Genomic DNA, 104685 nt, shown 5'->3' on the forward strand with positions numbered 1-104685 from the left:
CTTTCCTTAAATTGTTAATTTCCATCTTTACACGATGGGGACTATAGGAATAATGGTCTTCAACGAGTCTTATTAGCATCTGTTCCATTATTCCTAAGTTGTCTAAAACGTCTTGCAAGGTTTGTATTTTGTCCATTTGGTTTGACGCCATCTTCTTTTTATTCTTTGCAGAATGGTTTGAACGACGAATACTGTGGGTTCTTATACGAAAAGCGCGTACGTGAAGGAAAACATCCCCCTAAAACATAAAATGGATCTTACCTAGATCATGACTAACATCGCGCGGACGTGAAGGAAAACATCCCCCACTTTTCTCATTTCATATAATCAAACCCAAACTATACTCTTCACATGCGCTAAGAAACAATAAAAAAACCTATAATCTACTATTCACACAAACATACCTGAGCTCCTACAAACACTAACACTCAAACACATACCCTCACATCTTTTTAATAAAGAGTTAGTGTTTATATTCACACTACTCCACCTACACACATTGGCAAATCGATCGTTATTTCTTTTCTTGAGTATTGGGTAGCCCTGAAAAGGACTGTTTTTGGAACTTCAGAGGCACCTGGCTAATGGTGGCACCTTCCGCGTCTGGCACCACAGACACAACGCCTACTCCAATCATTGGTCCAATTGACTGGAGTTGTTGGAAGAGCTGACGAGGGTTGAGTGGCTTCACTATCCCACTCCTCCGTTTGCGGAATAGTGAACATTTCTTGTTCCCTTTGTCTTCTTTGTCTTCTATTCCTCATTCGAGGATGAACAATTGGTCTCCTTACCTCTTGTGGGTCCTGTACTTGTTCTTGTTGTGGTTGTAACTGTGGAGGTTCCATCACCCAGGGCTTCACCTCACATTTCTGTATCATGAACACGTGAGACCCTATCCCTCTCTTTTTTTCTTCCTCTTCTTTCAGTTTTCTTTCTTCTTCATCTTGTTCTATCCTGGCTTCTTCCACAAGGGCCTCTGCAGCCAGCTCATTCAGGAGGCATCTGGCATACTCCAGATGCATCTGAAGTTCCATTAATTTAGTCAGTCTGCTGCTCATTTTTTACTGTTGATCAATCAACAAGGGTAGCTAGACTGCCCAGCGAGTTTCAATTTATAGTGAAAGCGCGGACGTGAAGGAAAACATCCCCTAAAAAACATAAAATTGATCTTACCTAGATCATGACCTAAAACAACAACAACGCGCGGACCTAAAAGAAACACTCACTCACTTTTTTATGCTACCCATCATTATTGTAAAATTTTTTATAAATCACTTCAATAGACTATCCACATACTCAAAGCAATTCAATCTAACCCCAAATATACACCTGTAACAGCCAAAAAAACAAACATCATTTTAATCTACTATTCATGCCAACTTACGTGAGCACTTACAAACACAAACACACAAACACATACCCTCACATTTTTTAAAAAAGAGTTAGTGTTTATATTCACACTACTCTACCTACACACATTGGTAAATCTATCGTTATTTCTTTTCTAGAGTATTGGGTAGCCCTGAAAAGGGCTGTTTTTTGTTTTGCTATGGCATTCTTTTTTAGTTTCTAAGAATGCGATGTCCTCTGAGGACAGACTTTCTGGCAATAGGTCTGCTTCTTCGGAAAGAGAAGAAGAACTCTTTGGTGTCGATACGGCAATCGACAAAGCCTCTGTCAGGTTCAGGTTGCTGCTGCTGTTGTTGTTGTTGCTGTTGCTGCTGTTTTTGAAGTCTGTACTTCTCTGTCCATTCTTCTTTTTCCCTGTTCACTTCTTCTCTGAAGAGCTCTTCTATTAGGTCTTCAGTGATTTTTAACATTCTCACATTCTCTATTTCTTCTGGCTTCGGTATCAGACTGTGTCTGACCCTATGCAAATTCACGTAGGCTTCGTTGAGCTTAGCTAGTTTGGAGCACATCTTCGTAGGAGGATGAGTCGACAATGGATGGTTAGACTGGGAACAACCCGGTTCTTAAAGTTAAAGCGCGGACGTGAAGGAAAACATCCCCACACGGTTTTCGAGCCGCAACGTTCATGAGAGGGATAGTAAGAAATGAAAGAGCATCAATCCAACATTCTTATAGCTAAACAAACCACAAAGGCATTTTTTTCAAAACACAACATTTTTTATTCAAAAATCACTTAACACTAAACAACAACAACTCTAACAATAATCCAACATGATAACATCAAACTTTTTTTAATTACTAACTACTTTGAACAGGGCTGACAACGTTGTGAATGAAATTGTGATTTCCACTGTTGGAAATCATTAGGCCATTGATGGACACTACGTTTCCTAGCTTGAGACAAAAGATAAGCATAATGGTCACAAAACCATCGATCTACTTTCACATCGTTTCTAGTAGAAGAACGAGGATCGAAATGAGTCACTAAATGTTCTAAGGAATAGCCCAGGCTGCGATGATGCAGAAAATACACACAGTACTGTCCACACACCAAGGAATCTGTGCCTTGTAATTTCACGTTATTGAATCGGGTGGTTTGAGCATTTCTTCTCATAAAGTCGATGATATCGTCTTCCAAAGGGGGCAATCCGTACGAATCGAAATATTCCACACATCCTTCTTGAGGAAAGTAGACGGCTACCCAGTGGGTTCCTGGGAGATGACTATCGTCCGTGTTGATCACGTAAGCTTGATGGTCTTTAGGTTTGCGATGAGGGAGTTCATCTTTAGCACAGACGATGGGATTCCAAGAAGACGTATACGAACTGTGGTTCAGAAGGTAATAAAGTTCCCAGGTATCCATTGATTTGTGTTTGTTTTCTTCTTCACAGGTAATAATAAGTCGTCAATTCGATCCTGACTTTTTGCTTGAAAATGTCTGACGAATAAACGGTTATTCGTTCTGTTTCCTCACTCTGATTCAGGAGAGCTTCGATACGATGGATCTCTTGAGTGGTTAATGGTGGACAAGAATGTTCACGCAAGTCTTTATACCACTGGTGCAACACGTCTTTGTTCGAGATGAGGCTCCAAGCTTCGTCCAAATACTCGTCCAATTTTTCTTCTTGACTCAACATCAGGCATTTATCGTGTTGAATTTGACTGGGATGATCGTTTTGACATCCATAGCAATTTTTCTTGATCAATTCCGTCATTTTGTCGACCAAGTGTTTGGCAAAACAGCAGACTAAATGGGCTTCTTGTTCTGGCCATCTCGACTTCATTATGATATCTTCTTCGTCTTTGTCTTGAGATTCTTCTTTTTCCACGGTCTCTTCACATTTCATCTCCAAAGTTTCTCCACTAGGTAAAGAGGGATAACAGTCTTCCATGGCTTTCTAATAATCTAGAATGACTTCTCTCAAACTGTTGATTTCTATGGTATTATCGAATTCTGCATACAGGAGGACGTTCACCGTCTCTGTTAGATTTGTAGTAAACTGAAGTTCCACACGAATCTGGCCTGATTTTATAGGGTGGAAATGTCCCTCGTCGCTGCCTTGGTCTGGAGTGAAATCGAAAGCCCACAAAGCGTAGCCTCCTGCATAATCTTTGTACGTAATGCCGTGACTGGTGTTGGTTCCTAACTGTCCGGTAGCTTCGTACAGGGACAAGTACGACCTCAAATAATTCCCGTCACCAAACTTAGGTTCTAAAGGCCGGGTACACAAGGTCTTGCCGTCGTGACTGACTTCGATCTTGGACACATTGTAATGATTAAAGAGGAAAGGATTTTCGTTGTAGGCTCCGTTGAAGGCTGAATTCTTGACGATACCAACAATCAAACGTTTGGGTAACTGTCCTTGGAACAGATGATCTTGGATCATGGATCGGAGTCCAGAGGCAATGGTGAACGTTTTCACTTCCACACGTCGGATCGGATACTTGGCGGTTGTTCTGCTCAATGTTTGACTGATGTCGTTACCTACTTTAGGTAACACTTCCACACGACGCACGTAGAGTCTGGCTTCTAGGATTTTGGTTTTGAAAGTGGCATCATGAGCAGCCATCAAATGGAAAGCGGCACTGCTGCGATTCAGTCTCAAGCGGATATCCACCACGTTCAGCAAATACTTTTCTTGTAACCACATGTCCAAATGCAAGCGATCCATCAGTTCTAAACTACGACTTTGATGAATTTTCGCTCGTCGGTCTACAAATCCCTTTGAATGTGCAGCATCCGCAGCAAGTACAATAGCGTTGAACTTAGTTGCTGGGTCAGGTTTCCATACCACGCAAGCATCTAGATGAGTATTCTTGGCGTTTATTCCATACGTCAAGAGATTTTCCAGGTACGCTCGATAAGGGTAAGTATCCATGCTGCTGCTGACCAGTTTGTTATTCAAGTACAAGTCCACTTCGCTGAACAAGGAATGCATGAAATTGTTGACGGGAGCTACTGCATCATTATTGTCTAGGTCATCGTTGTTCGCTTCGGTTACTTTGACTTTCAAGTACAGGTAACTGCTATTTAGATCGATGTAATCTTCGGGTTGTCCTTTGATTTCGAACTCGATGGGAGCAGAATCGGTCAAAGAGGAGATAGGAAGAAATTCCACCCATTGGGATTCTTGCATCGTCATCATGGTGGGGGGCATGGCAAACAGATCCAGTTCCGTCTTGGAACAAGCACAAGACTCTCGGTGCATCATTTTTTCTGTGTTTCAATAATCGAAAACGTCTAAGTCTCGAACGGTTCTTCTTTTCTTGGCCTTTCTCGCTTGAAGTCTGGTGAAAGGGTGTTTTCTTCTTCGTCGTCTCTTTCTGCCTTGTCCTTGCTGAATGCTTGACTCGGTAGCGTGCAGGGCATTTATAGGTGTGTCTCGTCGGCCTAAAATGTCTTTGCCCGTTTGCAGCAAGACATTTTTGCCTGCCCTCATGAAGGCTTCTTTAGGGTTTTGTTTGTCGATGATGACATTTTGGAGAAATTCTTTGCCTTGCGTCAGTGCCGCATCTTTCAAGGCGTGCAATCCTCGTGTCACCATCGGTTTCAAGACTGGAGCCACCGAACGAAAGGCCGATTTTAACATGTCTCCTAAACCGTGTCCTCGCTGTCGAGCAACCCCTCGGTACACTGGATACATGACTTACTTACTTACGAGTCGTGAAAGAACCGTTTTCGAAAATGGAGTTTCACCGTGACTTTTCCTTTGGTGAATGGAATATCTTGTCCCAAATCTCCTTTTATAGTAATGTTGACCGTGTCCAAATACGACTTGCTGACCGGCAAATAGTGAGGATGGACAAATTCGCGGTGGACGTGGTAAGTGTTTCCACCTTCCTCGTCAGCGAGTGTGGCAGAGTCCACTTTGAAAGGAATGACACGCAGTAAAGGCACGGAGGTGTGTCCCACCACGTTGTATTCCACCACATCGGAATACACAAAGATCAAATTCAGTCCTTGGTTCAGTTCTACCGGGGTATGAAAATACTGGCCAAAAGACTCGTTGCTGTAAATGACGGTTTTTTCTTTTAGTGTTTGTTCTACTTTCTTCCTCATCTTTAAATTACCACCCAACATGTCAAACAATTCATCACAAAAATAGAAACCCATGATTTTTTCTCCCTCAGGAAATTTCATCAGGAAGCGACGAGCTGTTTTGTGGTATTCCAGGTTGACAGCTTTGGACTTGAAAGTCTTAAAAGCTTCCCCAAACACGCCATTAAACTTGGAGGCTATGGCGCTGACCAAATGTTGACCACTAAAATAATAGCCTGAGGGAATGAACAACTCATAGTCGGTCCACTTTGGATTGACTTTGTTTTGTTTTTTATGGGGATATTTGTTATTGTCATTCATCCACTTTTGCAATGGTTCGTCATAAACTTCCACCGTAAATTTACTTTGATTGTCAATGACATTGAGGACTTGGGTTGGGTGAATCATTTCCACTAAAGCCACTTCCCAATGGGCTTCGTGATCTAAGGGGATGGCCTGAGGTAATTTGGCCGTGTAACAGCACAACGTGTTGTTGGGAAACACCTCCATGGAACTGTCACTGGGTAAGGTTAAGTAAAATTGGTTTTGGTGACTCATAATTCCAGAGTTCTGTGGCTGTCCGAGGGGATATTACTGGATGTCAGAGGCGTGTCTCCGCCCAAAATGGGGTTCTGGTTGTGGTTGTTGGAGTGGTGACTGGCACTGGCACTGGACACAACGTTCCCGTTCGAGGAGAATTTCAGGGAGGGATTGGGAAGCAGGTAACCGATGCAACTGCTCAATAAAATGGTCCACAATTGTTTGTCTCCTTGTTGCAAACTCAAATTGGCGATGGCTGCCCCGATGACACAATACACCACGAAGATTTGGCAGAAAAAGACGATTTGCGTTTTAGGCACACGTTCTCCACACCACACCCACAAGGGTTGTTTTTATAAATCTTGCACAGAAGAACTAGGGGAAGAAGGACTGGTCGACGTAGCTGCGTCTGATGTGTGAAAGGGCATGATGGTCACTTCTTCTTTTTATAGTCGATGACTTGCGAAGCGTCGATCCAAGAATCGAAACTGGGTGGATATCCTTTCCAACGTACTTTGACTTCTTTGACACGTCGTTTGCCCACTTTACGGGTTCTGCGTTCGAGAATGCTTTCGATGTCGTACACGTCGTCTTCTTTTTTGGTGACACGTTGTAACTCGGGCAAATAAAACGTTCCTTTGAGTACTTCTCCGTTCATGTCTTCCAATTTATAGACGACAGGATGACGGCCATGCACTCGTCCAGTGACGCGAAACAATTCGGTCGTCCAGTTAGGTAAGTAACCTTTGTCGAAAGTGCGTTTGGTTTTGCCAATGCGCACCCAATCTCCTACGGCCAACTCTCCACTTTTCTTGGGGACAGCCCTCGTCGGGGACGTACCGAACAGGCGCTCGAACACCAGCACTTCGTTGTCGGGAGTCACGTCTTGCGGGGCACGTCCGATGCTTCGATGGTAAGATTGGTTGTACGCTTGCACCAGGTGCGGTAAGATGTCGATGTACTTCAGAGTGTGGTGATGCGTAAAATATTTCCACATGCGTTCTTTCAAAGTGCGTTGAAAACGTTCCACGATGCTGGCTTTGGTTTCGGGATTCTCGGTGGTAAAAAAATGAATGTCACGTTTCTTTAATTCTTTTTGGAAAGCTTGGTTCAGAAATTCGGTGCCTTTGTCCGTTTGCCATCGAAGAGGGCGACGGCCGCTTTGTTTCAACACCCGTTGCAGGGCTCGCACTAACTCGCTGCTCGATTTGGAAGTCAAGGGCACGACCCAGGCAAATTTGGAAAAGACGTCGATGACACAAAACAAATATTTGTAACCACGATTGTAGCTGGCCAAATGAGAGACATCGGCTAAATCGGCTTGCCATTGATGATCGATGCCTTCCACTCGGGTGCGACTTCTGGCAAACTTGCGTCGAATGGGTTTGCGTAAAGTGTAGGTAGCTTGTTCTTGTAACCATCGTTGCACTTGAGGTAAACGGAGACTTTTCAGTCGCGTTTTGGCAGCACGATACAATTTTTGAACTCCTGCGTAACCTGCAGGATGCGAGGGATCGTAGTAAATGCTGGCTAAGACTTTTTCCATTTTTTGTGTTGATTGGTGTCTTAATAAGGCACCCACTCTTGGAAGAGGCTACTCTTTTTCTCTTGGGGTATTTTCTTGGATTGCAAGGCTTTGCGTGTGCGGCCAGCAATAGGTGTCGAAGAGGAGGAGGATGTCTGAGCAGGGGATATCGGTTCTTGTTTCACTTCTGTCTTCACTTCTGTCTTCACTTCTGTCTTCACTTTCTTTTTCTCTTGTGAGGAAGAAGGGGTGGCCATCATCTTTTTAATCCATCCAATTCTGGAGGTAGGTGGTGTTGTTAACTTGCGTACTTTTTCTGGTGGAGTTTGAAACCCTTCTTCTTCTTCTTTTCCTTTTTCTGTCTTGGTCACGGGTACTGGTGGTACTGGTACTGGTACTGGTGATGGTGCTGGACTTTTCATCAAGGTCTTAAAATCTTTCAGAGTGGGTAGAGCTGTTTCGTCTAAAGCTTTCTGGTGAAAGAGTTGTAGTCGTTGCAAGAGTTGACCGTACTTTTGCGATTTTTCTGTTTCGGACAAATCTTGGCGATCCATCAAGGATTGCAATTCGTGTTGTAACTGGGACATCTCGCTCAAATTGGGATTGGGAGGTAAATGCGGGGTGCGTTGTTCTTGCCACCGATGGTATTCCATCCATCGTTTGTAAGGCACTAAAGCTAGTTTTCGTCCTTCCATGGGGTTGTCAGGGGTGAATTCTGAGATCTTGGGACTTCCGAAGGCCTTTTTATCTTGCTCCCATCAGTCCTCCCAACATGGTTCCCAAGACTCCTTTTAGTATGGGGCCTAACAAGAGAGGTAAAATGCCTCCACGTTGGACCAACATCTTCTTTTTTTGACGAATGGGAATTTTCTTTTGAACCATTTTCCGAAGAACGTGACGATGTTTGCCTAAGCATTGTTTCTGGTGTTTGGACAAAGGGATCGTGCCTTTCAAAACGTTCAAACAACATTCGCACACGGTATCGATGACCTCTTTGAAGGCCGTTTGAATGAGTTTTTTTCGTAGGGGTGGAGAAGCTTTGGACAGGACAGATAACAGGTCCCCATGTTTGGCTAAACGTGGTGGCAGTCCTTTCCTTTTTTTTCCTTGGGGTTTTCTGGAGGGTGACATTTTTGCTTGTGGGTTCCGGGACATTCACCGAACAGACACTAACGTCGATGACTTAACGCACACCCTTTTATCTTTTTTTCTGGGACTATCGCTTTGTCATAAAGGTGACAATGTTTTTCCGAAAATCGCCAAGGAATCCTCCCCTTTGATGGCGCCTCTTTTTCTTGGAACGACTGTGTCCTTTTTTTTTTTTTTAGGGTAACGTCGATGCTTGGCTAAGCGCTTTGTCGGATGACGCGTCTGCCTTTGTCTCTTTCTTTTGTGGCTTCTTGGAGGTGACATCTTTTTACAAGTTCACTGATACCCCGACTTGGTCACAGGTCTTTTTATACTGGAACGCGTCGCCACTGATTGTCTTTACGTTTTATCAGTTTGAGGACAGGCATGACACGTCGTGCAGGGGTACGCAACGGACTAAATCGAGCCAGTTCTTGCTTGGACAAATCCAGTAAACTTTGTAACATGCCCGATCTTTCATGGACTTTGATTTTGGGAGAGGGTACTTTGTGAGCAGCAGCCACTGCCACTAAATTGGAAGGTCCTGCCACTGGGGAAGTTCTTTTGGGGGTCATCAACGGAGAAGTTCTTGGTGTAATCAACGTCTCCAAGTACTCTTCAGTTCCTGGTGACATCAACGGAGAAGTGGACAAACGTGAGGCTGCCGGAGACGCTGTGGCAGGTCGTGGTTTGCGAGTGTAAGGTTGCGTCCTGGCCGAAGTGCCTCTCTTGCGACTAGTTTTCTTCTTCTGTGGACTTTTCTTTTTCTGGGGACTTTTTCTCTGTTTCTTTTTCTGGGGGCTTCTTTTCTTTTTCCGGGGTGATGGTGGTGGTGTCTGGTAAGAGGAGGGTCCTGCCACTGGAGAAGTTATTCTTCTTGGGGACCTGGTCTTTTTCTTCTTGGGGCTTCGTTGGACTTTTGTCTTGGGGATAACTTTGGGGGCATTAGGATCCCGTCTTAAGAGTGAGCGAATGATGACCCCTCCTAGAGTACCGCTCCCTCCACGTTTCAAAATGATTTGTTTTTTGGTTTGAGTGTCGATGCGGGGATCGGCCAGTTGGACCAAAGCGACTTTGTTTCGATCGAAAAAGCGTTGGGTTTGATGAGGAATCTGAATGATTCCTTGGAGTATTTGACGTGCCGTCACCGTGAACCATCGTAAGACTTCTTTGAGACTAGCTTCTAAGACACGAGCTCGTGTTTGTGGATCTTTTTCTCGACTGATGCCATACAAGGCACGAATCAATTTGACGGGAAGATGCGACTGAAGGGACGTCATGTTCACACTGTGTGAGACAGACGAAAAAGGGTCTGAGGTTTTTATAGATTTTTTTCATGGGGAGTGAAATGAAGTCGAGGACGGAGACGTGTACAGGACAGGCCCTCCGTCTTGGCACCAGTGGTGAAACAAGTGGGTACGAAATCGCAAATCCTCGGGGGTCGTAGGTTTCAAATCGACGAGTAAATAGGCGTGTGGCGTTTGAGTGGCATCGTCGTACGCTTGAGTCAGCCAAGGCGTTCCTAACTGTTTGGCTAAGACTTGCACTTGCGATTTATCTCGAGGGCTTTTAAACAAGACCACGCAATGCGCATTGAGACTGATGGTGCGATGGGCTTTACTTTGTTGAAACAAATTTTGGGTGATGTAAATGACACTGGCATTACGGTGATGCCCTTTGCGCGTGAACCACAGTTTAATTTCTTCTTCGTCTTCTCCTAACATGTCGTCGAAAATGACCAAATGGGTTTGACGGGAGTCAGAGACGATGCCGTCGTCTTCTTTAGGAATGCCTTCCACAAACACGATGGAATCGCCTTGACTTTCTCGCAAGAGGCTGTATGCCGATTGCCACTCTTTGTAACACCACACGATTCGTTGAGGGGGCCGATCGATCAAATGATGTTTATGTTCGATCAAACGTTTGACGAATTCGGTTTTGCCTGAACCGCTAGGTCCAGCAATGAGCATGTTAAAGGGATGGCGAAGATACAAAGCCTCCCAACTGGCACGATCTAAGTGTTCGTCGATGACTTTGACAGTAGAAGAAGAGGGAGCAGAGACAGTAGAGGTAGCCATGGTGTGAGAAATGTCACTTGTGACACGAAAAACAAACAAGACAAGAGTTTATATACTTTTTTCAGAACACGTTTATTGAATGTTTTTTTTCAAACATGAATACGAAAGACAAAAATACATAAAAGCCAAAGGCTTAAGTACAAGAATAAAAGGCACATGATAACGATGGATGTGGAATAAACACAAGTGTCTGTACAACAACCACATGTTTTGGGTAATGTTCTAACCAGTTCAACAGGGGGTAAGGTCACACAAGTGTCCTCCCGAAAGGGTCTTTCAGGCCTGTCCACGACAGTCCTGTCCTGGGTGACGGGTTCTTCTGGCACCGTCACTAACACGGGATGAAAAGTAACTTTTTTCCTTGAACAACTCTCGTGCATACTGGGCCACTTCTTGGGTCCAAGCCTCAAAACCCCATTCTTTCCAGGCACGGACATCTGTCCAATGGGGATGTAAGTCACAAGCTACACAGACATCGTCATACACGTCTTGGGTAGCTAAAAGTTGACGAATCTTTTTTACCTGTTGAGGTCGAGAAGTATCCAGATGAAATCGCAAGGCTTTGAGCAAAAGGAGTTTTTCGTGACCATTTAAGGCCATGGAGGTGGTAAGTACTGATCGTAAAGAGTCCACAAAGAATCGGCTGGTAAACGAAATCCCAAAAAACAAGTCACTAAGACACACACCACTTGTCGTCCCAAATTGAACGGATACAGTTCTTGTAATAATTGATGGTAATGATCCACGGTTTGAATATGGTCATTGAGTTCCTTCCACGGAATCTGTTGAATGATATGTGACATAATCCGTGGCATGGCAACTTGATTTTATAGTGTCTTTGTTTCGGAAGCAATAAAGGTAATTTCTAACCAAACACGTTCGTTCTCCAGTAGGGAATTTAAATGTTACATACTGTAACTGAAACGTCAGAGTTTGTCTAGATGTTTCGTCTTTTTCTAAGCAGATTCCATGTAACAAATGTTGGTAATCCTTTAACTCGTCTTCCTCAATACGTTGCAGTAAGTGAATCTCGACGTAACCAAAATTACGAACGTCTAGCCCATCATCATCATCATTCATATACTGAAAGTATTCAACAAGGTCTGACCAGTGAAAAAATTTCTGACGAATCAGTCCTCTTATACCATTCAGGTACCAGTGGTTAAAGATTTGGTGACGTAACGGATGCAATTGTTCTTTACGTTTGACTTGTATTTTGACTAGCTCTCGGTAAATCCTTTCTCTCAACTCCTCAGGCAAGCCCAAAATGTACTCTTGTAAAGTATCCATAAGTATATACACTGTTTTTGGAATCGCTGGGTGGTAGCCAATAGCCTCGTTTAACTTTGTGCCTAATGTAATATCCACTCATAATCAGTCTTCTTGTACTTTGGAACATAGCATAATTTAAAAACGGATGAATCACTTTGAGTTTGCGTTTCACTTGTATTTTGATCAGTTCTCGGTAAATGCGTTCTCTCAACTCCACAGGCAAAGCACGAATGTTCTCTAGCAAAGTATCCATGAATAGGTCATACTAAATCCTCTTTGGTCTGACACAAGAAATGTACTCTTTGCACAAACATGGTTTTACTTCAGTGTCGAACTTAAATCGTTGAGTCACTAATCTACACATTACAATTCGTTCAGAAGTTTCCTCTTTCACCAAGTTGACATTGTGTTCAAGATGTTGGTAATTCGTTAACTCTTCCTCTGGAATTCGATGCAGTACGTTTACAATGATGTAACTACAATCGTCCATACCAAACCAATCCTTTTTAAAACTAGAGGATCGTTGATCAATGTCTGTCCGATGGAACACTTTCAACTGAATCAATCCTTGTATAGCCTTCAGGTACCAGTGGTTCAAACACCGGTGACGTAACGGATGCAATTGTTCTTTACGTTTCACTTGTATTTTGACCAGCTCTCGATAAATGCGTTCTCTCAACTCCACAGGCAAAGCACGAATGTTCTCTTGTAAAGTATCCATGAACAGATTATTATGGTAAGAAGTTACTTCAATGTCTCGGTCCCACTAAAGGTAAGTAATGACAATTCGGTGACCATCGAGCATGTTCTACGTAGGCCGAATCTTGCGGTTCCCAGTGGTGAAGTGACACACCGCAACTGAAGCACTTGACTTTATCTCCTTCGCCCAAGTAGAAAAATCCGGCTCTGGCTAATTCTTCGGGGGTCGGTCCTCCCAGATACTTTGGCCATTTTCCTTTGAACGATTGAAGACGATTTTCAAAGTCGCAGTATTCCGACAAACGCACAGGAAACGAATATTCGTTTTTCACAGGTTCGTTTCGATGAGGGTTGGGTGACAGGAACAAGAGTTTGCTCAGGGCTGGATGACATCCGTAGGGGGGTAGACGTGAAGGTGAACATTCCCCTTTAAACCCGGTAAAATGTCTAAGAGGACGAGCGGCATCGCTTTCGCATCCCTCAGGTTTGACACGCACAGCATCACTTTCCATGACAGGGGTAGTGAGAACAAAGTTCCCATGATGCTTTACGGCATCGCTCAGGTCACAACGTACAGCATCGGTCCCATCGCAAGGCTCACAATCGCACTCGTCTGCAAACTCCGTTACGCAATTACAATGGTAACCACATGGACAATCGCAGTTTCCTTCCGGACATTTTCCGTCGCAATGCCTGGGTCTTATCCATCCAATATTAGTCACACTAGAGGAAGATACAACTTTTTTACAATCCCCAAACTGAAACGATGTCTTTTTCAAAGTATTCATCTTGTTCGCTCGGTCTTGGTAGTCACAATGAACTATCGATCTTGACCATAGCCCCTTTTTATACTAGTCGCAATGCAGTCTCCAGCTTGTACATCTTTCCTTTTTTACGTTTTTTATGTCCTGTTTCGGAAGGTACCGCCTCTAAGGTACCGTCAACATTGTACCGTAGTGTGATGGGTGGAAAGGCCATAGAAAGGTAAGGGCAGTGCGGAGACCATCGAGTATGTTCCAGAATAGCTGAATCTTTATAGATACATAGATCCATTCGTAACTTCAGTCCGCAAGCGAAACACTGTACCTCGTATCCCAATCCTGACTCAGGTCCCAAGTAGACAAATCCTGTTCTAGCTAAAACATGCGAAGAAGGTAATCCTTCCCTATCCGTAGGCCATTTCTGAAACGTGTCCAATCGACGGGCACAATCACAATAGTCAGGTAAGAAGACTGGAAAATGGTAGGGTTTGAACTTGGAGTTCTCATCGGGTTTCTCACTCGATTCTTGCTGTGGCGAAGTCATCTTTCTGGTGGGTCGCTATCCTCTTACAACCAATGTTTTATACCAACGTGTCCATACGGTAAGGTGAAATGATTGGGAAGTCGAACTCGCTTCTGGTACACGATTTGATAAACTTTTTCCAAAGGTCGACTGACGATGTGGTGAGTGGGTAAACGTACAATCTTGTTCGGTTGGTAAGTGGTCACTTTAAAGTTTCCATCCTCTCCCGATTGCAAGGCTTCTTTCAAAACCCCAAAATTGACCACACGACTGGTACGATAATTCAGAGTCAGTCCTTTCACTTTGCACGTCGTGTGCACTTCTCCTTGTTTGTCACGGTATTCGTAGCCGTAATTTTTGGGACCGCCACTGACGAAACTTAGAATCTTGTCGTCGGGATGCTCGTCTGTCCAGGCTCCTAAACGGTCTCCTTCGATGCTAGGGTGATGTTGAATCGGGTGATGGATGTAAATGCAACTGTCCGTGTCAAAGTACAGGACGCGTTCTTCTAACAGTTCTAAAGCTTCGTACAATTTTAAGCGAGCATGGGCTGTCACGTAAGCCGCAATGATGACATTTCCAAAAGGGTCGTCTTGTACAAAGTCCAGATCTTCTTCGTAATTGACCAAGATCAAATTCTCTCGAACGACGTCCACGTGTTTCATGTATTTGGTTTTGTCGTGAATCATCTGGAAGTAGCGGGAAGGTTCGGTCAAATATTCCGTCTTGGGTAAACACGGTCGTTGTGCCATTTTACCCCACAAGCAATTTAACATCACTTTGGCAAACGATCGCCTGCCTTCGTTTTTCTCGATGTGGTCTAAAGTGATGCCTTCTTGTTCGTAGTATTTCTCTTTGAATTGTATTTGGTCTTCGGGAGTGTGACACCAGGAAGGATAGCCGCTGGCTTCTTGCTTCAGTTTCAAAAAGGCATCCACGTAGTCTGCGAAAATGCCTTTCTGCGTGGGGTCACCCTTGCGGTACTGTTGTGTCTTGGGAAAGTGGCAAATTTCGTACACTTCTAACAGTTGGTATCCCATGTCCAGAGCTTTGAACAATTCCACGCTGACCCAGGTTCCCGTCAAGGCCCGTTCTTCCTGGCTGTGCTGACAAGGCTGGTCTTGGTTGCACGTTTCGGCACAAGTACGGCACAAGGGAAACATCAGTTTGCCTTGACAATGGTGAGGTAAGACGGGATGGTATAGGTTCGTGGGAGGCAAAACTTTGCACTTGATCAAGCCTTCGTATTGTCGAATGTTGACCAGGTCGATGTGTTCCGTCAGCAATTGCGGGTGCCCTACAGGAAAGCGACAATATTTGCACACGTAGGGATACAGCGAACACACGTCCAAGTATTTGATTTCTTCTCCTTTCTCTTCGTCGGCTTGGTACAGCAAACAGGTGGCATTGGTCCTTCCTCCGTACAAACTATCCCTCGGGTTCAGCGGGTCCATGAACTGGTAACTTTCCACGAGACGTTTAAACTCGGGATCGGTTTTCATACGGTGATCGTACTCGTGTTCCCACATTTCCACCACTTGGTATCCTTCCTGTTCTAACTTTAGGCGTCGCTGACAAGTGTCCTGGTACAAGTCTTCCATGGTTCGTTGCAAAAACTGATTTTTAGTACCACGGTCAGGGTAACAGACGGGACATCCGTGAAATAAGCAACCGTTAAACTCGTACACGATCTTGGGGTTTTCTAAGTCCCAGCCATCGACCGAATACGTTCCGATGGTCTTTTCGCCCCCTCCGTTGCGGGCATGCTGAATCCACTTGTCTTCCTTGTCGCACAAGTAATGTAACCAACGTAGGGCTTTGACCGAGTATTGACGTTTGACAAAGTGGGTCGTTTGAGGACTGATGACAGCCACGGTCTTTTCAGGCATGAATCGTTGTCGATACACTAAGGAACACGCTTTGGCAATGGTGCAAGCTTCTTTCAAAGGATCGACCCCTCCGCGTTCCATGAACAGTTCTCGAAATTTTCCACAGCAACGCCGTAAAATGTCCACGTCGGAACGACAATACTTTAGCATTTCTTCCTGAAAGTCGAAAGGGTCCGAGGCGTGAATCTGGTACCAAGCGTAGAAAGCTTCTCGTTGTTCGGTACGCATGTTGTCGGGGTCGTAATAGTGAGCCTCTGGTAAATGGGGTAGAACGACATGTTGATTGGCTTCCGTATTGAAAAAGTGAGGAAAGTACCCTTTAGCCATTTCTGTCATTCCAAACGTTTTAGGCATTCGACTCAAAGGCATGGCCAAATAGCTCATCGAATCTTTAAACTGTACTTGTCCCACTTGCATGAAAATGATTTTGGCTCCGTTCAAAGTCACTTTAGGACGCTCGGTGCCTTGTTCCGTATAGTATCTGAGAAGAAACTGTCCATCGTATCCGGAGAAATTGTGAGCCATCACCGTGGCATGACGATGACAATCTCCGTAACGTTCGATGTCCTCTTGGCTCCACGTCTTGTCGACGGGGTCTAAGACCCATTGGGCAAAATCGGCTAACGTGTTTGGTCCCCGAAAGATTTTTTCACGCCCTCCGGGTATCTTGCTGCAGTGATGGCAATGACTGAAGATAGGTTCTTGAATGCACTTCTCGCACGCTCGATGAGCCACGCAGAAATTAGGAATGTGAATGCCGGTTTCTTGCATGCATTCGAAATCGAAAAAGATGAAATTGCCTTTCTTCTTGTGACCGTCCTCTTTCTCTGGTGGGGGTTGGTATTTTTGCACGTAACATTGGTGTTCCAAGTCCACGATGTGGTGACAAATGTGACATTTTTTCTTTCCTGAACATACGTGTGCCTTGGTATTATTGGTACGTATGACTTGTTCAAACGTAGAGCACAATCTCAGCAGTTGACAAGCGCATTTCTTCTGTGAACCTTGCCTTTTCAGATGTTGTTGGTAACAGGTAGGGCTGACAAACGTGCGCAGACAAGTTGAACAAGGCACTGGTTCTTCGCTCAGACAGGGTGAAGAGGCCAAACATCCTGTGCATTTCGATCCACAATGCTTGTGTTGCTCTCGATTGTTATAACCATGGTCACATTTCTCACAGTAATAACTGTATTTCAGGAATCCGGTGATACTGGTAATGGTATCGAAATGTTCATCGTGATGATAAAGATGAATGTATTTTCCGTCCTTAAAGTCTTGGCCTCGAAACAACAGAGGTCCGCGCACTTCTTGAGGGTGCACTTTCAAGGTGTAGCGTGGAGCTAGGGTATCTTGCAATTTTTGCATCTCAGGAATGCCACAGGGTGTGTCTTTGGACAGTCCGGCTTGTTGTAACAGGAGTTCTGCTTCATTTTGTTGTTTGGCTCGATCGGATCGTTGAATAGTTTTCCAGGTTCTTTTCCATTCTACCGTGTCGTTCTTGTTGGCATAGGTTCGTCCCACCACGATGGCACGGGCTAAACACATCTGGTCATGAGAGTTGTTAATTCGGACGAGACTCTTTTTGGTGTTGCGAAGGTCGTCTACCAATAACATCTTTTTGCGTCCTGTCCCTTGAGGAGGAGAGACGTGGGTCATGTCCAGTGTGGCTTTACCATCGGTGATGTCAAACTGATCATTAGATTGTTGTACGTGTTGAATCTTGTCCATGACTTTGGAAGCAGTCAATTCTGCAGGGGTGCTAAACTCGATCCAAACAGGGGATTTCAAACCGTCGTGTTGTATGGAAAGTCTCAAGCGATCGTCTTCTTTGGGTTGACATTGTCGCTTGAGTGCAGTGAGCAAAGAATCCCACACCTCAGTGATGAACACTTCTGCTTTCTCTAACGGCACTTCAGCCTTGAAATCTTTAAACTTCACCGTGTATTTGTAAGCCGTGGTTCTAAATTTTCTAGAGGAGCGCTTTTCCGTCTCTCGAATGGAATAGTACTTTTCAGGGTTGACAAAGGGTGGTGAACTTGGTTTAGAGGGTTCGGATTCTGGTTCACTCATGTCCTCTTCAAAATCACTGGCATGAATTTGTGCCAAGATTTCAGCCCTGGTACGAGGCGATAGATCACGTTTCTGCCTCTTACTTTCTTCTTTCTTCTCGAATGAATGGGATCGTTTCATCTTGAAATCAAAAAGTCAAATGACTCAAGTTCAAACACCATAAACTACTTTATAGTCATAGCAGACCAGCGTATATAAAAGGGTGTGTGTCTTGTCCTTTCACTATTCATTTCACTCTCAAGCCGAGCACAACGATGGAAGAGACTAACCAGATGGAACGTTTCGTCAGAGCTTTGCGAGGGGTCATTAGAAAATTCTCTTCAGACCAGCCTACGGACTACTCTCCTTCCTTTAGAGATAAAAGTCAAGATACTTGCTATATCTGTCAGAAGAAAGGGCATTGGTCTTCAGAGTGTCCAGACCGTCAAAAAAGAAAAAAAACAGGGGATAAAAAAGACAAAAGTCAAGATACCTGTTATTATTGTAAAGAAAAAGGACATTGGTCTCCAGATTGCCCAAAAAAGAAACAAGAGGAGTCAGAAGAAAAGAGGAATTCTTCAGAAGAAGAGAGGGATTCTTCAGAGGAAGAGAGGGATTCTTCTGAGGAAGAAAGAAGACAGGTGAAGAAAAAGAAACAGGAGAAAAAAAGAAGAAGGGAAGAAAGCGAGGAAGAAGAAGAAGAAGAAAAGAGTGTGACGGTGAAGAAATTCAAAAAACAGAGAGACTAAACAAGGAGACAGAAGAATTCAATTAACTTTTTATTAAAGTGTTGTGTTGTGAATTGTGAATTGGATTGTAAAAAATGGAGAAAAGAATAAATGAATGATATAAGGTAAGAGTCTTTGAGTTTTGATTTTAAAATAAGAAGCTACACTCACGCACTCATACACAGACACGTACTATAAGGGTAACATGGGTGAGTTTTTTTTTTGAGTTATTGGCAAATTGAAATTGTATTTCTTTTCGAGAAATGTGGGTGGCCCTGAAAAGGGCCTTTTTCTTTATGGTGCAGGGGTGAGTTTAAGCAATCAATTTTAACTGCCTTAAGCCTTTGCCACGGCCAAGGCCTACTTCTGGACTGCGTAATGATGATAATGATTGGGTTGAAATCACTAAGGGTGGTACGGTAGGCTTAGTCACAGGGTTGACATGTTTGGCTCGGGAAGGTCGTATTCTCTTCGGTCGTGATAAAGAAGTCTGATACATTTGTTTCAGACTTCTTAACTCCGCTAAAATGTCCAACAGTACCGTGACCGTTTGATTTTCACCCTCTTGTTTCTTTGCTGCTACTACTTCTTGCTGTTGCTGCTGTTGTTTTTTTCTTACCTCTTCTTCTTGCTGCTGTTGCTGTAGGAGAAAAACTTGTTCGGCTTCCTTTTGTCGTTGTATAAATTTCTCCAATTCTTCTTTCTGTCTCTGTCTAAAATTCTCCACTTGCGGTAATGAAGAAGGTAACGAAGGTTCCGGAACAAATTCTTGCGAGGAGAGAAAATCCACAAAATCCCAATTCACCTCTTCTGAAAGTAAGTCCGAGTTCCCTTGGGCAGTCTCTCCTGCTGGTGCACCCCAATGGATCGTTTTCTGAGTTTCCGTCATGTTGAATCACTGTCGCATAGATTGACCGCACACAAGCGCTAGCGAATCTATATAGACTACGTGACGTAACAGACTGCACTCTTACGATTGGATGCGGGCTGACTGAATTCTGTAACGCGTGTTTGGATTGGTGAATGAACTCAATCCGTTTCAATCCTTCCTGTCCCTATAAATAAGCGCCGTTCACTGCATTGATTCACCTATTCTCGGAGCCTCAACATGTGGACAGACGTTGAATCTTCAACCCTTGTGTCAACAATGATGTTCAGGACGGACATGCTCATGTATGTCCGATCCAAGTGGACCGTTGTCCACAGGACCAACAGCAGCCTGTGGATAAGAAGAGTCTATATAGAGAGACAAGGTTGCCTCAAGAGGACTCTGATGTATGGCCCTGCTGTAAGACGAAGTTTGAGGAAAAGAAGATGTCGCAAATGCCCTCTATGTTAAGGGCATATTAACATAAACCAAAGGCCCTTTTCAGGGCCAGCCATATTACTCGAAAAGAGATAGCCTTTCCATTGCCTACCCCTTTTTTAAAAATTTAAAGAAAAAAATCCCATGTTAAATTCCCCTTGTCCCTAAACAAGCCCAAACTCTATTCCCATGTTAAATTCCCCTTGACGCTAGAGTGGCCCACGATTTATCGCCATGTTAATTCCCCTTGTCGGTAAAGTGCCCCACGATTTTTCTCCATGTTAATTTTCCATTGTCGGTAAAGTGCCCCAAGGGGTCTTGTAATGCTAATTTCCATTGTCGGTAAAGTGCCCCCCTTCACTACTCATATTTCCTTAACCATCTCATCTAACACTAAACCAACAATCAATCATCAGATAAAGGCTACTACATTTTTCGGTCACGCATTCGTGCACATCGAAATACCCATACGCTCTTGTATGGTAAACAACGTCGTAATAAAAGTACGGTATCAACTACTCATCATACAGACATCGATAAATTGCGTCACATCAGTATATATATTCTTTATCTCATTATACTGAACAATAGCACAGCAATCAGACGCATTTCTGTACATTGCACTCCCACAAGTGTACACAAATATTTAAATATCCATATTAACTAAATTTACACACTCCATCCATTTTTCAAAGTTACAATTTAATTCAACAGTTGCAAAATCTAAAATATTACATGAATAAATGCACTAGTTTACTACGAAGTAACAAAATAGCGAATTACAATATTAATTCTAACCACGATCTAGCAATCTACATAATTCTTTAGATAATCATAGTTCATTTGTCAAATACGCATGTAAATTAAACACTACAAAGGTAATCCTAAGCACTACCGATTCTAATAATGAAGTATACATACTGCACATAATTACAATTACAATGTCGTAATATTCTGCAACAATCGAGCAAATATCGCACTGACCTTTACGAAGTTTTGTCTTTCCTAAGTTTTCCCGCCAATTTACGAGTGGCTTTCCCGGAGTTATTGCTTTAACTATCCAGTACGATGTTTCACAATTGCTGAAGTTTCTAGTCTAAATTGCTCAGTTAAATTCGGATTGAAATGGTGACCACACCCTCTCTCTATTCCGATTTGATATCGACTCTACCCTGTTCTATTCATCTAAGCAGACAATGCTCCGGCCGTCTGTCAACGTGGTGAGATTAACGACGCCAATAAGATTCTATTGTTCTTAAACAAAGCTTTCAACGTCCACATGTGATTTTGACACCCAACAAAGCTGGCTCTCGTAACAATTACGAACAGGGCCACTATAGCCGCGGGGTCTAACATATATTCATAGCTTCTAACCAGTTCCTTTGTTCTTGACTTACATAATCGCGGGCTGTCAACGTGACATCGAGGATATCAACATTTCTTTACGTGACCTTGTACTATAAGGCTCCGAGTTCCTTCATCACTTGAGCATTATTTCACAACTAGGTTAATTGCTCGTCCTATAACGCAAAAAATATTTCATACAAAAGATTGGGATGAGCGAGTTGAAAAGACACTTTAAAAGACGGTTTAAACCTACAAATAAAAGAAAAATATAAAAAAATAATCATTCACACTAGACGGACAAGGAGAAATTTAACATAGGTGGAACCATATACGGACAAGGAGAAATTTAACATGGGTGGGCCATTATATGGACAAAGGGAAATTTAACATGGGCGGGACTGTCTAGGGTCAATGAGAATTGAAAATCAAGGGAACTTTGAATATGGATGGCCCTGTCTAGGGCAAATAGGAAATTGTATAGGGCTTGTCAAGGGACAAATGTGGTGGAGGGCCAAACACAACAGAGACAGAGACAGACAATAAGAAATACAAACTGGAGATTTGTGCATATAAAGCATTACCTAGACCTGAAATTATGTTGGCGGTCTTCATAAATTTGCATAATTGCAATGATACTTTAAATGGCCATATTCAAGGAAAAGACCAAATCCAAAATGTATGTGACTAAAAGTAACGCTAAAATTATGAAATTGTCCCAGAATTTAGCGGAGACTAAACATATCCCTGAACATTAGGTTACATTGGTTTAGATTAAAATGAATAAACCTAGTAACTATTTATAGCCTATATTTGTGTGACGGTCCTGTTTAAAAACCCTAGTATATATTTATAACTACAAACTGTGAAAATTCCTATTAAAAGAATCACAGTCTATTTGCATAACCTGAAGATTTTATAGCTTCAATGACGTCACTATAATAGGTACATGGGGAAAAATTACAAAAGTGTTGCAAATGGCTGACCTCAATACGAGCTACTTTTTTAGGTAGGTAGGTGGAATGAATTGGATAGTGATAAAGGGTTTTTATTGGGACAAACAATGACCAAACACACACACACACACACACACACACACACACACACACACACACACACACGCTAACGTTATGTGTGAGCTCAGTATGTAAATGAAGATGAAATCTCACTAAAGAGACTAACCTTTACACCACAAGAAATACTACCCATCAAATTAACTATACCATTTAACACCCCATAAACGCACTATCTAAATTGCCTTAGTGTTAGTGTACAAGTTAACTCTCACACTAGGGAAGTCAGAAATAAAAAAAAAACGCACAAAAAAAAACACAATAGTATATATTTATTTTCACAACTTGTATAAATTCCGTTTGTAAAACGCATGTATTTATTTATTGCTACATGTTCTAGTGATGGGTTAAGATACGTGTTCCGTTAACTTTAATATATATCTTGTGTAACTGTATGTAATTGTATGGTGTATATAGTGTGTGTATCTAGTGTGTCATTGAGTGTGTGTCTTTAATATATATCTTGTGTAATTGTATGCAATTGTATGGTATATATAGTGTGTGTATCTAGTGTGTCATTAAGTGTGTGTCTTTAATATATATCTTGTGTAACTGTATGCAATTGTATGGTATATATAGTGTGTGTATCTAGTGTGTCATTAAGTGTGTGTCTTTAATATATATCTTGTGTAACTGTATGTAATTGTATGGTATATATAGTGTGTGTATCTAGTGTGTCATTGAGTGTGTGTCTTTAATATATATCTTGTGTAACTGTATGTAATTGTATGGTATATATAGTGTGTGTATCTAGTGTGTCATTGAGTGTGTGTCTTTAATATATATCTTGTGTAACTGTATGTAATTGTATGGTATATATAGTGTGTGTATCTAGTGTGCCATTAAGTGTGTCTTTAAGGTATCTTTATTCATCTCTTTCTTGTGTAGCTAATTTTCATGTAGAGACCAGTTTGGCTAGTATTGGCTGACTACTGTAATTTCGTAATGACCTTGCATAGACGTCCGCAGTTATGTATATTCCTTCAATCACATCAACCTGCCATTCTTACTTATAGATATATATTTCCCTGGTATTTATTCTATAACAACCTTCTAATTTCTGAGACAAACCTTTGAAACGCATATTTGAGACATTAAGTTGTATGTAATACGTCTCATTTTCTTATCTCACTTTATGTCTCATTTCTATGTCTCTGTTTTTCTTTTCATACCACAACAAAACTAAGTCATATATAACAAACTTTTTTCATATATATATATATATATATATATATATATATATATATATATATATATATATATATATATATATATATATATATATCAAGATATAGATATCACAGCAACCATCATATAATTTACAAATATGTTTCGCTGGGTTTTAGTAGGCAAGAGAGAATAGACATCTTTTCAAGACATATGTGTGCTGCTGCTGTTGCTCTCTTTCTGCTGTTTTTGCAACCTATATCTCCCTATCCGCATCTCTTCGTTCTTCACTTCTTTTTTATAACCTATACTGTGAGGTCTTGTGCCACTTTAAGCAACCTGGCATGCTCTGTTTATTTCTGGCTTTCGCATCAGGTTTTGCCTGACACGATATAAATGCACGTGGGCTTCGTTCTTCTTCGCTAATTTAGAAGACATCTTTAAGGGTTCACGAGTCAACAATGGATGGCCAGACTTGCGACCGCCGCGCTTTATACATCTCGAGCGCGCACACGATAGAAAACATCCCTACGGTTTTTAGTAGGAACGCTACAGTGTATCTAAGTGACAGAGCATATATATTGATTAAAATATTAAAAAACAAACCCCATACACCTTTTTTTTCAAAGTACAACATTTTTGTTCAACAAGAAAATAACCAACAAATAAATAACAGTCCATGCAATATCAATTTATTTTTTAAAACAGCAACTTATTGACAGGGTTGACAAGTTGAGAAGTCAAGTTTGACTTCCAATGATGGCAGCCATTTGTCCATTGAAGTCACTGTGTTTCTAGCTAAGGACAAGATATATCCATAATAGTTAGAAAATCATCTATCTACTATTTCATTGTTTCTAGAAAATACACACAATATTGTCCACACACCATGGAATCTGTGCGTTGTAATTTCACATTATTGAATCATGTAGTCTGGACATTTCTTCTCATAACGTAGATGTCATCTTCCAAAGGCAGTAATCCATTCGAATCAAAATACTCCAACTGGCCATCGTCGGGAAAGTAGACGGCTACCCAGTGGGTTCCTGGAAGATGACTGTTGTCCGTGTTGAAAACATAAGCTTGATGGTCTTTAGGTTTGCGATTGGGGCCCCGTGTGGCCGGGTGTTCTAAAGCGTTCACCGTTACGGATCACTGTAATCTCACCACTGTCTGCGTGGGTTCGAATCGCGGATTCAGCCTATGTTGGTATGTGAGAAAGCTTGCCAGTAGCTTCTCGTGGCTCGGTGGTTTGTTCCGAGGGTTTCCCGGGTTCTTCCGCCACCAGTAATACTGGCCGACATGTATAGCTTATCTTGTGCTGAAGAAATAAAAAAGGCGTTAAACCCTACAACAACAACAACAAAGTTTGCGATTAAAAAATTAATCTTTAGTGCACACGACAGGACTCCAAGAAGTGGAGTACGAATTGTTTTTCAAAAGATAATAAAGTTCCTATGTATCCATTTTGTTTTGTTTTTCTTTGTTTCACATGTAATGATACGTCGTCAGTTCAATCCTGACTTTTTTCTTGAAAATCTCTGTCAAGTAAACGTCTTTTCGCTTTGTCTCCGTGCTCGGTGCCAAGAGAGATTCGATGAACGGATCTCTAGAACAGTCAATGGAGGAGAGGACACGCAATTCTTTATACCATTGATGGAACACTGTTTCTTCCGAGATCACACCCCCTGCGTCATCCAGATACACTTCCATGTTTTCTTCTTGACTCATCATCATACATTAAGCGTATTAAATTTGACTAGGGATGATCGTTTTGACATCCATAGCAATGTTTCTTACTCAACCCTGTAATTGTTTCCGCCAGGTGTTTGGCAAAACAGGAGACTAAATGTTGTTCTTGTTCTGGACATCACCATGTCCTCTTCGTCTTTGTCGTTTGGTCTGCTTTCAAGATATCCTTCAATTCCATTTCCAAAGGGTCTCCAGAGTCTTCCATAGCTTCTCAAAGTCTAGAACGACTTCTCTCAAACTGTTGACTTCTAGAGTATTTTCGAATTCGGCATACAAGATGATGTTCACTGTGTCGGTTGGAGCTTCTGCAAACTGAAGTTCCACACGAAGTTGACCGGATTTTATAGGGTGTAACTGTCCTTCGTCGCTGCCTTGGTCTGGAGTGAAATCAAAAGCCCACAAAGCGTAGCCTCCTGCATAATCGTCGTACGAAACGCCATGACTGGTGGTAGTTTCTGTCCCGTGGCTTCGTACAGAGACAAGTACGATCTCAGGTAATTCTTTTCGGCAAACTTAGGTTCAAAAGGTCTGGTACACAAGATCTTGCCATCGCGCTTGACTTCCATCTTAGACACTCCGTAGTACTTAAAAGGATTGACAGTGGCGGCCCCGTTGAGGGCTTCGTTGCTGACGATACTAATAATTAAACGTTTGGGTAACTCTCCTTGGATCTTCGATCCTGGATCGGAGTCCAGCGGTAATAGTGAAGGTTTTCACTTCCACGCGCCGTATCGGATACTTGGAGGTCGTTCTGCTCAAAGTCTGGCTGATATCGTTTCCCTCTTAGGTAACGCTTCAATGCGTCACACGTAAAGTCTAGCTTATTGGATGATGGTTTTGTACTCGTTGGCATGGGCCATCAAATGGAAAACGGTACAGCTGCTATTCTGTCTCAGGCGGATATCCACCATGTTCAGCAAATACTTCTCTTGCTACCACGTGTCGAAATGCTAGCGATCCATCAGTTCTAAAATACGTCATTGCAGGATTTTCTTTCGACGGTTGTTAAAGCCAGCATTGTGAGGATCGTCAGCTGCTGTCAGGATGGTGTCATTAAACTTGGCCTCGCCTCCTTTATCAGGTTTCCATACTACGCAAGCATCCAGATGAGTATTCTTGGCGTCATTCCCATACGTCAAGAGATTTTAGAGGTATGCTTGATAAGGGAAAATATTCATATAGCTGATGACTGATTTGTTATTCAAGTACAAATCCTCTTCGCTGAACAAGGAATGCTTGGTATTGTTGACGGGAGCTTCTATACAAGTTACTGCTATTCAGATTGATGTAACCTTTGGGCTGACCTTTGATTTCAAATTCGATAGGGGTTGAGGTTATCAAAGACGAGATGGGATGAAATTCTAGCCATTAGGATTCTTGCATTGTCTTCATGGCGGGTGGCATGGCAAAAAGACTCTCGGTGCATCATTTTTCTGTTTATTAATCAAAACCGTCTAATTCTCTCACGGTTCTTCTTTTCTTTCCCTTTCTAGCTCTGTGTGTGTGAAGTCATCTGGAGGGGTGTCTTCGTCGTATCTTTTTGCATTGTCCTTGCTGTGGCGTCAGGGAAGCAGGGATGTCTGGGCAGCGTCCAGTGTATTTATAGGAGTTTCTCGTCGGCTCAAAAAGTTTTTTCAAATTTGAAGCAAGACATTTTGCCTGCTCTCAAAAAGGTTTCTTTGGGGTTTCGTTTGTCGATGATGACATTTTGGAGAAATTCTTTGCCTTACGTGAAAGGGACATCTTTCAAAGCGTGTAATCCTCGTGTCACCACAGGTTTCAAAACAGGGGCCACCGAACGAAAGGCAGCATATCTCCTAAACTATGTCCTCGCTGTCGAGCGACTCCTCGGTACACAAGATACAAGACTTACAAGTCGTTAGAGAATCTTTTTCGAAAATGGAGTTTCACCGTCACTTTCTCTTTGGAGAATTGAATGTTTTGTCGCAGATCTCCTTTAATACCAATGTTGACACTGTCGAAATACGACTTACGGGTAAATAATGAGGATGTACAAATTCGATGTGAACGTGATAAGTGTTTCCACTTTCATCGTTTGCAGTCACGGAAGAATCCACTTTGAAAGGAATGGCTCGCAGTAACTGTGCGTATGTGTGTCTCATAACGTTGTACTCCACTACATCGGTGTACGCAAAGATCACATTCAATCCTTCGTTCGATTCTACCAGGTGACGAAATAACTTTTAAAATCGGGTGTTGCTGAAGATGTTGATGTCAGGGGAAACCTGACCATTCGATAATGTGTTCTTCTCTCCACCCAACATGCCAACCAAATGTGGATTTAATGTTATCGACAACCTTTGGCCATCAGTACATTTCGCCAGTAAGCGATGAGTCATTTTATGGTACTCGATCGTGACAGTTTTCTTTTGTTTGGTCAGGGCTGTGCCAAAATGAGTGTCGAAAATACTGGAAATCGTGTCCACCAAAAGTTTACCATTGAAAATAATACCCTGCAGTAATTTTCATATCATAGAGACTCAGGGGAGAACTGGGTTTGTGATGGTTGTTTGGATTGGTAAAAACCAGAATAGTTGGTATCGAAGTTTTATTGTACCTGTTTATTCCGGATTTCGACCCAAAACTTCGTTTGATTTTCAGTGAAGTTAAGGATTTTTGTGGGATGAATGCTTTCGACCAAAGTCACTTCCCAATGCGCATGGTGATCCAATTGGATGGCCTGAGGTAATTCGGCCTTGAAACAACACAATGTATTGGAGGGAAACACATCCATGGAACTGTCACTGGGAAAAATTGATTAAAATTTGTTCGTTATAATTCCAGAGTTCTGCTTTCCGAGGTGTTACTCGAGGTCAAAGGAGTGTCCAAAACAGGGATGTTGTTGTTGTGGTTGGTGGTGGCTGTTGGAAGGTTGACTGGCGTTAGACGCAAGGTTCCCGTTGTTACTGATAGAGCAATTCAAGGAAGGTTTTGGGAGAACGTATCCGATGAAACTGCACAGTACATTGGTCCACAATTGTTTATCTGCATGTTGCAAACTCATATTTGCGATGGCAGCACAGATATTATAATATACCACTATGATCTGGCAGAAAAAGACGGTTTGCATTTTAGGCACACATTCTCCACACCACACCCACAAGGGTTGCTTTTGTATATTTTGCAGAGAATAACTCGCTGAAAGAGTGATCACTATTGTGTTTGAGGTAGTGTAGTGTATGATGGTCACTTCTTTTTATAGTCGATGACTTGCGAAGTATCGATACACGAATCAAAACTGGGTGGATATCCTTTCCAACGTACTTTGACTTCTTTGACAATGTGTTTTCCCACATTACGGGTTCTTTGATCGAGAATGATTTCGATGTCGAACACTTCGTCTTCTTTTGTGGTCACTCGTTGTAACTCGGGCAAGTAAAAAGTTAATTTTAACAATTCACCTTTCATATCTTTCAATTTATAGACTGCAGGATGACGGCCAAACACTCGTTTAGTGACACGAAACAAGTCGGTGGTCTATTTGGGTAAATAACCTTTGTCGAAAGTGCGTTTGGTTTTGCCAATTCGCACCCAATATTCTGTCGTCAACACTCCACCTTTCTTGGGGACAGCCTCCGTCGGGTACGTACCAAACAGACGTTCAAAGACGAACACTTTGTTGTCGGGAGTCACGTCTTGGGGAGGGGCACATCCGATGCTCCGAAGATATGATTGGTTGTAAGCTTTGACCACATACGGTAAGACGTCGATGTACTTGAGGGTGTGTTAGTGCGTAAAATTTGTCCACTAGCGTTCTTTCAAGGTGCGTTGAAAACGTTCCACGATGCTGGCTTTGGTTTTTCGATTCTCGATGGTAAAAACATGAACGTCTCGTTTCTTTAAATCTTTTTTGAAAGCTTGGTTCAAAAATGTGGTTTCTTTGTCCGTTTGTCGTCGAAGAGGGTGACGACTATTTTGTTTTAACACCAGTGTTAGGGCTCGCACTAACTCAGTGCTCGATTGGAAGTCAATAGCACGACTCAGGTAAATTTTTGTTGTCACGATTGTAGGTGGCCAAATGAGAGATATCGGCTAAATCGGCTTGCCATTGATGAGCGGTACCCTCCACTCGGGTGCGATTTCTGGAAAAATTTCGTCCACTGGGTTTTTGTAAGGTGTGCGTGGCTTGTTCCAGTGGCCATCATTACACTTGAGGTAAACTGACATTTTTCAGTCGGGTTTTGGCAGCACGATACGATTTGTGAACTCCTCCTTATCCCGCAGGATGGGCTGTATCGTAGTAAATGCTAGCTAACAAATTCTCCATCATGACTCTCTCTCTCTCTCTCTCTCTCTCTCTCTCTCTCTTCATTAATGCATCCACTCTTCACGGATGCTACTCTTATGTCTTATTGTATTTCGTGTCCAGTTTTAAAGTTTGGAATAAATTTGTCCTGAAAAGGTATAAAAACTCTTGTCTTGTCTGTGTTCGTTTTAAAATTGTCACCACCTTTACTATATCTACCTCTTCTACCTATTTCTCCACTTTTAAAGTCATCGACTTAGATCGTGCTAGTTTGTAGACCTTGTATCTTCATCATCCCTTTAACATGATAGTTGCCGGACTCAGCGGTTCAGGCAGAACCGAATTTGTCAAACTTTTGATCAAACATAAAATCATTTGCTCGATCGTCCACCTCAATGCATCGTGTGGTGTTACAAAGAGTGGCAATCGACGTACACTCTCCTGCGAGAAAGTCAAGGCGATTCCATCATGTTTGTGGAAGGCATTCATTGCGAAGACGACGGGATCGTGTCTGACCCCAGTCAAACTCACCTGGTCATCTTCGACGACATGTTAGGAGAAGACGAAGAAGAAATTAAACTGCGGTTAACGCGCAAAGGGCATTATCGGAATGGTAGTGTCATTTACATCACCAAACATGTGTTTCAAGAAAGTAAAGCCCATTGCACCATCAGTCTCAATGCACATTACGTGGTCATGTTTAACAGTCCTAGAGATGAGTCGCAAGTGCAAGTGTCAGCCAAACAGTTAGGAACTCCTTGGCTGACTCATGGGTACGACGATGCCACTCAAACCCCTCACTCCTATTTATTTGTGGATTAAAAACCCACTAACCCCGATTATTTGCAATTTCGTACCCGTTTCACCACTGGTGCCAAGACGGAGAACCTGTCATGTACAAGTCCTCTGTCGACATAAAAATTCTATAAAAACCTCAGACACTTTGGGTCTGTCTCACACATCGTCAACGTGACGTCCCTTCAGTCTCATCTTCCCGTCAAATTGATTCGTGCCTTGTACGGAATCATTCGCGAAAAAATTCCATAAATACTTGCTCGCGTCTTAAAAACCAGTCTCAGAAAAGTCTTACTATGGTTTACGATGATAGCGAGTCAATAACTTCAAGACATCATTCACATCCCTCATCAAACCAAACGCTTTTTTTGACAGAAACAAAGTAGCCTTGACGAAACTGGCAGATCTCCACATCGGCACTCGAACCTAAAAGCAAATCATTTTGAACCTGAAGGTAACAGTTCTCTAGGAGGTGTCGTCATTCGTTCCCTCTTAAAATGGGATTCCAATGCCCCAAAAGCCACCCCTCGCCCCCCCCCGAAAAAAGCCACTACTAAGAAAGCCAAACGTACTCAGAAGAAAATGAGCACTGTTGTCAAGACCAGGACAAAGTTCCAGAAAACGAAAAGTCCAAAGAAAATACCCCAGAAAGCAGCTTCTACCCGCAAAAGAGGCGCTGCGGTCCAGAAGCAACCTTATATCCCGAAGCCACGACCTGTAGCGACGCTGACCGCGTCTCCAGTAGTCTCAGGTTTTTTCACTTCTCAGTTGCTTGTGATGCCAGCCAAACCCAATTTGTCACCCGTCTTCTCTAATTTGATGACAAAATGGAAACCCGTGTCTCCAGGAACATCTCCATCGGTGACACCCTCATCCTCCTCTTTATCTTCAGCGGCAGCTGATAACAAAGTACCTGCCCCCAAAATCAAAGTCCTAGAGAGATCGGGTATCAACGTTTGATAAAATTTGTCGTTTGAGAACGGATGACAGCTAGGGTCTTCTCGGCATGAATTGTTTGCGGTACACTAAACACCACGCTTAAGCAAAGGTGCAGGATTTTTTCAAGGGGTCGATCAATCCATGCTCCATAAATAATTCTCGAAATTTTCCACAGCATCGCTGTAAATTTTCCACGTCTGATCGACAATAGTTTAACATTTCTTCCTGAAAGTCGAAGGGTCCGAGGCTGACTTTGGTACCAAGCGTAGAACACTTTTCGTTCGGTGCGCATGTTGTCAGGGTCATAGTAGTAAGCATCAGGAAAATGTGATAGGACAGTGTGTTGATTGGCTTCGGTATTGAAAAAGTGTGGGAAAAAATAGCCTTTCTAGCATTCCAAACGTTTTTGGAACTCGACTCAAAGGCATAGCCAACTAACTGATATAATCTTTAAACTGTACTTGTCCCACTTTGCATGGAAATGATTTTGGCTCCGTTCAAAGTGACTTTAGGACGTTCGGTACTTTGTTCCGGATAGAAATTATTCATCATATCCCGAGAAATTGTGAGCGATCACTGGGGCATAGCGATGACAATCTCTGTAACGTTCGATGTCCTCTTGACTCCACGTCTCGTCGATAGGGTCTAAGATCCCTTGAGCCAAATCGGTCAGCGTGTTTGTCCCTCGAAATACTTTTTTACGTTCTCCAAGAGTCTTGCTACAGTGAGGGCAATGACTAAAGATCGTTTCTTTGATGCACTTTCCTCACGCTCGATGAACCACGCAGAAATTAGGAATGTGAATGCCGGTCTCTTGCATGCATTCGAAATCGAAAAAAATTGAAATTTTCGTTTCTTTCTTCTGCCGGTCATCTTCCTCCTCTTCCTGTTGGGGTTGGCATTTTTGAACGTAGCGTTCGTGTTCCAAGTCCACGATTTGGTGACAAATGTGACATACTTTCTTTCCTGGACAAATGTGTGACTTGGCATTATTGATACGTATGCCTTATCCACATGTAGGACACAACCTCAGGAGCTGACAATCACTTTTCTGCTGTGAGCCTGGTGTCCTCAGATGTTGTTATTAACAAGTAGGGCTGAAAAAGTTTGCTGACAAGCTGGGCAATGCACTTATTTTTGTCCTTCGTCAAGACAAGGTTTAGAGGCCAAACGTCCTGGACATTTCGATCCGCATTGCTTGTGTTGCTCTTAATTGTGATAGCTATAGTCACATTTCTCACCGTAATAACCGTATCCCAGGAATCCGGTGATAATGGCATTGAATTGTTCATCGTGACGATAGACGTGAATGCACGAATGCACGTCCAAAAAACAGTTTTTCACGCACTTCTTGAAGGTATATTTTCAAGGTGCAGCGTGGAGCTAAGACGTCTTGCAGTGTTTGCATTTCATGAATGCCACAGGCAATGTCTTTGGATAGCCCCGCTTGCCGTGACAAGAGTTCTTTGTTGTTTGGCTCTGTTCGATTTTTGAATAGTTTACCAGGCTCTTGGCGTTTGGAGTATTAATGTGTGTGTGTGTGTGTGTGTGTGTGTGTGTGTGTGTGTGTTTGTGTGTGTCTGTGAATGTATATGTCTATGTTATGTTTGTCCCTATAAACCCTTGTACCTCTCAAATCTATTTCACCTACTAATCTACAGTAGCGCGTATTTAGGTCAGCCACTTGCAAGACTGTTACCAGTAACCGTTCGATTGAGGTCAGCCACTTGCAACAGTGTTTCAAATTGTTCCCAAAGTTCAATATAGATTGTGTTTTTTAAATAGGAATTTTCACAGGTTGTAGTTATAAATATATACTGGGTTGAGGCTATAAATAGTTACTAAGTTTATCCATTTTAGTCTAAACGAATGTAACCTAATGTTCAGGGATATGCTTAGTCTCCGTTAACTTCTTGGACAATTTCGTAATTATAGCGTTACTTGTAGTCACATCCATTTTGGCGTTGATCTTTTCCTTGATTATAGTTATTTATAGTATCATTACAATTATGCAAATTTATGAACACCGCCAAAATAATTTCATGTCTAGGTAATGCTTAAATAAAAATTTCGGTCATTTTTATATGCCTGTCTCTGTCTCTATTGTATTTGACCTTCTCTCACCCTTGTCCCTAGACAGGTCCCATACAAATTCACCATTGTCCCTAGACAGGTCCGTCCATATTCAAGGTCCCATTGTCCCTAGATAGTTTCATATTTAATTCACATTGTCCCTAGACAGTCCAGCCTAGTATAAATTTCCCTTTGTCCGTATATGTTCCCATCCATGTTAATTTACCTTGTCTGTATAGTATGTTTGTGTAACAGATTTATGTCGATAAATATATGTATATGTTCATATCTTTAACCCTGTTTCTATGTATATGTCTCTATTTGTCCCTTGTCCCAATTATTAGCGTGTATTCAGGTCAGCCACTTGCAGCACTATTCCTCAAAACTCCGCTCGATTGACGTCATTCACTTGCAACAGTGTTGCCATTGTTTCCCCAGTGTCCAGTACAGTGACGTTACCCTATCCAATTTCTCTTGCCCCTATAAAGTCCCATCATCTTCAGTTCCTATATATTGCCCCATATAGTCTCACCGTGTTAAATCCCCATTGTCCCTAGACAGTCCCAGTCCCAATATGGTAAATTTCTCTTGTCGCTATACAGTCCCAATCCCTTGTCGCTATGTTAAACTTCCCGTGTCCATAGACAGGCCCACCCATGTTAAATTCCCATTGTCTGTAGAGTATCCCACCCATGTTAAATTTCCCCTTGTCCGCAGAGTATCCCACCTATGTTAAATTTCCCTTGTCCGTAGAGTATCCCACCCATGTCAAATTCCCCTTCTCCGTAGTGTACAAACACCCAAATTTAACATTAAGTCACCATTTTCCGTAGGGTATCCCACTCTACTACTGCGGTGCTTTGTACATCGGCAGACAATGATAGTAAAATGACTTGAAAAGGATCCTTTGTAAATTTAACATTGAAAACATGACTGTGTACCAGAGTGAAGCCATAATAGCTGTATTGGAGTGAAAGGATATGTTTGTACAAACACGGACCTGGCAGTGGAAAATTGCTTATTTATGAATCCAGTACAGTTGTGTGCTCCCCTTATCTCCATTATGTATGAAGAATGTTCACATTTGAACCTGTCGATTTTTAACGGGTATGGTGGCTTGCCGCCGCATCCCGTGAAATTCACCAAACCGAAACACAGAAATATCTGATCGATTCGCCAAGCTGCAGATTAGGTTAACATATCGGACCCTTCGCTAACGAAGATGTCATTGTCCTTAGCCATCTAAATCACTGTTCTTTGAAAGCTAATATCTTTAAATCTCATTTAAAGTTGTGCTGGATTTTCAATGCAAACTGAACCTTTTATGCATTATAATGGTGAGCGTATTGTCCATGTATGTTTTGCTCTTTGAAAAATATATCCGTTTTCACAAAACGATCTTTTGACCAACGCCTTCATTTTTTTGTTCAATGTCGTGATAAAAATAACAATTATTAATCCGTGTTGAATGGGAAATTTTCACCCTCGGAATCAGAATTGTACGCCTGACTCTTGACAAAGCTTCGTGTATGGCACAAAATCCTGATCCTCGGTTGGAATTTTCTTATTATCGATGCGTATGAATAATTCTTTAAAACCCACCAGAGGGTGAGAAACATTGCGTTATAAACGAGGCTTCGACTAATGCCACGTAATTATGACTTTGAGGGTGGAATGTTATCCAAAACCGATGCAGATTGAAAGATTTTTTCTTCACATTTCTTAATAAAAATGAATTTCAAAAACAAAAACATGGAATTACGCTAACTGATACCTATGAATCGTGCGAAATGTCAGTAACTAAACTTGAATGACCAGTTTCTGTTCGACATTCAGTGTCATCCATACATTACATATTGCACTCTACGACAAACACGACAATGAAAATTGGGGTGTTATCTGTAGCAGAAATGGACTGCAAACCCACTATCACATAATTCACGTTTAAAAACAACGATCATTACGAGTCAAGAGTTTGAACCCGTGTCAGTAATGTCTACTAAGTTTAGGGCTATTCCTCCGTGGTACGGAATCATAGGCGTAGCAAGAAAGTCTGCCCCCGCCCCCCTCCTCCAGCAAAACTTGATTCTAGTGCTACCTTTTTGAATTAAAAAAAATGCAGTCTGATAAGAATCCAGCCTTCTCTCCCTCCACCCTCCCGCCAGTTGCGGGGGTTGTTTGAGAGTTGCTACGCTATTATGTTGAATTAGTTGCGCACACAAGTTAATATACACGGTGTCTGCAGTTGGCGCCAAAGGGGTCATAACTCTCCAAAAACAGATCAAAGTGCGATTCCAAAGGATATGTGTATGTTGATCCCATGTCTAGCAAGTCTGAACACAGTCCATAAATACGTTGGAGTAGTTTGCACACACAAGAAGTTCGGGATGTACGTTATCGATGTACATACGGGACAAATCGGTTTTGTTTTTAGAAGGTGAACACAAACTAGTTCTGAAGAACTAAGCTACCTTGTGGCTCTATTATCTACATATCGACATAATGCTCGTGGACTATCTCGATCGATCGATCGATAGAACATTTTCTTTGGCTAAAGTGACAGCAATGATCCAAGTGGTATACATCGCATGCAGTTTTGGGTGGGGTTTTGTTTTACAAAGGAATAATCAAAACTAAAATCATACTAATTACATTTGTGAGTGACCATACTACGTTAAGAAGTGTGTATTAGACCATGCTATAATTGTATTATGTACAATATTAGTTATACAATGAAGTTAAACAAGAGCTAGCGAAGTTTGCAGTTTTCACACATAAAGAGGGCATAAGTCACAACTAACCTGGAAGTTAAACTTTTCATGCAATTTATCAGATAACAGGGAAATTAATTTATTGTTGATTTTTTTCTCTTGTTTCTTATGGAATATTGTTTCAAGTGTGTGAACCTGAGTAATGAAAACTGTTGTTTTTAAATCAGTCCTTTGTTTGGTTTCGGAACAAGAAAATGGCTTGCTGAAAAAGACCTTAAATAGGCCTGTTACTAACTTGCCTTGCTCTGTTACAATATATATATATATATATATATATATATATATATATATATATATATATATATATATATATATATATATATATATATATATATATATATATGGAAACAATTTATACTGCATATACAGCCGGGGCCGGATTGAGGCTCGTATAGCGGCCTATGGCTATCCTGCCTTGTCCATAGATATGGTTACAGTACAACACTGTCTATGAAATCAGACGATAATATACGGGGCCCCTTGAGCCTCTGGGGCCTGGGTACGTTGCCCACTTTGCCCTATTAATAATCCGACCCTGAATACAGCTGTGTTACTTAAAATTTTGTAAACAAGTTTAGATTTTGTCAAGAAGATTCTTTCGTTAATGTTAGAATTTTCATATCATACTGAATGTTCTGTGTTACCAATGATAAGTTCTTGTTGATGGAATAAATCGTTTATGTTCCTGTCAGAAGTGTTTCCCCAGAAAGAATTGTAGTTATAATCATATGATTAAATACAGATTTTCTAGTACATTGTCCTTGATGCTTTGATGCTTTATTTATGTCTTACAGAAACAACAACACCAACATGATTTCTACAGACATCTTTGATATGATCATTTCTGTTGCAATTGTTGTCGACCGCTCCGGTGGCCTAAGGGGTTAGAGAGTCCAGCTTGGATGCGCGAGGTCGCGGGTTCAAACCCTGGCGAGTCGCACTAAAGACTTATAAAAATGGTATTGGCAGCTGCCTCGCTTGACTCTCAGCATTAAGGGGTTAGTGTTATGATTGGTTGGCCTGGTGTCAGGATAATGTGATTGGGTGGGACACGATGCTACATGTCTGCGGCATTGCTAGACATCACCAGAAACTGCACTACTACAGACATCGTAGCGATATGACAAAACCTGTTAAAGCTACGTTAAAACTTCAAATCACACACACACACACACACACACACACACACACACACACACACACTTGTTGTTAACAATTGTTCACGGAAGTTGGTACCGGGTTGCAATTTGTAGACATGTATTTCAATTTAAAACTAAATGCAACATTCCATAGGTTTCTTCTCCTTTGTTTAGCACTAATCATCAACGCGTCGTTTTTCTTTCTTCTATATTTATCTTTATGCCATTTATCTTATACCTGGAAGTATGCTTGTCCAGTACCAGTTGTAAAGACACTTTTGTATTCAACTTGGATTTTTTAAAATCACATAGCGTTATCTGAACTATGATCAATGGATGAAATGCAGTCGTTAGTTTTCAGAGGCAAATCATTAATGAATAAATTATACTCCGTTTTGATAATAATCCTCATAGAGGAGTGTGGATTTAAGAATGTCACCCTGAATGTATTCACAGTAGTCCGTGTAAAGATGCAGCAGAAACAATGACGGTGTAAATGCCTGTAATCGCAGAAATGCTGTATTCCTCTTTAGCCGCACCGTTTCACAAATAATCCTCCATCTCAGGCCTAAACTGGTCTGAGATCTGTCTCGATAAGCCGTGATGGCCACACTTTCTTTGGATCGAAGAAACGAACTTTATTAAAATAGGTATGAAAGCATAACTTTTTCTCCTTCTATTCAGATTTCATACAATTAGGAAGCCGCAGAAGTTGGGTGGTTATCGTGACTGACTCAGAATTAATAAGTTATTGGTTTGAATCATGCCCTGTTATCCCGAGTTGGTTACCTTGGCGTGTCGCTGAGTCGGAGACTTGACTCTCATACTCTCGAGATTTATCATTCTTTCAAGTGTTTGTGTCCTTTTAAACGCCAACCAAACAATTTATCAAACAGATAGGCTACATTACGTGTACGTGTACATATTTAACCTATTCACATGAGTAGACACGTCATAACATTTAAGCTCCTGGTAACAAAGCTTCAGAGAAGGAGAAACAGAACTCAGCTAGATACTTCAAGTAGTATAGCGTTTCTTATATTTTCTTACTATCATGGGGGACCCCGAGTGGCCGAGTGGTCTAAAGCGCTCACCGTTACGGATCACTGCCATCTCACCTCTGCCTGTGTGGGTTCGAGTCTCAGGTTCGGCCTATGTGGGTATGTGAGAAAGCTTGCCAGTAGCTTCTCGTGGGTCGGTGGTTCATTCCGGGGTTTTCCCAGGTTCTTCCTCCACCATTAATACTGGCCGCCATGTGTAGCCTATCCTGTGCTGAAAAATGGCGTTAAACCCTACAACAACAACAACAACAACAACAACTTACTATCATGTACGTTCAGAATTATCATAAAATGTAAATGTGAATAAAATATAAAGTAGATGTCATGTTATCGCAAACCATATCTGATGCAACAACGATATTAACAGACAAGGATGAAAGCTTGTATTTATTGACTTTGTATTAATACGATATAATCAGGTTAAAATGTTGCTAAATATAATTTGTGCAGAATACATTCGTGAACATTCACGAAAACCGGAACATCATAATGTTTATCAAATTTAGGAGGTTAATATATGTGTTGCATTATTATTCCTTCATAGAGAGGCAGAAGTGTATTTTAAAACAAATCTTGGCATTTTTCGCCTTGTGAATAATGATCAATATCAGTTCTGTGTCTCGATACTTTGATTGCATCATATATTATTTGTTCGCCGAAACTCTCACTTAAGCTTCGATGCTATTGTAGATGGCGTACGTGTTCTATATGAAGCCCGGTTTACTGCTTTATAAGTTTCGCTCATAACCAAAGCATTATCCAGCAGAGAATCAGTCTAGAACTATCAGTTAAGTTCCGCTATATAGAGACCAGGAAGTGTGTAATGGTGCAAACTTTTGTTGAATAATTTCTCTATAATAATTTCACAGTGCATTCTGTTGTGGTCAACGGGACACCTTAGCCATTACGTTTGACGTATGGGTTAGACTCGCCACAAATTGTTGAATGCGATGGATTGAATCTGCTGTTTTAGGGCCATGAATTCATTAAATAGGATTAGTTAGGTGAGAGGCAGATAAAGTGCAATGTTAACGCATGGTCAATAGCGGTAAATGTCAAAAGTTGAAACGAACCAGGGAAAATTTGAGGAAATCGTGGGCCATTTGAAACAGGTGTCATGAAATTGTATTTTCCCGAGTCGTTATCAATAAAGGCGATCTAGAGGGGATTATAAGTGGAAAAATGTTTGGAGGTTAAAAAAAGTTATTCTGATTGGCTAAGCTAAACGAGAGGGGTCTTATCAGAAAGAATTTAGACTTTAAATAAATTTCCCTCATGAAGCGAATCAGCCTAAGTTTGTGAGGGGAGCCAGAATTTAGCTCCGGGAAATACAAGATTTCTCGTTAAATTGTATAAGACGCTTGTCGAAAAGGGGGGACACGAAGGGAGAGAGATTCGACTTCGTAGAGAGTGCGGGTTTCGAATAAAGCACAACATTAGTCTCAGTTGTATACAATGTATATTCATTAATGTAGGTATATAATTATTTGTTGAATTCGTTCATTTTAAATTCATATTTAATATGTTTCTTCAGTTCAGAAGTTAATTGCTTGGATGCATGCTGTCTCAAATATTCTATGACTCATGTATTATATAAATAAATCCGGATTTAGTTGTTTCGTATATAATAGAAATCATGTATCGTAAAGATTTCATGCTTTGCATAAGGTTCACTGAGAATTAATTTTTCTATATCTGGAAATATATGTCCGTGAATCGCTAATTAGCAAAGTAACGTAGTTAGGACAGGTATGAAGTCCAGTAATTCGTATGTTATTAAGTTGTGAATTCTCATCAACCGAGAGTGGAGGAGAGTGTGCCGACTGGCTTAATTCAACTGGTAATTTGTAACCACAGCGGTGCAGTAATAGTATTGGAGGGGACTAATTATTGCATGGTCTCAGCTGGAATGCGAGAGCACTAGAAAAGAATTGATAGTAATAGGGTTGTGAGTGTGTATTAGGTTGCGAACTGACCATAACTAGTCCTGTGGAATTTCGATATACGATATCTGACGCAAACGAGTGGGAATATGAGTTGATCCCAGGAGAAGAAAAGGCTGACACGTATTTGGGTTGGGTACTATGTTTTTATTTCAAAGAAAATAGCTCCATAAATTATTCAGAGTAGAAAGAGAGTTCAGTCTGCAACCAAGAGGTTGATGACCTGAAGTGGCTAGAGAAAAGAGAGAGAAAAGGAAAAGACACAGAAACGCCTACATATCACAAATAGTAATGTAGTAAAGACCGGAAGCAACATGTGATGCTGACGTGCCGGAAAATTGAGTTCGATCAGTCATTCGAGTATATGATGAAATTTGTTCTATCAGTATAACAGAACGGCTAATTGAATTTCGCACCCATTTTTTAACCCTATTTTGGTAGAGAAAACGAATCATTCAAATGTCAGATTCGATTTCATTGTGTTGATGCAACTGATTAAATTGTCATATTGTATAAAGGGGGTTTGTGTTGTTCTATTGTAAATCTCTGCTCATATCTATGTTATTCCATGCATTAATTTCATATTTTATTTTATTGTTTTCTCGATCTGGTCTAAAACACCGTGGTCGATCATCTCCTAGATAACGATAATCAAAGCACCATAAGGAGTCGGGGATATCACACCACTCTCCACCACCCCCTGACAAAGCACGATGAATTAATTCCATTCAAATATTTTTTTGAATTGTTCTGAATATTCTGCCACATATAGATAATGTTTTCGATTGTTATATTTATTTGGATATACTTATTCATTTGTACAGGGTCGAGACAAGCCATGTCGCTGTAAAACCGAATGTAACATACAAGGTAAAAATTCCACCTGGAACAGAACGGGGTATTCTAAATGCGCAGCATTATATAATATATAAAAAAACACAGATAAATGATGAGCACAATGCTCACATAAATATATTCTCACTCCTCCCTCATCCTACCCCAAAACATGAGAGAAATGAGCATGTGGCGTGTACATCGAACACAACTTTGACACCTGTCTCTAGCTTGAAGCGAATAAGAACAACAACTCGTACAAACATCGCAGAAGCACAGATATTGGTCATATGGTGCATCTGCATATAATGTGTCTAATCAACGTGCGCATCTTTAGATGATGACTCGGCTGTATATGACGTGCAACAGCCTTTTATAAACAACTGACAATCTAGTGCGTTATCAAGACTGTTGTTGGGCATACAAATGAACACGAACAATTCTCCTCCAAGCCAATTCTGAATTTTTGTTTCTCTCCACCGTTTTGTTCGTAGTTGATTTTACTCGTTGTTTGTATCGAATGCCTTTCATTGGGACTTGCTTTTTGAAAAGAAACAACAAAACCACCAAACTCTATTACAAAAATAGCATAATAAGGCCATATATATCTTATATGAATTAAGTATAATCAAAGTCCTATTATATAAAGCGTCATCACTGTGTTGTCCTTTTTAATATTACATGTTGTTATGTAGATCTATAGTGTGTTATGTATATTTAATTTGTGTTATGTGATTGACCTTTGTCCATAATTGAGAGTAAGTTTGGATCTCCCTGACTACTGCCTTATTTTATTGACAACATAATACATATCTAACTATTATCTTTGATTTAGATTATATATAAAAATAACTATTGCTTGGAGGTAAACATGTTTGCTTGAATCTGAATCGAGGACATTGCCTATCCCCTCGGAAAAGCATGGTCTATCTGCTATTTTCCATGTTACTTGCTAAACTGTAAATAAACAGACCTGACCTTATTTAGGAATTTGATGTAAAATTCCATTAAGAAGACACAGTATTTTCAAAAAATGGTTATTGCGAACTAGGTCAGGTGGTGAGGTATATTAAGTTATTTACTTTTTAATTATTATTCCTAAACTTAACATCAATCTTTACAACAATCAACTTTAGTTGTGTTTGGTTGAGAGGATTTCAATTATTTATTTAAATAATTCGTCAAAATTCCAAATTGCTAACTGATTTAGGACTAAATCTTTGTCTTGAAATTATTTTGACTTCATTCAAGGAATTTTGGATAATATCATTGTGATACATCAAGACTGTTGACACATTAGCACATTCAAGACTAATAGCACATCGTCATATTCAGTATTGGAATTCATTCGAAGCACCACTGGAATTTGGAATTCTCTATACTTTTGGGCTTGTGATAGAATTTTTAGGACTGTTTGGTATTTCATTCACAATGCAGGAAGTTCTTTTTAAGTTTTCACTTTGTACTCTGGGGGAACAAAATATTTTATGAATTTTAATAAATTTGTTTGTGTTCCCTCTTTTCTGTTACTTTGTTTAAGAGCACAGATTTGTAACAATTTGTAATATAAATAACAAAATACGTGGGGGGGGGGCAGAAGCAGAAAATCCGATAGAGAACACAGAGTACAAACATCACAAGTCCAAACAATAAGTGAACTTCGCCTTTCAAATATTCAATGTGATAATAACAGTAATTTAAACATAAAATAATTTGTTATATTTCAATTTATGTATCAAACTGGTCGATATTGGTTGAAATGTGAAAAAAGCATGCGTAGTTATCGAGACCTATATCCGTTTCTAATTTCTTCAAAATTTTGCTAACAAATAAGTTTACGTTTTTCACTATTACTTTATTTGTATTTGTCATTAAATGCTGATATTTAAAGATATTCGGACGTATAACAATTCTCACTCAAGGAGGTAAATGTCATCCCAAACATTATTCTGTCATATGGAATAGTATGTCAGCAACGAATTTCAATAGGTAAGTTATGTTTTGATGACATGAATTTCAAGACATGAAGATGCACATTTTTTTAAGTAAGATTCACTATACATTGCTTCAACTGGATACGGTTTTTCGAAAAAAATGTTTTAAATATTTGTTACAAAGATCATGTCTTCCGGACGAGAATCGCTACTTTTTAATTAGAATGGATGCTGAAACATAACGACCTGATGTCTCTGCATGGCATACCGCCTAACCCCACAAACAAATAGAAGAAAAATAAAAAGACGAACACAAACGAATAGCATTTCTCTGTATCGTCGGTGACGGTGTATGTTGAGTTTTGGAAGAGTTGCCAATCAGTAAAAGTTATTATAAACCTAGTATATGTCTTGTTGTTGTTGTGGACATGGCGCCATTTTTCAGCACATGCCAGGCTATACATGGGGGCCTTTTTTATGGTTTATATATAGGGTTGCTTATAGAACATTTAGCAAATAAACAAATTAATGTAAATGCTTACCATAACTATGTCGACTGTGGGAATTTAGATACACATCACCTTGATAAAGTGTGTGTGTGTGTGTGTGTGTGTGTGTGTGTGTGTGTGTGTGCATATGTATGCCCCCTCAAAAGTTGGTAACAAAAAAGTAATTAAAAAAATCAGTGCACAACACAGACGGAACACTTCAAAGAGTAAGTTGTCTTGACAGTTAGATTGTTAAGATTATGTCCTGAAAACGTTTAAAATGCAGGAGCTCAGAGGTCCCATGCATACTTGTTTACTTGTACCCGCCCCCCCGCCCCCCCCCCCGGAAATTCCGGGATCCATCCGTGCATTTTAAATGACCAGGCGTTATGACGGAAGATCCTGGAGTTTACGTCAGAAGCCTTTTTTAAAAAAAATAATTGTTTCCTATTTGTCAAATCTTCTGATACAAACATTTCCAGGGACTCAGCAGTAAAACTGCGTCGTTACGTCAAGCAATAAATTTAAAATAATTTTGCACCTGGACGGATTTTGTCAACACAATTTGAGCATTGACCTATATTGTCGTACACGATGAGAAAGCTGTCGTTTCCTTTGACATAAGATTAAAACCGGAATCTTGTTCGGTGATTTAAGTGGAAAATTTGCCGTAATTTTGCATCGAACAGTTTACACTCTTCGTCTAGTGCAGGTTGACAGTGCTTGATTTTGTCACATATTAGAAACATAAGGAAATTTATTTCGAATTGAAGAGAGTACTCCTTATTAAAACAAGAAAATTAAAGGTTACATTTTATCAATTGTCACTTTATCAGTGTATTTAGCAGGACAAATGTTTAAAAGTTCACATAAAATATCTTCATTTTTAATATCAACGAAAGTTCCAAGAATAAAGTATGTACAAAGTAAAGCTATTAATTCAAGTGTATTAATCTATCATCCGTATATACTAAAACTATATATATAATATTGGTAGTGCCGTTAATATTTATTTATTTAATCTATGTCCAAAACACCAGCAATATATCTATATTATGTTTCTCTTCTTTTGACTATGAAATCTTTTATTTGACAATGTACTAGTTTGAGTCACTACCGCCACCCCACCCCCTTTTTGAAATGTATGTTCAATATTTACGAGCAAGGTTCAACACGGTATCTGGTCGAGTATTATGACATTTAGCACTGGGCAGATTGATTTAGAATCTATCCTGTCGATCATCACAGAAATCTGGTCCAAAAGCTATACTAAAATATGTACTTGATACATATAGCTTTGCAACGTTAGGCCGTCATATAACCTGGTTTGATTCTCTTGCATGGTTGGGGGCCCCCGAATGGCCGAGTGGTCTAAAGCGCTCTCCATTACGGATCACTGCAAAGCTGCGTGGGTTCAAGTCTCGGATTCGGCTAATGTGGGTATGTGAGAAAGCTTGCCAGTAGCTTCTCGTGGGTCGGTGGTTCTTTCCGAGTTTTTTCCCGGGTTCTTCCTCCACCATTAATACTGGCCGCCATATATAGCCTATCGTGTGCTGAAAAATGGCCTTAAACCCTCCAACAAAAAACAACAACTTACATAGTTGAGGCTTGACTTAAACTGTGAACTTTCTCAGATTAGTTACATGGAATAAAACAGGTGACTTCTGTTTTTGATATTAATATCAATTGTTTCTTATCTTTTATACGATTAAAAAGTTGTTACTCTAAATGGACATATGGATTTTCACAAAATACTATATAGAATAATTGTATCTGTGCATATCTGTTTCCTAACGGGTAAATGGGATCTCTACTCAATGAGCTGTGGTTATTCAGACATGATAGCTGACTAACAGTTCTCCTTAAAATATGTATCAATTATTAATTTATCTCTTTGCTGCAAGCAGAAAACCAGAAAAGTTACAAAAAGGCACATATTCATAGAAAAATTTGTCGATAAAAGTTAAATTTGTTTTGGGCGAGTCATTTAACTAACATGGCCTCTGCAATTAGAAAAATATTATCCAGCAATCAGACAAGCATGATTTCGTCACCAACATAAGGAAGTATGAATTATCGTCTAAAATTTATCTTAGGTGTCCAAACTAACTTGGACCAAAAAGGTGGGAAACACATTAAATGTGTATCAGATATCCAGAAAAGGTCGGGTAGAACCATCCTGCGGCTGTATTGGAATAAACTCCATTTCCCTTGGAAACGCCTATCCACACAGCATCTGAAATGTTTAGTCGCAGAATGGCCGAGTTACCTCCCATATTGAAAGACATTTCGACGCCAATCCAAACATGGACCTTGTACTCCCCGTTGACCACAAGACCTGTCACAAGATATGTTTCAGGAAAGGAATAACCCTTGGCATGTGCAGTTGTCCATGTAAAGAAGTAGGTCCCCTGAACAGGAACAGTAAAAATCCCCGTCATCGCAGAGTATCCATTCCCCTCATTTGTAGCAACTTTGTCGAAGATAAGCTTCTGGTTAACTCCTAGATTCGTCAAGACTGTTTTGCGATAAGCCATAAAGGCAATGCTTGGTGCTGTGGTGGATGGGGAAGTTGACGAACCTATAATAAAAAGATGCTATTCATACGTAGGCTATTAAAGCAAAATACTTCTCTCCCTTCCTTACAAGTTGGAAAATACATACATTACTTCTAACGTGAACTGTAACAGTTCGCTGAGTGAACATGATGTAATAAATTTGGAGTATGAGCATTTGGTTAAAGTGGCCCCTTTAAGGAATTCTTGATTTTTGTGATTACTTGTCTGATTATTGGAATTTGGTGCAATATAAATATTCCTTAACCCGAAAAAAATAGACAATTATTAGAAGCAAACGTAACGGTGTGACGTGTAAGAGAGTTTCTATGATGCCATGGTTCACTTTTAGTGACTTCAGGTCAAACTGCATGAGTGTCCCTGGAGTACCATAGTTCTTATTAAAATCTAGTGGTGTACATTTTGGTGTGACTGTAGTGGCAGTATTTACGGTACGAAACCGGTAAATTAAACAATGGAATCAAGAAGAAGGGACTTAGCAGATACCGTTCATGTCGCCATGGTGGCAAATGTGAATGTGTTGTACTGGCGAAATGTGCATGGAAACCATGGATTGACTGCCCTCAGGTGGCGTAGTTAAAATAGTTCCCTGTGTTAGGGGATAGCTGTATAGTTTCTACGGCGTGAACTGCTGGCGGTACGGAAACCTAACGAAGAGAAACCGTGCAGCTGTGCGGTTGAAAGATATTTGGCAGGTTGTGAGATCTGTTGTCTTGCATTGACTGGAGTAAAATTTAGGTATAAAACGGGCACGTCGGACTTTCTAATTTATTACAGAAGTTGTATTAAAATATTTGGAAATTTCTGGGAATCGCGCTAGGACTTGACACCGCTCGTTCAAGGAAAGATTCTTGGCTAGTAACAATATATGCTATGTTCAACACAGTATTGTAACTGAACTGAGCGAATTTTAAAGAGCTGTAGTGTGACGAGCACTAACCCCAAATTTCAAGTAGACTGAAAACAATTTTTCTTCCAGGATTTGCCAAAATGTGGCTATATCCTTACGCAAGTGTCTCAGATTTACAGTTATATATTTACGTGTCTTCTCTGAATTTATGTTTTCTGCTCTAATCCTTTGTTTTTATTTGCGTTTTGGGGTTTTTATGGATTCAGGTAGGTTGTTCTTTATAAAGATTTCTATCATTGTATTGTGCCTGTTCTTTTTACGTCGTTCTGTTACATTTAAATTGTTTTGTCCTTTGTGTATCTTGCTTTTTTGAAACTTCATAGCTTCTTGATACCGCACTAAAAGAGTGACTTGGCACAAGCGCATTTTGCCGTTACTCCTCAAGAGAGAAACCCATACTAAATTATTTTCTTAGTTTTACTTTTGAAACTCGAAGGGACTGTACAAACTTGAAAACCTCCTTATTTTTTAAATTATGTCACTTTGTTTGGTTTGTATTTCATATGTTCTAAAACCAAGCTCCTTTGAGAGAACGGAATGGAGTGGGGAGGGTAGGGGAGAAAGATGGTGTGTACAGAAAAGCATAAAATCATAATTTCCATCATCATATACACTCATTTTTGCTAAGACAGTGAACTCTTTATTGTTTATGGCACACCACAAATATGTCATTTCTTAATCTCTTATCCACGCACAAATAGCCAGAGTAAATTTGGTAATGCTGTTGTAAACATATATTTTATGTTGTACGATGTTATGCGGGTGAATCTGTTAGTATTTTATAATAGTCATGCTTCCGTTATTTGCAGGCGGCTCAGGTCGTACTTCTGTTGTACGAATGCTAATTAAACTATTCTCAACATCCCCTATCGTCAAATGGTTGTTTCGGAACAAATACCGCGATACAGGTTACTAAAAATGTCTTAATAAGGGGAATTCATCAGCTATGAAACACAACAGCAACCTCAAAGACAGCTCAAGGATGGACATTCTGAAACGTGCAACTGAATGAAAAGATTGGCTTCCCTGCATAAAGACTAGGCATCTTCAGCCTCCGTTTTTTTTTATTTTTACACTGGGGGGGGGGTGCATGACGTCAAAGATGTGGTTCAACTAGGGCGCCAAAAACCCTTGGTCCGACCCTGGGTAAAATGTATTTAGTTTAATTGTTTTTATTCCGTTGTCTGTGATGAGAAACTGAGCTACAGAAGAGATTAATTTGAAATTTGAAAATGAAGAGCTGAAAAATGATCTACAGTGAAAATGTGAATGTTCAACTGGATACAAGACTGACCATTCACTTGTAAAAATGAAGATAGCTTCCGAAAATAAATTTAAAAGGAAACATTCAAGATTCTTAATATATCAAGATTAGAAGGCCCGCAATATATTAGAAGAATAAAAAAAGCTATCTAAAGATATAAACATTAATAGGTATGTCCTGAACAACTGGACAATTTTGACCTTGTATTTCATCGGATTTTATACGAGTAAGAAATGAGCAAAATTTATCTCAAATGCGTCATTCAAAATTTAATGCAACAACAATTTTGTATGCATGTTTTAAGAAAAGAAAACTCAAGTTCGACAGGAAAATCAACTATTTTTAGTTATTAGCCTTTAGACGAGAGTTGTTACTGAAGCATGACAACTTGAGGAAAAAATAAAAGAAAAAATTTTAGGAAGGCAAAGTTGGATGGAATTAGGGTGTGGTCTAGAGCTATGTGGGCTGTAGACGGAAAGAAAGTAACTAAATTTCTATGTCATTTGGAAAACAGAAATTATATAAGTAAAATGCCGCATCTTACTACAAGCAATGTTTTTAACACAGAGTCAACAAGAAATTTGAGATTAATCAAAACTAGTTTATAGGAGTTTATAGAAAATGCGTGAAAGTTATTCTATCTTGAAATGCTGCTTAATTGCCTAGACATTCAAGTACACAAACATTCCTTAAATGGTACTGTATCACAAACAAAAGCTGCAAAATTCTTAAAAATGCCTAGTAAAAAATTCTAGGATCTGGTGGATAATTTTGGAAAGATGTTGAAGAGTTTCTAGCGAGAGTCATTCATTTTAGGTATGAATTGGTGAATTATTTTCCCTCAGAAAGAAGGAGTTATGACCACAGTGTGATAAACCCAAGTGGTACATTTCAAATTCGAGACCCATTTCACTTCCAATTGTATCACACAAGGTTGCTTCTGCAATTATTGCAAGTAGGGCTGATACTCTGTTTCCCATATTTATGCATATGAATAAAGCAAGGTTTCTACAAGGGCAAGCTACTGTAGAGAACACAAGAAACATACATAATTTTATATTTTACACCAAAAAGCACAACATTCCGTTACTATATATTTTAATCCGCTTTGAAAAGATTTTGTTTGTGTGGTTGTGTGTGACTTTGGATTTTTTTACGTAGCTTTAAAACAATTTCAGTCATATTGCTACGATGTGGCAGTTTATAGTGATGTCTAGCACTGGGGCATCATGCCGCAGACATGTAGCATGTCCCACCCAGTCATATTATCCTGACTCCAGGTCGACCAGTCCTAACACAAACCTCTTAATGCTGAGCGCCTAGCAAGTGAAAAGATTTTTACTTAGTTTGGATGCAACTTTATTGTCGAAACAATAAATGTTTTCGAATTAGTTTGGTATCGATAGAGCGCGTTGACAGGGATATCCATTCTCCTAATGTCTTTCATGCTGTGCGAGTTCTTGATGGTTCAGATAAATCTTTAATGTCTGATTTACATCTTTTGTATCAATATTCCAAAGCTTCCAAAACAATCAAAAGCCAACAATAGTACAGGATCGGAAATATCATATGATTCTTTTATTGTTTACCTAAAAGTCCTATAAACTGGATAGTAGTTTATTGATAAATTGTATACTGACCCTAATAAGCGATCTGAATCAAAACTGGAAGCCTATAATAAAAATGGCAAACGATTTGTTTAATGGAAATTAATTTTATTGATCTAATAATGAAAATATGGAATAGTAAAACTAATCTTTGGCGACAAAGCATTAAACATTTTCAAGCAATTATATAATTTATCTGGGTAAGCAACGAAAATAACAGACCAAGAAGTCCACCTTTATTAGTTAGCGACAGATTGGTATCTTTACGTAAGTTATATAATTTAACTAAGCGCACTTCTGGTTAAATTTTACTCACATAAAATATTTTAAAATGTAAACCTTAGGATGAAAACTTGTCTGATCTGATAACGTTTTTGATGAATACAACGTGTGTTAAATTACTATCAATGGTAGACTTTGAAATATAAATTTTGGCGAATAATTATAACCACAAAAAATAACGAGTATTTTCTTCATATTAGTTGATGTTAACCTGTGACGATTTTCTGTACATTAATAGATAGTTACCTGTTGCACATTTCTCCACAGTCCTTGTAAGGTTTGCTACTTTTAACATCAGGATTTCCATATCATTTTCCAATAAAAGACGCTTTTCCTTTTCTTCTTCAAGACGAAACTTGATGGCGCTGACGTCGCTATTACCAATGCCGTCCAATATGCCGAGAGAAGACTGTGCGAACAGAAGATGTAGAGCAATACAGAAAACCTCCATTTTCTTTCAACCTTTCTAAACTTATTGGTGGCAAAAGGAAACTCAAAGGTAAATTCCCTTGGATAAGAGTGTTTGCATTAACTGAAAAAATACTTAGATACACTGCGCCAAAAACGACAGTGCCATAAAAGGACTGAAAAAACGATGCATTGGTCCTGACTGACACGTGGATTTAAAATATAACCATGTTGCTATGCACGAATATAATGCATACATTGAAACCTTAACACCTGCTCTCTCTCTCCCCCCACCCCCTCAATCTCTCCAAATAATGGTCACTTTAATTTTAAAATGTCTGTAAATACTTTGCTGTAAATTGTTAATAAAAATCATTTAAATGCAGTCTTTAAATTCTAAATTCATTTATGTCGAGTGCTTCTATTAATCTAAGTCAGCGTGCCTGTGGGAATTTTATTTGATTCTCTGTGCGAACATGTTTTAACCATGCCCGATTTGTATTACGCCCAATATCAGTATATATCAGGTCTGCAGAGGCGTTTACAGACCTAGATATTCGTTTACAGACCTAGATATTCGTTTACAGACCTAGATATTCGTTTCTAATAATTTCGACTGAAAAAATATTGTAATGTTCCACTTCCTCTCTTCCTTCTCCACTTTTATTTCCAAAACGTGTATGTGTGTTGGTAGGTAGATGTGTGTGTGTGTGTGTGTGTGTGTGTGTGTGTGTGTCTTTCATCACAGCTAAGCCTTTTGCATACATTAACGCTAATAAAGGTGAGTTTTTGGGTATAGATGAGAAGTTTAGACTATCCAAGCCAGAAGGTTTTATTGTACCTACAGCGTGATTTAACTTTTTTTCTTTCAGTTTAAATAATATATGATATTTTAGCTTAAGTCTTTCACCAACTGGTTAATGGATTTTCCTTTAGCTGGTAACAAATGCACAAAATATGGATATGCACCCATAATCTAAGTGTACTGTGTTGTATTCCTTTCTATGATGGATCTAGCTGAATTGTTAGAAAATACTTCTAATAAGAATTAATGCAAATGTTTCTCAAGCAATAGTTTTATGTCAAGCATTAAAAAACGAATAACGCCGCTTATGTCAGCACAAAATGTTTGAACGAAAAAATATTTGATTTGCGAAACCGTTTAGAAAAAAGGTCATAAATTGTAACTTGCTTGATATCACTCCACTTACGTGTCATATGTTACGTATTTAGGCTCGAATAAACAGTAACACAAGAGTGAAAACAACAAGCTTTGAGAAAAAAATTCAAATTATTTATTTCCCTGGAAAAATACTGTAAAATCGAGAACAAAATAAGATCTTACGATTTCAAAAGTCAAATCAAATAATAATCCAACAATAATCCAAGAATAAAATTTTAGAAGATAATAATAATAAAATGTTTTAATGAATTCAAGTTCGAGTCTTGACGAAGAACCCAAATGGAAGGCGCTGACATATAATGTAGCCTGTACTGTGTTGAAGTCTACAGTTCCTTGTAGAAACAAGAATAAACACTACGGTTTTGGAAATCGGAATAACATTTTTAAGAAATGTATTTGTTCAAGAATTATGTATGAGCACTCCAAATAATTCCAGAGAAACGAATTAATCCTTTCGAATCCAGCAAATTTTAATAAACATTAAAATGTAATTACCAAAATGACACAACAGAAAAAACACCTTTACGTCTCAGTGTTCTAAAACCCAACTGAGATTATTTCTCTGATCAATGGTTCATCACTTGAATTTTACGCAAAACAGATCCCCGGATCAGTATCAAGTCATCATGTTTACATATAAAAAATCATGTAGCCCGTGTATGTCCAAACAAGAAACAAGAAATATCACTCCAGTTTTGGAAATCCGAATAAAATTTTAAAAAAATGTATTTGTTCAAGAATTCTGTATGAGCACTTAAAATATTTCCAGAGAAACCAATTAATCTTTTTGAATCCAGATAATCTGAATAAACATTAAACTGTAATTCCCAAAATGACTAAAAAAAATAAACACCTTTACTTCTCATTGTTTTGAAGACCAACTTAGATTATTTCTCTAGACAATGGTTTAAAACTTGAATTTCACATAAAACAGATGCCCGGATAAGGATTACGTGATGATGTTTACATATAAAAAATCATATAAACCCTGTATGTCCTTGATAAGAACCAATCATTTTACTGCGAGAATAAAAGTTGTTTACTTCACTAAAAACTATTTATAAGTCGAGGGTCACGTATCCAACAGAGCCTCGATCTCAAACTTATTATTCCCACAATAAAAATAAAATTTAAAAAAAATGTTGACGTGACTGTTACTAATTTTGAATTAAACTCGGGAAATAGGTCAGCCTTAAGTGTTTACTAAGATGAACAATCAAGGTCAAGCTATGTTCTGGAAAGGTATTGAGTTCCTAATAAACAGAACTACATTATTTTGACATATAATGAAATTAACCCCAAAAAATATTTTAAAACTTACAATTAAATCAGATATAAATTAAATCAAATATACATAACAAATGTGCTATGGTTTATATACACAAGTAGTGAAAGGGGCCACCCTAGGGACAATGGGAATTAGCATTACAGACCCCCCTGGGCCACTTTGGGGACTATGTAAATTTAACATGGGGAAAATTGCTGGGCCACTCTAGGGACAAGGGGAATTAACATGGGGAATAGAGTTTGGGCTTGTCTAGGGACAAGGGGAATTGAACATGGGGAATAGAGTTTGGGCTTGTCTAGGGACAAGGGGAATTGAACATGGGAATAGAGTTTGGGCTTGTCTAGGGACAAGGGGAATTTAACATGGGAGAAAAAAAACTACTTTAGGGACAAGGTGAATTTAACATGGGATTTTTTTTTTTTAATTTTTTTTTAAAAAAATGGGCTAGGCAATTGAAAGTCAAGATCTTTTCGAGACCTATGAGTGGTCCTGAAAAGGGCCTTTGGGTTTATGTTAATATGCCCTTAACATAAAGGGCATCTGCAACATCTTCTTCGTCTTAGGCTTCGTCTGATGGTAGGTCCATAGACTAAAACTCTTTTGAGGCATCCTTGCCTCTCCACGTAAATCCTACGTATCCATAGGCTGGTGTCGGTCCTATGGACAACTGTCCACTTGGATCGGACATACATCGGTATGTCCGTCCTGAACATCATTGAAGACACAAGCGTAGAAGATTGAGCGTCGGTCCACATGTTGAGGCGCCGAGAATAGGTGAATCAATGCAGTGAACTGCGCTTATTTATAGGTAGAGGAAAGATTGAAACGGATTCAGTTCATTGACCAATCCAAACACGCGTTACAAAATTCAGTCAGCCCACGTCCAATCGGAAGAGAGCAGTCTGTGACGTCAAGTGGTCTATATAGATTCGCTAGCGCCTGTGTGTAGTCAATCCATGTGACAGTTTTTCAACATGACGGAAACTCAGAAAAGGATCCATTGGGGTGCACCAGCAGTGGAGACCGCCCAAGGGAACCCGGACTTACTTTCAGAAGAGGTGAACTGGGATTTTGTGGATTTTCTTACCTCGCAAGAATTTGTTCCGGAACCTTATTCTCCTTCATTACCGCACGTGGAGAATTTTAGACAGAGACAGAAAGAAGAATTGGAGAAATTTTTACAACAGCAAAAGGAAGCGGAACAAGCTTTTCTCCTACAGCAACAACAGCAAGAAGAAGAGGTAAGAAAAAAACAGCAACAAGAAGAAGAAGCAGAGCAAAGAAACAAGGGTGTGAAAATCAAACGGTCACGGTACTGTTAGACATTTTAGCGGAGTTAAGAAGTCTGAAACAAATGTATCAGACTTCTTTATTACGACCGAAGAGAATACGACCTTCCCGAGCTAAACACTCCAACCCTGTGACTAAGCCTACCGTGCCACCCTTAGTGATTTCAACCAAATCATCATCATCATCATCAACAGTACGCAGTCCAGAAGTAGGCCTTGGCCGTGGCAAGGGCTTAAGGCAGTTAAAGTTAATTGCTTAAACTCACCCCTACACCAAAAACCAAAGGCCCTTTTCAGGGCCACCCACTTCTCTCGAAAAGAGATAGACTTTCAATTGCCAATAACTCAAAAAAAAAAAAAAAAAAAAAAAAAAAAAAAACATTTTACCCCTATAGCACGTGTATATGAGTGCGTGAGTGTAGCTTCTTATCTAAAATCAAGACTCAAAGACACTTACCTTTTTATACCTAATTTATTCTTTTATAAATAGTTACAATCCAATTCACAATTCACAACAGAGCACTTTAAAAAGTACATTCACTTCTTCTGTCTCACTGTTTAGTCTCTCTGTTTTTTAAATTTCTTCACTGTCACAGTCTTTTCCTCCTCTTCCTCCTCACTTTCTTCCCCTCTTCTTTTCTTCTCCTGTTTCTTTTTTTCACCTGTCTGCTATCTTCCTCCTCTTTTGCTCTGAAGAATCCCTCTCTTCTTCTGACTCCTCTTGTTTCTTTTTTGGGCAATCTGGAGACCAATGTCCTTTTTCTTGACAATAATAACAGGTATCTTGACTTTTGTCTCTTTTAACCCCTGTTTTTCTTTTTTGACGGTCTGGACACTCTGAAGACCAATGCCCTTTCTTCTGACAGATATAGCAAGTATCTTCACTTTTATCTCGAAAGGAAGGAGAGTAGTCCCTCGGCTGGTCTGGAGAGAATTTTCTAATGACCCCTCGCAAAGCTCTGATGAAACGTTCCATCTGGGTAGTCTCTTCCATCGTTGTGCTCGGTTTGAGAGTGAAATGAATAGTGAAAGGACAAGACACACATCCTTTTATATACGCTGGTCTGCCATGACTATAAATTAGTCTATGGTGTTTAAACTTGAGTCATTTGACGTTTTGCACTCAAGATGAAACGATCCAATTCATTTGAGAAGAAAGAAGAAGAAAGTAAGAGGCAGAAACGTGATCTATCGCCTCGTACCAGAGCTGAAGTCTTGGCACAAATTCATGCCAGTGATTTTGAAGAGGACATGAGTGAACCAGAATCCAAACCCTCTAAACAAAGTTCGCCACCCTTAGTCAACCCTGAAAAATACTATTCCATTCGAGAGACCGAAAAGCGCTCCTCTAGAAAATTTAGAACCACGGCTTACAAATACACGGTGAAGTTTAAAGATTTCAAGGCTGAAGTACCGTTAGAGAAAGCAGAAGGGTTCATCACCGAGGTGTGGGATTCTTTGCTCACCACACTCAAGCGACAATGTCAACCCAAAGAAGACGATCGCTTGAGACTCTCCATACAACACGACGGTTTGAAATCCCCTGTTTGGATCGAGTTTAGCACCCTTGCAGAATTGACCGCTTCCAAAGTCATGGACAAAATTCAACACGTACAACAATCCAATGACCAGTTTGACATCACCGATGGAAAGGCCACACTGGACATGACCCACGTCTCTCCTCCTAAAGGGACTGGACGCAAAAAGATGTTATTGGTGGACGAGCTTCGCAGCACCAAAGCAAGTCTCGTCCGAATTCACAACCCTCATGACCAGATGTGTTTAGCCAGGGCTATCGTGGTGGGACGAACCTATGCCAACAAAAACGATACGGTAGAATGGAAAAGAGCCTGGGAGAATATTCGAAAATCGGACCGAGCCAAACAACGAAGTGAAGCAGAACTCCTGTTACGACAAGCTGACTTGCCCAAAGACAAACCCTGTGGCATTCCTGAAATGCAAACATTGCAAGATGTCCTAGCTTCACCATACACCTTGAAAGTGTACCCTCAAGAAATGCGCGGGCCTCTGTTGTTTCGAGGGAAAGACTTTAAGGATGGAAAATACATTCATGTCTATTATCACGATGACCATTTCGTTACCATTACCAGTATCACTGGATTCCTGGGATACAGATATTACCGTGAGAAATGTGACTATGGCTATAACAATCGAGAGCAACATAAGCATTGTGGATCGAAATGCTCAGGATGTTTGGCCTCTCCACCCTGTCTGAGCGAAGGACCAGTGCCTTGTTCAACTTGTCTGCGCACGTTTGTCAGCCCTACCTGTTACCAACAACATTTGAAGACGCAAGGTTCACAGCAGAAATGTGCTTGTCAACTGCTGAGATTGTGCCCTACGTGTGGACAAGGCTTACGTACCAATAATGCCAAGACACACGTATGTTCAGGAAAGAAAAAAAGTCACATTTGTCACCACATCGTGGACTTGGAACACCAATGCTACGTGCAAAAATACCAACCCCCACCAGAGAAAGAGGACGGTCACAAGAAGAAAGGCAATTTCATCTTTTTTATTTCGAATGCATGCAAGAGACCGGTATTCACATTCCTAATTTCTGCGTGGCTCATCGAGCGTGCGAGAAGTGCATTCAGGAACCTATCTTCAGTCGTTGCCCTCACTGCAATAAGATTCCCGGAGGGCGTGAAAAAATCTTTCGAGGACCGAACACGTTAGACGATTTTGCCAAATGGGTCTTAGACCCCATCGACAAGACGTGGAGCCAAGAGGACATCGAACGTTACGGAGATTGTCATCGTCATGCCACGGTGATGGCTCACAATTTCTCCGGATACGATGGACAGTTTCTTTTGAGGTACTATACGGAACAAGGCACCGAACGTCCTAAAGTCACTTTGAACGGAGCCAAAATCATTTTCATGCAAGTGGGACAAGTACAGTTTAAAGATTCGATGAGCTATTTGGCCATGCCTTTGAGTCGAATGCCTAAAACGTTTGGAATGACAGAAATGGCTAAAGGGTACTTTCCACACTTTTTCAATACGGAAGCCAATCAACACGCCGTTCTACCCCATTTGCCCGAGGCTCACTATTACGACCCCGACAACATGCGTACCGAACAACGAGAAGCTTTCTACGCTTGGTACCAGGCTCACGCTTCGGACCCTTTCGACTTTCAGGAAGAAATGTTAAAGTATTGTCGTTCCGACGTGGACATTTTACGACGTTGCTGTGGAAAATTTCGAGAACTGTTCATGGAACACGGAGGGGTCGATCCTTTGAAAGAAGCTTGCACCATTGCCAAAGCGTGTTCCTTAGTGTACCGGCAACTTTTCATGCCTGAAAACACCGTAGCTGTCATCAGTCCTCAAACGACCAACTATGTCAAACGTCAATACTCGGTCAAAGCCCTACGCTGGTTACATTACTTGTGCGACAAGGAAGACAAGTGGATTCAGCATGGCCGCAACGGAGGGGGCGAAAAGACCATCGGAACGCATTCGGTCGATGGCTGGGACTTAGAAATCCCCAAGATCGTGTACGAGTTTAACGGTTGCTTATTTCACGGATGTCCCGTCTGTTATCCTGACCGTGGCACTAAAAATCAGTTTTTACAACGAACCATGGAAGACTTGTACCAGGCCACTTGTCAGCGACGCCTAAAGTTAGAACAGGAAGGATACCAAGTGGTGGAAATGTGGGAACACGAATACGATCACCGTTTGAAAACCGATCCCGAGTTTAAACGCCTCGTGGAAAGTTACCAGTTCATGGATCCCCTGAACCCGAGGGATAGTTTGTACGGAGGAAGGACCAATGCCACCTGTTTGCTGTACCAAGCCGACGAAGAGAAAGGAGAAGAAATCAAATACTTGGACGTGTGTTCGCTGTATCCCTACGTGTGCAAATATTGTCGCTTTCCTGTAGGGCACCCACAATTGTTGACGGAACACATCGACCTGAAAAACATTCGACAATACGAAGGTCTGATCAAGTGTAAAGTTTTGCCGCCCACGGACTTGTACCATCCCGTGTTACCTCACCATTGCCAAGGCAAACTGATGTTTCCTTTGTGCCGTACTTGTGCAGAAACGTGCAACCAAGATCAACCTTGCCATCACACCCAGGAAGAACGGGCCTTGACGGGGACGTGGGTCAGCGTGGAATTGTTCAAAGCTCTGGACATGGGATACCAACTGTTAGAAGTGTACAAAATTTGTCACTTTTCCAAGACACAACAATACCACAAGGGTGACCCCACGCAGAAAGGCATTTTCGCCGACTACGTGGATGCCTTTTTGAAACTGAAGCAAGAAGCCAGTGGCTATCCGTCCTGGTGTCACACTCCCGAAGATCAAAACACATTCAAAGAGAAATACTATGAACAAGAAGGCATCTCTTTAGACCACATCGAGAAAAACGAAGGCAGGCGATCGTTTGCCAAAGTGATGTTAAATTGTTTGTGGGGTAAAATGGCACAACGCCCGTGTTTACCCAAGACGGAATATTTGACAGAACCTTCCCGCTACTTTCAGATGATTCACGACAAAACCAGATACATGAAACACGTGGACGTCGTTCGCGAGGATTTGATCTTGGTCAATTACGAAGAAGATCTGGACTTTGTACAAGACGACCCTTTTGGAAATGTCATCATTGCGGCTTACGTGACAGCCCATGCTCGCTTAAAGTTGTACGAAGCTTTAGAACTGTTAGGGGAACGCGTCCTGTATTTTGACACGGACAGTTGCATTTACATCCATCACCCGAGTCAACAGCACCCTGACATCGAAGGAGACCGTTTAGGAGCCTGGACAGACGAGCATCCCGACGACGAGATTCTAAGTTTCGCCAGTGGTGGTCCTAAAAATTACAGTTACGAATACCGGGACAAACAAGAAGTGCACACGACGTGTAAAGTGAAAGGAATGACTCTGAATTATCGTACCAGTCGTGTGGTCAACTTTGGGGTATTGAAAGAAGCTTTGCAGTGTAGAGAAGATGAACACTTTAAAGTGACCACCTATCAACCCAACAAGATTATACGTTTACCCACTCACCACATCGTCAGTCGACCCTTAGAAAAAGTCTATCAAATCGTGTACCAGAAGCGAGTGCGACTTCCCAATCATTTTACCTTACCGTATGGACACGTTGGTATTGATCTGTATATAAAAAGGAACCCTAGGCAAGATCGATAGTTCATTGTGACTACCAAGACCAAACGAACAAGATGAATACTTTCAGAGAAACACAAAACAAGTTCAGACAGGCACAATTCAAGTGTGGGACTTCTGAAGTGGAATGCGATTGTGAGCCTTGCGATGGGAACGATGCTGTACGCTGTGACCTTAGCGATGCCGTAAAGCATCATGGGAACTTTGTTCTCACTACCCCTATCATGGAAAGTGATGATGTGCGTGTCAAACCTGAGGGATGTAAAAGCGATGCCGCTCGTCCTCTTGGACACTTTACTGGGTTTCGTTTTAAAGGTGGATGTTCACCTTCACGTCTACCTCCCTACGGATGTCATCCAGCCCTGAGCAAACTCCTGTCCATGTCACCCAACCCTCATCGAAACGAATCTGTGAAAGACGAATATTCGTTTCCTGTGTGTTTGTCGGAATACTGCGACTTTGAAAATCGTCTTCAATCGTTCAAAGGAAAATGGCCTAAGTATCTGGGAGGACCAACCCCCGAAGAATTAGCCAGAGCCGGATTTTTCTACTTGGGCGAAGGGGATAAAGTCAAGTGCTTCAGTTGCGGTGTGTCAATTCACCACTGGGAACCGCAAGATTCGGCCTACCTAGAACATGCTCGATGGTCACCGAATTGTCATTACTTACCCTTAGTGGGACCGAGACATTGAAGTAACTTACCATGTCGTTGACGAAGAAGAAACCAGATTGGTTAGGAGTCAAATGTTGGACATCACCGAGACCAGTATTTAAACTTCATTTCAAAAACGATATTGAATCATTACCTAAAGAACTGCAAGAGAAGATTTACAAGGAAGTTTGGCAGGGGTTTGCCAGAGTGAAATCTCAATTGGTCACTGTAGAACTTTTGTGTCGAGAAATTCATAAGAGGAAAGTGAAGAAAGTCAACCAGTGTGTGTTAGATTTCTTTGGGTCAAGCGTGCATTCGTCCTATTATATTACTCTAGACCGTTTACATCAAAAGAGTTCAGTGACATTCTTGGACGTCACCCTGAACGGCAGTGGCCAGAAATTACTCACTATGTGGATTACTTTTGCTCTAGGAGAAAATTGTGAATTGTACGAACTGACCTATTCATGGATACTTTGCAAGAGAACATTTGTGCTTTGCCTGTGGAGTTGAGAGAACGCATTTACCGAGAGCTGGTCAAAATACAAGTCAAACGTAAAGAACAACTGCATCCGTTACGTCACCAGATCTTTAACCACTGGTACCTGAAAGGTATAAAAGAACTGATTCGTCAGAAATTGTTTCAGTGGTCAGACATTGTTCAAAATTTTGAGGTCGCTAATGATCGACATGTTCATAATTTTGGTTACTTCGAGATTCACCTAGTGCAACGCATTGAGGAAGACAAGTTAAAGGATTACAAACATATTTTACGTGGAATCTACTTAGCGGAAGAGGAAACTCCTAAACGAAGTTTGAAGTTTAGGTTACATTTTGGAGGATTTAAATTTCCTACTGGAGAACGAAGATGTCTGGCTAGAAAGTACGTGTATTGCATCCGAAAAAAAAGAGAATATAAAACAGGCTGCCATGCCACGACTTATGTCACATGTAATTGAACAGATTCCGTGGAAGGAACTCAATGACCATATTCAAACTGTGGATCATTACCATCAATTATTACGAGAACTGTATCCATTCAATTTGGGACGACGCATAGTGTGTGTCTTAGTGACTTGTTTTCTGGGATTTCGTTTACCAGCCGATTCCTTGTGGACTCTTTACGAACAGTACTTACCACCCCATTTAACATGAAAGTGGTGCCTTTAAATGTTCACGAGAGACTCCTTTTGCTCAAAGCCTTACGTTTTCATCTGGATACTTCTCGACCTCTACGAGAAAAAAAGATTCGTCAACTTCTAGCTACCCAAGACGTGTATGACGATGTGTGTGTAGCTTGTGACTTACACCCCCACTGGACAGATGTCCGTGCCTGGAAAAAATGGGATTTTGAGGTTTGGACCCAAGAAGTGGCTCAGTATGTTCGAGAGTTGTGATCCTTCCTTTCAATGTCCAAAGAAAAAAGTTACTTTTCAACCTGTGTTAGTGACAGTACCAGAAGAACCCGTCACCCAGGACAGGACTGTCGAGGACAGGCCTGAAAGACCCTTTCGGGAGGACACTTGTGTGACCTTACCCCCTATAGAACTGGTCAGCAAATTACCCAAAACATGTTGTACAGACACTTGTTTTTATTCCACGTTGATGGTTATCATGTGCCTTTTATCGTTGTACTTAAGCCTTTGGCTTTTATGTATTTTTGTCCCTCGTATTCATGTTTAAAACATTCAATAAACGTGTCCTGAAAAAAGTATATAAACTCTCGTCTTGTCTGTTTTCGTGTCACAAGTGACATTCCTAACACTATGGCTACCTCTGCTCCCTCTTCCTCTACTGTCAAAGTCATCGACGAACACTTAGATCGTGCCAGTTGGGAGGCTTTGTATCTTCGCCATCCCTTTAACATGCTCATTGCTGGACCTAGCGGTTCAGGCAAAACCGAATTCGTCAAACGTTTGATCGAACATAAACATCATCTGATCGATCGACCCCCTCAACGCATCGTGTGGTGTTACAAAGAGTGGCAATCAGCGTACAGCCTCTTGCGAGAAAGTCAAGGCGATTCCATCGTGTTTGTGGAAGGCATTCCTAAAGAAGACGATGGCATCGTCTCTGTCTCCCGTCAAACCCATTTGGTCATTTTTGACGACATGTTAGGAGAAGACGAAGAAGAAATCAAACTGTGGTTCACGCGCAAAGGGCATCATCGTAATGCCAGTGTCGTTTACATCACCCAAAATTTGTTTCAACAAAGTAAAGCCCATCGCGCCATCAGTCTCAATGCACATTACGTGGTCTTGTTTAAAAGCCCTCGAGATAAATCGCAAGTGCAAGTCTTAGCCAAACAGTTATGAACGCCTTGGCTGACTCAGGCGTACGACGATGCCACTCAAACTCCACACGCCTATTTACTCGTCGATTTGAAACCTACGACCCCCGATGATTTGCGATTTCGTACCCACTTGTTTCACCACTGGTGCCAAGACGGAGGGCCTGTCCTGTACACGTCTCCGTCCCCGACTTAATTTAACTCCACAAAAAAAAATCTATAAAAACCTCAGACACTTTTCGTCTGTCTCACACAGTTTGAACATGACGTCCCTTCAGTCGCATCTTCCCGTCAAATTGATTCGTGCCTTGTATGGCATCAGTCGAGAAAAAAATCCACAAACACGAGCTCGTGTCTTAGAAGCTAGTCTCAAAGAAGTCTTACGATGGTTCACGGTGACAGCACGTCAATTGCTACAAGGGATCATTCAGATTCCTCATCAAACCAAACGCTTTTTTGATCGAAACAAAGTCGCTTTGGTCCAACTGGCCGATCCCCGCATCGACACTCAAACCAAAAAACAAATCATTTTGAAACGTGGAGGGAGCGGTACTCTAGGAGGGGTCATCATTCGCTCTCTCTTAAGATGGGATCCTAATGCCCCCAAACTTCTCCCCAAGAAAAAGTCAAACGAAGTTCCAAGAAGAAGAAGAAAAAGACCAGGTCCCCAAGGAGAACTTCTCCAGTGGCGGGACCCTCCTCTGACCAGACACCACCCCGGAAAAAGAAAAGAAGCCCCCAGAAAAAGAAACAGAGAAAAAGTCCCCAGATAAACAAAAGTCCACAGAAGAAAACTAGTCGCAAGAGAGGCACTTCGGCCAGGACGCAACCTTACATTCGCAAACCACGACCTGCCACGGCGGGGAATGCGTCTCCGGGAGCTTCAAGTTCATCCACTTCTCCGTTGATGACACCAAGAACTGAAGAGTACTTGGAGACGTTGATCACACCAAGAACTTCTCCGTTGATGACCCCAAGAACTTCCCCAGTGGCAGGACCCTCCAATTTAGTGGCAGTGGCTGCTGCTCACAAAGTACCTTCTCCCAAAATCAAAGTCCAAGAAAGATCAGGCATGTTGCAAAGTTTACTGGATTTGTCCAAGCAAGAACTGGCTCGATTTAGTCCGTTGCGTACCCCTGCACGACGTGTCATGCCTGTCCTGAAGTTGATACGATGTAAAGACAATCAATGGCGACGCGTTCCAGTATAAAAAAGGTGTGTGACCAAGTAGGGTATCAGTGTTTTTAGGTGCTGAAGACTCAAAGATGTCACCCTCCAGAAAACATCCTTCTTCTAAACAACCCCAAGGAAAGAAAAGGAAAGGACTGCCTCCTCGTTTAGTCAAACATGGGGACATGTTATCTGTCTTGTACAAAGCTTCTCCACCCCTACGAAAAAAACTCATTCAATCAGCTTCCAAAAGAGGTCATCGATACCGTGTGCGAATGTTGTTTGAACGTCTTGAAAGGCACGATCCCTTTGTCCAAACACCAGAAACAATGCTTAGGTAAACATCGTCACCTTCTTCGCCAAATGGTTCAAAAGAAAATTCCCATTCGTCAAAAGAAGAAGATGTTGGTCCAACGTGGAGGCATTTTACCCCTCTTGTTAGGTCCATTGCTGAAAGGAGCCTTAGGAACCATGTTGGGAGGACTGGTGGGAGCAAGATAAAAAGGCCCTCGGAAGTCCCAAGACCTCAGAATCGACCCCTGACAACCCCATGGAAGGACGAAAACTAGCTTTAGTGCCTTACAAACGATGGATGGAATACCATCGTTGGCAAGAACAACGCACCCCGCATTTACCTCCCAATCCCAATTTGAGCGAGATGTCCCAGTTACAACACGAACTGCAGTCCTTGATGGATCGCCAAGATTTGTCCGAAACAGAAAAATCGCAAAAGTACGGTCAACTCTTGCAACGACTGCAACTCTTTCACCAGAAAGCTTTAGACGAAACAGCTCTACCCACTCTGAAAGATTTTAAGACCTTGATGAAAAGTTCAGCACCATCACCAGTACCACCACTACTACCATCCCCAGGGGTCACCAGAGATGCTACCCCACGAAGACCTGACGAAGAAGAGATGCGAGAAGTGTTTCAAACTCCGTCAGCAGCTCCCATTTCAAGTAAGATTGCAGCATCCTTGTTGACCCCGTCCCCTACACCCCAACGAGAAGAAATGAAAGCTTGGGTTAAAAAGATGATGTCCACTCCTCCTTCGACAGAAGTGAAAAAGAAAGAAGGGAAACCAGAAGTGAAAAAAGAAAAGAAGACCAAAGCCATTCCATTACCACCTCCACCACTACCTTCGACTTTTACTCCCGTAGCCCATCGGACACGTAAATCCGTTTCTAAACCACCCTTTCGTCCCACCCAAAGTAGCATCACCGAAGAGTGGGTGACTTATTAACACACAAAAAATGGAGAAGGTGTTAGCTAGCATTTACTACGATCCCTCCCATCCTGTAGGTTACGCAGGAGTTCAAAAATTGTATCGTGCTGCCAAAATTCGACTGAAAAGTCTCTGTTTACCTCAAGTGCAACGATGGTTACAAGAACAAGCTACCTACACTTTACACAGATCCATTCGACGCAAGTTTTCCAGAAGTCACACCAGAGTGGAAGGCATCGATCATCAATGGCAAGCCGATTCAGCCGATGTCTCTCATTTGGCCAGCTACAATCGTGGCTACAAATATTTGTTTTGTGTCATCGACGTCTTTTCCAAATTTGTCTGGGTCGTACCCTTGACTTCCAAATCGAGCAGCGAGTTAGTGCGAGCCCTGCAACGGGTGTTGAAACAAAGCGGTCGTCACCTTCTTCGATGGCAAACGGACAAAAGTACCGAATTTCTGAACCAAGCTTTCCAAAAAGAATTAAAGAAACGTGACATTCATTTTTTTACCACCGAGAATCCAGAAACCAAAGCCAGCATCGTGGAACGTTTTCAACGCACTTTGAAAGAACGCATGTGGAAATATTTTACGCATCACCACACTCTGAAGTACATCGACATCTTACCGCATCTGGTGCAAGCGTACAACCAATCTTACCATCGAAGCATTGGACGTGCCCCGCAAGAAATGACTCCCGACAACGAAGTGCTGGTGTTTGAGCGCCTGTTTGGTACGTCCCCGACGAGGGCTGTCCCCAAGAAAAGTGGAGAGTTGACCGTAGGAGATTTGGAGCGCATTGGCAAAACCAAACGCACTTTCGACAAAGGTTACTTACCTAACTGGACGACCGAATTGTTTCGTGTCACTGGACGAGTGCATGGCCGTGATCCTGCCGTCTATAAATTGGAAGACATGAACGGAGAAGTGCTCAAAGGAACGTTTAATTTGCCCGAGTTACAACGTGTCACCAAAAAAGAAGACGACGTGTACGACATCGAAAGCATTCTCGAACGCAGAACCCGTAAAGTGGGCAAACGACGTATCAAAGAAGTCAAAGTACGTTGGAAAGGATATCCACCCAGTTTTGATTCTTGGATCGACGCATCGCAAGTCATCGACTATAAAAAGAAGTGACAATCATGCCCTTTCACACAGACGCAGCTACGTCGACCACTCCTTCACCTAGTTCTTCTCTGCAAGATTTACAAAAACAACCTTTGTGGGTGTGGTGTGGAGAACGTGTACCTAAAACGCAAATCGTCTTTTTCTGCCAAACCTTCGTGGTGTATTGTGTCATCGGGGCAGCCATCGCCAATTTGAGTTTGCAACAAGGAGACAGACAATTGTGGACTATTTTATTGAGCAGTTGCATCGGTTACCTGCTTCCCAATCCCTCCCTGAAATTCTCCTCGAACGGGAACAACGGGAACCTTGTGTCCAGTGCCAGTGTCAGTCACCACTCCAACCACAACAACAACCCCATTTTGGGCGGAGACACGCCTCTGACATCCAGTAACCTCTCGGACAGCCACAGAACTCTGGAATTATGAATCACCAAAACCAATTTTACTTAACCTTAGCCAGTGACAGTTCCATGGAGGTGTTTCCCCACAACACGTTGTGCTGTTACACGGCCAAATTACCTCAGGCCATCCCATTAGATCACGAAGCCCATTGGGAAGTGGCTTTTGTAGAAATGATTTATCCAACACAAATCAAAAACATCACTGAAACTGAAAACACTTTTGAGGTCGAAATTCTGGACCCAACAGTGCAGCAAACCATGATGACCACTCATCAACATAAATCACTTGCAAAGACCCAAACACCCCGCAGCAGTGACACTTCTCCTCCTTTTTACGTTTATCACTTTAAAATTAACTCAGGCCATTATTTTAGTGGTCAACATCTGGTGGAGGCCATCGCTGACAAATTCTATGCAGCATTTGACAAAGTTCTGACCGCACTAAAAAAACTTGTCACCATTGAGTACCATCAACTGTCTCACCGTCTACTCATCAAATTTGAAGGTGAGGAAAAAAGTATACGTATTAAATTTTGCCCAGAATTGTATGACATTTTGGGTGGAGACCTCAATATGGTCACGGATAAGCAGACCCAAAAAATTCACATGGCAGACATTGACAACAACGGGCATTTTGCGAGGTATTTTCGTTTGCCGGTAGAACTAAACCAGGGACTGAATTTGATCTTCGTGTACTCGGATGTGGTGGAGTACAACGTGGTGGGACACACCTCCGTGCCGTTACTGCGTGTCATTCCTTTCAAAGTGAATTCTTCCACGAACATTGACGAGGAAGGTGAAAACACTTAACACGTCCACCGCGAATTTGTACATCCTCATTATTTGCCTGTCAGTAAGTCGTATTTGGACACTGTCAACATTACTATAAAAGGAGATCTGGGACAAAATATTACATTCACCAAAGGAAAAGTCACGGTGAAACTCCATTTTCGAAAACGGTTCTCTAGCGACTCGTAAGTCATGTATCCAGTGTACCGAGGGGTTGCTCGACAGCGAGGACACGGTTTAGGAGATATGTTAAAATCGGCCTTTCGTTCGGTGGCCCCAATGTGGAAACCGATGGTGACACGCGGATTGCACGCCTTGAAAGATGCGGCATTGACGCAAGGCAAAGAATTTCTCCAAAATGTCATCATCGACAAACAAAACCCCAAAGAAGCCTTGAAGAAAACACCCTTTCACCAAACTTCACACGTCTAAAGCTAGAAAGACAAAGAAAAGAAGAACAGTTCGAGACTTAAACGTTTTCGATTATTGAGACACAGAAAAAAATGATGCACCGAGAGTCTTGCGCCTGTTCCAAGTCGGAACTGGATCTGTTTGCCATGCCCCCCACCATGATGACCATGCAAGAATCCCAGTGGGTGGAATTTCATCCCGTCTCCTCTTTGACGGATTCCGCTCCCATCGAGTTTGAAATCAAAGGACAGCCCGAAGATTACATCGATCTGAATAGCAGTTGCTTGTACTTGAAAGTCAAAGTTCTAGATAAGGGAGGAGATACTATAGTAGACGAGAAAGTAGCTCCCGTCAACAATTTCATGCATTCCTTGTTCAGCTCAGTGGACTTGTACTTGAATAACAAACTGGTCAGTATCAGCATGGATACTTATCCTTACCGTGCCTACCTGGAAAATCTCTTGACGTACGGAATAGATGCCAAGAATACCCATCTCAGTGCTTGCGTACTATGGGAACCTGACGAAGCGGGCGATTTTGATAAAACAGGTCTTAGTGAAGACCCCAAAACAAAAGCAGACACCAATGAGGGATTTGTAGAACGAAGAAAAAAAATATTAAATGGAAAGAGTTTAGAACTGATGGATCGTTTGCATTTGGACATGTGGTTGCAAGAGAAATATTTGCTGAACGGTGTAAATGTCCGCTTCAGACTGAATCGTAGCAGTACCGCTTTCCATTTGTTGGCTGATAATGCTGACGTCAATCCCAAAAGCAAAATCGAGGAGGCCAAACTCTACGTACGACGCGTGGATGTGTTACCTAAAGTGGGAAACGACATCAGTCAGACGTTGAGCAGAACGACCGCCAAGTATCCCATCCGACGCGTGGAAGTGAAAACCTTCACCATTCCCGCTACCCATCATTCCATAATCGAAGATCATCTGTTTCAAGGACAGTTACCCAAACGTTTAATCCTTGGTATGGTCAAGAATTCAGCCTTCAACGGAGACTTCACTAAAAATCCTTTTAAGTTTAAACACTTTAAGGTGAAGAAAATCGAAGTCAGTCACGATGGCAAGACCTTGTGTACCCGACCTTTCGAACCTGACTTTACCCAGAACAATTACTTGAGATCGTACTTGTCCCTGTACGAAGCCAGCGGCCAGTTAGGGACCAACACCAGTCACGGCATTACGTACGAAGATTACCCAGGAGGCTATGCTTTGTGGGCTTTCGATTTCACTCCATACCAAGGCAGTGACGAGGGACATTTCCACCCTATAAAATCTGGTCAGATTCGTGTGGAACTTCAGTTTGCAGAAGAAGTGAAAGAGACAGTGAACGTCATCCTGTATGCAGAATTCGATAATACCATAGAAATCAACAGTTTGAGAGAAGTCATTCTAGACTATTAGAAGCTATGGAAGTCTGTTATCCCTCTTTACCTAGTGCAGAAACTTTGGAGATGGAATGTGAGGAGACCGTGGAAGAAGAAGTTATCATGATGAAGTCCCGATGGCCAGAACAAGAAGCGCATTTAGTCTCCTGTTTTGCCAAACACTTGGTCGAAAAAATGACGGAATTGATCAAAAAAGATTGCTATGGATGTCAAAACGATCATCCCAGTCAAATTCAACACGATAAATGCCTAATGCTGAGTCAAGAAGAAAAATTGGACGAGTATCTGGACGAAGCTTGGAGTCTCATCTCGGACGAAGTCGTGTTGCATCAGTGGTATAAAGACTTGCGTGAACATTCTTGTCCACCATTAACCACTCAAGAGATCGATCGTATCGAAGCTCTCCTGAATCAGAGTGGGGAGACGAAACGAAGAAACGGTTATTTGTCAGACATTTTCAAGCAAAAAGTCAGGATCGAATTGATGACTTATTATTACCTGTGAAGAAAAAAAACCACAAATCAATGGATACCTGGGAACTTTATTACCTTTTGAACCACAGTTCGTACACGGCTTCTTGGAATCCTGTCGTCTGTGCTAAAGATGAACTCCCTCATCGCAAACCTCAAGACCATCTAGCTTATGTGATCAACACGGACGACAGTCATCTCCCAGGAACCCACTGGGTAGCCGTTTACTTTCCTCAAGAAGGATGTGTGGAATATTTCGATTCGTACGGATTGCCCCCTTTGGAAGACGATATCATTGACTTTATGAGAAGAAATGCTCAGACCACCCGATTCAATACTGTGAAATTACAAGGCACAGATTCCTTGGTGTGTGGACAATATTGTGTGTATTTTATGCATCATCGCAGTCTGGGTTATTCCTTAGAACATTTAGTGACTCATTTTGATCCTCGTTCTTCTTCAAGAAACGATGTAAAAGTAGATCAATGGTTTTGTGACCATTATGCTTATCTTTTGTCTCAAGCTAGGAAACGTAGTGTCCATCAATGGCCTAATGACTTCCAACAGTGGAAATCACAATTTCATTCACAACGTTGTCAGCCCTGTTTAAAGTAGAGTGTTAATTGAAAAAAAATGTTTGTGATTTGAAAAAAAATGTTTGATGTTATATTGTTGGATTATTGTTAAAAATGTTAGAGTTGTTTGTTAGTGTTAAGTAATTTTGAATAAAAAAAATGTGTTTTTGAAAAAAATGCCTTTGTCTTTTGTTTGGCTATAGGAATCTTGATTCATGCTCTTTGACTTCTTACTATCCCTCTCATGACACTCATTGAACGTTGCGGCTCGAAAACCGTGGAGGGATTTTTTTCCTTCACGTCCGCGCTTTGACTTTAAAAACCGGGGTAATTTCCAGTCTAACCATCCATTGTCGACTCATCCTCCTACGAAGATGTGCTCCAAACTAGCTAAGCTAAACGAAGCCTACGTGAATTTGCATAGGGTCAGACACAGTCTGATACCGAAGCCAGAAGAGAGAGAGAATGTGAGAATGTTAAAAGTCACTGAAGACCTGATAGAAGAGCTCTTCAGAGAAGAAGTGAACAGGGAGAAAGAAGAATGGACAGAGAAGTACAGGCTTCAGAGACAGCAGCAACAGCAACAACAACAGCAGCAGCAGCAGCAGCAGCAGCAACCTGAACCTGACACAGGTTTTGTCGATTGTCGTATCGACACCAAAGAGTTCTTCTTCTCTTTCCGAAGAAGCAGACCTATAGTCAGAAAGTCTATCCTCAGAGGACGTCGCATTCTTAGAAACTAAAAGATTGCCATAGCAAACAAAAACAGCCCTTTTCAGGGCTACCCAATACTCTAGAAAAGAAATAACAATCGATTTGCCAATGTGTGTATGTAGAGTAGTGTGAATATAAACACTGACTCTTTTGTGATGTGACTGTATGTGTTTGTGTGGATAATAGATCATGATCATGGTTTTTTTTTTTTGCTGTTTGACGTGCGTGGAGAGTAGATTTGGGGTTTGATTTGATTTCTTTGCGTATGTGAATAGTATATTGGAGTGATTAATGAAAATTTTTAAATTAGTAATGGGTAGTATAAAAAAGTGAGTGAGTGTTTCTTTTAGGTCCGCGCGTTGTTTGGTCATGATCTAGGTAATATCAATTTTGTTTTAGGGGGATGTTTTCCTTCACGTCCGCGCTTTTAGCATAAATTGAAAATCGCTGGGCAGTTTAGCTACCCTGTTCATTCGTTAACAAGACAATGAATACCAGAATTGTAAAGCTTCTAGAACTCCAGATGCACCTAGAATATGCCAGGCGCATACTAAATGAACTGGCTGCGAAGGCCATTGTCGAAGAGGGAAGGATTAAACAGGAGGAGGAAAGAAGAAGAAAAGAAGAGGAGGAAAAGGAGAGAGGAAATTTCAGAATCCCAGAGACAGAAAATTGGGATTCTGAAGCCACTTATCCCGCCTCTGCACTCCCAAGAAAAAAGGTAAAAGGAGACTGGGGAAGAAGATGTGTGTGTGGTGCCAGGCCTGGAAGGTGCCATCATTAACCAGGTGTCACTGGAGTTCAAAAACAAACAGCCCTTTTCAGGGCTACCCCAATCTCTAGAAAAGAAATAGTAATCCATTTGCCAATGTGTGTATGTAGAGTAGTGTGAATATAAACACTGACTCTTTTTTCCTACTGTGAGTGTATGAGTTTATGTATATGATTGTGTGTTTGTAAGTGCTCAATTACGTTTGTGTGGATAGTAGATTATTGGGCTTTGTAAGTGATCACGTATGCTTGTGTGGATAGTAGATTTGGGGTTTCATTTTAATGCTTTGCGTGTGTGGATAGTAGATTTTGGGTTTGTTTATTGTTGCTTCAGGTATGTGGATAGTGGATCATATGAAATGAGAAAAGTAGGGGATGTTTCCCTTCACGTCCGCGCATTTTAAGTGATGATCTAGGTAATATCAATTTTGTTTTAGGGGGATGTTTTCCATCACGTCCGCGCTTTAACTATAAAGCTAACAGTGTTAGCCATCAGAACCCATTCCACGGAATAAAGACAAAGAAAATGGTGGTAGCAACAGCGTTACTGAATCATTTGATAGGTATTTATTATTGGATAGTAGATGTTACGTTTGTCATGGAAAAGATAGAGAAAGAATTCAAATTAGAAAAGTGTCTTGACTGTTTTAATAATTTGAAGGAAGCAAAGGAGATAGTAACAGGAATGATGGAAGAAGAGGAAAAGAGATTGAGAGGATTGATTGACCCGCCTTATGTAAGAGTGGGAAGTTTAAAGGACGCACTTGAAAATGTCATCGAAGTCAGGTGCTTCTTAGAAAAGATATTGAATAGGACGGAGTGGCGATACGTAAAATGGGGGTTGGACCAGCTGACAAAAGCGGAAGAAGTAATGAGGAAAGTGATGACGGAAGAGGTAAAGAACATCAAAGAAAAGTGGACTAAGGAAAGAAAAGAAGAAGAAAATAGAAAGAGAAAAGAAAGCTTTGAGAAACTCAGCAATAACTGGATACGAATACAGGAGAAATTCCGAGCGATAGGTCATCCTGACTGGATGCCTGAATCAGAAATAAAGAAGAAGAAGACAGGAATAATGGCAAAAGTTAGAAGATGGCTAGAGAAGTGGAGGAAATAAAAGAAGAAGATGATGATGAAGCCAAAGGCCCTTTTCAGGGCACTCATAGGTCTCGAAAAGATCTTGACTTTCAATTGCCTAGCCCATTTTTTTTTTAAAAATTTAAAAACGAATAAAAAATCCCATGTTAAATTCCCCTTGTCCCTAAAGTAGTTTTTTTTTTCTCCCATGTTAAATTCCCCTTGTCCCTAGACAAGCCCAAACTCTATTCCCATGTTCAATTCCCCTTGTCATTAAACAAGCCCAAACTCTATTCCCCATGTTAATTCCCCTTGTCCCTAAAGTGGCCCAGCAATTTTCCCCATGTTAAATTTACATAGTCCCCAGAGTGGCCCGGAGGGGGATCTGTAATGCTAATTCCCATTGTCCCTAGGGTGGCCCCTTTCACCTCTTACACATGTTAAAACTGCCTGAAAGACCAGCCGTATTACACACCAATCTGTCTTAAAATGCAACTTCATTTTGGTCCCTTGCACCAAATATTGTTATAGTGAATTAACCTCGGATCAACCTGTTTATTGTGGCTAACATTGTAGTTCCACCAGCATCAGCAGCTGGTGTATTAATTCCAAGAAAATTACAAACTGCTGTCAAATAAATCCTTGTAACATCTACATCTGCAGCTGCAGCTGGTGCAGCAATTCCAAGCACAACGGCATTTGTAATAAGCAACGTTTATTTGTATTTACTCTCTCACAAGCATCAGCTCCAGCTGCTGCTTCATTAAAATAGGTAAATTAGTTTGAAACAACATATCCAGTTCCGGTATCTTTTGACAACATCATATTTTGTTGGAACAGTTCGTGAGTAGTCGTCGCTGAACTACGTTATGAATAGTGCTTGCAATTGATACGTGGATAGAAATATCTTCTACGGTTTGATTAGCTAGTTGATATATGGCGCTTCTAAACAAGCTCCAACCGTTATTAACAAATGTCACTTGTGTAGCAGCAGCAACATTACCACCACTTGATATTATTATAATACCTCATACTTCGAGTACAGCTTTGTGCGGCAACATAAACACGTCCCCGTCTCGTGTATTAGAAGTCCGTATACCTATTTTGTATGGTTTGTTTGGATTTTCATTGAGATCCTCAACACATTCAATTTATGTTGTTGAGTTACCTGTTGGTATTTCATGGGTCAGATCAAGGTAATTTTTTATAAACATTTTTTTATTTGTAATTGTTAGATAAAATCGCGGTAAGTTACACAGATGCTGAAACATAACGGCCTGATGTCTCTGCATGACATACCGCCCAACCCCACAAACAAATAGAAGAAGAAGAAAAAACGACGAACACAAACGAATCGCATTTCTCTGTATCGTCGAGTCAATTCTAGAACGGAGACGGTGTATGTTGAGTTTTGGAAGAGTTGCCAGTCAATAAAAGTTATTATAAACCTAGTATATGTCTTGTTGTTGTTGTGGACATGACGCCATTTTTCAGCACATGCCAGGTTATACATGGCGGCCTTTTTATGGTTTATATATAGGGTTGCTTATAGAACATTTAGCAAATAAACAAATTAATGTAAATGTTTACCATAACTATGTCGACTGTTGGAATTTAGATACACATCACCTTCATGAATTGTACATAGGGTTGCGCGGGTGACGCCCCTTAAAAAATTAGTAACAAAAAAGTAATAAATAAAAATGAGTGCGTAACGAACGGAACACTTCAAAGGGTAAGTTGTCTTGACAGTTAAATGGTTAAGATTATGCCCTGAAAACAGTTCAAATGCAGGAGCTCAGAGATTCCATCCCGCAGACCCCATGCCTACTTGTTTACTTGTCCCCCTCCCGAAATAACTGGATATATCGGTGCATTTTAAATAACAAGGCGTTATGACGGAAGATCCTGGAGTTTACTTCAGATGTTTTTATAAAAACTTCTTATACAAACAATTCCAGGGGCCCAACAGTAAAACTGCGTCGTTCCGAGGTTACTCTTTCACAGACATGAATGTAACATTCTTGTTTTGTTACCACGTCTTTGTATTGCAATACAAGCAAGTTATAGAGACCTCTAGCAATACACAAGATGACATAATTTTGATATTCCACATAATGGCATGTTTTCCAAACATATATTTCTTTAGGCATAGTGCAGAACACGAATGCTTCACCAAGGAGAATAAAGTGGGGTGGGTGGGTAGCATTTACTCCAATTTCATTTTTTAAAATAGAAAGCTTTGTCCTAAAAATATAATCTTATATCTTACGATTTATGTTTAGTACCTCAAACCATAAATTTAAAGTAATTTTGCACCTGGAATGATTTTGTCAAACCAATTTGAGCCTTGACCTTTATTGTCATACACGATCAGAAAGCTGTCGTTTCTTTTGACATAAGATTAAAAGCCGTAATCTTGTTCGGTGATTTACGTGGAAAATTTGCCGTAATTTTGCATCGAACAGTTTACACTCTTCGTCTAGTGCAGGCTGACAGTGCTTGATTTTGTCACGTATTAGAAACATAAGGAAATTTATTTCGAATTGAAGAGAGTACTCCTTATTAAAACAAGAAAATTAAAGGTTACGTTTTATCAATTGTCACTTTATCAGTGTATTTAGCAGGATAAATGTTTAAAAGTTCACATAAAATATCTTCATTTTTAATATCAACGAAAGTTCCAAGAATAAAGTATGTACAAAGTAAAGCTATTATTTCAAGTGTATTAATCTATATACTAAAACTATATATAATATTGCTAGTGTCGTTAATATGTATTTATTTAATCTATGTCCAAAACACAAGCAATATATCTATATTGTATTTCTCTACTTCTGACTATGACATCTTTTATTTGACAATGTACTAGTTTATGTCAATACCGCCACCCCACCCCCTTTTTGAAAGTATGTTCAATATGTTCGGCGACAGTGCACACTGAGTAATGAGGCATTGATAATGATCCGGTAGTGGAATCTGTAAACAATCTATGGTGCTTTGTTTATAGCTCAGCTTCTCAAAACAAATGTCGGACGACATACGACAAGACCTCTATCATGAGTTTATCTTTGAAAGTACCTTAGAATAAGATGTGATTTATTATCTTTTGGACACAACGGAAAGTTCAGTACTGAGAAACAAATGTAGAGAATATAAAGAGAAATTAATTTTAATCTGATTCCAGGTATGCGAGAGAGCCTACTAGCAGTTTCCTGCGAGTTGATGGTTCATCGCGGGTTTGCACGTGTGTGTGTGTGTGTTTAGACGCATTTGTAAGTATACCACTCGTTCTCTTTCTCCGTTTTTAGATGGATTAGTAACTACACCACCTTGTTTCTGTGACACAAACTCCACATGTGATATAAATCATTGTGTCACATAATATTCTCAAGAATAACCTTGACTTATTTGCTCAGTTGTTGTTGGGCAGTGACGTGGTGTTATATTACTATACATGATAAAACACATCGCTAATAATGATGTACAATGTCAGACTAAGGGTTTTAGGCGTACCTGACGACCTTTGACTTTGGCGCTCCCAACTTTCCCCCTTCGCGAAAAAAATCACTTCAGTCTAATTTGGCGTCGCTTAAAACCTGGAACCCTAGGCGACCGCCTAGTCCGCATATATTTGTATATGGTCGACGGGCCTGAAGCTGTATGTATATGATCAATGTTGTTTTGCTATATCTTGCCAAAAACAAACAACCAAAAAAAAAAATACTGTACCATATCTGTAAGCGCACGATTATACACTAGCTGGTAAAACAGTACCGTACATACTCGCTTCTAATTGGAGTCTAACAGGTGACAGCACAAAATTTAATAAAAGATTTAAAGGAAAAATTGAAACTATATTTCAAGCAAATTATTTTATCATAATTTACAATTAAGTCACTTTTCATAATTTTGTAATCAATAAATTATTTTAGTATACTACTATAGCTATTAACATTCTTTTAGATATTAATTTTGTATTAATTTTGTATTAGTTTTGTACTAATTTTGTAAGTTTTGTAATAGTTTTAGGAACCATTTTTGTCAAACTGTAATAATAATAATAATAATATCTACATTACTTCATTTAAAATTTTGTCAGTTTGCTAACGTCTTAAAACCATGTATTGTGACTCAGACTAATTGTCCAGGTAAAGCCACATTTATACAGACTACGTTTGTTTTGGATTGTTTGGCATGTACAAAACAAACAAAAAACAAGGATCAAAGTCTAACTTTTCTTACATACTTACAGGATATTTCCGAGGTTTCGTCTGCATTTTCTTATTTCAATTGGAGCTGTTGTAGCAGTGGTAACTTGCGTGTAGCATGGATGATAAAATAAATAATTTTTTGTTTGCACGTACAAATGGCTGCGTCACGTATTACGTTAGTCGTGTATATTAGAGCTCTCCCTTTTCGGTTTGTCTACTTTACGCCGATTCGTTTTCATAACTAAGAGTACTAATTTTACTTCTATAGTAAAAGTATGGAAACAACATAATAATATAAAAAATTCAGTCACTTGAGATTTATAAAAAAGTTTTATTAAACCTATATATCTCAGCATAGACACAATCTTGATGCTGTCGTATGTGTGGAGAATAATGTAATCAATAATGTGGTGGGCACCGAGACAAAGAAATCCCAATGGAAGGGTTACATTATATGTCTTCTGCCAGACTCTACAGGAACATCCTCGTCTCCTTCCTATCAAGTTGAAATTACTTCGATTCTCTGAAGCAGTCTCATGGTTGCAAGCCACGGACATCGATCCACTACGCTCCTTTATCAAACGTGGCTGCCTGTGCTTAGAATTTCCCGCTTCCGATGAGTACGCATTAACAAAAATACGTCACCAAAAACACAGTGTAGCTGACGCCTACACATCAGTGAAAGCGCCCGTGTAATCAACAGAAGAAGGCTTGTATTTGGAAAAGAAACAATTGGCTCATTCCAACAGCATGATGTTGGAAGACCCGGTCGTATAGTTGGCGATGCCCAAGGCGTCACGCTAGCAGCGGGCCCAGCCGGTGCATTACTGGACTATGCGTAAAAAAATATTTTTGTAACTTCGAGCACAGGACCCCGAAGGCGCGGGGCCCAAGGCAACCGCCTTGCCTTAAGGCCGGCCCTGTCTGATCACAATGGTAAGTGATTGGTTAAGCAGGTTTATGCATAGTCATGAGAAATCTCAATATAGAGCGTAGTGGATTGTCGTCTGAGGCTTGCGACGATAACGAGACTCCTAGGTAATCACAGTAATACTTCCCAAATTACTAAGTTTTTTGGCGGACGTACATTCGGATTCATATGCAACGAATATATACCTTTAAAATGACAGGTGTTGAAAATAACACTCGACGATGTTTCAACTATCAATGAAATACCTGTATTTTCAAACTCTTGTGTTATTCTTGCAATTTGATATGAAAAATTTTGACGAAATCATTCGATTATAATAGCAACTTTTTATGCTAGTATTCTTGATGTTACGACGTCGACTCTTTGTGACATCAAGGCACTTCTTTTTTGTGTATTATCACATGGTCGGTATAGTTTTCCTACAGTATGTGCAGTTTCATATTTTTTTTAAATATCACAACGTGTTACCTATCACTTTATGTGATTCTGATTGGTCTAAATAAGCCCTGGAAATTATGATGCAATATTCTCGTTACTGATTGGCTGCGATCGTGGGAAAGCTTTTTCAACTGCACCTTCTAGAATGTTTTGTTTTCAATTAACAATTTGGCTATCATTTTTCGAGTCGACTCACGAAAAGGAATTGAGGAAAAATTGTCTAGTCTGTCTGAATACGGTCAATTCCCCCCCCCCCCCACACACACACAGTGGTTTATGACGCCATGAATAACAATATGATCATATGAAACATGACGTAAAATCACAAGGCAAGAACAAAAACAAGAAGTAAAACTAAAGGTATTGCACATTTGAGAGTGGGTCTGTGGCGTGGGGGTTGAGGGTTCGGTATATATCCACCCTTTTTAAAGCGTGGTTTAAATATTAACTTACAGAAGTAAATAAACTCACCTTTTTTCACAGAAGACAGTGGTCATAAACCGGTTTCCCATCTGACAGAACTTTATCCAAACACAGCATATTTATGCTGTACATTTGTGATGCAATTCCGACTCTCATATTCGGTAGTCTTTTGTTCCAAATCAAATACTGTAAATATCCGGTCACGACTACATTACAGTAAATATGGAAATTTCGATCTAAACCTTCTTTCACATGGATATCGCAACAATGTAATGTTTAGTTGCGAAGATGACACTTAAGGTTGCGTAAACATTGAGTGTCAACAGTATTCAAACGGGTACTGCATCAAACAATGCGACATCACACACATTGGACATTCTGTGTTCAAAAATGACTATGTAAAATGTTCTATTTATTCGGAAGGACGCTTGTTCTTTGATTTATAGTTTGTAAGAAAAGCATAATCTACTTTTAGACGTTTAAAAGTAGATTATACTTTTCTTACACTCTATAAAGTGATATGTTAACATGTTATAATACCAAAATTATTACATTGCACACACTGTAGGTAAAGTGTACCGACTTTGTTTTATATATATATATATATATATATATATATATATATATATATATATATATATATAGATATAGATATATATATATATATATGAAATACATAATACTAACAATAATGTGAACTTTTTATATGTAACTATTAATCCAAAGACTCAAATAAAAACCACAAGAATTGCATGACAGTGCTGGAGGTAACTCGAAGAAATAAACTGTGAGAAACCAAATAACTTTCAAAAAAGCTCTAGTAGAACCATTTCCTACTCTGAAGCGAGGTAAGTCAACAACTTACTATAAGAAGCAGAAAAAAAATCTCTCCCAAATTTTCAGAAATGTCTCCCACTCTTTATCTTGCAAGCGATGGAAGCCGGAAATGCCGAAATCGGTTAAAAATATAATAAGTATTTTTAATGAACACGTTTTAAGTGTATTTTTATTAGTTTCTTTAAAGAAACATAGTTCAGCTTAATCCAATTTCAGCATTCCCGGCTTCCGTCGCATTTCAGACAGCTGAACTGTAGGACAACGGATTTGCAAACACGTTCATTTGCTTGTGTGAGAATTTGAATGTATTAGAAAAATAGACATCAGAGAAAGAACCGTCTGACTAAAACATTATGACATTAATTTGTAAAAAAGCGTCGATAAGGGCTGCCAAGTGTGTGAAATATTCCTGAAAATGCGACTTCATGTTTCCATGCTAGTCTGTATCAGAACACGCTACACAGCGTTCTTGGGCAGTAAGACCTCGACCCCACCCCCAGACATTAATATTGGGGTCGATGTCGTACATTTTAGGACTGAGACTGAGAACTGTACATCCCGGTTATATCGATAAGTACTGATGGAACTTGTCTAACTTTATTATGCACGGTATAGCATACAGTAGTCCGAGTTTCCTCTGACCCTTGCCACCCCATTTTTGACATTTGGACATTTTGGGGTGGCAAGGGTCAGAGGAAACTCGGACTAAGGATACGGGTATTAATCTTTAAGGCTGTACAAGAAATCCGGAAAATGCTGGGTAGTACCAGCGTTCAAATGAATTAGAAAACATCCCATTTCCGTGGGAAACACCTATCCAAACAATGTCGGCTGCATTGAGTCGGAACACTGCAGAGTTACCTCCCATATGGAAACCATGTGTAATGGCAATACCCGCGTGAACTTTGTACTCGCCGTTCACCACGATCCCAGTTACAAGGTCGGTGTCAGGAGAAGCAATACCCATTGCGTGGGACGTCATCCAGGTAAAGAAGTAGATGCCAGAAACGGGGACAGTAAATATGCCTGTGATTGCAGAATATCCGTTACCTTCATTCGTAGCTACCTTGTCGAACACTAGCTTCTGTTTCAGTCCGAGATTTGTCAGAGATGTGTCTCGATAAGCCATAAAGGCAACATTTCTGGATCTGGACGATGAACCTTTATGAAATAAATGCAAAATATTATTATTATGCGGCTAGGTTACTGTTTTTAATGAAATGTTTCCAATGACTCTACTCGACCGCAGAACATATGTTTGCAAAAGTACTTTCACTATTTGATTCTTAACAACATCCGGTCCAGTAGCTTTTAAGAAAGTGCAGGTCAGTTGAATACGTGCTGTACTTGAGAATGGGGAATTATGAAAATATTCTTTTAAGACCTGACTTCTAATTTTAAATTAGCATTTTTATTTAGGTTTCAGGTTTGCTAATGATAGAGACCCACCAGAATTTTTTTTTATAGAACATGACAATTCTGTTATTCTCGTTTTAGTTGAAAATCTGACTGTGACTAGATTTTAAAGGAAATAATCGAAATTCCGAGTATTTTTATTTTCATATATTCATTCTTTCTCGTAAATTAGCGTGGGGAGGAGCTGTATGAGTAAAAAGTCTTGACTACATAGTAATTTGCCAAATAAACGCTGCCTTTAGTCGACAAAACAATGCCAAACAGGTGTGTGATTTTTCCAATGTTACTGTTTTACTGTGTATTTATATTTGAACATGTCATTTTTGAGTTGTTCAGAAAGAACTCATTGCCTTACTCAGAAGGATAAAAGATTTATAAAGTGAAATGTTGTATCAAAATAATCGTCTTACCGTCAGCGTCTTTCTCTAGTTTCCTTTCAAGATTTGCTACTTTCAGCATCAAAATCTCGACGTCATTTTGCAACAGGAGACGTTTCTCCTTTTCCTCCTCCAGACGCAACTTTACGGCACCGACGTCACTGCATGTCATTCCGTCCAATATGCCGTGACACAGTTGTACAGAGATTATACAAATGCACAAGAACCACATTTATGTAGCTTGTTAATTCTTGACTTTTGTATCAAAGGCAGGCATATAGACGTTGTTGAAGGTTGATGTAAGTATTTGCTGCTAACCATCGCTTTTTGTTTCTTTCTTCATTGTATCATTTATTAATGCTTGTTATTTTGGCCCCAGTTACTGTTGGGTCGAAGCTTGTTCGCCAGAGACTGAATAATATTGATGGAAGTGTAACAAGTGTCATTCCATAGGAATGGTATGTTAATTGTATGCAATATACCAAATTGTGTTTCTCTCATCGTCCTGATTAAACAAGTACATGTTGTAAGTAATAGCTATTATTTATGTTGCTACGAGAACAATTAAGCTGAATTTACGCGCACTTGCAATCACACCCGAAAGCAACAATAAGTCACACCATATAATTATGCTTGTATGGAATTTACAAAGTACATTTAACATCCACGAAGTAAATAAAGGTCAAAATCAAATAAAAGTCGTTTGAAAAACATAGTTAAGATAGTTAATGCCGTACAGGGTTATTTTCTGCAGCAATCTAAATTGTATTTTTATGGTCTATCTTCATTATGACAAGGTGTTTGTAAAACAGATTTCACAGCATAAAAATCTATACCTTATTTGTTTGTCATGATACAGGCTTTTATTTTTGTTCTATATCCGTCTAGGCCAATCTATGCATGAGTTTCCTTAGAGAGTATATATATATATATATATATATATATATATATATATATATATATATATATATATATATATATATATAATGTCAAATATTAAATCCCGTCAAGTTTCCATTATGTATTTTTGCTTACTTATTGATATCGTGACAAAATACCTGATTGTCAGGTGAAATCTCACGCTTGTGTACAGAAAAAAGGCAAGCGCTACACATTGCCGTTATAAAAAGAAGAGCGTTTGTTGTCGATTTTATTTTTGGGGAGAGTCTCCTAATTATCACAGCAACAAGGCGCGTAATCCGGACGAATTATCACAGCAACAAGGCGCATAATCCAGAAAATTATCACAGCAACAAGGCGCATATTCCAGACAAATTATCACAGCAACAAGGCGCATAATCCAGACAAATTATCACAGCAACAAGGCGCATAATCCAGACAATCAACAGAGGCAACAGATATCAAATGTGCTTTCAAATTCCTGATGCAAACCATGACGCAGATAAATATGGATGACTGGATCCCGTATTTCATTTACATGTGGTATATAAATACACACGTGACTAATCTCGAGGTTAACACAAGTTAATGATACAGTCTTCTTTAGTTTCTTGATACGCTAGTTTGAATCCTAGTATTATGTAGAAAAATGTGCACATTAACCGATTACGTTACCCTCAGATACATTATACTTTGGGGCAGGGCACAGAGCCAACTTCTCTCCTACAAGTTTCAGGCAAAATTTTGAATCTTCGATTGATATCGTTAGTGACACGTACAAACATATTATTACTATCAAGGACTATAATACTGATTTACTTGCACCTTCTATCTCTGCAACTTTAGTTCATTTAATGGAAATATATAGTCGACGAAATGTGATAGCATATCCTACACGAGTCACTTCCACTACTAGAATTTTGCTTGATCCAGTCTTTGTAAATAATGCTACAACTATATTCATACATACATTTTAAAAATTGATAAAGAATTTAGTGACCGTGATGCTTCTACTACAGCAATCAGTGTTTAACGTGTACCTCCAAACGGCCTACCTTGTCTGGGTAGTAGTGAATGGGGTCACCCTAGCGACAATGGAAATTTAACATTAACCAAACGGCCTACCCTGTCTGGGTTTACAGCAAAGTTGATTTTAGCTAATGAAAAGCTTTGATAACAGGAACTAACTGGGTAGATCGTTTGCTAACACCAACGGATAATGATGTTGCATCATATGTATTCAAAACCAAATTATTACAATTGACAGCTTTGTGTTTTCCTTTTAAATCTGCAGCAGTTCGCCCGTGCAATGAACCGTGATTTGGTTGCCAATTAAGAAAAATGACAATGAAATGGGACAGAACACGCAAATTTGCCCTGAATCGCGGTAGCTAATCGACTGGAATAAATTCAAACAAATCAGAAATAAAGTAAGCAACATTAAAATGCATGCTAAAAATCAATATATTTGATACACATATTACAGATTCTAAACAAAAATGCTCCAAAAACATTTTGGAAAATTACAAGATCAGTTTTGAAATGATAAATCATTTAACTTTTTTTCCACCACTTCCATTCTTAATCCAGGAAAAAAAGAACGGCTATGTTTTTCAAGAATATAAACTGAAAAAATATTCCTGAAGCTGTTTTTGAAAATATTCATCTCAAGCATGTGAATCCTCTTCGCCATTTTGGATTACTACCTTCAGCAAATATCAAATTGACTTTTCACATTGGTAGCATTTATAGCATTTTAAAAACAACATCATTTCGAATAGCCTCTCTTCGAAAACTTAAATACCAACTTAGTAGGCAATTTTATCAAAACTTTATGAAACTAATATAAGGCCCATCTTTTAATATGCCAGTGCAGTCTAGGACGGATACACGTTGACGGATTCAGAAAAATTGAAAAAACTACTGTTTTAAGCGACAAGAATAGTTACAGGACTTCAACATAGTTACAGGACTTCAACAAAAATAAACATTAGTAAGCAATATCTCTATTTTCAAACAGAGTGGGAAAGTCTGCGGTCTAGAAGAATGAGACAAAAATTAAAACTGTACCACATTAAAAGGAAACAAACTCCGTTCTATCTCAGTGAATTTCTCCCCCCCCCCCTCCCGTGTCAGGACAAACAAATTATAACCTTCGACATTCAAACAATATGGTCATTGTCAAGTTCAGGCTAAATTCTACCAAATCATCTTTTACAGACTCATTGGTTGCCTTGTGGAATAGGATACCTTGTGTTGCATGTCTTACTGCTTTGAAAAAAGTGTTTGTGTCCAAAAATCGTATCTTGGAAAATGCGAAGTTTTATTATTCGAACCCTAGATATTATCCATACTGGATTACGACATATTGTAAGTTCATTAAATGCTGATTTTTATCGTGTTCAGCTTGCTGACACCCCTTTTTGTTCTTGCCATAGAACTGAAACCACCATGCATTTCTTGTTCTGTCCCAGGTATAGTTGACAAAAAACTGAGCTAATGAGAAAATTACTCATTGCCATATGCAACCGATAGTTTAGATTTACTGCTTTGGGGATAGGGCGATGCAAGCTGAAAAATATAGAACTATACATGCATTTAAATATATAACCTTTCCCTGACGACTGCAATAACTTACTCAAAATGCGATTACTGTCTCTTTCTCTCTCTCTCCAATCACGTGTCATTATTAGTCACTGTATTCATGTTGAATATGTTGTCATACTTGTAGTATAAAGAGAGAGGGCAAATATTTAAATTGTGTCCAATCTTATTGTATTTTTTGCGACAATAAAATATGTTTAATCCATGAAACCACTAGATCACTGTGCACTTGTGCTTGTAGATTGAGTTATTGCCCTTTTGGCTTAAAACTGGTTGCTATACTTGTCATAATCCTGGGACTAAAGCTTGTCTCGTAGTTGCTGAGAGACGTCTCTGATATTTGGTATACAATACTTTGCATGATCATCATGACTTTAGTAAGAGTTATGACCCTTTTGGATTGTATCTTGAGGCAAATAGTCCAATAACTTTGGTTGGATGCAGCAAAGTAGAATGTATATTTGCTGAGCATTTTGCTCATCATTCGTGTAATGTTCTATTTTTCTTCTTCTTCTTCTTCTTCTTCTTATTATTATTATTATTATTAATATTATCATTATTATCATTATTATTATTTAACCACAACACAAGTGAATGGAAACTTTCGAATGCTGTGAGGATACAATTCTTGAATACAACGGTTAAGCCCCTCTTTATTCTAAGTAAATCCAGATTATTGAACTATTTACATTTGTTTTCTTTTTCTTTATGTTATTTCTCCTTTCGTTCATTATTCTTATTCATTTTCATTCTTTTTTTACTAGATACATATTTTCTTATCGATGTCTGGTTTGGCGAGTTTCTAAATTCTCAGCAAGTATAATCGATACTAATGTTAAATACACGTTCTCAGAAGACACATCTGCATATCAATCCAATAATTATTCTCATCTAATATATATATATATTCGACCAATGCGGGTATGTATATGTAAGAAAACTTGCTAATAGCTTCTCGTGGGTCAATGGTTCTTTCAGGAGTTTTAAAACTTACAACGGCAGCGACTTTATAGCGTAATTTGTGGTGATGTGTGCATGACTGAGATGGTATACAGGTCCGTGCTTCCAGGTAAGGCGATGGGTGCAGTTGAATACGAATTAAAAATTCTCTTATCTGTATAATTATATTGTTAATTCGTAAGTATCACAAATGTTTGAAGTCTCTAGGTAGAGAACGTGACACTATATTACCAATGTGTTGGTTAGGTTGCTATGGTTTTCCCATTCTTGGTTTACGTCTCTTAATATTAAAATATAAATGCTTGACACTTTTATGTCAGAGAAGTGGGTTTAAATAGGACAAATCTATCACTGTGTTTAATATGATGTACCCCTTTATGAGGACGAAATGAGGCTTGTTAAATGTTACAAATCGTCGAAAGATTCTAGCCAGCTAATAGTAATGGTTTGTGACAGTACTTGTTTAAGCAGTTCGTCGAGATAACGAAAAACAGGATAATCAAAGATGACCTTGACTTTGTGACCTTATATATGATGTCATGCATATCCAGGAATTCAAATTAGTATCATTAAATTGTAGCAGAAACGCTTAAACAGCTTCCGGAATTCCATCTGGTATATAGATAATGATGCTGAATTGCGTGTTCTATTTACTGGGTTTAGTAAAGTCTGTTAACAAATTAATGTTAGTTACATTCTGAGTTTGCTTTTGCCACCAATAATTTTAGAAAGGTTGGAAGAAAATGGAGGTTTTCTGTATTGCTCTACACTTTCTGTTCGCCCAATCTTCTCTCGGCATTTTAGACAGCATGATTAGCAGTGACGTCAGCGCCGTCAAGTTTCGTCTTGAAGAAGAAAAGGAGAAACGTCTTTTATTGGAAAATGATATGGAAATCCTGATGTTGAAAGTAGCAAACCTTACAAGGACTGTGGAAAAATTTGCAACAGGTAAGCATCTTACTAACGTACAGAAAATCGTCACAGGTAAACATCGATTAATATGGAGAAAATAGCTTATTATTTTTTGTGGTTATTATTATTCGCCAAAATTGATATTTCAGAGTATACCATTGGTAGTAATTTAAGACACAATATATTCATCAAAATCGTATAAAATCAGACGAGTTTTCATCCTAAGGTTTACATTTTAAAATATTCAATATGAATAAAATGTAACCAGGAGTGCGCTTAGTTAAATTATATAACTTACGTAGCGATACCAATATGTCGCTTACTAATAAAGGTAGACTTTTTGGTCTGTTATTTTCGTTGCTAACCCAAATGTTATATAATTGTTTGAAAATGGTCAATGCTTTGTCGCTAAAATTATTTTTACTATTCCATATTTTCATTATTAGATCAATAAAATTATGGTCCACATTCTTCCTTTAAAAAAAAAAACGTTTGCCATTTTATTATATGCTTCCAATTTTGATTCAGATCGTTTATTAGGGTCAATATACAATTTATCAATATCTACTACTATTCAGTTTATAGGACTTTCAGGTAAACAATCAAAGAATCATATTATATTTCCAATCCTATACTACTATTGGTTTTTATCGTTTTTGGAAACTTTGGAATATTGATATGAAAGATGTAAAGCAGATATTAGAGATTTCTCTGAACGGTCAAGAACGCACACAGCATAAAAGACATGAGGAGAATGGATATCCCTGTCAACGCCCTCTATCGATACCAAACTAATTCGAAAACATTTGTTGTTTCGACATTAAAGTTGCATACAATTATATATATATATATATATATATATATATATATATATATATATATATATATATATATATATATATATATATATATATATGACCATGCATCTTAGTCAAAATTTTCTCACTCGCTAGGCATTCAGCATTAAGAGGTTAATTAAGGACTGGTCGGACTGGTTTCAATATAATGTGACTGGGTGAGGCATCATGTTACGCGTCTGCGGCATGATGTCCTAGTGCTACACATCACTATGAACTGTTACACTTCAGACAGCGTAGCGATAGGACTGAAATTGTTTTAAAGCTACATTAAAAATCCAAATCACACACACACGCACAAATTTTGATTTTTGTAAAAATCTTACTTTGCATAAAAATTCCACTTTTTTATATTTTGTGCTCATTTGCACAAAAAAATCTTTTTTAATGCAACAATAAGAAAATTTTGAAACATTTGCGTAAAATGAGATACTTTGGGTTAGGGTTACTATACATTTTGAATATTTCAGTCCAGATTGTGGCAACATTTGCACAGGTTGTCCTATATTACGTAAAAGAAAGTAACTTCTGCTTCCAGGTTTTAGTAATGTTGTGGCAACATTTCCCACAGGTTGTCCTACATTGTGCAATACAAATTAAGTACATGTACTCCCACCTGACCTGTGGTGATTCATATTGCTCTCACATTGACTAGGTAATTAGATAAGCAGTTACTCAGCAAGGTTGACTGACAGGTCCTAAAGGTCTATTCTGCATAAAAGTCAGTACAAGTGACCAAAATTTTGAACTGAACAGGAAATACATTATTTTGAGAAGTGCTTTTTTGCAGCTGGGGTATGATACATTCATTGGTCATTCATTGTGACACTTACATGGATTATAAATATGATGGCAAAATCTGAAGGTCAACGCAGATCTTAAAGTAGTTTATCCCACACTGCTGAAATCATAGCGATATGACTTAAAAAGTTTTAAAGCTACGTCAAAAATTAAAATCACACACAACCACACAAACAAAATCTTTTCAAAACGAATCAAAATATATAGTAAAGAAATAGTGAGCTTTTTTGGTTTCTTGTATTATCTACAGTTTCTTGTTCTTGTAGAAACCTTGCTTCATCCATATGCAAAACTATGGGAAACAAAGTATCAACCCTACTTGCAATAATTGCAGAAGCAACCTTGTATGATACAGTTGGAAGTGAAATGGGTCTCCAGTTTGAAATGTACCACTTGGGTTTATCACATTGTGGTACACATGTAATAACTCCTGAGGGAAGATAATTCACCAATTCATACCTAAAATTAATGACCCTCGCTAGACACTATCCAACATCTTTCCAAAATAATCCACCAGATCCTGGGATTTTTCATGGCATTTTTAAAAAATGTGCAGCTTCTGTATGTGATACGATACCATTAAAGTAATGTTTCTGTACTTGAATGTCTGCGCAATTAAGTAGCATTTCAAGAGAAACAGAATCACCTTCACGAATTTTATATAAACTCATATAAACTTGTTTTGCTCAACCTCAGATGTCTTGTTGACTCTGTGTTAAAAACATTGCTTGTTGCAAGATGCGGCAATTTACTCGTATAATTTCTATTTTCCAAATGACAGAGAAATTTAGTTACTTTCTTTCCGTCTACATAGCTCTAGACCGCACCCTCATTCCATCCAACTTTACCTTCCTAAAATCTTCTAACTCTTTTATTTTTTCCACAAGTTGTCATGCTTCACTAAAAACTCTCGTCTAAAATTTTATAACTGCAATTAGTTGATGTTCCTGTCCATCTTGAGTTTTCTTTTCATACAAGATGCATACGAAATTGTTGTTCCAATAAATTGTAATAGAAGCATTTTAAATAGATGTTGATCATTTGTTATACATTCAAAATCCGATGAAGATACAGGCTCAAAATTGTCCAGTTGTTCAGTACAAACCTATTAATGTTTATCTTTTAAGATGGCTTATTTTACTCTTATAACATTGTCCAGGTCTTCTAATCTTGAATTATTAAATTTCTTCAATTTTTCCTTTTAAATTCCTTTTTGAAAGCTATCTTAATTATTACAAGAGAATGGTCAGTCCTGCATCAAGTTGAACATTTACATTTTCACGAACTGTAAATCAATTTTCAACTCTTCATTTTCAGATTTCAAATTAATCTTTTCTGTGCCTCAATTTCTCATCAAACACAACAGGAAAAAAAAACATTAAACTATATACATTTTACCTAGGGTCGGACCACGGGTTTTTGGTGCCCTAGTTGAACTACAACTTTGGCGTCAAGAAGTTATGAAGTTTCAAAAAAGCAAGATACACAAAGGGTTGTTGGCGCCCTAGTTGAGCTATACCTTCGTCGTTTTCCTCCTCGAAAATAAAAACGTGTAAACAATGGAGGCTGAAGATGCCTCCTCTTTATGCTGGGAAGCCAATCTTTTCATTCAGTTGCACATTTCAGAATGTGGATCCTTGAGCTGTCTTTGAAGTTACTGATTTCCCTCATCCTTGAGCTGTCTTTGAGGTTACTGCGTTCTCTCATCTTTGAGCTGTCTTTGAGTTTACTGATTTCCCTCATCCTTGAGTTGTCTTTGAGGTTACTGATTTCCCTCAACGTTCGTGTTCCATAGCTGATGAATTTCCCAGTGTTAAGACATTTTAGTAACCTGTATCGCGGGATTTGTTCTGAACAAAACCATTTTACGCCATGGGATATTTGGAATAGTTTACTCTAATTATTATCTGTACAACAGGAGTACGACCTAAACCGCCTGCAAATAACGGAAGCATGACTATTATAAAATACATATACCAACAGATTCATCCGCATAACATCTTGCAGCATAAAATATATGTTTACCACAACATTACCAAATTTATTCTGGCTTTAAGATTAAGAAATGATGTATTTTTGGTGTGCCATAAACAACAAAGAGCTCGCTGTCTTAGCAAAAATTAGTGTATCTGATAATCGAAATGATTATTTTATGCTTTCTGTACACACCATCTCGCTCCCCCCCCCCCCATTTCATTTCGTTCTCTCCAGTGAGTATAGTTTTCCAACATATGAAATACAAACCTAATTTTAAAAAAAGTGATAATTTAAAAAATAAGGAGGTTTACAAGTGTGCACAGTCTCTTCGAGTTTCAAAAGTAAAAATAAGAAAATAATCGAGTATAGGTTTCTAACTTGACGAGTAACAGCAAAATGCGCTTGTGCTAAGTCACTCGTTTAGAGCGATATCAGGAAGTTTTGAAGTTTCAAAAAAGCAAAATATACAAAGGACAAATCAACTGTAAATGTAAGAGAACGACGTGAAAAGAACAGGCACAAAAAAATGATAGAAAACATTATAAAGAACAACCTACATGAATCCAAAGAAAACGCAAGGAAAAGCAAAGGATAGGAAAAGAAAACATGAATTCAGAGAAGACAAGAAAATATATAACTGTAAATCTGAGACACTTGCATAAGGAGATAGCCACATTTTGGCAAATCCTGGAAGAAAAATTGTGTTCAGTCTAATTGAAATCTGGGGTTAATGGTCATCACACTACTCTTTAAATTCAGTATATTACAATACTATGTTTAACAAAGTATTTATGTTTACTCAATAAACTCTTACCAGCTCACGTTGTACGTGTGTTTTCCAACTTGTAAGGAAGGGAGAGAAGCATTTTGCTTTAATAGCCTACGTATGAATAGCATCTTTTTATTATAGGTTCCTCAACTTCCCCATCCACCACAGCACCAAGCATTGCCTTTATGGCTTATCGCAAAACAGTCTTGACGAATCTAGGAGTTAACCAGAAGCTAATCTTCGACAAGGTTGCTACAAATGAGGGGAATGGATACTCTGCGACGACGGGGATTTTTACAGTTCCTGTTCAGGGGACCTACTTCTTTACATGGACAACTGCACATGCCAAGGGTTATTCCCTTCCTGATACAGATCTTGTGACAGGTCTTGTGGTCAACGGGGAATACATGGTCCATGTTTGGATTGGCGTCGAAATGTCTTTCAATATGGGAGGTAACTCGGCCGTTCTCCGACTAAACACTTCAGATGCTGTGTGGATAGGCGTTTCCAAAGGAAATGGAGTTTATTCCAATACAGCCGCAGGATGGTTCTACCCGACCTTTTCTGGATATCGGATACACATTTAATGTGTTTCCCACATTTTTCGTCCAAGTTAGTTTGGACACCTAAGATAAACTTTAATCCATACTTCCTTATACTGGTGACGAAATCATGCTTGTCTGATTGCTTGATGATATTTTTTTTTAATTGCAGAGGCAACAATAGTTAATTGACTCGCCCAAAACATATTAAACTTTTATCGCCAAAACGTTTTATGAATATTTGTCTTTTTGTAGCTTCAGTGGTATCCTGCTTGCAGCAAGACAAAATATAATAATTGCTACGTAATTTAAGGAGAACTGTTAGTCAACTGTCATGTCTGAATAACCACAGTTCAGTGAGTAGAGATAATAGTCAGACTAACAAATATTAGACCATATATCGTCACTTCCGCTCATCTCCCCAATAGTAGATTTTCAAGAGGTGATAAACTCCTTGACTTCTATACTGAGAAAAACGGCTAAGAAGCATTATTCTCCTACACATGATATTCTCATACATGGGCTATTCTTTAAAGAAAAGGTATTCGTGAATAATATAAATAATAATAATCTGTATAATCTTTATAATTTTATGTGTATTAAATTAAAAATAAAGAGTTATTAATTATTGCTATAAATGTTAATTTTTTCAGTGCAAAATATTTATTTTTCTCTATCTAGGTCGTACGTGCCTTATTGAAATATCGGACACGTGATCATACCGGTCTACTATGAGCTAGGTGGTGTAAGCCCTCCTTTTTACCGTTTGCACAAGAGAGAGAGTTGCAGCTAGTTTGTTTAGGCTAATAAAATCACAATGAAGAATTTTACCTATTGCATTCAGAGCAGAACTTCATGCTTAATTAAATCATGTAAACCAAGCAAGTTTGCTCTCCTCCACCCCGACCCCCAACACAAAAGACATGGTGAAATGAAAGTCACAGCTGCATTGGCTCATAACATTTAGTTTTCTCAGAACTGGGAACATGGCAGTTCTTCGCATTTTCTTTATGCACAATTGTTATGTAGATTTGATTTAATTATATAGGATTTAATATATATTTATTTCAATTTAATTGTTTGTCAGTTTAATTTTTTTATATTTTTCATTACATGCTACTGTAATGTAAATTTATTCACTAGAGATGATACTTTTATCAGAAAATAGTTTGACCATGACTGTTCGTTTTATAAACACCAGGTGTTGATGTAAATCAGGACCTTTCTTCAAAATTTTTAGCCACGACGTAAGCAATTTTTAAATATTTTTTATTTATTTATTAGAGTAAGATAATTGGTTTTCGTCAGGGCCATACTGGGTGGACGTGAACTTAGCATGTATCTAATTTCTATAAGCTTCTAGAACATGATCACGTGACCCCTTGTTTACGTTTTAGGAGACGATATAACCTCTGTTTTGAAGAGATATTCTCATTTGCAGCTGGGCGTTCTCTTACACTGGAAGTTGTATGTTGTGCTGTTTGGAGTTATTTAAAATTATTTGCATTCAGAAAGATTAATTCTGCTATTTGTCTGGAACATACGTGTGTTCATGTGAAATTGTTGAACAAGGACAGTTTTGTTAATAAAAATTTATTTAAATATCCGAAATCGGAGTGATAATTCTTGTTTCTATAAGGAACTGTAGACTTCAACACTACAGATTGCATCATGCGTCATCGTCTTCCATCTTGGATTCGTCGTCGGGATTAGAACTTGAAATCAGATGAACATTTTGTTATTAGGACTTCTAAAATATTATTCGTGGATTATTCTTGGATTATTTTTGGATTTGATTCTATAAAACCGTATAACTTTTACAGAATTTTTCCTGGGAAATAAATTATTGTATTTTATCAAAGCTTGTTGTGCACTCTCTTTCTTGTTTTACTATTTATTCGAGCCTAAGCACGTGCAATAAGAACAATGCTGCACCTGCATCTCTGACAACCTTTCTAGCCGTGATGTCAACGCCTTAAAGTTATTAATGATAACTTATAGTAAGGATAAATATCCAGTTTAAAGATATAAACTTATCTCATTAAAAAAGTTTATATTTTAAATTAGTATATTGTAGGGGTCATTCTGTATCAGCCGGCAAAGACAACGTAAAAAGCTCACACATAAATGAAAAACTCAATCTTTATCGGTCAATGTGTTTTTGTGTCATAAGTACCTTCTTTAACACTCCTGCGCGGATTTTTGAGATCTTTTCCCTATCTGGGTCCCTCACATAACCCCTGCGAGAGGTCTGGTTGAAGTTTAATTTCAGTGTCATTCTGTTTGCAATTACAAAAGTTGTGTGTAAAACTATACTACTGGAGTCGGAGACCTTGTCACATGCAACACTAAATATAACTAGACCATCATGACCTGTCTTTTGCCCTTTGTTAAAGGCGTCACCGCATATAATTAGCATAGCCCACTGTGAGGGATGTTATGGTTGGGGTGGGGTGCTCCCAATATTGGACGTCAAATTAGTGAAATATTGATGTAACGCTCCGAGCCTCCAGTCAGCAATGCCGACGGTTAAATGATTGAATATACAAAAAGTGAATTTCAACTAATAACAATTTAATAATAAATGATTCACATTTCCCAAGTACTCTCCTTCCTATCGACCCTGTAATAGCCTACTGCATCACGTGATTAGTAGTGTGAGATAGATTTCCAACTGTCCTTGTATTCTACTCATCTGTATATCTTCTATTCCTCTCAATTCCTTGTTCTCCTCCTCTCGACTTTCTCCACATTCCTTCTGCTCCTCGACTCTCTATACTCATCTTCCTTATCCACCTTTACCTCATGCTCCACTTTCTATACAGCTTCTCTCACACCTTCTCTTCACCGACTAGACTGTGGTCCACTCCGACTGCTCTGCTAGCCACACATCCGTCTCCACCTCTTGGAGACTCAGGACTCAACTGAACCAGAAGTTCAGTCCCCTAAAAAGCTTCCTGTGAAAACACAAGGACGTTATAAAATTTTTCCGTAGCCCTCTCATCTCACACTACACACAGCCTATCATCAGAAAACGGCTGTTAAATTTCATCGGTCACGCATTTATTTCCATCGAAATACACATACGTGCTTGTATGGTAAAACAACGTCGTAATAAAAGTAATAAAAGCACGGTAACAATTACTTCTCATACATACATCAATAAATTACGTCACGCATCAGTACATATTCCTAATCCCATTATACTAAACAATGTCACAACAATCAGGTGCATTTCTTTACATTACAACTCATCCAAAGTATACAAATATTCAAATATCCATGCTCTAGTATATAAATACGTCCACAATAACTAATCTTGCATGCTTCAACCATTTTCCCAACTCAAAATTCAAGCATGTGTAAATTCTAACATAAACATTAATAAATTCACTAGTTTACTACGAATTAACCTAATAGCGAATTACAAAATTAATTCTAACCACAAGCTAACAATCTACAATCTACATAATTCTCTACGTAAAACTCAAGCCCATTTCTCAAATACGCATGTAAATGAAACACTACAAAGGTGATTCTACATACTAAAGGATCCTAATAATTAAGTATACATATTCCAAGTAATTACAATTAAGATGCCGTAATATTCTGCAAAAATCGATCAAATAACTTACTGAACGCTTCGAAGCTTTGTCTTTCCTTAGAATCTCCTCTCTAAGTTTTACTGTACCTGAAATTATGACAAGATTATATTTTATATTCTTTAAACAAGGTTTGAGAAATATATCGGTGTAATGCCATATATGTTCTTATAAACTGCGTAGATGTATTTTCATTTCTAGCTTCAAAGTTGGCTCTTTGTCACAAAAGTGTCATTCTAAAGGACAGTAGTTAAAGACAGAAAGAATAAAAGATTAAAAGATAGCTACTCAATTTCCTATTTCAAAGTTGTATACCTACCAATGCCCTTTGACCCTTTGACAAACTGGTTGTCGTGAAGCTTTCCTACGTATTTCATTGATCTGCTCATCAAATTTTATAAGTCAGCCAATGACAACCCCAAGCAGCCAGACAATGTTGTCACAGGCGATCTCAGTGGAGAAATATATTCAGCCGTAGACAGTTTTTACTAATGCAGATGGTATCTAACTTGTCTGGTTTGGTTTTATTTAAATTCTAGGCAAACCAGTCAACGATGGCTTCACTCTCCCGCTGAAACAAATCCTTAAAGTAGACAATGTATGCGTGTTAAAAGAAAGAGTACTATCATTTGCATACTTGTTAATCGTTACCTGAGGCGGAAGCTCTAACCACTAGGCCGCCGGAAAAAGTTGAGCATACAAAAAAGTTGGTCAGATACGAGCATGCTTCATTCCATTCGAATTATTGTATGATCATTAGTTTTGGCCTTATTGAATAGACAATGTTTGATGCTGAACTATACTTATACCTCTCCTTTTAGCTTTCTTACCTTTTATTCATTTGAATTTTGTAATTTTCCAAGTTAGTGTTATTTCTTCAGTTTTGAAACAATCAAAGAGCATCCTCTTCAGTATATTAGATACCTCAAAACCCTTGCTTATAATACTAGTCATATCAAACACAGATTGGTTACCAGTCCAGAAGATTTTACTCCAGTTATACAGGACTTTAGTAAAAATCTAAACTTGATAATGGCTCGACTGTGTACGGATCAGCTAGACTGTGTTCGGATCACCCAGACTGTGTACGGATCATCTCGTAAATCTACCAGCAGAGGCAAGATTAGTCATAGGCAGGGATTTGAGACTTCGGAAGGAAAAATGCATCTACGCTGAGGCAAATGAACCATGACTTTATTTCAGTATACTACAAAACTGTCTTCTAATCAGTCTAATCCCGAGTGTGACGTCATCTTTATACACATTTGAACGATCAAAAGCCAAATTTCATCAAATCATTTAGCAAATGAATTCGTCCTCTTCTAAAAGCAACAATACTGCAAATATCTCTATCCCTAAATTGTCACGTTGATTAAAATAAAACCCCATATTTGACTCACGTCATTATTAACAAGTGCTGTACTAATTACATCTTTGATCTTTGCTTTTGCGGAAAGGCTACCAGCCGTCTCGCTTTTCGGAGTAGATACAATGAATTCCGAATCACCTATCTAGATACAATGAATTCCGAATCCTCTATCGTGGTCATGCGTCCCTTTATAAGGATGATTAGAAAGATGGAGACAATGCATCTTCCGTTGTAGTTGTATGATGTGCAAATTTTATATATATATATATATATATATATATATATATATATATATATATATATATATATATATATATATATATATATATATATATATATATATATATATATATATATATATATATATATATATGTGTGTGTGTGTGTGTGTGTGTGTCCATAATATTATACTAAGTAGAAATAATATACACAAGCCGAAATCGAGTTTAGGTTCATGCTCTAAGGGAGATAACTCGAAAAACTACAAATTTTGCTGGATATTGGTTGTGTGTTTAGTATCCCGTGGCTAAGCAAAGCCTTGTCAAGAGCAACTGCATGTAATGTCGGCTCTTCTGTACTACTTTTAGAATCGAAAAGTTTCGATTGCTTATGTATTCATGTGAACCGTGATAATTATGCCATTATTTTAGGTCTATGTCGTCACTAGACGATTCGAAAGATGGAGTCAATGCTGCAACATCCATGTCACTATATGGATCCGGTTACCGGATAAAGACTACATTCATACTTAAATCTGGTTACCGCGTAAAGACTACATTCATACTTAAATCTTTGAACTACACTGAAACATCTCAAAGAAAGAAATTTCATCATTTTTTTGGATTCCATTTCCTGTGCAAAACCTTATGTTTCGACAACCCACTGATGTCCCGTTTCTAACGAAAAGGGGCCGTCCATTTAGTACGTACGCATGGAGGGGGAGGGGGTAACCCAAATGCATACACTTTGGTATGGGGGGGGGTGTCTACTGATAATGTACGTACGCTTAGGAAACGGGGGTGGGTGAAACTTCAATAATAATTTGTCTAATACGTAACCTGTTCGACTGGGTTCAGGCGGGGTTTGAATTTTAGCGGACACTAGGCAAACTGTTTAAAGTTACGCGGCTTATTTCTTTGGTGCAGCCAGACATTCAACGTCGGTGGACTATCTGTTTTATTAAACATGTTAATATTATTAATCCTTTATGGTTTCTGCGTGGATTAAATAAAGGCCGTTCTATAGAATTGGGTCGGGGGCGTTGAGCGTACGTACCTAGGTGGGGGTTAAAAAAAGTACACATGTGTACAGGGACGGAGGAAGGGTAAAGCCTTGCCAGAGTTTTGCGTACGTACTAAATGGATTGCCCCAAACATGATTTACTCATACAACCTGGCAAATGCATTCTGTACTATTGTATGTGTAGCCACATTGGTATTAACGACAATTACAGATCAGACAAAGCAGCCGAAGTTACCCCGATGTCGCCTGTTTCTGAATGGATGAAGCAGAAGGTTTTTGATGTGGACTCATCTAAGGAGCATTTTGAGGATTTACTCAAGCTAGACCCCAGGATGTGCGGGGCCTAATACAACAAGCGATGAGCACGGGGCCCCAAACAAAAACATTGCATTTGCCTGAAAGCTGGGGGCCTAAGGCGGTTGCCTCGTTCGCCTTGCCCTAGGGCAGGGTCTGGATTTACCATGTTACGTATATTTGATTTGATTTAATTTGTGTTTGATTTGATTTGTTTGTGCGTTTTGGAATCTTTTATTTTATTTACATGTGAACGTAATGTAATTTTGCTTACAAGGAATTTGATATTTTCCAGAAAATATCCATTCTAGCGACAAGGGGAATTTAACATGGGAATAAATCGTGGGACTGTCTAGGGAATAGGGGAAATGGAACAGGGTCGGGACCCTATTTTAATACGGTCCCGACCTGATGGGGCCTATAAAAATGGAACAGGGGAAAATTGAAATAGGGAGGGTCTCTATTTTTTTTAAGACAAAAAAAGTAAAAAAATGAGGTGTAGGCAATGAAAGTCAAGATCTTTTCGAGACCTATGAGTGGCCCTGAAAAGGGCCTTTGGGTTTATGTTAATATACCCTTAACATAAAGGGCATCTGTGACATCTTCTTCTTGTCCTTAGCCTGCGCCTAACTGTAGGACCATAGATTAACACTCTTTTGAGGCATCCTTGCCTCTCCACATAGATTCTTCGCATCCACAGGCTGGTGTCTGTCCTGTGGATAACTGTCCAGTTGGGTCGGACATACATTGATATGTCCGTCCGGAACATCATCGAAGACACAAGCGTGGAAGATTGTACGTCGGTCCACATGTTGGGGGTGCCGAGAACAGGTGAAGGAATGCAGTGAACTGCGTTTATTTATAGGGAGAGGAAGGATTGAAATGGATTGAGTTCGTTGACCAATCCAAACAGGCGTTACAAAATTCAGTCAGCCCACATCCAATCCTAAGAGAGCAGTCTGTGACGTCACGTGGTCTATATAGATTCGCTAGCGCCTGTGCGCAGTCAATTCATGCGACAGTTTTTCAACATGACGGAAACTCAGAAAACGATAAATTGGGGTGCACCAGACGTGGAGACTACCCAAGGGAACCCGGACTTACTTTCAGAAGAGGTGAATTGGGATTTTGTGGATTTTCTTACCTCGCAAGAATTTGTTCCGGAACCTTCGTCACCTTCTCCTTCATTACCGGAGAATTTTAGACAGAGACAGAAAGAACAATTGGAGAAATTTATACAACAGCAAAAGGAAGCGGAACAAGCTTTTTTCCTACAGCAACAACATCAAGAAGAAGAGGTAAGAAAAAAAACAACAACAACAAGAAGCAACAGCAAAGAAACAAGGGTGTGAAAATCAAACGGTCACGGTACTGTTAGACATTTTAGTGGAGTTAAGAAGTCTGAAACAAATGTATCAGACTTCTTTATTACGACCGAAGAGAATACGACCTTCCCGAGCTAAACACTCCAACCCTGTGACTAAGCCTACCGTGCCACCCTTAGTGATTTCAACCAAATCATCATCATCAACAGTACGCAGTCCAGAAATAGGCCTTGGCCGTGGCAAAGGCTTAAGACAGTTAAAGTTGATTGCTTAATCTCACCCCTATACCAAAAAAAGGCCCTTTTCAGGGCCACCCACGTCTATCGAAAAGAGATAGACTTTCAATTCTCAACATCCATTCAAACTCAAAAGAAGCCATTTTACCCCTATAGTACGTGTCTGTGTATGAGTGCGTGAGTGTAGCTTCTTATTTTAAAATCAAAACCCAAAGACACTTACCTTTTTATACCTAATTTATTCTTTTATAAATATTTACAATCCAATTCACAATTCACAAGAGCACTTTAAAAAGTTCATAAACTTCTTCTGTCTCATTGTTCACTCTCTCTGTTCTTTAATTTCTTCACCATCACAGTCTTTTCCTCCTCTTCCTCCTCACTTTCTTCCCTTCTTCTTTTCTTCTCCTGTTTCTTTTTCTCCACCTCTCTGTTTTCTTCCTCTTCTTCTTCCTCTGAAGAATCCCTCTCTTCTTCTGACTCCTCTTGTTTCTTTTTTGGGCAATCTGGAGACCAATGTCCTTTTTCTTGACAATAATAACAGGTATCTTGACTTTTGTCTCTTCTAACCGCTTTTTTTCTTTTTTGACGGTCTGGACACTCTGAAGACCAATGCCCTTTCTTCTGACAGATATAGCAAGTATCTTGACTTTTATCTCGAAAAGAAGAAGAGTAGTCCCTCGGCTGGTCTGAAGAGAATTTTCTAATGACCCCTCGCAAAGCTCTGATGAAACGTTCGATCTGGGTAGTCTCTTCCATCGTTGTGCTCGGTTTGAGAGTGAAATGAATAGTGAAAGGACAAGACACATACCCTTTTATATACGCTGGTCTGATATGACTATAAATTAGTCCATGGTGTTTAAACTTTAGTCGTTTGACTTTTTGCTATCAAGATGAAACGATCCAATTCATTTGAGAAGAAAGAAGAAGAAAGTACGAGGCAGAAACGTGATCTATCGCCTCGTACCAGGGCTGAAGTCTTGGCACAAATTCATGCCAGTGATTTTGCTAAATTTTATCCTGGTCAGCTAGCTGCGATCGGTTAATCTATCGACCTCAAATGCAGATAATATGTTACAATTTCGTTATTGAGATTTAGCTGCCGGCCGGATTGATCGGTCAGTGTCATCGTGACAGAAGATATTTGATTTTCGACACTAACAGGATTGTAGATTATTTGATGTGGTGCCACTTGCATTAAAGAACCTGCTGGGACATTAATATTAAAAGAATAAATTGTTTGTCCTTGACTACCATGTGCCGTATAGGATCCGCTGGCAGTTAAGCAGTTCACTAAAATCGAATTTATTTTTGTTATGTCCACCGGTGATTCGCCATATTATGAAATTGAAGCACTTTTCGATCCAGAACCGTACTGTTTTCGAGCAAACCTAACAACCCGATGATGTTGGCGGTAATAAAATCTAATTTGAAAAAATGTTCTTCAAAGTAATTCTGGCACGCAGTGTGTTATAGTTTGGAATAAGCTCAAAATTGTCTGAACGTTAATGCTTTATTTAGATCAGTAACTTTATGAGAGCCTTGCGATATTTTAACAGAAATCCAAACTGGACCACAGCTGGCTGGATCGATTGAAATGTGAAATCGTCATTCACCTTAGTTCATAAATTTGACATAGCGTGCCCATCAGTAGCTGATACTAGTCTAATTTCGTATTGTTTATTGCTGTCAAGTTCGATTGGTGGATTATAAATAACAGGGAAGTTTGCACTGTCTGATGCACTCTGCGATGAATCAAGCAGTAATGTAGTTGATAACATTCTTATTTTATCTGATATCTAACACTGAACTGTTGGCAGTTTGTGCTTTGCTGTTAGCGAATCAAATCACTATGTAAAATCTAATATTCGTCGGATGTTAGATAATTGTTTGATCTGAAATTATCTAAAATTTCAACAATTGCCTTGTCAGTTTATGTGCTCACATTTCCTGTTTCCTTTGATAATATTAATAGCATCAACCGGTCAACTATTTCAGCTTGAGAGATCTTAAGATCACGACATAATCGTACAGATTTATACTTTATATTTTCGCCAGAGTAAGTAATTTAGTATTCCAATTATATTTTTTTGTCGAATTTTTGTATTTTCCATTTGTATTTGTAATGTATATCTCAGGTATAATACTTTTTCGGTAATTTTTAACAAGATTGTACGCTTCCCAAAAATCATCAGAATTATTGATATTATTACAGTATTCAGATTCGTTCAGTTTTATATATCTGTTAATAACTCGATATATTCATCAATTTTTGCATCATCCAGTTTTCTGATATTACCTACTGTAATGCGTTTTTCTGATTCCAACACATCGTTTTCCAGATTCACTATTTCGCTATCATCAAATTCGTTTCTAATTAATTTTATTGCTTTTTCAATGTGCTTAATCGATTTTGTTATTTTCTAATGTTCAGTTTCTCCTGTTTTAGTCATTCTTTTTATCTCGTTTTATTTTTGATCTTTCTTCTTCAACTCGATCGACTCTTCCAATTTCGCGTAAAATCTCAGCCTGTCATACAAACGGATCCTCCATTTTTTCAATAATTTTTGTGCTGCAGCTTTTTCTGTACTTCTACAACTAGACCAAGTAGTCCTTTCTTTAGTAATGCTGTTTTTTTATTATCTGCTAGTGATACCGCGGAAATATCAGGTTATTTGCCAAGTACACCTTCACTCACTGGTCTAAAAAGTCTACCAGTTTCTTCTGTAGTTTGCTGTTATTCTCTTCATTCCTGTTCGACTATATATATATATATATATATATATATATATATATATATATATATATATATATATATATATATATAATTAGAGTGGTCACAAACGCAGAAAGTTTTTTTAACTTTTGGATCAAAATAAAGTGTTTACCAGCCGTTTCAATATGGAAATTTCAACTACGAGGTCTAATAAATGCCAATGTCGGAAGAATTTATATATGGCAATTACGAGGATCGAATAATGATTCGGAATGGACTGCGCTGCATAAGGCATCGAATGTTTATGTTAGTGCTTCTCTGCAATTTACACTTGATTCGCAGTAACCACAAATAAGTACTCGTATTTTCGGATTTATGTTGTCGACGTTGAGGGTCCATATCCAGGTTTGATGATGCTTCAGATCTATTGCGTCGATGATCGAAATCAATATAGCTGATGTTGATCAGCTAGATCCAGAAAATGTTGAGGAAGCAAAGCGGTAAATACAAATGCTCGAATAAAAAAATTAACTTTATATTCAACGGGTTTAAATGAGAACAGTGACAATTTTGCTAGAGTTGCTGGAATGAGAGGCCCTCAAATGAGATACGCGATCAGAGACTTCGATATAATTAGCAAATACTGTCCTGTGAGTGACTGTGAGGAACGACGAGTAAAAATTGAAAAGTTGTTGATAAATACACTGTTTGGGCTACACGAAGTAAATGTTCTGACGATCGACAAATCTAACCTTATTTTTTTTAATAAATTCATGGTGGTAAAAGCTAGAGCAAGAGCGAAGATTCACGACGAGCTTGACAAACTAGAAAACACAAGTTTCTTAAAAAGCGTAAACTCAAAGACACATTTGTTAAACGTCGAGTATTTAGTGTGCTACGAATGGACTACTATGACAAAAAGACACTGTTGGAAATGGTAGATAATAATACTGACACTAACCTGCTGACAACAGCATATCTAGTTCTAATAGAGTCTCTCACCGCTATACAAAAGTATAAAGTATATCATATTAATGCAGCACTAAACGCAATATCAGATACTTTAGTCCAGGATAGTCGTATGATGATGTCGAACGAGATATATTTTATCAGGAGTTTGATATTTTAATTGTAGAATCAAGTATTGATGAAGATTATGAAATATATAATAGTTTTTAAAAATTGCATTGAAAAACTGTAAAAAAAAAAGAAGCTGGAAAGTTACTAACAGAAGCAAAATACAGAAATATCAAAGAGCTGATTACTAAATACCTAAACCTGCCCGTCAGCGACATAAATATAGACCAAGCAGATATTTGCGGTCTTTTGAGTCTTACAACAGCACATGCGATTCTCAGGCAATATCGAGTATTTTAACAAATTTAAACTGGGACATTTATGTTATGTTGTTAGTTATCTCGATGAAATAGATGATATTTATCGTGATAGAGTCAATTCTATTACTGAAATACAAATTTTGACCCCCCCATTTTCATCCTCAGATCGTAAAGTTTTAATTGATAGCAAATATAATGAGATCTCGTCTGAAGTGTATGAAGTGCCTGAAGTGTTTGACGTGTCTGAAGTGTATGAAGTGTATGAAGTTTATGAAATGTATGAAGTGTATGATAAGTATAGATATTTTCTTGCTAATCCTGTTAATAGTAAATTTAGTGTTCCGATCGATAAGGCTGCCGCTGAAATACCTTCACTACAGCAATTGAAATAATTACGGAAACAGTTTCAGAATGGCAAAGAAAAAGAAATTATTGATTTCAACCACATATCATCAGGCCTGTCAGACAATGATAGGGATAAGTTCATCAAATACTATAAATAGTACAATTTAAAAAAAAATTACTGCGTCAGACAAGCTAGAAAATATTACATTAAAATAATAAGCATGCTGAACTACATTCCAATGATACTAACAACATCAGGAATTGTATCAGCAGGAGGAACATTAAATCCATTACTACTGATAGTGTCAGAAGAAAGTGTTCTATTTTCAGCAATAAATAAAAAGATCGAGCCAAAACAAGAGAACAAAAATACTTCATGTAAAACAGCAATAGCTACCTACAAATTTTTGTTTCTTCCTTTCTTTTTTTGTTAAGTATTTAAGTCTTGAGTTTCGGAAGTCGCAAGAAATGAAAAGGTGATACACTGTGATTGAGCTAGTCATTCGAATATTCGAATGGTGCTGAGTATTTGGGTGACTGGTGTTTGAACTTTTTAAGTTTTACGGCATCATCTATTATATGCATGTGTTTCATAAATGTTTTAACTAATTTAACGCAAAACGTAATTGTCTTGAATTTACCATTTTCAGATAATATGAATAAAATGAAATCCTCGTGAATGTGTTGTAGTTA

General features: G+C 39.4%; 3 protein-coding genes across 4 annotated transcripts; 1 reads left to right on the top strand and 2 right to left on the bottom strand.

The window, feature by feature from the left end:
• Positions 1-39770: 39770 nt before the first annotated feature.
• On the bottom strand, positions 39771-76942 carry LOC149787972 (C1q-related factor-like). Of its 2 annotated transcripts, XM_089974246.1 has the most exons (3): positions 76822-76942; positions 50413-50575; positions 39771-46108 (listed from the first exon to the last, which is right to left on the bottom strand). In XM_089974246.1, the coding sequence occupies exons 1-3, from the start codon at positions 76846-76848 to the stop codon at positions 45663-45665; spliced, it is 636 nt and encodes a 211-aa protein (XP_089830372.1). In that variant the 5' UTR covers positions 76849-76942; the 3' UTR covers positions 39771-45662. The 2 variants fall into 2 exon arrangements, with proteins under 2 accessions (XP_089830372.1, XP_089830371.1); XM_089974245.1 differs by lacking the exon at positions 76822-76942 and having other exon boundaries at positions 50413-50716.
• Positions 76943-77093: 151 nt separating this feature from the next.
• LOC149787973 (complement C1q tumor necrosis factor-related protein 2-like) lies at positions 77094-81573 on the bottom strand. Its single transcript, XM_089974248.1, has 2 exons — positions 81238-81573; positions 77094-80572 (listed from the first exon to the last, which is right to left on the bottom strand). The coding sequence occupies exons 1-2, from the start codon at positions 81434-81436 to the stop codon at positions 80139-80141; spliced, it is 633 nt and encodes a 210-aa protein (XP_089830374.1). The 5' UTR covers positions 81437-81573; the 3' UTR covers positions 77094-80138.
• Positions 81574-86338: 4765 nt separating this feature from the next.
• LOC149787974 (C1q-related factor-like) lies at positions 86339-92164 on the top strand. Its single transcript, XM_089975694.1, has 2 exons — positions 86339-86616; positions 91126-92164. The coding sequence occupies exons 1-2, from the start codon at positions 86412-86414 to the stop codon at positions 91569-91571; spliced, it is 651 nt and encodes a 216-aa protein (XP_089831820.1). The 5' UTR covers positions 86339-86411; the 3' UTR covers positions 91572-92164.
• The last annotated feature ends 12521 nt before the right edge of the window (positions 92165-104685 follow it).

This window comes from Sinohyriopsis cumingii, chromosome 11 (genome assembly GCF_028554795.1).
Source record: "Sinohyriopsis cumingii isolate HCF-2022 chromosome 11, ASM2855479v2, whole genome shotgun sequence".
NCBI lineage: Eukaryota > Metazoa > Mollusca > Bivalvia > Unionida > Unionidae > Sinohyriopsis > Sinohyriopsis cumingii.

Excerpts from the sequence above, each read along its gene's own strand:
- LOC149787974 (XM_089975694.1), top strand. The coding sequence starts at position 86,412 with ATGGAGGTTTTCTGTATTGCTCTACACTTTCTGTTCGCCCAATCTTCT. Across the intron at positions 86,617-91,125 it reads TGTGGAAAAATTTGCAACAG|GTTCCTCAACTTCCCCATCC; the intron begins GTAAGCATCTTA and ends TTTTTATTATAG.
- LOC149787973 (XM_089974248.1), bottom strand. The coding sequence starts at position 81,436 with ATGTGGTTCTTGTGCATTTGTATAATCTCTGTACAACTGTGTCACGGC. Across the intron at positions 80,573-81,237 it reads ACTAGAGAAAGACGCTGACG|GTTCATCGTCCAGATCCAGA; the intron begins GTAAGACGATTA and ends TATTTCATAAAG.
- LOC149787972 (XM_089974245.1), bottom strand. The coding sequence starts at position 50,617 with ATGGAGGTTTTCTGTATTGCTCTACATCTTCTGTTCGCACAGTCTTCT. Across the intron at positions 46,109-50,412 it reads TGTGGAGAAATGTGCAACAG|GTTCGTCAACTTCCCCATCC; the intron begins GTAACTATCTAT and ends TTTTTATTATAG.